Source organism: Salmo salar, chromosome ssa10, assembly GCF_905237065.1.
Source record: "Salmo salar chromosome ssa10, Ssal_v3.1, whole genome shotgun sequence".
Taxonomy (NCBI): domain Eukaryota; kingdom Metazoa; phylum Chordata; class Actinopteri; order Salmoniformes; family Salmonidae; genus Salmo; species Salmo salar.
Genome location: NC_059451.1, coordinates 40,955,181 through 41,099,359, shown reverse-complemented (window position 1 = coordinate 41,099,359; position 144,179 = coordinate 40,955,181). Strand labels below are relative to the sequence as shown.

The window sequence follows — 144,179 nt, the reverse complement described above, 5'->3', positions numbered from 1 at the left end:
TTTGCCACTAGCCACCTGGGAGACACACCAAACATGTGGAAGAAGGTGCTCTGGTCAGATGAAACCAAAATCGAACTTTTTGGCAACAATGCAAAACGTTAAGCAACACAGCTCATCACCCTGAACGCGCCATCCCCACTGTCAAACATGGTGGTGGCAGCATCATGGTTTGGGCCTGCTTTTCTTCAGCAGGGGCAGGGAAGATGGTTAAAATTGATGGGAAGATGGATGGAGCCAAATACAGGACCATTCTGGAAGAAAACCTGATGGAGTCTGCAAAAGACCTGAGACTGGGACGGAGATTTGTCTTCCAACAAGACAATGATCCAAAACATAAAGCAAAATCTACAATGGAATGGTTCACAAATAAACATATCCAGGTGTTAGAATGGCCAAGTCAAAGTCCAGACCTGAATCCAATCGAGAATCTGTGGAAAGAACTGAAAACTGCTGTTCACAAACGCTCTCCATCCAACCTCACTGAGCTCGAGCTGTTTTGCAAGGAGGAATGGGCAAAAATTTCAGTCTCTCGATGTGCAAAACTGATAGAGACATACCCCAAGCGACTTACAGCTGTAATCGCAGCAAAAGGTGGCTCTACAAAGTATTAACTTAAGGGGGCTGAATAATTTTGCACGCCCAATTTTTCTGTTTTTTATTTGTTAAAAAAGTTTGAAATATCCAATAAATTTCGTTCCACTTCATGATTGTGTCCCACTTGTTGTTGATTCTTCACAAAAAATTAGTTTTATATCTTTATGTTTGAAGCCTGAAATGTGGCAAAAGGTCGTAAAGTTCAAGGGGGCCGAATACTTTCGCAAGGCACTGTACACTGCTGCTACTCACAGTTTGTTTGTTACCTATGCATAGTCACGACGTCACCCCCACCTACAGTGGGGCAAAAAAGTATTTAGTCAGCCACCAATTGTGCAAGTTCTCCCACTTAAAAAGATGAGAGAGGCCTGTAAGTTTCATCATAGGTACACTTCAACTATGACAGACAAAATGAGAATTTTTTTCCCAGAAAATCACATTGTAGGATTTTTAAGATATTTATTTGCAAAATATGGTGGAAAATAAGTATTTGGTCAATAACAAAAGTTTATCTCAATACTTTGCTATATACCCTTTGTTGGCAATGACACAGGTCAAATGTTTTCTGTAAGTCTTCACAAGGTTTTCACACACTGTTGCTGGTATTTTGGCCCATTCCTCCATGCAGATCTCCTCTAGAGCAGTGATGTTTTGGGGCTGTCGCTGGGCAACACGGACTTTCAACTCCCTCCAAAGATTTTCTATGGGGTTGAGATCTGGAGACTGGCTAGGCCACTCCAGAACCTTGAAATGCTTCTTACGAAGCCACTCCTTCATTGCCCGGGCGGTGTGTTTGGGATCATTGTCATGCTGAAAGACCCAGCCACATTTCATCTTCAATGCCCTTGCTGATGGAAGGAGGTTTTCACTCAAAATCTCACGATACATGGCCCCATTCATTCTTTCCTTTACACGGATCAGTCGTCCTGGTCCCTTTGCAGAAAAACAGCCCCAAAGCATGATGTTTCCACCCCCATGCTTCACAGTAGGTATGGTGTTCTTTGGATGCAACACAGCATTCTTTGTCCTCCAAACACGACAAGTTGAGTTTTTACCAAAAAGTTATATTTTGGTTTCATCTGACCATATGACATTCTCCCAATCCTCTTCTGGATCATCCAAATGCTCTCTAGCAAACTTCAGACGGGCCTGGACATGTACTGGCTTAAGCAGGGGGACAAGTCTGGCACTGCAGGATTTGAGTCCCTGGCGGCGTAGTGTGTTACTGATGGTAGGCTTTGTTACTTTGGTCCCAGCTCTCTGCAGGTCATTCACTAGGTCCCCCCGTGTGGTTCTGGGATTTTTGCTCACCGTTCTTGTGATCATTTTGACCCCACGGGGTGAGATCTTGCGTGGAGCCCCAGATCGAGGGAGATTATCAGTGGTCTTGTATGTCTTCCATTTCCTAATAATTGCTCCCACAGTTGATTTCTTCAAACCAAGCTGCTTACCTATTGCAGATTCAGTCTTCCCAGCCTGGTGCAGGTCTACAATTTTGTTTCTGGTGTCCTTTGACAGCTCTTCTGTCTTGGCCATAGTGGAGTTTGGAGTGTGACTGTTTGAGGTTGTGGACAGGTGTCTTTTATACTGATAACAACTTCAAACAGGTGACATTAATACAGTTAACGAGTGGAGGACAGAGGAGCCTCTTAAAGAAGAAGTTACAGGTCTGTGAGAGCCAGAAATCTTGCTTGTTTGTAGGTGACCAAATACTTATTTTCCACCATAATTTGCAAATAAATTCATAAAAAATCCTACAATGTGATTTTCAGGATTTTCTTTCTCATTTTGTCTGTCATAGTTGACGTGTACCTATGATGAAAATTACAGGCCTCTCTCATCTTTTTAAGTGGGAGAACTTGCACAATTGGTGGCTGACTAAATACTTTTTTGCCCCACTGTACATGTACAGATTATTTTAGCCTACTTGGTAAATATTTTCTTCTTCTTGAGCTGCACTGTTGGTTAAGGGCTTGTAAGTAAGAATTTTACAGTAAAGTCTACACTTGTTGTATTCGGCGCATCTGGCAAATAAAGTTTGATTTCATATTCCCATTCAAGTCCACATTCTCTTATGTGTGGAGCTCCAACCATCTTTGTGGTACCATTTGAAAGTTTAAATTAAAATTGTATTACCATGTTAGTATATTTATCAGCCAAAACTTGACACCTAGCCTGTATTAAGGCTAGGGGGCAGTATTCGGAAGTTCGGATGTCTGACGTGCCCAAAGTAAACTGCCTGTTACTCAGGCCCAGAAGCTAGAATATGCATATGATTGGTAGCATTGGATAGAAAACACTCTTACGTTTCTAGAACTGTTAAAATAATGTCTGTGAGTATAACAAAGCTGATATGGCAGGCAAAAACACGGGGAAAATCCATCCGGAAAATGTGTTTTTTGAGCTCCCAGGCCATTCCTATGTTGGCCTATAGGATTTCCAACCAAAAAGCGCCCAGATTGCAGTACTATGGCTTCCACTGGATGTCAACAGTCTTCATAAAAGGTTTCAGGCTTGTTTTTTGAAAAATGAACAAGTAGTTGTAGTTTTTTAAGGTGTCCCTCATTAGGACTCTAGTCTTGTGGCGCACGTCAATGAGGGCGCGCACTTCGTTATTTATCTCCGGTATTGAACATACTACATTCCGTCTTAAATTTGAATATTTATTTACATATTAGGGTACCTAAGGATTGATTAGAAACGTTGTTTGACTTGTTTGGACAAAGTTTACCGGTAACTTTTGGGATTCCTTTGTCTGCATGTTGAACGAGTGGATTACTGAATCAAACGCGCCAACTAAACTGACTTTTCTGGAATATAAAGAAGGACTTTATCGAACAAAACAACCATTTGTTCTGTAGCTGGGACCCTTGGGATTGCAAACAGAGGAAGATCTTCAAAAGGTAAGTGATTTATTTTATCGCCATTTCTGATTTTTGTGATGCCTCTGCTGGTTTGAAAAATGTTTTTAATGCTGGTATATGCGGGGCGCTGTCCTCAGACAATCAAATGCTATGCTTTCGCCATAAAGCCTATTGTAAACCGGACGAAGTGGTTCGATTACCAAGATTCTAAGCTAAAGAATGATGTATGACACTTGTATTTTCATGAATGTTTAATATTAATATTCTTGTATTTTGAATTTCGCGCTCTGCAATTTTTGTCGTAGTGGAACGCTAGTGGGACACCTAGCCCATTAAATAGCATGGTGTGTCTCAACCAATGGAGGGCACAACCCGAAGAACCTTTGATCAGGGATGGGCAACTTTGATGGGGGTGGGGGCCACAAAAAAACGGAAATCATCATGAGCTACCCATCCAAATTCAAATCAAATTTTATTGGTCACATACACGTGTTTAGCAGATGTTATTACGGTAGCGAAATCCCTGCCTTATATGATGTAAAATAGGGTCTAAGCTACAACATATGTGAATACGAAGAAGAAAAAAAAATCGGAGATTACACATTTTTAGATCATTGAAGTTAAAGGTTAAAAACGAACATAAGTTCTGTCAAAAAGTGAATTCAAATGGATTTATATAACCATTGGTACACCACTCATTCTTCTCTCCTGCTCTTCAATATGGAACATCTCGAAGAGGAGAAACCATCAAACATTCCAGAGATATAGTGACGAAATAAGGACGAAGCCATTTCATATAATGTGTATATTTAAATGTGTGTGGGCTGTTACAAAGGTGAGTGGGGTAAATTGAGCCAAAGGGGTAAGTTGGGTCACCATATAAAAAAAAAGTCATAATTTGACCAAATATTTAGGAAGAAGTCATCATTTCATGGAGTCTGAAGGAAGAAACCACATGGGAAAAGTGGTAGCAAATTAGGTCCAAAAAAATGATTTTCACTAAAATAAATGTATTGTGTTAGAGGTTTCATGATGCATGTATCTAAACCAGGGACTGGCGGCCCCCTTTTTGTAGGCCCGTGGATCAATACATTTTTTGTGTATTTTTGTATTTATTTTTTGGAACTCGGTCGGGCTCTCAACGTACTGTTATGTTAGAATAGGTGCAATTTAGAAATGTGGTTGTGCATCAGCAGTTTTTATTTTGTTATGTCAGTCACTGACAGTCACTCATTTAGCCCATGTCAACTAAAATATTTTAGATTGGTAACTAAGTCTAGCCAGCTATCTAAACTTGTAGTAATCATAGTCGAATACATGAGGCTGTGTCCATGAGACAGAATTCATCTGAATATGGATGGCAATGTGATTCTGACAGGATCAGAATTTGTTCTCAAACGCACGCACACACCCATCAGTCATCTCTGTCAAATCAAATATCTCTGACCATGTCATTGTCACCATGGCTACTGACCTCTCTGTTTGACTAATGACTTCTCGTTGAGTGAAAGACAGATCGCCCCTCGTTTGGAAACTATCAGAAAATATGCATCATTTGGCCTTTTCACACTGTTACACACGCGCACACACACACACACACACACACACACACACACACACACACACACACACACACACACACACACACACACACACACACACACACACACACACACACACACACACACACACACACACACACACAGGGTTGAGAGCGGTCTATCATTGCAGTAAGAGAACAGAGTGATCCCCCCTCCCTCTCTGTTCCTCGGTGATGGATGGACAGAAAGAAGTATTAACCTTGGCTTTATGGGGACTCCCATGCCACTATGCTCCAGCTGTGTGTGTGTGTGTGTATGCGTGCGAAGGAGGGGTGAGGAGTGGGTCTGCATCGCCCCATTGTCTCCCCAAGCACCCATAAAGGGCGTAGGAGGCGAGGGATCATAAGGCTCGTTTGCCAGGAGTTATGGCTGCCAACAGACAGTTCCTCTGCCGACATGGACCCTATCCTACAGCACTCAGCCTCTCTGGGCGGGGGACTCTCTCCCTCTTTCTACAATATCTCTCTCTCTGAGGCTCTCCCTCTCTCACCTCCCCCCTTTCTCTCTCCCCCTTGCACTCCTTCCCTCTCTCTCAATTCAATTTAAGGGCTTTATTGGCATGGGAAACATATGTTAACATTGCCAAAGCAAGTGAAGTAGATAATAAACAAAAATGAACAGTAAACATTACACTCTCAGAAGTTCCAAAATAATAAAGACATTTCAAAAGAAACGTCCCTTTTCAGGACCCTGTCTTTCAAAGATAATTCGTAAAAATCCAAATAACTTCACAGATCTTCATTGTAAAGGGTTTAAACACTGTTTCCCATGCTAGTTCAATGAACCATAAACAATTAATGAACATGCACCTGTGGAACGGTCGTTAAGACACTAACAGCTTACAGACGGTAGCCAATTAAGGTCACAGGTATGAAAATTTAGGACACTAAAGAGGCCGTTCTACTGACTCTGAAAAACACCAAAAGAAAGATGCCCAGGGTCCCTGCTCATCTATGTGAACGTGCCTTAGGCATGCTGCGAGGAGGCATGAGGACTGCAGATGAGGCCAGGGCAATAAATTGCAATGTCCGTACTGTGAGACGCCTAAGACAGCGCTACAGGGAGACAGGACGGACAGCTGATCGTTCTCGCAGTGGCAGACCACGTGTAACAACACCTGCACAGGATCGGTACATCCGAACATCACCTGTGGGACAGGTACAGGATGGCAACAACAACTTCCTGAGTTACACCAGGAACGCACAATCCCTCCATCAGTGCTCAGACTGTCCGCAATAGGCTGAGAGAGGCTGGACTGGGGGGTTGTAGGCCTGTTGTAAGGCATGTCCTCATCAGACATCACCGGCAACAACGTCGCCTATGGGCACAAACCCACCGTCCCCGAACCAGACAGGACTGGCAAAAAGTGCTCTTCACTGACGAGTTGCGGTTTTGTCTCACCAGGGGTGATGGTCGGATTCGCGTTTATCATCGAAGGAATGAGTGTTACACCGAGGCCTGTACTCTGGAGCGGGATCGATTTGGAGGTGGAGGGTCCGTCATGGTCTGGGGCAGTGTGTCACAGCATCATCGGACTGAGCTTGTTGTCATTGCAGGCAACCTCAACGCTGTACGTTACAGGGAAGACATCCTCCTCCCTCATGTGATACCCTTCCTGCAGGCTCATCCTGACATGACCCTCCAGCATGACAATGCCACCAGCCATACTGCTCGTTCTGTGTGTGATTTCCTGCAAGACAGGAATGTCAGTGTTCTGCCATGGCCAGTAAAGAGCCCGGATCTCAATCCCATTGCGCACGTCTGGGACCTGTTGGATCAGAGGGTGAGGGCTAGGGCCATTCCCCCCAGAAATGTCCAGGAACTTGCAGGTGCCTTGATGGAAGAGTGGGGTAACGTCTCACAGCAAGAACTGGCAAATCTGGTGCAGTCCATGAGGAGGAGATGGACTGCAGTACTTAATGCAGCTGGTGGCCACACCAGATACTGACTGTTAATTTTGATTTTGACCCCCCCTTTTGTTCAGGGACACATTATTCAATTTCTGTTAGTCACATGTCTGTGGAACTTGTTCAGTTTATGTCTCAGTTATTGAATCTTGTTATGTTCATACAAATATTTACACATGTTAAGTTTGCTGAAATTAAATGCAGTTGACAGTGAGAGGACGTTTCTTTTTTTGCTGAGTTTATGTCTATTTACAGTGTTGTAACGATGTGCAAGTAGTTAAAGTACAAAATGGAAAATAAATATAAATATGGATTGTATTTACAATGGTGTTTGTTCTTCACTGGTTGCCATTTTCTTGTGGCAACAGGTCAATAATATTGCTGCTGTGATGGCACACTGTGGTATTTCACCCAGTAGATATGGCAGTTTATCAAAATTCGGTTTGTTTTCTAATTCTTTGTGGGACTGTGTAATCTGAGGGAAATATGTCTCTCTAATATGGTCATACATTTGGCAGGAGGTCAGGAAGTGCAGCTCAGTTTCCACCTCATTTTGTGTCTTCTCTTGAGAGCCAGGCCATTTTGATGGTTATTTTTTTTCTTCTTTTACAAGAATGGAAGTTCATGTGAAAAGGGTGTGGCAATTGAATGCAAGCTTCACAAACAAATGAATATAAAAAAAATGTACTTTTCTATATACTACTGTATATGTAATATTGTTTACATGTAATGCTTGACAGGCTAAATGTTTCATAAAACATCAGATAATAACCAACAAGATAAGATCCAGCACAGCTGATTTTAATATTAAATCAACTTCACATATACAGATGTTCAAAGGAATGTTCTAAAGGCATATTTTTGTGCAACTACCTATCGAACACTTATCTCACTTCAGTTCTCTCTGAATTTGCCATTCAGTTTCAGTAGGAGCTGATTTTCTAAGTTAATTGAGTCTATCCTGGCTCGCTTTTCAGTGACGAGTAGTCCAGCACAGCTAAAAAGACTCTCACAGGCGGCAGATGCAGGCCTGTGTTGAGTTTGAGGGACAACTTCTTTATGTACAGAAACAAAATGTGGTAAACAATTTTGGTCGATGGACTAGCAAGATACCTATCCAGCTCCCCTGTACCTTCTGACCGTTTGGTTGTCAGTGATGAGAAGAAGTCCTCTTCATCAGATGAATGCTGCCTTAGATGCTCAGTCTCGTCCTGTGTGATTCTGTCAAGCTGATTCTGTCAAACCTGTACATTGGAAACAACACAACATTCAAATAATCAGTGTTTCAGCAAACTCTGTTGTATGTGGCTGGGAACACAATCATATTATTGGCATTGCAATAGCTCTAACACAGACTTCCACACTTGTTATTCTCAGATACTGAGATTGATTTGAGTTGTTCAAATACATTCAGACCTAACAAATTCTCTAATGTTGAGGTGAGTCCATGTCTGGCTGTACCCAAACATAATTACATGCAAAGGTTATTATCCAGCACCTGTAATGCAACTTAAATAATTAAAAACATAAGAAAAAAACTATGAAAGAAAAGACTCAAAGACCAAAAGAAATCATCATATGGACAATGAGGTTAAAACCATTTGGAGTGAAGAAATCATACCGGCTGTGATGACATCAGCCTTGTCAGTCCAAGACGTCTTGAACTTTGGCAGAAGGATTGCAGCAGCAATAAGCTGTGACTCCTCCATCATTTCTCCAAAGCGCTGATAAGTGGTAGGCACATTTGGCAAGATGCTTCCAGCCTTTAAAGTTTTGTTTTGGCTATTATTCGAAACTCAGTGATCCAACCAGATATAGATAGGTAATAAGCAAGCCAAAAAAAAGATAATGCACATACCTAAAAATCCCAGGTCTCAAAATGATTTATTTATTTTATCTTCACAAGTTCATTCATTTCACTTTTAGCTATCCCCAACAACTTACATTATGGGGATGGCTAGCTACTAGCCACCATAATGTCAATGCAGTAGTAGCCCGCACTACAGCTTATAGTTCCTTCAGCTGTGTAAAGACGTTGATCAGGGTTAGCTTCTAGCTTGCTAGCAACAGGATGAGCTAGCTAACGTTAGCATTATGCTACAGATTGAATGAAACTGGCTAGTAGCAACACTTTGTTAGCTACATTACATAGCCTACACAACAAACACCATTCATGGCGATACAATATATTTATAACTTTACTTTTCGTACCATTACATGTTTCCTCAAATTTGATGCAGATTTTTTGTAGGCAGCCACCTCCACCATCTTTGGTAAGCAGAGCTTACATTCCATAATTACACGATCTCCTCTTCTCTGCTTGAAGCTGAAGTGTTGAGATGCGGCCAGGGAAGGATCCTTATGGTCTTCAAAAGACCCGGCCACTGGCTCTGTCTCTGTTTGTGTCTGTATTGTTTCCTGAACCTGCTCAATCTCATTAGGCTCCATTTATTTTTCAAGTTGATTAGGAAACCTTTTTTTTTCATGGCATGTAGTAGCTACCTTTTTTTACTGTTAGAAAATCCTGCTACCGATCATCATTTGGTTTGCATACACAGCTGTGATTGGGCAGTTTTGTCGAGATGCGTGAAATGTAATTGTATTGGTCCATCTGGTCATGTTACTTGTCACTGACAAATAAGTGAACAGTTTTAGCTGCTACAAAACCTGCACATTTTATGTGCTTGCCATGATGATGGTCCCTGGTCAAATCCAGGCTGTATCACATCCGGCCTTGATTGGAAGTCCCATAGGGCGGCGTACAGTTGGCCCAGTGTCGTCCGGGCCGTCATTGTAAATAAGAATTTGTTCTTGACTGACTTGCCTAGTTAAATAAAGGTTACACGCACGCACGCGTACTCACACGCACGCATTCACACGCACACTGACCAAACTAAGTTATTTTGTTGGCATTTACTTATGTCCCCATTACCAGTAAAACATAAACAAAACCTATTTCTTTCACTTACTTGCTGTGCTGTTTCGTTATTCATTTGTTCAGTCGTTTCATTCTCTTTCTATGGAACACCGTTTGCGTCTTGCGTGTCAGAAAAGATACACGTTAAATAACACATAATAATGTCACACGTTCTTTCATTTTTTTATGTAGCTATTACACATTGATTACACTCGTATTTCATGTCACAACAATTCATTGATACGTATGCTATGATGCTGGTAAAATTGTCTCGCGCACCTACAGTGCTGGTCATAAAAAAAGCTAGCTAGCTGATGGATGCAAACAATGTTCTTCCCCAAAAACATAGCAAAACGTCATAAACTGTTTCAGTAGCTATCGTTAGCTAGCTAACTATATAGCTAGGTGTCATCATCTAAAATAACCCTAATTTATAAGAGAGTTCTTATTTGATTAATGGTGGTCGGACCCATCTATGTGAAGCTAGGCACAATGAGGATTAGCCACAATAGCGGACTTTGCGGTTAGCCTTCAAAATAAAAAAGTGTGGCATAATTCCACTATTTGTATTAATTTGCATCACTGTCAATGGCATACATTTATTTTGAAGGCAAACCGTAAATTCCACTATTGTGCCTAATCCTTATTGTGGCTAGCTTCACAACACATAATCCGGTCCGGTCGAGCATCACTAGCCAGATGAAGCTAGCTGGCTGCTTATAACGTTAGCTTTGGGCAACAGGGTTAATTAGCTTGCTAGATATTTATTTTCATGAACTGAAGTTCAATTTCAATAGGCAAACAACAAGAGGCAATCTAACTAATACTTACAAGGATTCCTAAATCATTGCTAAAAATAATGAAAATGACTGCAGTTTCTACTGGTCATTGTTTTCAGGCTGGTTGCATTGGTGCTAGCTAGGTACCGAGCTAAAGCTAACTACCCCAGAAGTTGCGGTCAAACAATTATGCTTTATTACCAACGCGGTATTGTAAACACATCTTTCTTGGCCAGTGTATGCTTGTTTGCAGACTTTATTTGTACAGCTTTGACAGTGCTATTGTATCTTTTTGACACGTATAGACCCAAATGGTGTTCCATAGTATGTATGTTGTGAAGCTAATAGCAGTGACGCTATTACTGTGTAACTCCGGTAGGGCAACATCTGAAAAATAGCGCACTTGGTAGTGTGTACCGGTGCTCGAACAGTCGGCGAAAGCAAACATCACCCACGACAGAGAACGGTTGATTGTCAAGGGCAATGAATTCCATTATCTTGGCTTTAATGGATTTCACCTTCGAGTTGTCTCGCTGAAATTTTCTCACTCTTTCAAATGACTGCTCGACTTGTTAACCGCTCGATCCACATAGTAGACATTGTGGGCGTCATTACGTCATGTACCTATGTTATATAGGTATGCACGGTAGCTTCGACATTGGTTTTCAACATCGGCATTAAACTAGACATCATTAAACTAATATCGGCCGATTCCAATATGTTCACCGATGTATTGTGCATCCCTAGTTTGTTTGTTTGTCAATTAGGGTGCAGGGTGAATACATGGTCTGTCGTACAGTAATTTGGTAAAAAGCCAATTTGACATTTTCTCAGTACATTGTTTTCAATTAGGAAATTTTCCCAGTATGGATTCTTCAATTACATTGAGACGATTTCTGACACGCTGTTCCTTCTTTTTCCGTAGTGTATTTCTGTATTGTTTTAGTGATTCCCCATAGTGAAGGCATAGGCTCAGGTTTTCTGGGTCTCTATGTTTTTGGTTGGAAAGGTTTCTCAATTTCTTGTCAGTTTTTGCATTCTTCATCAAACTATTTGTCATTGTTGTTCATTTTCTTCAGTTTTCTGTTTGACATTTTTTTATTTAATAGGGAAGCTAAGAGGTCAAATATACTGTTAAGATTTTCTACTGCCAAGTTTACACCTTTCTACTGCCAAGTTTACACCTATTACAGTGGAACGTTTTGTCCAGGAAGTTGTCTAAAAGGGATTGAATATTGGTGTTGCTTAATTGTTTTTTGGTAGGTTTCCACACTACAATCCTTCCATCTATAGCGTTTCTTAATATTATTTAGTTTCTTTGGCTTTGATGCCTCATGATCTGATAGGGGTGTCAGTGGGCTGACTGAACGCTCTGAGACACTCTGGGTTGAGGTCAGTGATAAAGTAGTCTACAGTACTATTGCCAAGAGATAAGCTATACCTACCATATGAGTACCCTTTAAGCATACCATTGAATATGTACATACCCAGCGTGCGACAGAACTGCAGGAGTTGTAACCCATTTTTGTTGGTTATGTTGTCGTACTTTCTTTCTCACTCGCTCCCTCGTCTCTCTTTCCCTCATCTCCTTTCTCTCTCTCTTGCGCTCACTCAATCTCTTTCCCTCTCTCTCTCTCTCTCTCTGATAACTGTCCTATAAGATTTAGCTGTCAATAGTGTAACTGCCGACAACCCTAACTGTTGGCAGGAGATGTTGAGGGTCAGTAGAGATCCAAGGTGGAAGACAGAAAGAGACAACACAGGAAGTACATGGCGACGTCACAGGAAGTACATGGAGACAACACAGGAAGTGCATGGAGACAACACAGGAAGTACATGGAGACAACGCGGGAAGTAGACATCACTGTCATGGGTCAGTGGAAGGAGGAGTGGAGGTTAGCAAGCTCTGAGAGAGAGCAGAGCAGAGGGAGATAGAAAGACAGGTTGAGGAGAGAATGAGACGGATGGAGAAAAGCAACAAGAAGTTGAATAATATTTATTTTATGTTCTTAAGAATTCCCTCCTGTTTTTATTCCACTCCTCTTTTAATCCTAAGAGGGTCTCTCTCTCTATACCCCCCCCCCTCTCTCTGAGGGTCATTTGCCTGTGTAGATGAGATTATGGCCTATAATGGAGGAGGTGTGGACTGCTGAGACAGGGAGAAATGGCCCACCGCGCAGATAGGAGATTTGATGGTTAGTCGATACCACTGCTCTGCTTCCCCCTCCGAGAGAGAGAGGGGGGGTGTAGTGAGGGAGATGGAGAAAGACAGAGATGAGAGAGGGTGTTAGAGAATGAGGGAGAGAGAGACCAGGTAGAGAGAGGGGGGGAGAAGGGATAGAGACAGGAGAGAGAGCGAGAGAGAAAGAGAGCATGGAGAAAGACTGGAAATGGGTGCGTACGGACCGTGATATTATGAAGGAAATGCATTATTTTGTGACGATTACCTGTGATGCTTTCACGTATTATAGAATCGTTTTAGCATGCGCTAACCTTGAACATCCTTATACGGATGATGGTGGCTATCAGTGGCCATCAATGACTGGGATGCCGTCTGATGAGGATCAAAATGATTTAAGTGTTATTGAGACCATTTTAATTATCATTTGAATCACTCAGATCAGGATAATTACAGTAGACGTTGCATGGATCACACCAATACTGTGAAAGAATCAGCTTTGTGTAATTCCAATGACCACCTATCAATAATCTACATGACATTCCATCTTATAATTTTATCCAGAGCGATCAATCTGTTTATCTGATGTTAGTGGGCTGTTAGTAAGCTAATGTTTAGCCTGTGTTAGTCACCTCTAGGTTCTGAAGTGTTCTTTACTCTCCTGTTAGTGTCAGGTCTCATGTCTGTCCGCATGGCAGGTGTCATTAATGTCGCCATGTCAAAGTGCCCCGAGTGGTTTTACTGAAACACCGTCATGACATCACGCCTCCGGTGGTTTGAGACAGCCCCTTTGTGTGTCGTCTCTCCCTTCAGAGATCAGGGTCATCATTACACATTTTGTTACATTACAGCCTTATTCTCAAATGGATTAAATTGTTTTTTCCCCTCATCAATCTACACACAATACCCCATAATGACAAAGCATAAACCGGTTTGTAGAAAGTTTTGCAAATTTATATTAAAAAAACCATGAAATATCACATTTACATAAGTATTTAAACCAATTAGTTAGTCGTTTGTTGAAGCACCTTTGGCAGTGATTACAGCATCAAGTGTTCTTGGGTATGACACTACAAGCTTGGAACACCTGTGTTTGGGGAGTTTCTCCCATTCTTCTCTGCAGATCTTCTCAAGCTCTGTCAGGTTGGATGGGGAGTGTTGCTATTCTCAGGTCTCTCCAGAGATGTTCGATCCTGGCTCTGGCTGGGCCACTCAAGGACATTCAGAGAGTTGTCCCGAAGCCACTCCTGCGTTGTCTGGGCTGTGTGCTTATGGTCGTTGTCCTGTTGGAAGGTGATCCTTCACCCCAGTCTGAAGTCCTGAACGCTCTGGAGCAGGTTTTCATCAAGGATCTCTCTGTACTTTGCCCCGTTCATCTTTCCCTTGATGCTGACTAGTCTCCCAGCCCCTGCTGCTGAAAAACATCCCCACAGCATGATGCTGCCACCACCATGCTTCGACGTAGGGACAGTGCCAGGTTTCCTCCAAACGTGACGCTTGGCATTCAGGCCATCTAGTTCAATCTTGGTTTCATCAGACCAGAGAATCTTGTTTCTCGTGGTCTGAAAGTCCTTTAGGTGCCTTTTGGCAAACTCCAAGCAGGCTGTCATGTGCCTTTTACTGAGGAGTGGCTTCCGCCTTGCCTCTCTACCATAAAGGCCTGATTGGTGGAGTGCTGCATAGATGGTTGTCCTTCTGAAAGGTTATCCCTTCTCCACAAAGGAACTCTGGAGCTCTGTCAGAGTGACCATCGGGTTCTTGATCACCTCCCTGACCAAGGCCCTTCTCCCCTGATTGCTCAGTTTGGCCGGGAAGCCAGCTCTAGGAAGAGTCTTGGTGGTTCCAAACTTCTTCCATTTAAGAACGATGGAGGCCACTGTGTTCTTGGGGACCTTCGATCCTGCAGAAATGTTTTGGTACTTTTCCCCAGACCTGTGCCTCGATGCAATCCTGTCTCGGAGCTGTACAGACAATTCCTTCAACCTCATGGCCTGGTTATTGCTCTGACATGCACTGTCAACTGTGGGACCTTATATAGACATGTGTGTGCCTTTCCAAATCATGTCAAATCAATTTAATTTACCACAGGTGGACTCCATTAAAGTTGTAGAAACATCTCAAGGATGATTTATGGAAACAGGATGCACCTGAGCTCAATGTCAAGTCTCATAGAAAAGGGTCTGAATATGTATGTAAATCACTTTGACATTTTTTATAAACTTGCAAAAAAACATTTTTGCTTTCTCATTATGGGGTATTGTGTGTAGATTGATGAGGAAAAATACATTTTAAAATAAGGGTGTAACGTAACAAAAAGGTACTTTCTGAATGGCAAACATCAGGAGCACGCCAGAGGGCCAATGTACAGTACCAGTCAAACGTTTGGACACACCTACTCATTCAATTTAAAAAATATATATGTTTTTACTAATTTTCTACATTGTAGAATAGTGAAGACATCAAAACTATGAAATAACACATTTGGAATCATGTAGTAACCAAAAAAGTGTTAAACAAATCAAAATATATTTGAGATTCTTCAAAGTTTGCACTCATTGCATTGAAGACAGCTTTGCACACTCTTGGCATTCTCTCAAACAGCTTTACCTTGAATGCTTTTCCAAGAATCTTGAAGGAGTTCCCACATATGCTGAGCACTTGTTGGCTGCTTTTCCTTCACTGCGGTATTTTGTATTTTATCAGGATCTCCATTAGCTGTTGCAAAAGCAGCAGTTACTCTTCCTGGGGTCCTCTCAAAACACGACACATGACATAATACAGAATATTAATAGACAAGAACAGTTCAAGGACATACAGTATCTCACAAAAGTGAGTACACCCCTCACATTTTTGTAAATATTTCAGTATATATCTTTTCATGTGACAACACTGAAGAAATGACACTTTGCTACAATGTAAAGTAGTGAGTGTACAGCTTGTATAACAGTGTAAATTTGCTGTCCCCTCAAAATAACACAACACACAGCCATTAATGTCTAAACCGCTGGCAACTGTAACTACATAAATGTGAGATACTGTAACTACATAAATGTTTTTGTCCAACTCATCCCAAACCATCTCACTTGGGTTGAGGTTGGGTGATTGGGGAGGCCAGGTCATTTTATGCAGCACTCCATCACTCTCATTCTTGGGAAAATAGCAGCAGGTGTGTCCAAATGTTTGACTGGTACTCTACATTTCCCCTCGTCCTCTGGTGTTCACCATACAGTGCATTCGGGAAGTACATTGTTACGTTACACCCTTATTCTAAAATGGATTAAATTCATCTTATTTTATGATATGTGTATATTGTTAGATGTATGTATGATTAGTGAGCTGGGGGTTAATTAAGTGTGTATATTATTAGCTGTATGTATGATATGGTATTTTGGTATTTTATTAGGATCCCCATTAGCTGTTGAAAAAGCAGAAGCTACTCTTCCTGGGGTCCACACAAAACACAATACAGAATGACATAATACAGAACATAATTAGACAAGAACAGCTCAAGGACAGAACTACATACATTTTTAAAAAGGCACACGTAGCCTACATATCAATGCATACACACATACTATCTAGGTCAAAAAGGGGAGAGGCGTTGTGCCACGAGGTGTTGCTTTATCTGTTTTTTTAAACCAGGTTTTCTGTTTATTTGAGCAATATGAGATGGAAGGAAGTTCCATGCAATAAGGGCTCTATATAATACTGTACGTTTTCTTGAATTTGTTCTGGATTTGGGGACCATGAAAAGACCCCTGGTGGCATGTCTGGTGGGATAAGTGTGTGTGTCAGAGCTGTGTGTTAAGTTGACTATGCAAACAATTTGGGATTTCCAACACATTAATGTTACTTATAAAAAGAATAAGTGATGCAATCAGTCTCTCCTCAACTCTTAGCCAGGAGAGACTGGCATTCATAGTATTTATATCAGCCCTCTGATTACAATGAAGAGCGAAACGTGCTGCTCTGTTCTGGGCCAGCTGCAGCTTAACTAGGTCTTTCCTTGCAGCACTGGACCACACGACTGGACAATAATCAAGATTAGACAAAACTAGAGCCTGTAGAACTTGTTTTTTGGAGTGTGGTGTCAAAAAAGCAGAGCATCTCTTATTACAGCCAGACCTCTCCCCATCTTTACAACCATTGAATCTATATGTTTTGACCATGACAGTTTACAATCTAAGGTAATGCCAAGTGATTTAGTCTCCTGAACTTGTTCAACAGCCGCACCATTCATTACCAGATTCAGCTGAGGTCTAGCACTTAAAGAATGTTGTACCAAATACAATGCTATTAGTTTTAGAGATGCTCAGGACCCGTTTATTACTGGCCACCCATTCCAAAACAGACTGCAACTCTTTGTTAAGAGTTTCAGTGACTTCATTAGCTGTGGTTGCTGATGCGTATATGGTTGAATCATCAGCATACATGGACACACATGCTTTGTTTAATGCCAGTGGCACGTCATTGGTAAAAATAGAAAAGAGTAGAGGGCCTAGAGAGCTGCCCTGCGGTTCACCACACTTTACATGTTTGACATTAAAGACGCTTCCATTAAAGAAAACCCTTTGAGTTCTATTAGATAGATAGCTCTGAATCCACAATATGGCAGAGGTTAAAAAGCCATAAAACATTTGTTTTTTTCAACAACAGGTTATGGTCAATAATATCAAAGGTTGCACTGAAATCTAACAGCACAGCTCACACAATCTTCTTATTATCAATGTCTTTCAACCAATCATCAGTCATTTGTGTCAGTGCAGTACATGTTGAGTGCCCTTCTCTATAAGCATGCTGAAAGTCTGTTGTTAATTTGTTTACAGAGAAATAGCATTGTATTTGGTCAAACACCCTTTTTTTCAACAGTTTGCTAAGAGCTGGGAGCAAGCTTATAGGTCTGCTGTTAGAACCAGTAAAGGCTGCTTTACCACTCTTGGGTAGCGGAAATACTTTGGCTTCCCTCCAGGCCTAAGGACAAAGACTTTCCTCTAGGCTCAGATTAAAAATATGACACATAGGAGTGGCTATAGAGTCAGCCACCATCCTCAGTAGCTTTCCATCAAAGTTGTCAATGCCAGGAGGTTTGTCATTATTGATAGTTAACAATAATTTTCCACCTCTCCCACACAAACTTTACAAAATTCAAACTTGCACTGCTTTCCTTTCATTATTTGTTTTTTATGCATGAATTGAATTGCTCACTGTTTGTCGTGGGCATTTCCTGCCTAAGTTTGCCCACTTTGCTAAAATAGTTGCCAACATCAAATGGTTTTGTGATGAATAAGCCATCTGATTCAATGAAAGATGGAGTTGAATGTCTTTCTGCCCAGAATTTAATTTAAAGTACTCCAAAGTTTTTTCCATAATTCTTTATATCATTGATCTTGGCTTCATAATACAGTTTCTTCTTCTTTTTGTTGAGTTTAGTCACATCATTTCTCAATTTGCAGTAAGTAAGCCAGTCAGATGTGCAGCCAGAATTATTAGCCACTCCTTTTGCCCCATCTCTTTCAACCATACCGTTTTTCAATTCCTCATCAATCCATGGAGCCTTAACAGTTCTAACAGTCAGTTTCTTAACAGGTGCATGTTTATCAATAATTCAAAGAAGCAATTTCATAAATTCATCAAGTGCGGCGTCTGGATGCTCCTCATTAATCACATCAGACCCAACAAATATTTTTAACATCATCCACATAAGAGTCATAGCTACATCTTTTGTATGATCTTTTATATACTATTTTAGCCCAGCTGTTGGAACTTTGGCTTTCCTGGATATAGCCACTATATTGTGATCACTGTATCCAATGGGTACGGATATAGCTCACTAATCAAGTGATTAGTGAGCTGGGGGTTAATTAAGTGTGCATATTATTAGCTGTATGTATGATTAGTGAGCTGGGGGTTAATGAAGTGCTTTGACATATCACAAACTGAATGTAGCCATTACTGTATATAATTGACAACGATTTTTCTTAAACAAACCATGGCACGCACGCGCACACGCACACACACGGCTCCTGTAACACAGTCATGAAATCCATCGAGAGGAGACGTAAGGTGATCAACTGGACTCAAGGGTTATCTTAACCTTTGACCTTCTAACTCAGACATTATAGACACAAAGACAGGAAACCCATGTTAATCTGTCTCCTTCTCTCTCAATTTCTAACATGCTGCTTTCCTTTTCCCTACAATATTTCTCTCTTTACATATCCTGTCCTCTTATGTCAGTCTTATGTCCTCCCTTTGCTTCCTTCCTTTCCCTCCCTCAATCTCGCTCTCCGCCCCGCCTCTGACACTCTGATCAATTCCCCATCAAATCCTAATGCAGCGGTTTAACTCAAGTGTGGCATCTTAATTAGGACGATAACTGCACACTGTCAGGGTCATCGACTGGGCCTGCCACACACACACACGACATGCACAGTACGCACGCACACACGCAAGCATGCACAAGCACACACAAACAAACTGTCAGGGTCATTGACTGGTCCTGCCCCACACTGATGGCTTGCAACGACAGTCTGCCAACACACCCGAGAGAGAGACAAAGAGGGACAGGAGAGATGGGGACAGAGAGAGGGACAGATAGCAGACAAATGGAGAGAAAGAGACAGCCGAAGAAGAAAGAGGAGAAAAGATGACAGTCTAATGACATCTAAGAAAACAGGCAAAAGAGTGGAGGGGGAGAAGAGGAGAATCAGATTGAAGATTAGAGAGAAAGAGGGAGAGGAAAGACTAATCTGGGATTACAACACTAATGTTCATTGTTTTGTCAATCTGAACTGTTCACAACACTCAGAGGCCTGTACCTCTCTCTAACTATATATTATCTATGGGGACCTTAGGGTCATTACACTAGACTAAGGTGACTGCAAGCTGTGACAGTTTATACATTTAGAAGAGTCATATTGTTTTTAGCTGCTGCAGTGTAATCAGTATTGGAATCTGTAATAAATTATGATTGAGACATTGACTGAATGTTTGTTATTTTAATAATAGTTTGTTAATGGCTTGACGTGTTTCAGACAGTACAGTTAATGCAACAAGTTTAAGATTAATGTCAGTTGAGGTAAAATGGATTTTTCTGTTTTTCAGAATACAGAAAAAGATGCCAGTGACATAAGAAAATGATAATGTACAGTACATGCCAAATCTCAACTACACACACACCCAGGGGAGGAACACCCTCTTTTCAACCTGTCAAGCGGCGATTTGTCCTCCACTGCTATTTGTCAGAGAATGAGAGGAAGAAAAGAGAGGAAAAGAGAAAACGGGACAGAGGGAAAGAGAGAGATGGAGGGAAAGAGAGACAGAAGGGGAAGAGAGAGAGAGAGAGACGGAAGGGAAAGAGAGAGAGACGGAAGGGAAAGAGAGAGAGACGGAAGGGAAAGAGAGAGAGACGGAAGGGAAAGAGAGAGAGACGGAAGGGAAAGAGAGAGAGACGGAAGGGAAAGAGAGAGAGACGGAAGGGAAAGAGAGAGAGAGATGGAAGGGAAAGAGAGAGAGAGATGGAAGGGAAAGAGAGAGAGAGACGGAAGGGAAAAAGAGCGAGACGGAAGGGAAAAAGAGAGAGACGGAGGGGAAAAAGAGAGATACGGAGGGGAAAGAGAGAGATACGGAGGGGAAAGAGAGATACGGAGGGGAAAGAGAGAGATACGGAGGGGAAAGAGAGAGATACGGAGGGGAAAGAGAGATACGGAGGGGAAAGAGAGAGAGACGGAGGGGAAAGACAGAGATACGGAGGGGAAAGACAGAGATACGGAGGGGAAAGAGAGATACGGAGGGAAAGAGAGAGACACGGAGAGAAAGAGAGAGAGAGACGGAGGGGAAAGAGAGAGAGACGGAAGGGAAAGAGAGAGAGACGGAAGGGAAAGAGAGAGAGACGGAAGGGAAAGAGACGGAGAGAGAGACGGAGAGAAAGAGAGAAAGAGAGGGAAATAGTTTTTATGTGACAAATAAAGAAATCAATAAATCATTGTGGGTCTGAAAGGTTGTGGTGAGGCGGGGTCATTTCTCATGGACTATTTATGAATCTGTCGTCGCCACGCATCTCTCTCTCTCTCAGCTATGTCGGGGACAGGGTGTGTGTGAGTGTGTCTGAGCTAGTGCACTGTCTGAAATATTTAAACACCGGACTTGTGGGCCAACGGAAGGGACAAGGCAGGTGGAAGGAGCAGGGATGGTGAAGAGAGAGGAGTGCCATCACAATGGTACAGACCTGGTGTGTTAGCGTGAGAGGGTGTGTGACTATGTGTGAGTATCAGAGGACGTTGGTGGGAGGAGCTATAGGAGGACGGGATCATTGTAATGGCTGTAATGGAATTAATGGAACGGTATCAAACATATGGAAACCACATGCTTGACTCGGTCCAATTATTCCATTCCAGCCATAACCATGATCCCGTCCTCCTATAGCTTCTCCCACCAGCCTCCTCTGGTGAGTATGTGTGTGAACGTGTATGAATGGGAGTGTGGAAGGGGCATGTTGAACAACCATTTCTTCTGGGTGCAGACACACACACACACGGAGCCTATGTTTAACTTTACCTATACGAGTATGCGTCTGTACATGAACTGATGGCACAAGTCTGTCCATACTACTATCTGTAACATGAAATGAGTACTAGATGATGGTAACCATGATAACGGATGAACGTTTTAGTGAATCCCAAAATCCAGTTTCAGGTCCTATCTTCCTAACCTGTTGTAATCCAGCTGTATCAGACAGATTATCCTGATTATTATACTAGCAGACCCTGAGCCTGAATTAACACTGGAACTACCAGTTGATATTAATTAACAGATTTATGTTGGGGGATAATCTCCAGATGAAAACTCTTCCTCAAGCCTTCCCTCCCTCCTGACGTATTCATTTAACCCTTTTTAGGTGCTCATTTTGACGAAATGAAACAGGGGATGAGAAATTCTTATAATCCTATAGGCCCGTGGTGGCAAAGGTCTGGCAGGAAGTGTGTGCATGTTTGTGAAAGAGAGAGAGAAAGGGAGGAGAAAACAAACAGATGATTAAGTGGGTGGTGGAGGGCCTTGCGGCAATGCTGATATTTAAACCCATTCTGTCTCCGGCTCCACCAGATAACAAGCTGATTCAGCACACATACAATGGCTACGGGTACCGTATGCAGAGAGACAAGGAAACACACCGTCTCCCTTTTAGAGAGTCCACACCTGATATTCCTGGAGCTACAGAGACAGACAGCAGACAGACAGCAGGAGTCATTTTAGAGGGCTGCAACCGCCAAACACTACAGCTCCCTCCTCCATCCCTTTTCTTCTTACACAACAACTACTCCTACCTTCTTCTATCCTCCTCTTCCCCTCCCCTGGTCACTATATTCTCCATTCCCCTCCCTCCCTCCCTCCATCCCCGTCTTATTTTCCTGCTCTGTCTTGGTATTAGTAGCGATGGCTGGTGGATCACTTTCCTTCCCCCTGCTGTCTGTGCTAACCACACTGTGACCTGGCTGAACCCTCTTATATCCGCTCCCTTATCTCTCCCTTGCCACTAGCCACCCTGCTCCTCAGAGCTCTACCCACACACACCTCAGAGCTCGCACACACGGACACACACTCGCACACACGGATACACACTCGCACGCACACACATGCACACACACACACACACAAGCAGGGGACGTACACACATACTTTTCTGGCTTTCCCTCCCTCCTCCTCCTTTACTCCTGCATACTGAAGGTAAAACTGTACACTACACACTGTCCCTCACTACCAGCATGTAGCTATCCATGTACCAGTTCCTCCACTCCCCACAGCAGGGGAGACGCAGGCCTCTCAGGCAGAAGAGAGGCAGTCAGTGACACAGTGAGAGCGGTGAGTCCTGGGATGCGGAGAGCCCCCAGATCTGGGCCTGTCCCTGATCATTACACGTTAGCCCGTCTGCATTAGTGCCAGCCAAAGTGACAGCTGTCAACGCCACTGAGCAGAACAGAGCACACACACACACACGGATTGCCCCCATCTCCCCCCACCCTACTCACTCCGTCCCCATCCGTCCTTGGAGCGTCGCCAGGGAGGGCACACAGGATGGGTGACACCTTCCGTCCACAGAGAAGATGAGAGGAGGCGAGAGGGCGGGCAGGAGAAATCTCCTGAGAGGGGCCATTCCTGTAGATAATGGACAGCCTGGGAGAAAGCTTGTCGTGTGCAGCACCATATGCCTGATCTTCTTCCACAAGGTCTGGGTAGAAATATGGACAGTTGTCTTTTATCTGTACATTTGTTTATTGTTCATGTTTATTGCTCTTTACTTGGGGTCCGTCCCACAGATAGCATACGATAGCAATAAGTGTAGAATTGCAGGAAATTTGCTTTAAAACGACCAAATTCTCTCTCAGCCTCATGGCAAAATGTGAACAATAGCATGAGATGAGATATAAAACTGCAAAAAAAATTCTCTGACCCATGGTAAAGGACTGCTGGAAATTAGCTTTAAACCTGCAACATGTTCTCATAGCCTTATGACAAAATGTATAGAATAGCACTATAAAACTACATATGGACGTCGGTACACAGGGCCCCAAATGCGGTAGTCAGGCCCTGGCTGAACCCAATGGAAATAGAAACACAACTCACCTATATGGACAGATGTGCATTCCTTCCTGTATCCAACAACGATGAGAACTACAGAGGAAGCTAAACTATAAATGGGTAGGTTGTTTGGCAACAAAACCAACATGTGCGTAACTAAGGAGGAAAATAGACAGGATTGGCTTAGACTGTTGACAACATGTAAACTATATTTCAAAACATAAATAGGAGAATGTGGGGTAAGTTTAGCATTTTTTTTTACATTCAGCATCACTCCGTCAAGGGAAATATTGTATTATTTCGAACAAAGATACAGTATCTACAAATATTTCCGGATGTTGTGTATCCCTAGGGCTGTTGCGGTGACCGTATTACTGCCACACCGGCGGTCACGAGTCATGAAGGCAGTCAAATTCCACATGACCGTTTAGTCAGGGCAATTAGGTTTCTCCAAGCTCTGATGCTGCTGATGGTCATTAGTAACCTACCAAACTTGCTAACTGCCTGGTACTCAGCACTCTATTGCCCCTCTAATCACTCTGACATCAATGCAAATGTTTTTGAAAATCTAATCAAACACTTCATGAGAACCCATAAGCTCATGTTGCGCTACATTTCTATAGGCTATGCAATTGCAGGAGAAAACAGAGTGATGGCCGCTAATAAAAAGAGGAGGAGACCATCAGCTTTCTATAGGCTAGGCCTAGTATATTTATTTCTCACCTTTCCTAATATTAATCACGTTGATAATATTTACAACAGGAGTATAGCCTACCTGGCTGGCATGAAAATAAACCACAGGGAAAAGTGTCCTCCATTCCCTATTTAAGTGCATAGATGACATGTATTTTTCCGCTTCCCTTGTTTCGATACAAGTGCATGACAATAGTCCATTCATAATCCAAATAAATGTCACACATATATTATTTAGTATATGTAAAGACAATATGAAATCAAGAATAGTCTGATGGCTGACAATTCTAGCCTATCAGTTGTGAATGATACCCAGCATAAGAAACAATGGGTTTTTTTGCAACTTTTTCAAATCATAGTCACACCTCTTTTTTTATTTAACCTTTATTTAACTAGGCAAGCCAGTTATGAACAAATTCTTATTTATAATGATGGCCTACACCTGCCAAACATGAACGACGCTGGGCCAATTGTGCGCCGCCCTATGGGACTCCCAATCACGGCCGGTTGTGATACAACCTGGATTCGAACCAGGTTGTAGGACAAAATGTTTTAATAAGATTTGTATCACATCTAAAGTGGCCAAATAACTTCTTAAAATTAAGCACATTAAGCATATATAAGCAGCACGAGAGCTTCAAATTTGGGGAAGATCATTTTCACCATAAAAACGCACCTTTATAAAAAAAAGCATTATATGCATAATTGCATTTGCAGTCACTTTTGATAATGGTGTTTTCTGGTAATGGAACATTTGTGCTTATAGCCTACTGCCATGTGCGCATTGCTGTGTTTACAATGTAAAGAAATAGCCTAAAAGTTTATCAACATTTTAAGCTAAACTTTATGATCTGTTGCTTCAGCCACATTGCATAAAAAAAGGTTTTTGATGCTAGTGTTTGTATTCATTTGGGATCTATCGCATACCACAAATGTCCCAGACTATGTTTCGAATATTTATTTCTCGCACAGAATAGGTCGACTTTTGTACGATGGGGATAGTAGATTGTTCTTCCAATATCTTCAATATGCACCTCGGAATTGGATAAGGACGCGCACAGTTGCGTACATGATCTGTCTGACTTGTGGCCTGTGAGTAAGACCCGATCATGTGACGGAGAGCCGTGTGAGTGAGAGACGCTTCGGATTGCGCAACACACTCAAGGAGAAGAGCACAACCAGCACTCCGGACCGCACAAGGCATGGATTTTTTTTAGGGTGCATTACCGCCACAAAGGGGATGCTGCCTGTTGTTACCTCATATCACAGCGATAATGCCTTACATTACGCCTGGGTAGAAAACACTTAATTTATGGGGTTCTCACTTCATCTGAGAAGGCATTCTCGTTTACAACAATGGCCCGGGGAACAGTTACAGGGGAGAGGAGGGGGGTGAATGAGCCAATTGGAAGCTGGAGAGGAACACATTTTGACTATATTAGCCCACACAGCTTTAAGTATGCACTTTCATGCTACTGTGTAGGGTTAGGGCCTCATATTGAAGCTTATACAGACCCCAACTGATGTAAAGAACAGTATTACAATTATCTACTTTGATTTAGATACAAGCATCATGAAACCTCTAACACAATCAATTAATTTGAATTGGTGAAAATCATTTTTTTTAATTTTTTTTATTTACCTAACTTGCTTACAACTTTTTCCATGTGGTTTCTTCCTTCACAGACAGAAATTAATGAAGACCTCTTCCTAAATATTTGGTCAAATTATACATTTTGTGTATGGTTTCCCAGAAACAAGGGTGGCTCAACTTACCCCAATCTCCCCTACATTTGCACAATGAGCACTTGTTGCCTCTCTAATACATTGTTACAGTTGTTGGTTAGCTAGCTAACACATTTTAGCCAAATAAGCATAGATATAACATTAGTCAAAACAAGACATAGTATCAATAACAAGATACAACAAGCTGAAATGTGCCACCTATGATTCCCCATATTCTTGTCATTGTTGTTAGCTATCTTTTTCTACATCCAAACAGGTATTATTTCCATCACCTACTGGGTTTTGTGTGAAAAACATACTCATAATATTCTCAAATCTACTCCTTCATTCAGTTTCAAATGTCTACTCAGGTCCCTACACAGTCTCTGGGGGTTGGGGAGGGGGAGTAGTATCTCATCCACTGTCATAGCTTCAACATCTCTACTCTCTCCTTCAACAATTTCCACTGCCTCCGCATAGGCGACAGCCCTGATCCTCGCTACTTTGACCTCCTTCACCCTAACAAGGCACTCAGTGAACGGATATTCCGTGTCAAACTTTTTACATTTATGAGATTGAAGTGGTTTTTATACATGAGATCACCATAATACCGCTCCTGGTCACTCTGACTCTACCTTTCCCAATTCATCCTTCATCATCTTCGTAACCGCAAACTGGTCTCTCAAATAAACATCAAAATCAAATCAAATTTATTTATATAGCCCTTCTTACATCAGCTGATATCTCAAAGTGCTGTAGAGAAACCCAGCCTAAAACCCCCAAACAGCAAGCAATGCAGGTGTAGAAGCACGGTGGCTAGGAAAAACTCCCTAGAAAGGCCAGAACCTAGGAAGAAACCTAGAGAGGAACCAGGCTATGAGGGGTGGCCAGTCCTCTTCTGGCTGTGCCGGGTGGAGATTATAACAGAACATGGCCAAGATGTTCAAATGTTCATAGATGACCAGCAGGGTCAAATAATAATAATCACAGTAGTTGTAATTAACATCACTCATGAAATGTATTCATAACAGAAACTGCTGTTCATTTCCAACTTCATTTTTTTTATTTTTTTTTTCATTCTTCTTTATTACATTCATCCAGTTATTCTTAACAACTTAACTCGTGCCAACAGAATCTAACGTTGCACAACCTGTCACATCACCGGGTCAGATTCAAGTCCTCTCGTTGTAGAAACAAGTGTGTCCCCCAGTAGGATGCTCCAATAGCGGGTCACGGCTGCTAGCTGTCTGACCGTTCAGAATCATAACACGCCTTCGTTGTCAGCCAACCGGTCTATGAGATAATTAAGTATAATGGGAATGGTTGGTTGTTACTTACCCCCTCCATAACAAAAACAAAACAGTGTACTTAAAGAAATCAGATCTTGAACTATTTTACAGCAAGCTATGGTGGTATCCGGAGGCCCTGCGTGTTGTGGTGTGTTTACCTTCTCCGTTTGGCCGCAGGCTTGGTTTGCTATCTAGCAGCTCCACCGTTTGGCACGGATGTTAATTGCAGCCTTCTGGTATAACGGATCTCTACCGAATATTCCGATGGTCTTTTATCGTTGCTGAGAGGAGAGAGACATCGTGCAGAATGAAGGAACTCAAAACAAACCGAGAGACAGGAAGGGATGGAAGTGGAGGAGGATAATGGCTTGTTCTGCGTGTGATAATGTCTTGGTGAGCACTGTTCACTCGTTTCAATTTAAATATATTCAGAAGTTCAGTGTTCACATGTATGAAACAGATTTATCAACATTAGTAAGTGCACTTTTTTTTAATCACATTCCATTTTTTTTTTACATTAATAAAATATCTTTGATATGCATATAATTACTTAGCGCGTTTAGCCTAAATATTGTAGGCTACAATTAATGTGAAAATGATTAGAAAATGATTTGATTAAAATCTTTATCAAAGATCAAAACTTATTTCTATTTGGATATTATCACTTGGTGCCACGTTTCTATTTAATTGGATCTTTGAGTTTTTCTTATGTTGTTGATAGTAGAAAATACACTGAGTGCACAAAACATTAAGACCATGCAACCCAATATTAGGAAGGTGTTGTTAACGTTTTCTACACTCAGTGTATATCATGATGGATTTGTTCCCGTAGAATATTTGTTATTCATTCATTCATTCATTCATTCATTCATTCATTCATTCATTCATTCATGTCATCTCTAGTATTTTGATGTCATTTCAGCTACAGACAGGACACAATGCTACAGTGTTGGAAAGGGCTGTCAGACAAGAGAAAAATAAGGGATATTCATTCATTCTCTGAGATACTAATGACCAGTACAGCTATTCAAAATGAATGTTTGTCATGATAAATAATGGTAGAAAAAAAACACACCTGATAAATATTGTTTGGGGGATCATTGAATTTAATAAACTTTATTGATCTCCACAATAGAAATTGGATGATATTATAATGACAGGACAGGTGTTAGGTGTGGCCTGGGACTGATACTCTTTGGTTGTTCTCAAAGTCAATGAGATGAAGCTTCAATCCAAACTGCAGCGTAAGAGTGTTGGGTTAGTCTCGTTGCTCAAAACCCTCTCACCTCTCTTCCTCTACTCTTCCTCTCATCAATATCAACATCCTCCTCCCACTTCCCCTCTCCTGTTTCTGCTCTGTGTGTGTGTGTGTGTGTGTGTGTGTGTGTGTGTGTGTGTGTGTGTGTGTGTGTGTGTGTGTGTGTGTGTGTGTGTGTGTGTGTGTGTGTGTGTGTGTGTGTGTGTGTGTGTGTGTGTGTGTGTGTGTGTGTGTGTGACAGTATCAGTGTGTCTAGCATGCAGCAGGGTGACGCCCACCACAAGATGCACTAATAACACCCTCCATCATCAATAACTTACGAGGAGGCCAATACACACACACACACACACACACACACCCACACACACACACACACACACACACACACACACACACACACACAAAACCATGCTTGAGCCTCTTACTGTCGAAGAGGAAAAGGAGGAGAGCGGGTGTCTTGATTCCTCGACAGACATACTTATAAAGATTTAATAACATCCCTCTCTAAAACATAGGAATTCCTCCTACCTTTCCCTCTATCCCCCTCTGTCCCTCTCACTGTGTGTGTGTGTGTGTGTGTGTGTGTGTGTGTGTGTGTGTGTGTGTGTGTGTGTGTGTGTGTGTGTGTGTGTGTGTGTGTGTGTGTGTGTGTGAGGGGGGTCATTGCCTGACTCTGGGGTGCGATTTTCTTCTTGCCTGGGGAAGGCGAGGAGAGTGGTCCCAAGACCCTAAACTCCCAGACTAGACATCACGATACCTAGCCCACACACACACACAACTGCCCTACAACAGTACAACTCAATTCATATTTAACAGATTTCATAGAGCTTTATATGCCCTGTGTGGCTCAGTTGGTAGAGCATGGCGCTTGCAACGCCAGGGTTCGATTCCCACAGGGGACCAGTATAGGAAATAAGTATGAAAATGTATGTACCCACGTCTGCTAAATGACATAAATGTATATTATGACTATTTCTAGTCTTTGATTTGAAATGTGGTATTTTAGGACACTGCGAACAGTTTTACGTGATTGTGTATTTGTCAATTTAGCATATTGGTTATTCTGTATGAGAATGAATACACTATAATAATAGTTAGCAATTTGTAGATGCTGTACAATACATAATGCTATTTAAATTGACTGAAACAAGACAAAACAGATTACACATCCACTTGTGCTGTGTATTTTGGTTTTAAATATGAACTCATTGTCAATGAATCTGTGCGGTGCACTACTATGCGTGTCTTCTGTTGACGTGTGTGTGTACTAAATGTCTCTGTGTGAAGTAACCATAGTGTGCATAGATTTGTTTGTTTGTTGCTTTGTTTATTTATTTATTTATTCTTGGTGGACAGGATTACCTTTAAATTATGGAGTAGCAGTCCCCTTTCTCTCTTTAAGTAAAAAATAACATCTGTAAAAGCCTCCAGAGCAGAGCATAAAATATACATCTACTAGCCTGGACTTGATAACAAAGAGAGAGAGAGAGAATGCAGAGGGTTGAGAAGAGAAGGAGGGAGGGTGAGAGAGTAGGTCAGTGAGGGAGAGAGAGAAGGAAAGAAGAGATTGAAGGAAAGATGGTGAAGGGAAGCACAGAATTCTCTTTTTCTCTCTGTAGCAGTGAGTGAATTGAGAACTGGGCCAGTGAAGCTTTAGTACAGTGACAAACCGACTCTCTTGCTCTGAAACTGTGAGCGTCACGTGTTCACTCCTAGCAAAGACTATCATTATTCTGTTGGATGGTCATGATATCAGTCCCTCACCCTGACCTGCCTGGAACCTCTTTAACCCTCACCTCCAGTTCATCCTGTCCTTCTCCAATCCCACACTGCCCCTTCCACTACCCCCCGGGGATGAAGTGTACAAATGCCCTGCGTTGTGGGGCAAACTTGTGGCTGTTGACACCACATTTTCATTGGGAGGCTGATGATGACATGACACCAGGGAAGAGGACAGGGTGTGATAGCTGACCTCCAGGTCGTCCAGGAAGCCAAGGGGAATCGGAAGCCCACTGGTTCCAGAATGGAATACAGACCCCTGGACCCCTCGCCTTCTGACAACAACGCAGCATCTGATTGGATGTCAGGGGTGATCAGGACGATAGGATGGCAGTCCATCTCTGAGTGTAGTGTAATGTAACCCTAACACACACCTCACCTGTTCAAAACACTGACACACACCTCACCTGTTCAAAACACTGACACACCTCACCTGTTCAAAACACTGACACACACATCACCTGTTCAAAACACTGACATATACCTCACCTGTTCAAAACACTGGCACACCTCACCTGTTCAAAACACTGGCACACACCTCACCTGTTCAAAACACTGACACACACCTCACCTGTCAAAACACTGGCACACACCTCACCTGTTCAAAACACTGGCACACACCTCACCTGTTCAAAACACTGGCACACACCTCACCTGTTCAAAACACTGGCACACACCTCACCTGTTCAAAACACTGACACACCTCACCTGTTCAAAACACTGACACACCTCACCTGTTCAAAACACTGACACATACCTCACCTGTTCAAAACACTGACACACACCTCACCCGTTCAAAACACTGACACACACCTCACCTGTTCAAAACACTGACACATACCTCACCTGTTCAAAACACTGACACACACCTCACCCGTTCAAAACACTGACACACACCTCACCTGTTCAAAACACTGACATATACCTCACCTGTTCAAAACACTGACACACACCTCACCCGTTCAAAACACTGACACACACCTCACCTGTTCAAAACACTGACACGTACCTCACCTGTTCAAAACACTGACACACACCTCACCTGTTCAAAACACTGACACACCCTCACCCGTTCAAAATACTGACACACACCTCACCTGTTCAAAACACTGACATATATCTCACCTGTTCAAAACACTGACAAACACCTCACCTGTTCAAAACACTGACACACACCTCACCTGTTCAAAACACTGACACACACCTCACCTGTTCAAAACACTGACACACACCTCACCTGTTCAAAACACTGACACACACCTCACCTGTTCAAAACACTGACACACCTCACCTGTTCAAAACACTGACACACCTCACCTGTTCAAAACACTGACACACCTCATCTGTTCAAAACACTGACACACCTCACCTGTTCAAAACACTGACACACACCTCACCTGTTCAAAACACTGACACACACCTCACCTGTGCTTTTAGAGGCACAGGAGCTAAAGAATCTTCTGCTCAGAGGATAATCACACATACACACTCACATACCATAAAGCCAACTTAAAGTGAGTTTGAGATTCCTTTTTCTATGATCATTGTACACTCCAGATGTTGGGTTTTGTACACACAAACACACACACACACACAGATGCATGCGGAAACAAAGAAACACACCCTCTACAACCACTGTGATTATTATTATTTGACCCTGCTGGTCATCCATGAACATTTGAACATCTTGGCCATGTTCTGTTATAATCTCCACCCGGCACAGCCAGAAGAGGACTGGCCACCTCTCATAGCCTGGTTCCTCTCTAGGTTTCTTCCTAGGTTCTGGACCTTTTCTAGGGAGTTTTTCCTAGCCACCGTGCTTCTACACCTGCATTGCTTGCTGTTTGGGGTTTTAGGCTGGGTTTCTGTACAGCACTTTGTGACATCAGCTGATGTAAGAAGGGTTTTATAAATACATTTGATTGATTGACTGCACACTTCCCTGGGTTATCATTGTGTGGTGCTGGGCCCTGGCTGGTTTGGGTCAATAGCTCCCAGCTAGCTGCTTTGTTCATTGATTACTGATTGAAAAATGATTGTCTGTGAGGAGTAAACACCGGAGCACTCTGCCGGAGGGTCAGGGGGGAATACACATCCACTTAGATTTACAACTGGACTGATATGGTGTGTGTGTGTGTGTGAGAGAGAGTGAATGTGTGTGTGCACGCGCCAGGTAGTACAGAGTCATAAACATCTGTGCATATTTATGCAAGAGGGGTTATGGGAGAGCATTAGGACATACGTGACCCACTAGAGAGTGGCTTATTTCTCTCTCTCTACTCTGTTATTAATGTATTTATACTACAAGACCAAAAGTATGTGGACATCTGCTCGTCGAACATCTCATTCCAAAATCATGGGCATTAATATGGAGTTGGTTCCCCTTTGCTGCTACAACAGTCTCCACTCTTCTGGGAAGGCTTTCCACTAGATGTTGGAACATTGTTGCGGGGACTTGCTCCATTCAGCCACAAGAGCATTAGTGAGTTCGGGCACTGATGTTGGGCGATTAGACCTGGCTCGCAGTCGGCGTTCCAATTAATCCCAAAGGTGTTTGAAGGGGTTGAGGACAGGGCTCTGTGCATGGCAGTCATGCGAACCATTTCTGTATGGACTTTGTGCACAGGGGCATTGTCATGCTGAAACAGGAAAGCACAGAATCGTCTAAAATGTCATTGTGTGCTGTAGCATTAAGACTTCCCTTCAATAGAACTAAGGGGCCTAGCCCGAACCATGAAAAATAGCCCCAGACCATTATTCCTCCTCGAAATCAAATCAAATTTGATTGGTCACATACATGTTTAGCAGATGTTATTGCGGGTGTAACAAAATGCTTGTGTTTCTAGCTCCGACAGTGCAGTCTCTTTTTTTATTTTATTTAACTAGGCAAGTCAGTTAAGAACAAATTCTTATTTACAATGACGACCTACCCAGGCCAAACCCTAACCCGGACAACGCTGGGCCAATTGCGCGCCACCCTATGGGACTCCCAATCACGGCCGGTTGTGATACAGCCTGGAATTGAACCAGGGTCTGTAGTGACACATCTGGCACTGAGATGCAGTGCCTTAGACCGCTGCAGTTCCTTAATATCTAACAATTTCACAACATATACCCAATACACACAAATCTAAGTAAAGGAATGATAAATTAAGAATATATAAAATCAGGGATGCAAACTGGTGAGGGCCCAAAAAGGTGACACCTGTTTGTTGCACCGAAACATGAAAAAAAAAATCCCTGCTAGGGGGAAATGCAGCTTTTAACAAATTAAAACAACAAAGAAAATGATCTACATGATCAGTCTCTGTGTTAAATAAAAAGTGGTTAATGTGAACTTAACTCACAGCTAAAAAATGTAAAGAAAGCAATCCAATGTAATTTGTTGCCTAGATTTTACTGCAAATGACACTCAAGTATTGAGAAAAAAAAATACACTAATATTGCAGTTAGCCATGACAGCCTGTACAATAGAACGCACACACACACACATCTAAATATTGCACTTGGGAAAAAAACATCTTAAAGTAGAAATAAAATGAAACAAACCAGCATTCTATTTTTGCTCTATTATAGTGGCCACCAGCAGACATCGATCAAGTGCACAAGGCTACTATCAAGTTCAACACTTGAAAAGCTATATCCTTGGGCTACACAGCAGGTTACATTGTACACTATCTGCCTGTGGACATCTGTTCTACAATGTGCCAGCAGCAGAACATGAGACCCTTTGTTGGCATAATTGATCTCTTTCAGACAGAGAACACCTGGCATACCCATTTTTATCCACTGTATTGAAAAAGTGAGAAAGAGGGAAAGTGTGTGGTGTTCCTTTCACCTCTATAGGTTTCTCTGGCTAATTTAGCTAAAAGAGAATTCGATCCAGCTAGCAAGATATCGTTACTTAAAACCTCTCTGGGATAGGGGGCAGTATTTTCACGTCCGGATGAAAAGTGTGCCCAAAGTAAACTGCCTGCTACTCAGGCCCAGAAGCTAGGATATGCATATAATTAGTAGATTTGGATAGAAAACACTCTGAAGTTTCTAAAACTGTTGGAATAATGTATGTGAGTATAACAACTGATTTGGCAGGCGAAACCCCGAGAGCACAATCCATCCAGGGATTTTCTTTTTTTTAGGTCATTGTGTTATCCAATTGTTTTCTATGGGAGAACTGATTTATTAGGGCCCAGATTGCAGTTCCTATGGCTTCCACTAGATGTCAACAGTCTTTAGAAATTGTTCAATGTTTTTCTTTTGAGAAATGAAGAAGTTGGGCTGTTCTTTGTAGGCGTCACTCTGAAGGGCTTTAGTCTTTTGTTGCGTGTGAACTGGAGCGCGCTTCACGTTGTTTTTATCCGTATTAGAAACTGTTTATTCCGTCTTAAATTTTATCGTTTATTTACATTTTAGGTTACCTGAAGTTGGATTAGAAACGTTGTTTGAAATGTTTGGACCAAGTTTACAGGTAACTTATTAGATACTTTGTAGTCATGTTGGAACCGGTGTATTTCTGAATCAAACGCGCCAAATTAAATGGACATTTTGGGGATATAAAGAAGGAATTTATCGAACAAAACGACCATTCATTGTGTCATAGACATTTGAGATTGCAAAAAGAAGATCTTCAAAATGTAAGGCATTTATTATATGGCTATTTCTGACTTTTGTGTCGCACCTGCCTTGTTGAAAAATTATTTTCATTTGTTTGTATGCGGGGCGCTGTCCTCAGATAATCGCATGGTCTGCTTTCGCCATAAAGCCTTTTTGAAATCTGACACAGCGGTTGGATTAACAAGAAGTTAAGCTTTATTTTGATGTATTACACTTATATTTTCGTAAATGTTGAATATTGATATTTCTGTAGTTTGAATTTGGCACGCTGCAATTTCACTGGATGTTGTCAAATCAATCCCGTTAACGGGATTCGAGTGGGAGTCGCGCTTAAGGGATCCCTAAGAGGTTTTAACAATGCTAACAATACTTGTTCCACCACACTTTCTCCCTCACCTCAAACTTTCCAAATACAAGTTGTTTTTCGGTTACAGCTCATGAAGTATGCTTCATCACCTTATTACCCCTGTCTCCGTGGTCAGGCTTCTCCCCTACCTCTTCGTTATCGTTCAGGGGACGCGCTGCTGTAACTGGCAAACAGACGTTCTACTCGCTGCCGTCTTTCCAGAGCACGCGCTGATGCTGTAACTAGCAAATTGGTTGTCCTTCTCTTTAGTCGCCTGCGGCATTCTGCTGTTACGATTGGCTGAACCTTGAATACAGCCAGTATTGCGCCAAACGCGCATCACTCATTCGGTTACAGCCAGTAGTCTGCCCCAAAGCCCCCCCCCAAAAAACTTTTTTGATACAGCAAGTATTGCTCCAAACGCGCTTCACTCGTTTGCTTACAGCCAGTAGTCTGATCCAAAGCCCCCCCCTCCCTCCCAAACTTCTCATCAGATCTATACGAATCATGTGTCACCTATTTTGGATCCAAAACGGCGAATTGCACCGAAAGGTTTGCATCCCTGATAAATATATGGACGTGCAATGCAGAGCGGCTCCACTAAGATACAGTAGAATATAATACAGTATATACATGAGTAATGCAAGATATGAAAACATTAAAGTGACTGGTGTTTCATTTATTAAAGTGGCCAGTGATTTCAAGTCTATGCATATAGGAAGCAGCCTTTAATGTGCTACATGCTTCAGCACTCGGCAGTACCATTCTGTGAGCTTGTGTGGCCTACCACTTCGCGGCTGAGCAGTTGTTGCTCCTAGACGTTTCCGCTTCCCAATAACGCACTTACAGTTGGCCTAACGGATTTGTTTGAAATGACGGTGCCACGTTGAACGTCATGGAGCTCTTCAGTAAGGTCATTCTGCTGCCAACGTTTGTCTATGGCGATTGCATGGCTGTGTGCTCGATTTTATACACCCGTCATCGACGGGTGTGGCTGAAATAGCCGAATACACTAACTTGAAGGGGTGTCCATACACACACACACACATCTAGAGATGGGACAGCCGAGAGACAGTCCCAATGACCTGAGAAAAAAAATAGCAATTTTCAGCTCTCAAAGCTTACAGGTCCCTATGCGTCTGTAATATTTACATGCAGGCTTCTTTAGTGAGAATTGTGTTACATATACATGTACAATACACACGTCAACGGATCAAAGCATTTTTCATGAATAGCAACGTTTTTATTAATGATGGGTTGCATTTCGCTACACCCGTAATGACATCTACTAAATATGTATATGTGACCAATAAAATTTGATTTGAAAAGACTCTCAAACTTATCTGGCCATATCTGATACAATAACAGGGTTATAGTGACACCTGCTGGTTATCACAGAACTACAATTATGTAACTGAACATGACAACCCTGAGAACCTGTTACCATCAATGGAGACAAATCAGTGATCCACTCCTTTAATCCATTTGGAAAAGTCTGCAAATCACACTCTTTCTCACACACAGGAATAGACAGTTGATTATATGAGCAGCCAGCCATGGTTTTCAGTTTCTCAAACAAAAGAAAGCAGTACAAATCCCTTAATTAACAAAACATCTAAAATAATCACAGAAATACACACAACCAAAACAAACATCTACACCACAGAACACCATGGCAGACAGATTTCACAAATCAGAAACACACATCTAAAATTCATAATTGAGATGAAAATAACATTAAATATATTGGAAGTTCAAAATACTATTTGGGTATCCAAATATTGAAAATGTTAAACAAAAAAAGTGGCCTTAATAATTTAACATCAGCTTTCCTCTATGCAGCTAAGTTATATTGATAGCTGGTTTCTACTTGGTAGACTGTCCCATTCTCATCTTCAACTCTACTTAGTAGCAGACATATAAAAAAAGTCTTTATAAAAACATCATTATTATTATAAAATCTGTGTGCTGCGTTGGTCTGAGCAGTAGTTGGTCAACTAAGTTCGTATATCCCCTAATGTACCACGTTAACCATTTCAGTGTCACAAGATACAGGTAACTGCCCAAATAATGGCAACACTTGAGTAAATGAGGGATACACAGTAGTATATTGAAAGCAGGTGCTTCCACACAAGTGTGGTTCCAGAGTTAATTAAGTATTTAACATCCCATCATGCCTTGGGGCATGTATAAAAATGCTGGGCTGGCCATTACTTTGGCTACCATGTCTATGCCCCAATAGGATGACAATGCCCCCGTCCACAAATCATCACTGAATGGTTTGATGAACATGAAAACGATGTAATCCATATGCCATGGCCGTCTCAGTCACCAGATCTCAACCCAATTGAACACTTATGGGAGATTCTGGAGCAGTGCCTGAGACTGCGTTTTACACCACCATCTACAAAACACCAAATTATGGAATATTTTGTGGAAGAATAGTGCTGCACACTTGTAAAATCTATGCCAGGTGCATTGAAGCTGTTCTGGCATCTCGTGGTAGCCCAACAGCCTATTAACACACTTACATTTGGTGTAGCCTTTATTTTTGGCAGTTACCTGTATGTAGAGTATATATATATATTTGATATAAAAAGTTACACCCATTGATGCTCGCCATTGGTCCGTGGTCATTTCTGTGGCATTGTAGCTAAGCCTAACCCTTTTCTTAACCTTAGTCTCCAAACATGCCTCACTATTTCGCCTAACCTGCTATGTAAACAAATCAGGTGTCGAGAAACCATCAGTCTCATAACACCGGAACTGACCAATGGCAGGTATCAATGTGCATTTCCTGATAGCAGGGAACACCCATATTAAGACCCCAAATTGTGGTCTGCAATTACACCATATTCGTTTTTCTGCACCTATGAAGTCACAGTGCATAAGAATGTAGTACAAAACATCAGTAGAAACACTAATACACGTACACTGAGTGAACAAAACATTAGGAACGCATTCCTAATATTGAGTTGCACCCCCTTTTGCCCTCAGAATAGCCTCAATTCGTTGGGGCATGGACTCTACAAGGTGTTGAAAGTGTGGCTGGATGCTGGCCTGTTGACTCCAATGCTTCCCACAGTAGTGTCACGTTGGCTGGATGTCGTTTGGGTGGTGGACCATTCTTGATACACACAGGAAACTGTTGAGCGTGAAAAACCCAGCAGCCATAGTGGTTCTTGACACACTCAAACCGGTGTGCCTGGTACCTACTACCATACCCCGTTCAAAGGCACTTAAACCTTTTGTCTTGCCCATTCACCCTCTGAAATGGCACACAAACACAATCCATGTCAATTGTCTCAAGGCTTAAAAGTCCTTCTTTAACCCGTCTCCGCCGCTCATCTACACTGATTGAAGTGGATTTAACAGGTGATCATAACTTTCACCTGGATTCACCTGGTCAGTCTCATGGAAAAAGCAGGTGTCTGTAATGTTTTGTCCACTCAGTGTATAACCATTGAAGTACTTTGTAGGTAGTCATTTGTACTCAACTATCAAACAGAAACAAAGGACTTTACATCAACCACTCTAGAACACTGGTAGGAGAATGGAATGCAGTGCCATGGCTACAGCTATACATTCTCTGCTTCAACAAGCTGCATAATGCTCTAACTTGAGGAAGTGAGGGCTAAACTCAGGTCCTGAATGGATGTCCTTGTTTTTACTGTTGAGTTGAGCGACCTGGTTAGAACTGGAGTGGAACAGCAGGACTCTGGGATACAGTAAAACATGTTTAACATTAAGACCAGTGGTGTAGTGGAGGGTAAACACCAAAAACGTAAAAGCTGTTTGTGCACCTTTTTTTTTACGGGAGCATTTACCCAGCTTTTGCAGAAAAGAATGCATTGAAAGTATACAAAACATTATTATTCTCTACAAAAGGCGATTAGTGTTTATACACCTATATTTTCACTGATTAAGACATGTGGTCTTTGGATCAGCGGCTGTAGTTTGACATTGAGTCTTCTTCCATCTGTAAAATAGTAAGCTACAATAACACTGGGCCCCAACATGTAGCCTATTTTGGGACGTCATTTACATGGTCTCAACTCCCTCAGCGACAGATACATGCAGTCACCTGCTTTCTAAAACGGTTTCTCTGCAGATGAAACTGCTGTAATCTGGACCAAGCATCCTCTTTTCCTACGATCCTCCTCTTCCTCTCCTTGCTTTGATGCTATAACACATTCAATATCCAGTCATTTACAACACACCCTTGTATTGTAACATGTCCACCTGTCATTCCCTGAGTGGTTTGTCTATCTATCTATGGCACAGTCTGAAATGGCACCCTATTCCCTAGTGCACTACTTTTGGCTGGTAGTGCACTGTTTGGAATAGACTAACATGTCTGCTGTGCCCTCAGTACATGGACTCACTGTCCCGAAGGTTTCCAAACGGCAGACTGAAGGTGCTGCCCAGTCTCTTGGTGGCTCTGCCTCCTCCCCCATTCTTCTTCCTGTTCCAGTTGAGTAAGGGGGCGGTGCTCTGCCCCTTAGCCCTGCCCATGGTCCGTTGCCGAGCATTCGCTTCGTCTCCGCTGGGGGAGAGCATCACTTGCCTCCTATCCACCTGAACACACACACACATTAATGAGATGTAACACACACTATCTTTTACATCTCGTGTGTGTGTGTGTGTGTGTGTTACATCTCATTAATGTGTGTGTGTTACATCTCATTAATGTGTGTGTGTTACATCTCATTAATGTGTGTGTGTTACATCTCATTAGTGTGTGTCAGGGCTTTACAGCCCAACCATTTTATTTGCATATGCGCCTAAATCTTTGGCTTGTGTGACCTGGAATTGTTATTTAGGAGCACCAGTACGCCTAGAAAGATGAACGATTTAATATTTCAAATATTTGTCATCGTGCGCCTACATCACTTTGTGTGCACCTGCATTTTTCAACTTAGGGGCACGTTCCCTTGTAACACACACACTTTATCTTTTACAAGGGAACGTGCCCCTAAGTTGAAAATTGCAGGTGCACACAAAGTGATGTAGGCGCACGATGACAAATATTTGAAATATTAAATCGTTCATCTTTCTAGGCGTACTGGTGCTCCTAAATAACAAGGTCACACAAGCCAAAGATTTAGGCACATATGCAAATAAAATGGTTGGGCTGTAAAGCCCTGACACACACTAATGAGATGTAACACACACACACACACACTAATGAGATGTAACACACACACACACACACACACTAATGAGATGTAACACACACACTAATGAGATGTAACACACACACACACACACACACACACTAATGAGATGTAACACACACACACACTAATGAGATGTAACACACACGCACGCATCCAAGCATAAAGACACAACCACCCCTACCTGTGTGTCGTGTGTGTGCAGTGTGATGATGCTGAGTTGTACTCCTCTGTCGCTGCAGCTCTTCAGGATGTGGACCACCTCTCCATGTTTAGCCCACTTAAAGTCCTCTCCATCCACCGCCACTATATAGTCCCCCTCCCTCAAACCTGCCTCCTGAGAAAACACACAGTATATTTCATTGCTGCATGAAAAACTGTACAATTTCCATTGGAGAATCTTAGGACATACGAAATCAGAGGGTTAAGATGAGACAGGGTGCTTCCATCTCACCTGGGCACATCCCCCCGGCACCACTCCAGCCACAAGGACAGGAGAGTCTCCTCTAAGAGTCAGCCCCAGACCCCCATCCCCTCGCTGGAGACTCACCACACGCACCGGCCCCCAGCGTGCCCTCGCACAGAACACTGACAGGGGTCCCTGCAGCGCACACACACAGAGACAGGGATACCATCATCAACTTCAAAACCTTATGATTTTAATGATGACAAAGAAAATGTTTTGTCTCCCTCTCTTACCAGCCTTTGGAAGATGTCAGTGACTGGGACAGTGGAGAAGTTGGGTGCTGTGATGTCTGGTTTGTGCTGGGTTTGAGCTGAGGGACAACAATCACTTACTACTATGTTGTATGTTCAGTAGCTCTAATACACAGACCTCTCACTCACTGACTCACAAAAACCACACTCCTTCCCTCACTCACAGTGTATCTCGGGGGCCTCTGCAGTCTCTTCAAAGTCGTCCTCTCGGTCCATCTCAGAGTATTTGTCCAGGGAGCGTTTGTACACGAAAGAGAGCACCTCCTGTAGAATATCCATCTTCCTCAGGATCTTACATAGACCATGTACTCTCATAGCCTCCTCATGTCTGATCACTGCACAACGCAGGTGGGCCTTCCCTACAGCATGAGCACACACACACACACACACACACACACACACACACACACACACACACACACACACACACACACACACACACACACACACACACACACACACACACACACACACACACACACACCTTTAGTAGGCACTCACAATGACCATGCAGAAAAATCAAATATCTTTGTGTGTGTGTGTACTCACCCAGTTTGCGTCTGTCCTCAGGGTCTCTGAGCACCTGGCTGAGTGGGGGTCCAGCAGGAGTACTGACATGGAACTGGAAGAGAGCCTTCGCTGACTCTTCGTCACCCCCTTCCTCAATGGACTCTACAGAACATGACAGACACTTTTATCCAAAGTGACTTACAGTACAATGACTGCATCCATTTTATGTATGTGCAGGGGGGAAAAAAATCCACCACATACATACACACACACACACACACACACACACACACACACACACACACACACACACACACACACACACACACACACACACACACACACACACGTCATGCTCGCACCAACTGACACACACACACACGTTCTCCTAAAGCATCATCCTTAACAGATACACACAGGTACTTACGGGTGTGGTCACAGAGAGCGACAGCAGCATTGTAGTGGGAGAGGGCTCTAAAGTGTTCTGCTTTCACTTGAACCATGGAGGCCCAGGAGAATGGGACATAGTCCTTCACAAGGGTCTGAGACATGGTCTGGAGTACCAAGCTATACACATCAGATACCTAGAGAGAGATTAAGAGAGAGATGAAAGAGAGATGCTCAGCAGGCTCTGCTCACACTTACTGGTCTGAAGCAAAACCACATGACTGACATTGGATACTTTATAGAACACAAAGCCTGGAATTGCCATGGACTGAGGTCATCTGCCTTTGGCCTAAAGAGCAGGAACCTGGACTGCAAAGACATTTGAAATACAGACATCGTCATCCGACAAGAAACATGGTATAGAAGAGATGGACCCACTGGTTGCCCTCTAGGTTACAGAGAGCTGGTAGTCCCATCCACCAAACTACCAGGTGTGAAACAGGGAAGAGACTCAGTGGGTATGCTAACTTGGTATAGAGCAGACCTAACACACTATTAAATTAGTCAAAACAGGAACATTTTACAACATGACCAACAAAAACAGATAACTCCTGCAGCTCTGTTGCACGCTGGGTATGTACATAGTCAATTGTAGGCTTAGAGGAGACTCCTATGGTAGGTACACCTATAGCTCATCTCTTGGCTGTAGTACTGTAGATTACTTTATCATCAGCCTCAACCCAGAGTCTTTCAGAGCGTTCAGTCAGCCCACTGACACCACAGCAAAATCACAATCTACTTGAACAGAGCAATAAATCAACCATGAGGCATCGAAGCAGAACAAACTGCATACTAATAAGAAATGCTACAGATGGAAAGAAGGCCGTGTAGAAACCTACCAAAAAATTATTGGCCAACAACAAATCTTATCCCTCCTAGACAAAATGTTTTTCTGCAATAGGGAAGAAGGTGTAAACTTAGCAGTTGGAAGCCTGAACAATATTTGACCTATCAGCTAACATATCACACTTTAATTCCGTCAGAAAACCTAACACAACGAACAATGAGAAATGGTTTGTTGAAGAATGTGAAAACCTAAGAAAGTAATTGAGAAACCGATCCAACAAAAAACACAGAACCACAACGTCAGCTTACGCCTTCACTATGGTGAAACACTAAAACACAGAAATAGACTTAGAAAAAAAAGGAACAGCACATAAGAAAACATCATTGTGATTGAAGAATCCATAGAATCAAAATACTTCTGGGAAGATTGGAACACTAAACAAACACGAAGAGCTATCTAAAATGGAGATAAATGGCCGATAAGGTTGAAGTGGTTTAACAAAGAACCCAAAACATATACGTGATTATTTACAAAATGTAGAATCTGTTATTAAAGACTACCACAACCCACTGGATTCCCCAATTACATTGGATGAGCTACAGGACAAAATACAAACCCTCCAACCCAAAAAGGACTGGTGTTTATGGAATACTAAACGAAATGATAGAATTTGTAGTCTGTATATTCTAATTGGCTATTCCATACATTTTTTAGGGGGTAGATCAGCTTTAATATTGCAGAGATTGTAGCTTCCATCAATGTAATTGTCTGCATCACTTCCAATCCCCCATATTCTTTTTTTTTTTTTTTTTCAGTCAAAAGTTGAAAACTACTCATTCAAGGATTATTTTCCTTCATTTTTTTAATTGTATACATTGTAGAATAATAGTGAAGACATCACAACTATGAAATAACACATATGGAATCATGTAGTAACCAAAAAAAAAAAAAAGTGTTCAATCAAAATATATTTTATATTTGAGATTCTTCAAAGTAGCCACCCTTTGCCTTGACAGCTTTGCATACTCTTGGCAATCTCTCAATCAGGATCATGAGGTAGTCACCTGGAATGCATTTCAATTAACATGTGTGCCTTGTTAAAAGTGAATTTGTGGAATTTCTTTCCTTCTTAATGCGTTTGAGCCAATCAGTTGGTTTGTGACAAGGTAGGGGTTGTATACAGAAGATAGCCCTATTTGGTAAAACACCAAGTCCATATTATGGCAAGAACAGTTCAAATAAGCAAAGAGAAATGACAGTCCATCATTACTTTAAGACATGAAGCTAGGTCAGTCAATACGGAACATTTCAAGAACTTTGAAAGTTTCTTCAAGTGCAGTCGATAAAACCATCAAGCGCTATGATGAAACTGGCTCTCATGAAGACCGCCACAGGAAAGGAAGACCCAGAGTTACCTCTGCTGCAGAGGATAAGTTCATTAGCGTTACCAGCCCAATTAAATGCTTCAGAGTTTAAGTAACAGACACATCTCAACATCAACTGTTCAGAGGAGACTGTGTGAGTCAGGCCTTCGTGGTCAAATTGCTGCAAAGAAACCACTACTGAAGAACACCAATATGAAGAGACTTGCTTGGGCCAAGAAACACAAGCATTTAATTTATCTTTTTAACTAGGCAAGTCAGTTAAGAACAAATTCTTATTTACAATGACGGCCTAGGAACAGTGGGTTAACTGCCTTGTTCAAGGGCAGAACGACAGATTTTTACCTTGTCAGCTCGGGGATTCGATCTAGCAATCTTTCAGTTACTGGCCCAACGCTCTAACCACTAGGCAATCTGCCGACATTAGACCGGTGGAAATCTGTCCTTTGGTCTGATGAGTGAGATTTTTGGATCCAACCGCCATGTCTTTGTGAGACGCAGAGTAGGTGAATGGATGATCTCCGCATATGTGGTTCCCACCATGAAGCATGGTGGAGGTGTGATGGTGCTTTGCTGCTGACACAGTCTGATTTGTTTAGAATTCAAGGCACACTTAACCAGCATGTATACCACAGCATTCTGCAGCGATACACCATCTAATCTGGTTTGCGCTCAGCAGGACTATCATTTGTTTTTCAACAACACAATGATCCAACACACCTCCAGGCTGTGTAAGGGCTATTTGACCAAGGAGAGTGACCAAGGAGGCAGATGACCTGGCCTCCACAGTCACCTGACCTCAACCCAATAGAGATGGTTTGGGATGAGTTGGACCGCAGAGTGAAGGAAAAGCTGCCAATAAGTGCTCAGCATATGTGGAAACACCTTCAAGACTGTTGGAAAAGCATTCTGTTAGCTGGGTACAATATCTACAGAGCAGGCAGAGTGGGTAGAGGTATTGCCATCCATGTTAAATGCAACCTAGATGTCACGGTGTCCACTTCGACTTCTGTTACGAGACAGTATGATTGCTTAGTTCTAAATGTGGTCCTTGGTCATAATGGACTATTAACGCTAGCGGGAGTTTATCGCCCATCCTCAGCGCCGGTATCTGCTCTATGCAAATTGTCCGAGTTAATGTCTAATTATGCAAACTCTGAATTATTGATTGTCGGATATCTCAATCTGGACTGGCTGATGCCAGCGTCACTTAAATTAAAGACATTTGTAACGAACTGTATAATTCTAAAGAAAAACTATAAACAGTTCTCCGAGCAAGCCTTTCTCCATGACCTTTATTTCTCAGAGCAAGCCTTTATCCATGACCTTTATTTCTCAGAGCTTTTATCCATAAACTGCATAATGGACCCAGTTTTAGCGTTTTCTTTTTGTACATTTTTACCTCCATGGCTGATAAACACAGTCCGTTAAAGCGACTTAAAAACGAACTAATCCTTGGTTCTCCTCTGATTTGAAAATCCTTTTCCTGCAAAAGAATCAAGCATGGGCCTTGGCGAGGAAAACTGCTGAAACAGCTGATTGGCTGCTTTTTATGCAATTGAGGAATAAAAAAGGCAAAAATCTTGGTATTTTCTTAGTCTGCTGGTGATCCCTCTAAATTATGGAAAACCGTTAACTTTAGGAAAGGGGGGCAGTATTGAGTAGCTTGGATGAAAAACATGCCCAAAGTAAAATGCCTGCTACTCAGGTACAAAAGCTAGAATATGCATATAATTAGTAGATTTGGATAGAAAACACTGAAGTTTCTAAAACTGTTTGAATGATGTCTGTGAGTATAACAGAACTCATATGGCAGGCAAAAACCTGAGAAAAGAATCCAACCAGGAAGTGGGAAATCTGAGGTTTGTAGTTTTTCAAGTGATTGCCTATCCAGTATAGTGTCTGTGGGGTCATATTGCACCTTCTAAGGCTTCCACTAGATGTCAGTCTTTAGAACCGTGTTTCAGGTTTCTACTGTGAATGGGAAGAGAATAAGAGCTGATTCAGTCATGTGTCTGGAAAATTGGCATGAGCTCAAACATGCGCACAGCTGTGAGAGCGAGCTGCCTTTCCTTTCAATTCTAAAGACAATGGAATTGTCCAGTTGGAATATTATTGCAGATTTATGATAAAAACATCCTAAAGATTGATTCTATACATCGTTTGACATGTTTCTACGAACTGTAATGGAACTATTTTGACTTTGTCTGGACTAAACTCGCGCGCTTAGTGAATTTGGAGTGCTGGACTAAACATGCAAACAAAATGGAGGTATTTGGACATAAAGATGAACTTTATCGAACAAAATAAACATTTATTGTGGAACTGGGACTCCTGGGAGTGCATTCTGATGAAGCTCATCAAAGGTAAGTGAATATTTATAATGTTATTTCTGACTTCTGTGGCGGTTATCTGTAAGGCTTGTTTTGATGTCTGAGCGCTGTACTCAGATTATTGCAAAGTTTGCTTTCGCCATAAAGCTTTTTTTTTTTTCAATCTGACACAGCGGTTGCATTAAGGAGAAGTTTCTATAATTCTGTGCATAACACATATCTTTTATCAAAGTTTATGAGTATTTCTGTAAATTGATGTGCTCATTCACCGGGAGTTTTGGAGGCAAAACATTTCTGAACATTACAGGCCAATGTAAAATGGGGTTTTTGGATATAAATATGAACTTTATTGAGCAAAACATACATCTATTGTGTAACATGAAGTCCTATGAGTGCCATCTGATGAAGATCAAAGGTTAGTGATTCATTTTAGCTGTATTTCTGGTTTTTGTGACGCCTCTCCTTGCTTGGAAAATGGCTGTGTGGTTTTTCTTGTCTAGGTGCTGTCCTAACATAATCATAATAATAATGCTATGCTTTCGCCGTAAAGCCTTTTTGAAATCGGACACTGTGGTTGGATTAACGAGAAGATCATCTTAAATGGTGTATAATACTTGTATGTGTGAGGAATTTGAATTATGAGATTTGTTGTTGTTTTGAATTCGGCTCTCTGCTATGTCACTGGCTGTTGGCGGGGTGGGACGCTAGCGTCCCACATGTCCTAGAGAGGTTAACTCACTTAAAACGAGGAAATTCAACGTCCCTGCCAAAGCAAATTACGTCGGAATCTGGGATCAGTGACCGAACTGAAAGTTGTGATGTTTTTAATAAGCACTTTATTTCTGCTGGTTTTCTTTTTAAAAGAAGAATGGCCAACATGATCCTGACCGGTCTATTGTTTCAGCCCCTCGGCCTTCACCTGATGTGGAAAACAGTAAGCCCGTTTTTAATTTCCAAAAAGTAATAGAAGAGGTCTTACCTGCACGATCTGCTATGAATCGTAAGAAATCGTTAGGCGCTGACAATCTGGATCCATATTTACTCAAGTGTGCGGCTCCTACAGTTGAAATCTGAAGTTTACATACTCCTTAGCCAAATACATTTAAACTCCATTTCACAATTCCTGACATTTAATCCTAGTAAAAATTCCTTGCTTAGGTCAGTTAGGATCACCACTATTTTAAGAATGTGAAATGTCACAATAATAGGAGAGAATTATTTATTTCAGCTTTTATTTCCTTCATCACATTCCCAGTGGGTCAGAAGTTTACATGCACTCAATTAGTATTTGGTAGCATTGCCTTTAAACTGTTTAACTTGGGTCAAACGTGTCAGGCAGCCTTCCACAAGCTTCCCACAATAAGTTGAGTGAATTTTGGCCCATTCCTCCTGACAGAGCTGATGTAACTGAGTCAGGTTTGTAGGCCTCCTTGCTCGCACACTCTGTTCTACCCACACATTTTCTTTGGGATTGAGGTCAGGGCTTTGTGATGGGCACTCCAATACCTTGACTTTGCCACAACTTTGGAAGTATGCTTGGGGTCATTGTACATTTGGAAGACCCATTTGTGACCAAGCTTTAACTTCCTGACTGATGTCTTGAGATGTTGCTTCAATATATCCACATAATTTTCCTACCTCATGATGCCATCTATTTTGTGAAGTGCACCAGTCATTTCTGCAGCAAAGCAGCCCCACAACATGATGCTGCCACCCCCGTGCTTTAAGGTTGGGATGGTGTTCTTCGGCTTGCAAGCCTCCCCCTTTTTCCTCCAAACATAATGGTCATTATGGCCAAACATTTCTATTTTTGTTTCCTCAGACCAGAGGACATTTCTCAAAGTATGATCTTTGTCCCCATGTGCAGTTGCAAACCGTAGTCTAGCTGTTTTATGGTGGTTTTGGAGCAGTGGCTTCTTCCTTGCTGAGGTTTCAGGTTATGTCGATATAGGACATAACCTGTGGATATACTGTGGATATAGATACTTTTGTACCTGTTTCCTCCAGCATCTTCACAAGGTCCTTTGCTGTTGTTCTGGGATTGATTTGCACTTTTTGCACCAAAGTACATTCATCTCTAGGAGACAGAACGCATCTCCTTCCTGAGCGGTATGACAGCTGCGTGGTCCCATGGTGTTTATTGTACTATTGTTTGTACAGATGAACGTGGTACCTTCAGGCAATTGGAAATTGCTCCCAAGGATGAACCAGACTGGTGGAGGTCTACAAATCTTTTTTCCCCCTGAGGTCTTGGCTGATTTCTTTTGATTTTCCCATGATGTCAAGAAAGGAGGCACTGAGTTTGAAGGTAGGCCTTGAAATATATTCACAGGTACACCTCCAATTGACTCAAATGATGTCAATTAGCCTATCAGAAGCTCCTAAAACATGACATAATTTTCTGGAATTTTCCAAGCTGTTTAAAAGGCACAGTCAACTGAGTGCATGTAAACTTCTGACCCACTGGAATTGTGATAGTGAATTATAAGTGAAATAATCTGTCTGTAAACAATTGTTGGAAAAATGACTTGTGTCATGCACAAAGTAGAGGTCCTAAATGACTTGCCAAAACTATAGTTTGTTAATAAGAAATTTGTGGAGTGGTTGAAAAACGAGTTTTAAATGACTCCAACCTAAGTGTATGTAAACTTCCGACTTCAACTGTATATATTAATACATTGGCGAGGGCACTAGAACAGTCTGCTGAACCCGGGCCCACCCTACTGAAATCTAATGTCTACCGTTTGCAGATTATCTGGTGCTTCTGTCCTCAGCCAAGGAGGGCCTACAGCAGCACCTAGATCTTCTGCACAGACTGTCAGACTTGGGCCCTGACATTGAAGGTATAGCAGAACTAGGACTATACCCACTAGTTATCAACATCCAGAAAAGAGCTGTTTAATTCTATAACCACCTAAAAGGAAGCGATGCCCACACATTCCAACACAAATCCCTCACCTACAGAGAGATGAACCTAGAGAAGAGTCCCCTCAGACAGGTGAGCCCCAGGACAGAAACACATTTAGACAAAACCAAATTATAAGAAAGCAAAAAGATAACTATTTGACACACTGGAAAGAATAAAAAAAACAGGAATGCTATTTGGGCTTAAACAGAGTACACAGTGGTAGAATACCTGACCACTGTGACTGACCTTAAATTAAGAAAATCCTTGACTATGTACAGACTCAGCATAGAAGGCTATTGAGAGAGGCCGCCAAAGCGTGTCATCTCGAGAGCCAGGTTTGCCTATGTGCCCACAAAATGAAGTGGAAACTGAGTTACTTCCTAACCGCCAGACAAAAAATGTATGACCACATTAGAAAACACATATTTCCCACAGCTCAGACACAAAGAATGTGAAAACAAATTAAACATTGATAAACTCCAATATCAGTTAGGCGAAATACCGCAGTGTGCCGTCACAACAGCAAGATTTGTGTCCCATTGCCATGAGAAAAGGGCAGCCAGTGGAGCACAAACATTGTAAATACAACCTATATTCATCTAGTTATTTATTTTCCCTTTCATACTTCAACTACTTGCACATTGTTACAACACTGTACATAGCCAATAATATAACATTTGAAATGTCTATATACTTTTAAAACTTGTGTAATGTTGACCGTTTCCCTTGTTTATTCCATTTCCTTCAGCAATGTAAAACATATGTTTCCCATGCCAATAAAACTCTTTGAAATGTAATTTTGAGAAAGAGAGAAAGTCAGGAGAACGTAAGAGAAGTCTTAAACAAGGGCACTGGATGAAGGTATTGTGCACCAGTGAGTATAACATGTTTGACACACACACACGTCCCCTCACCCGTGCGGCCTCCTTTGCCACTTGTAGCTGGGTGATGAAGTGCGTGTCCTGAGTTGTGAGTGTGACTCTTTCGAACACACACTCCTGCACCTGGGCAATCATCAGGCGGACCAGCATGCATAGTGACGGGCCACTCATATCCAGACTGGGAGCGTTGGAGAAGTTCTCCTTCAGGTAGTTAAATGCACCTGGACACACACACACACAAACAGCTTTTACCAGTATGTTGAAACACAGTAATGACAGAGGAAAAGCAAAGCGCAACCAGAAGGTGTGTGTGTGTGTGTGTGCACGCGCACATCACATGCCATGTTAATGTGAGTGTAAGAATGTGTGGTTACCTGCAGCTCTCTGGAAGGCGTCTATAGCCCGGTCTATGCCAGCTGTAGCAGAGCGGTCCTGTCTGGCTCCTATCTGTGTGTAGAGAGCCCCCACGTTGAACAGCACACTGCCCTTCTCAAACGCCAACGCACGCTGGCACGACGGCACACCTGTCAGAGAGTCATACCTAGACACAGAGCGGGGGATGGGCAGGTGTGAGAGCGAGGGAGGGGCAGTTGAGTCTCAGAACGTTCCCACAGCCCACTGACACCTCATCAGATAAGTCTACTTGAACAGAGCAATAATCATGAGGCATCAAAGCCAAAAGAAACTGAATAATATTAAGAAATGCTATAGATGGAAGGAAAATAGTGCGGAAATGAACAAATTCAATCCCTTTCAGACAACTTCCTGGACAAAACATTCCACTGAAATAGTGAAGGTGTTTAACTTGGCAGTAGAAAACCTAAACAGTATATTTGACCTCTCAGCTTCCCCATCAAATCTAAATGTCAAGCGGACAACCTAAAAATTGACAACAATGACACATTTTGATGAAGAATGCAAAAACCTAAGAAAGAAATTGAGAAACCTATCCAACCAAATACAGAGACCCAGAAAACCTGAGCCTGCAACTTCACTATGGTGAATCACAAACAATATGGAAATACACTACGGAAAGAGATGTAACAATACATCAGAAATCAGCTCAATGTAATTGAAGAATCTAAACCACTTCTGGGAAGATTGGAACACACTAAACAACATTGAGTTATCCATCCAAAACAGAGATGGATAAATATGGTATGGATAAACCACTTCTCTAATCTTTTTGGCTCTATAACAAAGAACACAGCAAAAACATACACACGATCAAACACAAATCTTTGAATATCAACTATTAAAGACTGGAGAATCCAGTGGTTATGGCAATTACACTGAATGAACTACAGCACAAAATACAAACCCTCCAACATAGTCACCCTGCACACCCTAATTGTCAAACAAACCAAAACAAAGACAAAGTCACCCCATGCTTTGTTGATTTAAACAAAAAGCTTTACTCCATTTGGCATGAGGGTCGGCTATACAAAATTGATGGAAAGCGGTGTTGGGGAAAAACATTCCAACATACAAAAAAATCCATGTATACAAACAAGTGTGGTTAAAATTAGCAAAAAACATACATTTCTTTGCACATGGCCATGGGGTGAGACAGGGATGCAGCTTGAGCCCCACCCGCTTCAACATATTTCAACAAATTGGCGAGGGCTCTAGAACAGTCTGCAGCATCCGGCTAGAATCTGAAGTCAAATGTCTGATGATCTGGTGCTTCTGCCCCCAACCAAGGAGGGCCTACAGCAGCACCTAGATCTTCTGCACAGATTCTGTCAGACCTGGGCCCTGGCAGTAAATCGCAGTAAGACAAAAATAATGGTTGTTCCAAAAAAGGTGCAGTTGCGAGGACCACAAATACAAACTAGAGCCAACAAAACACTATACATACCTCGGCCTAAACATCAACGCCCCAGGGAACTTCCGCAAAGCTGTGAACGATCTGAGAGACAAGGCAAGAAGGGCCTTCTACACCATCTAAAGTAACATAAAATTCAACATACCAAATAAGATCTGGAAAAAAAAGAAGAATTGAATCGGTTATAGAACCTATTGTCCTTTATGGTTATGAGGTCTGGGGTCCGCTCACCAACCAAGAATTCACAACAACAACAAAAAAGAGAGAAAAAAAAGGGACAAACACCAAATTGAGGCTATGCACAAATATCCTCAGTGTACAAATTAAAACACCAAATAATGCTTGCAGAGCAGAATTAGGCCGATACCAGCCAATTATCAAAATTCAGAGAAGAGCCGTTAAACTCTACAACCACCTAAAAGGAAAAGATTCCCAAACCTTCCATAACAAAGCCATCACCTACAGCGAGATGAACCTGGAGATGACCAAGCTGGCTCTGCTCACAAACAGACCCCACAGAGCCCCAGGACAGCAACATAATTAAACCCAACCAAATCATGAGAAAACAAAAAGATAATTCTTTCCAATGTGTCAAGTAATTAACAAAAAAACAGAGCAAATGAGAATGTTATTTGGTCCTAAACAGAGAGTACACAGTGTCAGAATACCTGACCACTGACTGACCCAAACGTAAGGAAAGCTTTGACTATGTACAGACTCAGTGAGCATAGCCTTGCTATTGCGAAAGGCCGCCGTAGGCAGACCTGGCTCTCAAGAGAAGACCGCCTATGTGCACACTGCCCACAAAATGAGGTGGAAACTGAGCTGCACTTCCTAACCTCCTGCCAAATGTATGACCATTTTAGAGACATATTCCCTACAGATCACACAGACCCACAAAGAATTCAAAAACAAACCCAATTTTGATAAACTCCATATACATTGGGTGAAATACCACAGCATGCCAACACAGCAGCAAGATGTGACCTGTTGCCACAAGAAAAGGGAATCCAGTGAAGAACAGACACCACTGTAAATACAACCCATATTTCTGTGTATTTATTTTCCCTTTTGTACATCATTATAACACTGTATATATACACACATAATATGACATTTAAAATGTCTATTCCTTTGGAATGTTTGTGAGTAATGTTCACTGTTTATTTCACTGTTTTGTTTATTATCCATTTCACTTGCTTTGGCAATGTTAACATAGGTTTCCAATGCCAATAAAGCCCTTTGAATTGAGAGAAGGGAGAGAAACAGAGGATGAGACATGAGAGAGAGGAGTAAGAGACCTGTGAGGGTGTGTGTGCGTGCATGCATGTATGTGGTGGGTTGCAGTGTGTGTGTGTATGCGCACGTCTGGTTTGGGTGTGTACCAGTGGAAGTGGACTCCTAGTGTTCTGTGTGAGGGGAAGAACCTCTGGTCCAGGTAGTACAGCTGGTTATAATACTCCATCAGAAGCTCCAAACCTGCTTCATTACGACTGGGGGTACGCATGGCCTGTTGACAACAAACACACAATTAATATGCACATTAACACAACATGGAATAACAACATACATATAACATGGATATTTACAGCCACTGAGGATCAACCAGTCAGCCAATAGTCACTGAGTACATTTACATGCACAGTAATAATTGGATATTAAAATGATTATGGCAGTAGTCAGATTACACAATAGTCATGTAAACACCTTACTCTGCTTATCTTAATTTGCGTAAAGTCCAAATCGAATTAAACGTATGTCAATTAAAACACCTGGTTTTCTGAGCAATCTTTCAAATCATTAGGACATGTAAACACCTTAAAAAAAGAAATAGGCATTCCAGCTGTGCATGTGCTAGCACCAGCCGAGAGCCTTCCTCTTTAGCGACGTGAGTTCGGAACAACTGAAGTCTTAGAAGTAATTTTCACATACAAACTTTATATGTCCGAACTCAGAATCAAATATGATTCCCAAAAATAACATGGCCACTGTGGTAAAATCTTTATTTTGATTGGTGATTTTCTGCATTTATCAGTGTCATCAGGTAGCCTGATTTCAGATGTGTCCATTTAAACAGGATTATTAGGGAAAGCATTCTTCTTGCAAAGCATGTAAAGGTTATAATCGAACTATTATATTAATCTGACCATCCATTATAATCATGTTATTGTGTGCATGTAACCATACTCAATGTCATACATCCACTAGGTGGAAGCATCTTCAACAGCATGAGCAGTTAATTAGCATTTCAAGCTGAGGGTATCTAACCTGTCTGAGCTCCATTAACTCCTTGATCTCCTTCTCAAACAAAGAGCTGTCCTCTCCATAGTGCTCACAGATAATGTCCTGACAGAGTGACGAAAAATAAGAGATACATTTTAAAACACATCTTTATTTTAAATAAAGTGAGTACTGAGAACGAGCAAGAGATATTATCCATTGTCCTCACCTTGAGGGAGGCCGTAAGGTCCTATCGTCCTTACCTTGAGAGGGACAGTGAGGTCCACTTCCTTGGTCTCCTTCAGACCCAGTGGGATCATGGGAACATTGATGGCTTCACTTAAGGAGAGAGACCAACACGTGTTAAATGACATTTGTCACAAACCTCCACAGAAAAACCAAAACCTCCCTGGCCATATTACTACAGTAACTATATTGGCCAGTAGCCCCTCACTCCTCTAATACCACAACACAGTGCATTAACTCCACCCCTCCCCATGGGGTAATTAATGACAGTAATCACAGGATTTGTCCCCCTCGTGACCCTGAGCTTCAGCTAGGATGGAAGAAATCTCAGAACTGTGCCTGGCCAACACACACACACACACACACACACACACACACACACACACACACACACACACACACACACACACACACACACACACACACACACACACACACACACACACACACACACACACACACACACACACACACACAACTGGCATTCCAGGCCACTCATTAGGCTATAATTAGAGCAAATAGGCCATCGCATTGTGTGTTCGCACCCTGCACCAGGGTGTGTGCTTTTACACCAGGCTGATCACTAGAAACAGACTTCAATTTAGGACGTTTTAAAAAAGGTCCTGAGAATGGAGATATGCCTTCATTGGCACTCACAAAACAAAAATAGCAATATTATTGCCCAGCACTGGTGCGAACTCATGCTACTCTGATCACTGCACCATGGCAGTTCACAATGCTCTAACAAGCCAGGAGAATACTTGATGATACTTCATGGAAACAGCACCTTGTTTTGTGAAGCCTTCCCCAAACCATGGCCCTAACCTTAAAGGAAAACTCCACCAAAAAACTATTCATCCATTGTTGATGGTGTCCCAAAATGTTATGCTGGTCAGCAATCAAGTTGTCAAGATATGTCATTTTCAAAATACAGAAATCATCCCCGTATGACACATCATATGATGCAAAATGCATCACACAGGGATGATTTCTGTATTTTGAAAATGACATATCTTGACAACTTGATTGCTGACCAGCAAAACATTTTTGGACTATGTCAAAAATGGACTAATGAAACAAATACCAAAAGTTCTCAGGTGGAATTTTCCATTAGCCAATTGGAATGAATACCTAAATGTAACCTTTTGATTGGTTTCTGTTTTAACCCTGTAACCATGTGGAATTAACCTTGGTAACCACATGGAATTAATGCGTAAAAAAAGACGTTCATCATACGTCAAATTTCTAAGTGAAACTATGAGATCTTGTTGTTCACATGTTACCTCTCTGTCTGGTAGACCTCCATATTGCTGTTGAGTTCCTCTAGCTCTTCCTTCAGTAGCTGCAGGTTAGAGTTGACAAAGCTCAGCTCTAGAGCCACAGTCTCCTTTACCTTGGTGTTAGTGGTGGCTCTGCAACACAAACATGTTCATATCAGATTTTATTATACAAACACACCATACTAACACAATTTATAAAAATACCATACAGAAACAGGGTAACACATTTTGTCCATGGGCATTTGTCAAATGGACAACAGGCAGCAGTGTGTTTGGTGACATAAGCTTTCGTTATTGTGGATGACTGGCTGATCTGATGTAAACAACGCTAACATTTTAGAACGTTCCTCAAACTCAGAGGCATCACTTCGTTGTCATGGTATCCGACAGACACTTCTCTCCACATCACAGAGATCCCAGTCCACAGTATATAAACACACTGTCCTGTTACACCAGTACACAGTATATAAACACACTGTCCTGTTACACCAGCCCACAGTATATAAACACGCTGTCCTGTTACACCAGCCCACAGTATATAAACACGCTGTCCTGTTACACCAGCCCACAGTAAATAAACACGCTGTCCTGTTACACCAGCCCACAGTAAATAAACACGCTGTCCTGTTACACCAGCCCACAGTAAATAAACACACTGTCCTGTTACACCAGCCCACAGTATATAAACACGCTGTCCTGTTACACCAGCCCACAGTAAATAAACACGCTGTCCTGTTACACCAGCCCACAGTAAATAAACACACTGTCCTGTTACACCAGCCCACAGTATATAAACACACTGTCCTGTTACACCAGCCCACAGTATATAAACACACTGTCCTGTTACACCAGCCCACAGTATATAAACACACTGTCCTGTTACACCAGCCCACAGTATATAAACACGCTGTCCTGTTACACCAGCCCACAGTATATAAACACGCTGTCCTGTTACACCAGCCCACAGTATATAAACACGCTGTCCTGTTACACCAGCCCACAGTATATAAACACACTGTCCTGTTACACCAGCCCACAGTATATAAACACGCTGTCCTGTTACACCAGCCCACAGTATATAAACACACTGTCCTGTTACACCAGCATGCCACCACATATGACATCTTTATCAGCCAATCAGAAGCTCTAATGAGATATACCCCCTCCCCTCCTAGGTTCTCCAATCATCCTTCATTAGTCTCGGTCACTCCCTTTCCCCTCCTCACCCTAGCTCATACCACCACAAACCAGTTCACAGACAACTAAGCGTGTGTGTACACACGTGACTGGCTTTGAACCCGAGAGTCCTGCAGACAGCTGCCCTCCCTGGGAAAATCTTTCTCTGCATGGGAATGGGAAGGGAAAGGTGCAGCAGCTGGACGAGCCTGTTGATTGGTGGCTGACTGGGGGTGCCAGGGGTCTCTGTGATCCAGTCTCAATAGAGGGGAAGGAAGGGACAGGACTGGGTGCTACTAGGGGGGTGGCACCTAAAGTGCAACCATTTAACACGCATATTGGCCTAAATATTTACTGTGCGACCTGGAATTTTAATTTAGGAGCATCAGCTTAAATACCAAATGTCTCAATTTAAGCGCACATGTGCTCCTTGTAAAAAAGGTCAGCATAGAGCCCTGCCATAGTGGTCGTCTCTATAGGGCCAAGCTGCAAATTCTCAAGTAGGACAATTTGATTCATGTTCTAGCCTCAGAGGACTCTGAATCAACTATAAAAAGCTGGTGGGCGGGATACATGGTGCATAACATCTCTACTAATTCAATGACTAGGCTAATCTTATTCTAGATTTCCTGTATGCTAGCTTTTCTCAAAACCTAAAAAAAAACAAGTGAGGGGAGGGAGGGTTGACACATGGGGAGGGTTGGTTTTCTTTCAATTAGCTTGATGTTGTTCATCTTATGACAGCCTGACTCAGCAGCTAAACAGCCCACTGAAGAAAAAGGAAGCACACTGCTCTGCTTTAATTCAGTGCTATGTCTCCTCTCCCCAATCTCCTGCTCCTCATCCTTTCTGATGAATGTGGATGTTAAAGACAGTGTCCAACGTACCATAGCTCTGCTCCTCTACATAACCACTCAGACACACCATGTCCTTCAGTGGCTTCCACAGTAACACAGTACATATACAAGCGTGGGATGAATTTGATGAACTGTTTGAAAGGATCAGAATGACACTAATGCTCTGAGAGGTTGGTTTGATGTGCTATAAAACCCTAGGTCAGCTTTGATGTCCTGCCACCAGCCTCTTTCTTCCTCCTTTCTCTGAAATAAAACCGTAATTACTTTAGAGGAGACAGAATGAGAACAAGCTGTATTATAACTGTACAAGTTCAGACCATCCAACTGGCAAATTATACTTTAAAACTGAGGGGGGGAAAGAATTAACGGAATCAAACCTGCCGATTGACCACACAGAGCCATAAAACAAGGTGGTGTGTTTTAGAGGCGTTCCCCATACACCCTAAAATAGTTTGGTAGATCCATCTGCTAGTTTTATGTGATACAGCTCAATGTTTCCACAGGTAGTGGGGATCTGGGTTCATTCTCCCACCACAGCGGAGGAAGTGGATGTGCCCCAGAGCTACCTGGGAGGACAGTGTACACACAGGATCAGAGACAGTATTTGGCCACTGGTACAATGACCTGTCCCTTTCCTCACCCACCCCAGCTCACCTGAAGAGGTTTTCAGCCCCAGCCCTCATCCTCATCTCTTTGTTGATCTGCTGGTTGATACGAGCTCTACGGTGCTGCAGCTTACTGCGCTGGGTCTGGGAACATGGATCACAACCCTGGAGGAGGGGGGGGAATAGATTGTGGATGATGCATAACATGCTAAAGCACATATGTTTGTCTGTTTGCTTGTGTCTAGGCCCTATTTGTAGTTCTAGTTTACATAAATGTGTGTATAATAAGCGTCTATTAAACACCAACTGCAGGTAAAACAGTACTCCTAGCCGAACAGGTAGGGGTTGGTGGACTGTTCAGCGGATTACATTACAAATCCCTGTAATAAATACATTTACATTTTAGTCATTTAGCAGACGCTCTTATCCAGAGCGACTTACAGTAGTGAATGCATACATTTCATACATTCTTTTCTCTGTACTGGTCCACCGTGGGAATCGAACCCACAACCCTGGCGTTGCAAACACCATGCTCTACCAACTGAGTCACACGGGACCACAGTACAGGGAAAGGAGGACATTTTCTCTTAGTGTTTCATGTAGTTTCACCGATTCCTACTATACATTTCCAAAACTCCCGTTTCTCTGTCTGTTAAATATATATTACATACACCATGGTTAATAAAGGACGGTCTGTATTAAGGCTGTGATGCTGCAGGTTAGACATGCATCTGAGCACCTCGTTAGTTTCCCTCCCTGATTAAGTATGAGTGATTAACCCTTCACACTTGTGTACGGGTTAAAAACGGCAGATTTGAACACCGGTAAGCGCCTAAATTGGAATGCAATGGCTGTACAGTAACGTGCTCTACATGACGTCAGAGTTCAGTGTCTCCACCTCACAGCTCTGTATGGGTTTTGACTGACAGCCGGTCTGAACTTGAGCACGACAAGAAGTTGCCCACATCCCTACCGCTAGTTGGGCAACTTTTGTTGTCCGGGTGAGGGAAATAGTGTAAATTACAAGGACTCAATGCATTTTGAAAGATGAGACATTGAGGATTATAATAAATACCACTTTGATGTCATACAAGCTAACCACACACCCGTGAGTCCAAATGTGCACTTCACATTTCAATATCATAAAACGAATGTAATATAGTGTCAACGTTTATCACTACTATGTTTGATGTACAGTTACAAGATGACATGGCATTATACCCTGGGTTGTCCTGAACACAGTGAACCTGTGCTTTGTTATATTATGAAGAAAATCTGCCGCGAACAACGCACTCACGACTATTCTATGCGCACCAAAATTACAATCTGCTTCTCTGAAGTGCCTTGTGAAAGCCTAACACTTTTTATTTTATTTCACCTTTATTTAACCAGGTAGGCCAGTTGAGAATAAGTTCACATTTACAACTGAGACCTGGCCAAGATAAAGCAAAGCAGTGCGACACAACAGAGTTACACATGGAATAAACAAACGTACAGTCAATAACACAATAGAAAAATCTATATACAGTGTGTGCAAATGGAGTAAGGAGGTAAGGCAATAAATAGGCCATAGTAGCTAAGTACTAAGATAGTATTTTATACATTTAGCTACTCATGTTGGCAATAGAACAAGCTTTCAAATTATTCCCACCTGACCCAGATTGCGATTTATAATGGATGTTTTTGGATTGCGTTAAAACAACAGTTATTGTGTAAAGGCAGGTATGTAGGTCTGTGTTCTAAACACAACTACAAGTGCACTCGCTCTAATTCCTCAACGGCACAGCTAGGAGAGCTCCAAAAAGCACCTTATAGTTGAAGACTTCTTTGAGTCATAAAAGTGCATTGAAATTACTTAGGAACTGTGTACACTTTAGATAAGGTGTGCGGCCACTTGGAAACACCAGTTAGACCGCTTACCCCAAATTCTCCAATCATTTTCTTATGTTACTGAATGTATCCTGAGTATTTTCAGATGTTGTTATCAACAAATGCAGCGAAAAGTACAGTAAATGTAAAATAAACATGAAATTCAGTGTAATGTTTGGATTCAGTCTTGTGTCAGATGAACTGTTGTGTTCTCACCTTTAATCTAATGTTCCCATAATCTCCAAACTCTTCCCATTAAATTGCTACCATGGTTATGCATATGCTCTCCATATTTCTTGTGTTTGAAACATTTCAAATTTGGCCCTATCCATATAGGCCAATTTACACGTGTAAGGGGTTAAGACCACCCTCCTCCATCATAGTTAGGATCAGATAGCCTACAACATTGGCAACAGGATCCCCGTGGCGATGGTTGCCAAGAGACCAAGCCCCAGTAGACCTCAGTCAGTAACCTGCTGTGAGATAAGTCCTTAGACGTCACGGCCCACGGAGCGGAGGAGACTAGGAATACCTCTTACACCTGACCCCTGCCTACGATAGAAATACAGCCACCAAAAGTTAGCAGCGCTCTTTTCTCCAACATTAACTTCATCCCCCCACCACGTCTAGAAGTGGCTAAGATGGGCTCTGAGATCTCATCTTAGAAGACATGAGGCTTGGAAGAGGGGGTGAGCTATCGTCACTGGTAATGGGGTGAGCAATTGCCACTTGCTGCTAGGAGATCAGAGCCTAGATCAGGACTGTACTAGTGTCTGATGATGATGCTGCACCATACTATGAGTAGAGCTGGACTGGGGTCTCAAACCCAGGGCTACCTGTTACAGACACCCGACTCCACTGTAGTCTTCCTTCAGTCTGCTGATAAAGGACAAGACATGTACATGTCTTGCCAACATGTAGGCCTACAATCGTTGGGAAATGAACAGAAAATGACAGTTGATGTTCTGTGGACAGATGCGATAGGACCCCCCCCTAAACCAACCCGCTCTCCATTTCCTTCCCTCTCCCACCTCCCTTCATCCCCCTCTCTGTGAGTTGTTTGTTTTTTGAGCGTGCACCCAGTAATCCTCAGAGTGCTTGTAGGGATTAGGGTGCTAGCCTAGCCATGCTCCAGCAGCCTGCCTTCAGTCCCCTGCTCCATTCTCCCAGTTTAGCCATAGCTGTGCTCCAGTTCCAAGCCTCCAGCCCCAGCTCAGCCATAGCCATGCTTCAGTCCCCTGATCCAGCCTCCCAGCACAGCCAAAGCCCTGCTCCAGTTCCAAGCCTCCAGCTCAGCCATAGCTGTGCTCCAGACCCAGGGCCCCAACCCCAGCTCAGCCATAGCTGTGCTCCAGACCCAGGGCCCCAGCTCAGCCATAGCTGTGCTCCAGACCCAGGGCCCCAGCCCCAGCTCAGCCATAGCGGTGCTTCAGACCCAGGGCCCCAGCCCCAGCTCAGCCATAGCGGTGCTCCAGATCCAGGGCCCCAGCCCCAGCTCAGTCATAGCGGTGCTCCAGATCCAGGGCCCCAGCCCCAGCTCAGCCATAGCTGTGCTCCAGACCCAGGGCCCCAGCTCAACCATAGCTGTGCTCCAGACCCAGGGCCCCAGCTCAGCCATAGCTGTGCTCCAGGCCCAAGCCAGGGGACAGCAGGGGTACAGCAGGGGGTGAAATGGGGTAACTAGGCTCTCCTAGCCACATACCATCAGTACCATGACACCTCCCAACTGGACAGTATCCTACTCCAATCTACCCCCCATGATGCAATAGCAGACCCCCAACCTAAGTCACCAAAAGTTTACCAACATAAGGCAACTCAATGCAGGTCCAGGATACCCCTCAATGAATCTGTGAACGATTCAGTAATTACACTGCATGGAAATGCATGTCAATAATAAATAACTTTGAAGAGTACATATTTGATCTGGTATTGATTTTAATATTATTGTACTGTCATAACAGATGCTGTCAATTTTCCGTTTGGGAAGTGTAATAAACGGTGTTGTAATAAACAGTACCGTGTTTTTGGAACTACAACTGCGTATCCCTCACCTTTCTGATACTCCCGTTGTGACTCCCCTCCTCCATCCGTGCGGGAAGCTCCAACTCCTCGTCTGAGCCAGCGTCAGACATCTCTGTCTCTCTACAACAGAATGTCCCAAGGCCATTCATTTGTACAAAATAAAACCGTCCCTTTTCCTCCCGTTCTACTCTAGCCTACCCTACCAGTTATTGGCACGGCATTTCTACAGCAAGCGGACAGTGTTTAAGTGTTATATGGTGTCTATGGTTGGAACAATATCGAAACTAGAAACAAGTGAACTGGGATTGAATAGATGAGCTCGTTCTACCTAGCGGTTTATGGTAATAGCATAGCATTGTCCCACAACTAAACAGTACACTTGCCTCGTCGCAGGTTCTTCTCCCATCATCAAGCCAGGAAGCTATGCAACTTGTTGCACCAATACTTGCAGGCCAGGGTCTGTTGCGGTGGATGGGAAGAGAGCAAATCAACATAGGAAAGACCCGTAACAAAACAATCACTGTCTTATTTTACAACTTCCACTCGCGCAACTCTCTCACACAAGACAAACGAAATAACTCGTGGCGTGGCTTTATTCCAGGAGGCGGTGTCTTTAAATGCAAAATAACCAATGACATAGCACCTACATTAATTGACGTTGATTTTTACGAATCAAAATATGATATTTCTCTAACTGACAAGTAAAACTGTCCAATTGTGAATCCCATGGGCGAATTACAGTTGCCCATAGCAACGGTTTCCACTATAAACAGTTAACTGTAACTAAATGTAATCTAAAATGTAATCTACGTAATCCCAAAAGTAATTATTTAGAGGACCTTGACCTTAAACAATAACTAGTAATTCTCCATACTACAACAAAGGATAAATTCCCACCTTTCTGTTAAAAATAGCTATACATTGATGAGGTGTAGTCACTTTTGAGGACACAAACTCAATTACACAGTATAAATACGATAACAATATGAAAATATGAAATATTTTACAGTATATGATGTATTTCCTATTCAACAAAACTGTATGAATAAGGGTTGAAATTACTTATCATTTGATTATACTGTATTTAGAAAACTATGAAACTACTAACTATAAGATTTCACCTTCCTTATAACCGTAAAATACGTATCTGTATGTTTAGTGTTAGAGTAAATGTGCATATTTTCTAAAGGTGTCTCTTGATCAAAACATCTGCTCCCATTGCTGTGAACGTCTCATGGAGCTCTATTTTAAGGTGCGTTCGTAAATTCGCTCTGGCTATCTGTTCGATTTCAGAGCACTCTCATCTGAGTGTGGCAAAGCGCAGAACAACTGATGAATTTACTAACGCTCAACACCGGTTAAATATGGCCGGTGTCTGTAAACTTCGGCAGTCTCCAACGATATGGATAACATGAAAACCTCTAAAAGTCTAAGCCGTTGGGGGAGGGGGTTCTAAGATAACTTAATAGATTTTTTTTAAATGGTCATCCCATGGATCATTTAGCAAATAGATTTGGAATTTTTGGACCCCTTTAGGTATTTTATGTAAAAAATGATTTGATAAAATATTGAATTTGGCCTTTACTAGTTTAGCACATAGAAAAGCATTGAATAACACATTTATAAAGACAGGTTTGGAAGTGTCTGTCCTATATCTAGGAGATATAATATTTTGTTTTTTTGGCCACATATTTAACCCCTTATTTTTGTTGCTAAAAAACGACCTCCATACTTACATTTGTTTGTATGAGTTAACTTCAGATGAGCCCAGTGACACTTGTGGGGGTCATAGAGCAAACCATTTTGTGAGAATACCAATTTTGGGGATATCTCATGGTCTGACAAACACCGATGTAGCTCGGCCACCATAGATAGACGCACGGGTGCGTCAATAGACTTAAGAATTAAAACCTATGAATTATTTTAGATTAATGGCTATAAATCGATCTCTGCTATAGTGATTAAACTACTCTCTCCTGCTGTGCTACGACATAAGGATTGCAGGCATGTGCTTTGTCAGTGGCTGTGGCGTAGGGTTCAGGCAAATCCCAGCTTCAAGTGGTTTCAGAATCCTACAATACACATATATTACTGTGTCTGTGGGAACCTGGGCTATCGGTCAATGCAAGCCATTTCGATCTAGGTGTCCACAGATTGATTTATACACGAAAATGTTGGTCGGTACCAGAACCATGCATGTCCCCTAAACTTGACATCTATATAACAAAGCCACAAAGTCAAAATTGGCTATATCATAAAAATGCTGAAAACAAAAATGTAAGGTTAGGGTTAGGCATACGATTGGCAGTGTGGTTAAGGTCAGAGTTAACATAGGGGTTCAGCTTAAAATCACATTTTAAGAACAGAAATTGTAGAAATATAGGCAGGGTTTATGACATTATCGCTGTGTTAACTAGTGATGACCCACAGCAACGCCTAGACCTAGGCATCGAAAGGAAAGCCCTCGGTGGGCTGTCACTAAATTATGAAAACTAAAATTCTCCTTTTTAAAGATAGGCGGGGTTTAGCCATAATTATGACTTTGTGGCTGTGGTAACTAGTGACGACCCCTTGGTTGGGAAGCATGCTCATGATGATAGAACGCACAGAATGGAACCAGCAGAATCCAAATCCATCGGATGTTGTCACGACTTCCGCCGAAGTCGGCTCCTCTCCTTGTTCGGGCGTTGCTCGGTGGTCAACGTCAACGGCTTTCGAGCCATCGCCGCTCCATTTTTCATTGTTCCATTTGTTTTGTCTTGTTCCCTGCACACCAGGTTTTCATTCCTCAATCAATCTACATGTATTTATTCCTCTGTTCCCCATCATGTCTTTGTGTAAGATTGTTTGTGTTACGTGTATTTTGTCTATTGGAAATTTTGTTACGCGCCAGACATTTGTCTATGTTCTGTGTTTTGGGCACATTGTTTGTGCTTTTGCTATTTTACCAGAATAAAGTGTGCGCCTGTTCACTTGACTCTGCTCTCCTGCACCTGACTTCACCTCCAGTACACATCCAGTGACAGAATCTTACACCCACCATGGAGTCAGTAGGAGCAGGTGCCCCGGTCAGAGGAGTCGAGGAATGCGTCCAGGAACACGCGGCTATGCTCCATCATCTCGGTGCCATGATGGATCGCGTTGTCCAGACTATGGACCGCTGGGAGAGACAGGAAGTCTCTCCAGCGCCTAGACCAGCTCAACTGGGGTTATCGCTACCCGTCAGTGCACAGTGCCAGGGGTTCCTGTTACAACTGGACCTATACCTGGCCACCGTTCACCCAGCTCCCTCAGGAAGGGAGAGAGTATCCGTCCTCGTCTCATGCCTCTCGGGGAGAGCTCTGGAGTGGGCAAACGCCGTGTGGGGAGAAGAAGACGCGGCATTGGACCACTTCGAGGAGTTCACCCGCCGCTTCTGGGCCGTCTTCGACCATCCGCCCGAAGGTAGAGCGGCGGGGGAACGACTTTTCCATTTGAGGCAGGGGACGAGGAGCGCACAGGATTTCGCGGTGGAGTTCCAGAACTTGGCCGCCGGAGCAGGATGGAACAACAGGGCCCTCATCGACCACTATCGATGCAGCCTATGTGAGGACGTCCGACAGGAATTGGCCTGCAGGGATGCCACCATCACCTTTGACCAACTGGTGGATCTGTCCATCCGGTTGGATAACCTGCTGGTCATCCGTGGATGTCCTGAGGGGGCTCTGTCGATTCCATCTCCCAGCACTCCCGCTCCGGTGCCCATGGAGTTGGGAGGGGCTGCACGTAGGGAGGCTGGAGGAGGGGCCTTCACGTGCATCATCTGTGGCCGCAGAGCGCACACTGCCGGTCGGTGCTGGGTTGGTCTCTCTGGGAGTCGAGGCAGCAAGCAGGGCACTCTGACATCACCCCAGGTGAGTCTGCACCACTCTCAGCCAGAGTCCTCTGTTGTCCAGCTGTTTGTACCTGTTTGTTTCCCTGAGTTCTCCCCGCATTCCCAGTGTTATGGATACAAGTGTGTATCCTGTGTATTTCTTTTCTCTCCTTCTCCCCTCACAGGTGACAATCATCACTCCCCAATCAGTCATCAATCAGTCCCCAATCAGAAGACACCTGTTCCTTTTCCCTCAACCTATCACAGCCCCTTTCCCTTGGTTTAAAAACCCAGTCAGTTGTTTTCTCCCCAGCTCATTATCTCGCTAGCTCATTCTCACTCTGTGATCAATCTTTGTGCTCATTCGCTCTTGTGTCCAATCTCTATCTCCCTGTGTCTCTCTATCTCTGTATTTATCTCTTTTGTTTTTGCAACTACATGTCACATTTGTCCGGTAATCCTGTGAGTATTGTTTTGTTGTTTGACTGTTTGTTTGTTTGGTGGGAAAAGGAGGTACCAAGACAAGTCGCCCATGGGCATACATTACCCGTAGGAATACTGTGTCTAAGTACCCTAGTTAGAACTGGGCGGACCACCCACTGTATTTTTGGTTAGTTAGCTAGCTGTTGTTGAAATAGGCTAGTCTAGTTTAGGGGTGGTTTTGGATTATTGTTTCTTTGCTTGGGTCCCGCTCAGCCCCTTTTCTCACACCCCCCTTACCGTGTGTTTAAACAATAAACCTTTAGTGTTTGACGGTAGATTTCAGTTGTCTATGGTTTTTGTTCTCACTGTTACTTTTCACTATTATAATTTGCATGATTTATGTTACGGGTCTCAGTTCCATCTCCCCTAGACTGCAGGGCCAAAGGGATTCGTAACACCCAGCATAAGGTGCTCGTCGATTCAGGCGCAGCTGGGAATTTTATCGACAGAGCGTTAGCACTTAGTTTAGGGATCCCCATTATTAGCCCGGACCCTAATGGATAGTCGACTATTAGGGTCCGGGCTAATCAGGGAAGCCACCATCTCCCTGGCCATGGAGACGCAGGGGGGTCATGAGGAGAGAATCAGTCTCTTTCTCATTGACTCTCCTGCGTTTCCCGTGGTACTAGGCCTTCCCTGGTTGGCTCGTCATAACCCCACCATTTCCTGGCAACAGATGGCTCTCACGGGGTGGTCGCGAGAGTGCTCGGGAGGTGTGTAGGGGTTTCTGTTGGTGCTACCACAGTGGAAAGTCCAGACCACGTCTCCACCATGCACATTCCCCCAGAATATGCCGATTTGGCTCTCGCCTTCTGTAAGAAGAAGGCGACTCAATTATCACCCCATCGACGGGGGGATTGTGCGATAAATCTCATGGTAGACGCTGCACTTCCCAGAAGTCACATGTATCCCCTATCGCAAGCGGAGACGGTGGCTATGGAGACATATGTCTCCGAATCCCTGTGTCAGGGGTACATTCGGTCCTCCACTTCACCCGCCTTCTCGAGTTTCTTTTTTGTGAAGAAGGATGGAGGTCTGCGCCCGTGCATTGACTATAGAGGTCTCAATCAAATCACTGTGAGGTACAGTTACCCGCTACCTCTTATCACCACGGCGATTGAGTCAATGCACGGGGCGCGCTTCTTCACTAAACTGGATCTCAGGAGAGCGTACAATCTGGTGCGTATCCGAGAGGGAGAGGAGTGGAAGAAGGCGTTTAGTACCACCTCAGGGCATTATGAGTACCTCATCATGCCGTACGGGTTGATGAATGCTCCATCAGTCTTCCAATCCTTCGTAGACGAGATTTTCAGGGACCTGCACGGGCAGGGTGTAGTGGTGTATATCGATGACATTCTGATATACTCCGCTACACACGCCGAGCATGTGTCCTTGGTGCGCAAGGTACTTGGACGACTGTTGGAGCATGACCTGTACGTCGAGAAATGCCTGTTCTTTCAGCAGGCCGTCTCCATCCTAAGGTATCGCATTTCCACATCAGGGGTGGAGATGGAGAGTGACCGCATAGCAGCCGTGTGTAATTGGCCAACTCCCACCATGGTAAAGAAGGTGCAGCGATTTTTAGGGTTTGCCAATTACTACCGGAGATTTATCTGGGGTTTTGGCCAGGTGGCTGCTCCCATTACCTCACTGCTGAAGGGGGATCCTGTACGTCTGCAGTGGTCGGTTGAGGCGGACAGGGCTTTTGGGCACCTGAGAGCTCTGTTTACCTCGGCTCCCGTGCTGGCCCATCCGGATCCCTCTTTGGCATTCATAGTGGAGGTGGACGCGTCAGAGGCTGGGATCGGAGCCGTGCTCTCTCAGAGCTCGGGCACGCCACCGAAGCTCCGCCCCTGTGCTTTCTTCTTGAAGAAGCTCAGCCCGGCGGAGCGAAACTATGATGTGGGGGTGTGGGGGACCGGGGGCTGTTGGCTGTGGTTAAGGCTTTGAAGGCGTGGAGACATTGGCTTGAGGGGGCTAAACACCCTTTCCTCATCTGGACTGACCACCGCAACCTGGAGTACATCCGGGCAGCGAGGAGACTGAATCCTCGTCAGGTAAGGTGGGCCATGTTCTTTACCCGTTTTGTGTTTCCCTGTCCTACAGACCAGGTTCCCAGAATGTGAAGGCAGATGCACTGTCCCGGCTGTATGACACAGAGGAGCGGCCCATGGATCAGACTCCCATTCTCCTGGCCTCTTGCCTGGTAGCGCCGGTCGTGTGAGAGCTGGACGTGGACATTGAGCAGGTGTTGCGTACAGAGCCCGCTCCACCTCAGTGTCCCGTCGGGTTTCAGTACGTTCCGTCTGCTGTCCGTGACCAGTTGATCTATTGGGCCCACACATCACCCTCCTCTGGTCATCCGGGGATCGGTCGGACGGTGCGCTGTCTATCTGGGAAGTATTGGTGGCGCACCTTGGCTCGGGACGTGAGGGTTTATGTTTCTTCCTGCTCAGTGTGCCCCCAGTGTAAGGCTCCTAGCCACCTGCCCAGAGGTAAGCTACATCCCTTACCCATTCCACAACGGCCTTGGTCACACCTGTCGGTGGATTTTCTAACGGATCTTCCTCCCTCACAGGGGAACACCCCGATCCTGGTCGTTGTGGATCGTTTCTCTAAGTCCTGTCGTCTCCTCCCTCTGCCCAGTCTCCCTATGGCCCTACAAACTGCAGAGGCCCTGTTTACACACGTCTTCCGGCACGGGTGCCTGAGGATATAGTGTCTGATCGGGGTCCCCAGTTCACTTCGAGAGTCTGGAGGGTGTTCATGGAACGTTCGGGGGTCTCGATCAGCCTCACCTCGGGTTTCCACCCCGAGAATAATGGGCAGGTGGAGATAGTGAACCAGGATGTGGGCAGGTTTCTGCGATCCTATTGCCAGGATCGGCCGGGGAGTCTCGATCAGCCTCACCTCGGCTTTCCACCCCGAGAATAATGGGCAGGTGGAGAGAGTGAACCAGGATGTGGGCAGGTTTCTGCGATCCTATTGCCAGGATCGGCTGGGGGAGTGGGCGGCGTTCGTGCCCTGGGCAGGGATGGCGCAGAACTCGCTCTGCCACTCCTCCACTAACCTCTCCCCCTTTCAGTGTGTATTGGCGTACCAGCCGGTTCTGGCACCGTGGCATCAGAGTCAGACCGAGGCTCCTGCGGTGGACGATTGGTTCAGACGCGCGGAGGAGACCTGGGAAGCCGCCCATGGTCACCTCTAGCAGGCCGCGCTGCGCCAAAAGACCAGCGCGGACCGTCACCGCAGTGAGGCCCTGGTGTTCGCGCCGGGGGACAGGGTCTGGCTCTCAACCCGAAACCTGCCCCTCCGCCTGCCATGCCGGAAGCAGGGTACGCGGTTTGTGGGGCCATTCAAAGTCCTGAGGAGAGTGAACGAGGTATGTTACAGGTTACAGCCTCCCCCCGATTACCATTTTAACCCCTCATTCCATGTGTCTCTCCTCAGGCCGGTGGTGGCTGGTCCGCTCCAGGAGTCGGAGGTACGGGAGGTTCCTCCGCCCCCTCTAGACATCGAGGGGGCCTCGGCGTACTCCATCCATTCCATCCTGGATTCAAGGTGTCGGGCAAGGGGCCTTCAGTACCTCGTGGAGTGGAAGGGGTACGGTCCGGAGGAGAGGTGCTGGGTTCCAGTGGCTGATATATTGGACCCTGAACTGCTACATGAGTTCCACCGTCGCCGGCCGGATCGCCCTGCACCTCGCCCTCCGGGTTGTCCCCGAGGCCGGTGTCGATGCACCGCTGGAGCCGCGTGTCGGGGGGGGCGTTCGGCGGTTGACGTCACCGGCTTTCTAGCCATCGCTGCTCCATTTTTCATGTATCCATTTGTTTTGTCTTGTTCCCTGCACACCTGGTTTTCATTCCCCAATCAATCTACATGTATTTATTCCTCTGTTCTCCATGTCTTTGTGTAAGATTGTTTGTGTTACGTGTATTTTTTCTATTGGAAATGTTGTTATGCGCCAGACATTTGTCTATGTTCCGTGTTTTGGGCACGTTGTTTGTGCTTTTGCTATTTTACCGGTGTCATTTCTGTCGTAAGAAGTGGACCAAGGTGCAGCGGGAACGTGTATGCACATCTTCTTTATTAAAATAAAAAGAAGGAAAAAACAAACAAAACACGTATACAAACGCAACGAACGATACTAACAGACCTGTCAGGCGAACAGATACTAAACAGGAGACAACTACCCACAAATCCAAATACAAAAACACCCCTATACATAGGACCTTCAATCAGAGGCAATGAGGAACAGCTGCCTCCAAGTGAAGGTCCATCAAAACCCTAAACATAGAACTAAAAGGACTAGACTAGAACATAGAAATAACTAACATAGAACATAAACCAACAAACCCCGGAACACATAAACCAAACACCCCTCTACCTAAATACATAGCACGAACCACATAAAACAAACACCCCCTGCCACGTCCTGACCAAACTACAATAACAAATAACCCCAGACTGTGCTCCTCAAATGGATTTACCACAGGAGTACCAGGATCTGCACTGGGTTTTCTCAAAGACCCAGGCTACACTACTGCCTCCCCATCTCCCCTGGGACTGTGCCATTGACCTGTTGTCTGACGCAGCCCTCCCGAGAGGACATGTCCATCCCCTCTCCTATGCAGAGACTGAGGCCATGGAGACTTATGTAAAGGAGTCTCCAGCAGAGTTTTATCCACCCCTCTAAATCACCAGCCTCCTCATGCTTCTTTTTTGTCAAGAAGAAAGATGAGGGACTGCGCTCCTACATTGATTATCGAACACTGAGCAAGGCCACCGTCAAGTTCAGCTATCCTTTACCCCTCATCCCAACCATCATCGAACAAATGCGAGTATTACGAGTATCTCGTAATGCCCTTTGGCCTGTCTAATGCTCTTTCAGTATTCCAGTCCTTCATTAACAAAGTGTTTCGGGACATGCTGGGACGGGGCGTAGTGGTCTATATAGACAACATTTTGGTCTATTTTGCTGACCGCATCCAGCATGTCTCGTTAGTCAGGTCTGTGCTGAGAAGACTGTTGGAGTATAATCTATATGTATGTTAAACAGGAGAAATGTTTGTTTTTCCAGTGGTCCGTGTCCTTTTTGGGCCATCTCATTTCCACGGAGGGAGTGGAGATGGAGGAGCAACGCGTCAGCGCAGTCAGGTCGTGGCCCATCCCCAACTCGGTGAAAGCAGTCCAGCGATTCACCAACTATTTCAGGAGGTTCAACCGGGGCTTCAGCACGGTGGTCGCGCCTCTTACCTCACTGCTGAGAGGAGGTCCCCAGCGACTTCGTTAGACAGTGGAGGCTGAGAGGGCGTTCGAGACGCTGAAGGCACGTTTCCCCACTGCTCCCGTGTTGGCACATCCTGACCCCTCACTCCTCTTCATCGTCGAGGTGTATGCTCCGAAGTAGGATTCGGGGCAGGGCTGTCCCAGCGTACCGGAACCCCTTCAAAGCTGTGGTCCTGTGCTTTCTACTCTAAGCAGCTGAGCCCCACCCAGAGGAACTACGACATAGGGGACCAGGAACTCTTGGCAGTCAAGAAGGCTCTGAAGGCATGGAGTCACTAACTGTCACGGATCCCCCGGTACTGCTGCTCATTCTGTTCACCAGTTCCGGAGATCTACTTCACCGGCTTTCTAGGCTACACTGAACGGGATTCATTATCATCAACCCCGGACTGTCTTGTCTGATTACACACAACCTGGTTCCCATTTCCCCTGATTAGTATGTTATATATGTGCCCTCTGTTCCCTCTGTCTTTGTCGGTTATTGTTCCCATGTCCGTTGGTGGTGCGAGTACCTATGCGTTGGTGCAGCTGTTATGCTGCATGCTTTATAAACTCAGCAAAAAAAGAAACGTCCCTTTTTCAGGACCCTGTCTTTCAAAGATAATTTGTAAAAATCCAAATAACTTCACAGATCTTCATTGTAAAGGGTGTAAACACTGTTTCCCATGCTTGTTCAATGAACCATAAACAATTAATGAACATGCTCCTGTGGAATGGTCATTATTAAGACACTAACAGCTTACAGACGGTAGGCAATTAAGGTCAAAGTTAGGAAAAGTTAGGACACTAAAAAAGGCCTTTCTACTGACTCTGAAAAACACCAAAAGAAAGATGCTCAGTGTCCCTGCTCATCTGCGTGAACGTGCCTTAGGCATGATGCAAGGAGGCATGAGGACTGCAGATGTGGCCAGGGCAAGAAATTGCAATGTCCGTACTGTGAGATGCATAAGACAGCGCCCTCTTTACAATCCCCAAGTCAAGAACAGACTGTGGGAGGCGCATAGTACTACACAGTTCCATGTTGCCATGGCTCTCTATTCCACATCAGGTAACTGGTGCAAGTTATAAAATCTGATTTAACAAACACCTTATGGAACAGCGGTGACTGTGAAGAGACACACACACACGATAAGACACGCACTCTAAACACACGTACACATGGGTGTTGTATTGTAAGTATGTGATAGTGGAGTAGTGCCTGAGAGAACACATTAAATGTATTGGGTAAAGTGTTATGAAATGTAATATTTTAAATTGTATATAACTGCCTTAATGTTGCTGGACCCAGGGAGAGTAGCTGCTAATAAGTAATAATAAAATACAAATATCACAAGGGGGTGCAAGAATGACATGGATACGTTTTTCATCATTTTAGTGACCTAAACTCACAACCTTGAATATATGAATATATTATCAAACAATGTTATTTTTTACATCAAAATACGTAGTTTATACTGTACGGATGCCTGGGCCTTGTTTTTTGGGGTGAGCCTAGATTATTATTATTATTATTATTATTATTATACCAATAATAACCATCATCATCATCAAGCATGGACAAAGAAGAGTCATGGTTTTTACAGCTAATACAAATCACTAAAGTAATTAATCATTTCTAGCATAATAGGCTAAACCAACCAAATAAATACCCAAAGATCTATCTTCAACCAATCCCCAAAATATCCAGACTTCGTCCATTCAGCAAACCTAAAACAGGTTTTAAATGTTATAATAAGACATTAGAAAAAATAAATACAGCAAATTATGAGTATCTACCTGAAACTGCTTTATTTTAAATGGAAACTTACACATGGTTTTAATAACAGAGTAATAATACTGGACAGTCAGCATATAGATACAGAGAGATATTGGCGAGTTTGACATAGAAGCCCCTAGGCCTAGAAGGTGCATTGTAGTTAGCCTGAACAGCCACCAGTGGACGCTGTTTCACCTGTTCAAACTACAACGTAAAGTAGGGGAGAAGAGAGGAATGGGGACATTTATTTCAGCTAGGTACACAATTTCAATTTTTTACAGATATAAAGTAAGCTACAGTATCTTCAGCCTGCTCTGAAGTCCATTATCATATATTATCTATATGTTCTTTCTTTTTTTAAAACAGGTTCTGACAGTATACCTGTGTGATAAATAAAACAGGTACATACAATTAAGAATTAGTAGATAAAGAAACTGATGGAGATGGACAGGAGGGGAAAAGAGGGAAGAATAGAGAAAGACAGGGTATGCATCCCAAATGACACCCTATTCCCTATAGTGCTCTAGTTTTGAAAGACAATGCACTGTGAAGGTAATAAGGTGCCAATTGGGACGCAGAGGTTGAAGCGTTGTGTGGGTAGCAGTTGCCCCCCAAACAACAGATTAGAAGTCAGATTAATCAGCCCCCTTTGATTAGAAATGCTAACAAAACCTGACCTGACCCCAGAACAATCCACTCAAAAACTATCATTAGTCCACTTTTGATATTAAGGAATTAAGGATTTAAACATGGTCCACACACACCAACACAGTTGTGAAGAGGGCACGACAGCGCCTTTTCCCCCTCAGGAAGCTTAAAAGATTTGGCACGGGCCCTCAGATCCTTAAAAGGTTCTACAGCTGCACCATTGAGAACATATTGACTGGCTGCATCACCACTTGGTACGGCAACTGCAAGGCACCCGACGGCAAGGCTCTACAGAGGGCGAAGAGTACAGCCTAGTACATCTCTGGAGCTGAGCTCCCAGCCATCCAGGACCTCTATACCAGGCAGGGTCAGAGGAAGGCCCAAATAATTGTCAAAGACTCCAGCCACCCAAGGCATAGACAGTTCTCTCTGATACCACATGGCAAGCGGTAACCGTGCACCAAGTCTGGAAACAACAGGACCCTGAACAGCTTCTACCCCGAAGCCATAAGGTTCCTAAACAAGATTGCTAAACAGCTAATCAAATGAATACCCGGACTACCTGATTTGACCCTATTTTGCAACTCTCTTGCACTGATAATCACACATACTTACACCCCAACACACACATATCTTTTTCAACAAACTCTCCTGCACTGACTCTATGCACACACACTGGACCCACACACTCACATCACAGGAGGTTGGCGACACCTTAACTGGGGAGGACGGGCTCGTGGTAATGTCTGAAGCGGAATGTTATCAAACACATGGTTTGATGCCACTCCATTTGTGCAGTTCCAGCCATTATTATGAGCTGTCCTCTCTTCAGCAGCCTCCACTGACTCACATACTTACACCCCAACACACACATATACACATTACCGTACACATGCACACTGACACAACACACACACACACACACGCTGCTGGCAGCCTGCTACTGTCTATGATCTATCCTGTTGCCAAGTCACCTTATCCCTACCTACTGAATATGTAGCTACCTCAATTACCTCGTACCCCTTCACATCAACTCGGTACTGATACTCCCTGTATATAGCCACTATTTCTAAAATAAATACTTATTTGTTATTATTTATCTTTAACTGCATTGTTGAAAATCCTATATCTTGAAAACTTGACTGGTGACATGAAAAACATTTTGGGACTGTATCAAATCACATTTTATTTTTCAAATGCTTCATCAACAACAGGTGTAGACTAACAGTGAAATACTTACTTATGGGTCCTTTTCCAAGAAGCATCATATGATGTGGCAACTGACACTGTGCTTTTTCAAATTCCATTATGTTGAAAACTTGACTGATGACATGCAAAACATTTTGGGACTGTATTAACAGTGGACTAATGAAAAAAGACCAATATATACACTTAACAAAAATTTCAACACAACATGTAAAGTGTTGGTCCCATGTTTCATAAGCTGAAATAAAATATTCCAGAAATGTTCTACACGCACAAAAAAGCTTATTTTCTGCTGATGAGTATTTCTGTCTGTAATAAAGCCGTTTTGTGGGGAAAAACTCATTCTGAGTGGCTGGGACTGGCTCCCCAGTAGGTGGACCTATGCTCTCCCAGGCTCACCCATGGCTGCACCCCTGCCCAGTCATGTGAAATCCATAGATTAGGGACTCATTTATTTATTTCAATTGACTGATTTCCTTATATGAACTGTCACTCAGTAAAATCTTTGAAATTGTTGCATGTTGCTTTTATATTTTTGCTCAGTGTAGTTTTTGAGTGGATTTTTCCTTTAACAACAACTTGGTGGGTAGGATCTGTAAATGTGATAAGTTGCAATAAGGTAAAAGTTATAGATAGCCCTTGTTGCATCCCAAATGGCACCCTATTCCCCAGTGCACTACTTTTGATTAGGGGCTCTGGTCAAAAGGTGTGCACTATATAGAGAACAGGGCGACATTTGAGACCCACACCATGTTTCTCTGATTCGATCAGCATAGCCAGGTAAACACAGACCTGAAGAAAACCTATAGGTCCAAGACAGAGTCCTGTGGTGAGAGATTAATTATATTTCTGGTACTCTCTCTCTTCCTCCCTCTTCCTCCCCCCTCCCCCTCTCTCTCTCCCTCTCGCTACTGCTCTGCTTCTCCTCTTGCTCCTTAAAAGGTAGTGTATTATATTATAGTATATTTTAGTATATTATAGTATACTGAAAAGCCCTTTAAGTAATACATGACAATATGACATGCAGTGTTAGTAAGTCTCTAATGAATACAGTAATAAAAGTCCTGTTTGTGCTCTCCCAGGTAAAGGAAGAGGGGTCTATTTTTGGAAACAATACCACATCCCTACCACTAGAGGGCATTATACTCCAGTCCCTGCTGTTAGTCAGTCTGTGCCCCAGGATAGGAGAAGTAGACTTTAGTCTTTGAGGAATAGACTTGGTCCTGCTCCCATTTAAAAGCCCTTTAAAAGCCAGTCCATGAGTCGTTTTTTCTCTCTTTAGCCATTTTTGTGCCATGGCCAAGATAGTAGATTCTCGCTCTCATAGCTCCTCTGGTCAATAAAATAATATTATTCCAGTTTTCAGTTGTGAGACCAGTTCTAGCATGGAGAGATTTTGAGTCAGGATTACGCCTATACTAATGGTTGACTCTCTGACACATTACCTTGCTCTCTTAGAGGCTATGGTTGTATCCTAAATGGCACCCTATTCTACAGTAGTGCACCACACCCCTATGGGCCCTGGTCAAAGGTAGTGCACTGTATAGGGAATCGGGTGCCATTTGGGACACATATCCTGTGTATTCTCCTTATAGATTAGAACAGTGCTACTCTCAGGTCAGTTCAGTTTATCTGACCTCGCTGTTCAGAACACAATTCTTTTATAACCCTTTTCTCATTCTAGGTTCCATTTCTGAAGGTTTTTGTTCCATGAGATGAGTGTTTATTTTGTCTCTTTTTATCCAACACACTGTGCATCTCTCTGTAGTCTATGCGTGCTTATAGCAGGGGTAATCCAGTTATTGGTAGATTGAATAGTCTTTCTATGGGTGTAAGATCATCAGTGTGCAGCAGTAGAGGGGGACTGGTTGGTTGGTGGTCAGATGGGCATTTTAGTTGCGCTTGACCCCCACCTGCTGCCTCAGCTTCTCCCTCCTCTTCTTCTCAATCAGCCTGGAGAGGGGAGGCAGAGACGGAGCAGTTACAGAGAGAGGGTCTGTGTGAGTGTGTGTGTGTGTGTTATTACCTGTGGTTGCGTGTCTCCACTAGTTCACTGAGCTGATCTTGTGCTGCTCTCAGCTCCTCCAGACTCTGCTGGTAGCTGTGGTCACCTCCTGACCCCGCCCTCTCCAGAAGTGACACCTGATTGGACAGCTCACTGGTGCGGTCTCTCAGCCTTTGGATGGACGAGTACAGGTTCTGATCATCTTCCTCCTGTTAATCATCCAATCAGAACACAGAGTGGTGGGGTGATGCTGTTAGAACCGTTAGAACACTAAGGTACTGATGTTGTCCCAAATGGCTCCCTATACCCATCAAACTCAACTCTGGACCTCGAAGCCAGTTACTCTCCTTTTTGCATTGTTCCCCTCCAATCAGGGACTGATTTAGACCTGGGAAAACCAGCAGGCTCCGGACCTCGTAGGGTAAGAGTTGAATACCCCTGCCCTTTATAATACACTACTTTTGACCATAGCTCCATGGGACCTGGTCAAAAGTAGTGCACTACATAGGAAGTAGGGTTCCATTTGGGACATAGACAGTATGATAATATAATAATATATGGATTGGACTCCAGAGTGCCGCAGCGGTCTAAGGCACTGCATCTCAGTGCTAGAGGCGTGACTACAAAAACCCTGGTTCGAATCCAGGCTGTATCACAGCCGGCTGTGATTGGGAGACCCATAGGGCGGTGCACAATTGGCCCAGCGTCGTCCGGGTTTGGTCATATTAGGCCGTCATTGTAAATAAGAATTTGTTCTTTACTGACTTGCCTAGTTAAATAAAGGTTACATTTAAAAACAAAAAATAAACAAAATACATTTGAGTTTGTTAGGGGATTACCTTGGCGTTGACAATCTCAATGTGAACCAGCAGAGAAGCCAGCTCCAACTCTTCACTGTAACTGTTCTTTAGTGGAACACTCCTGTAGCCTGGCAAGTCACCACACACACACACAGATTGTTAATATACTATAGTATTATGATATAATATTATCTACTATGATATATCTACACACACTTCCGAAAACACACACCAACCTGTTCTTAGTGAGCGGACAGGGTAGATGGCCTGAGCCAGGAAGTTGGGGTCAGAGAACATGTCCTCCTCATAGACCAAAAAACGCAGGAAGGAGAAGGACGGGTTATGGACGTCAAACACAAACTGCCTCTGAACCCACACTGGGTTCAACCCATTGTCAGCTGGAGGGAGGGAAGGGGTGGGGGGAGGGAGCAAATTGAAATAGAGGGTGAGAGGAAGATAAATGTTTTCTTTTGACGTTCAGTAAGCAGGAGCCCTACTGTACAATTTAATTTAAACATTTGGAAGAAACCCGATGCCACCTGGTCAGCCCATTACAACCCGAAACAGAGGCTATGTCCCAAATGACGTTCTAACCCAGGGCCTTGGTGGAAAGTAGTGCACTATATACGGCCACAGTCAGGTTTCATGCAGTCACAGCAGGGTGCTGTGTGATTGGTGTGTGCTGTCTCATACCCACGACGTCGGTCTTGCTCTTGCTGCAGTCGTAGTCGGCCCCACACACCTCAACCTCCACAAAGGGACACACTATACTGCGGCCATTCTTAGGTAGGTGACGAGCTCCCAGTACCTGACACAGGCAGACAGACAGAAAGGGAGTGAGAGAGAAATTGTGTGTCTGTGTGTGTGAGTTTGTTTGTTTGTGTGTGTTTGTTTGTTTGTTCTAGTAGTGCACACAAGAGCGTAAATAAATAAAGCAGGTAAATTCAATGACAGGGAAGAATGGAATGTCTCCTGATTGGTTGTCTGACCTGTAGTCGGATGGTGATTGGCGCCAACCTACCTGTAGCTGGATGGTGATTGGCTCCAGGCGGAGGGTGTCCTTGTCAAAGGGGTCAAAGGCGTCATCCCTCATGATGTCAGGCTGGAGCACAAAGCCACTCCCCCCACCCAGCATGAATAGAGCCTGGTTCAACTGCATGGGCTTGTCTATACACAAACACACACACACACACACACACACACACACACACACACACACACACACACACACACACACACACACACACACACACACACAATAATGTACATATAATACACAATCACATACAAATAATAAATACTTAAGCACACCACAAACACAGCTCATGCATGGGCTTGGAAAAGAGCGAGAGTCAGACACACAATCTCCCTCACCAGGTGTCTGGAAGTTGAGAGCAACCAGCTGGGATCCACAGAGCCACATGGGTAAAGGGTCGTAGTTAGAGGAGTCTAGTCTCTGTCCTCTTGGGTAGACCTGGAGCAGAACATACATTACTTCATATGTTGGTTGTGGGTTCGATTCCCGCTGAGGCTAGCCATACGAAAATGTATGCACACATGACTTTATGTCACTTTGGATAAAACCGTCTGCTAAATGGCTTATATACAGGTAACTGACAAAATAAAGGAAACACCAACATAAAATGTCTGAATAGGGTGTTGGGCCACCACGAGCCAGAATAGCTTCAATGCACCTTGGCATAGATTCTACAAGTGTCTGGAGGTCTATTGGAGGGATGTGAACTCATTCTTCCACGAGAAATTAAATTGTGTTAAATTAGTGTTTTGTTGATGGTGGTAGAAAACACTGTCTCAGGCTCTGCTCCAGAATCTCCCATAAGTTTTCAATTGGGTTTAGATCTGGTGACTGAGACAGCCATGGAAAATGGTTTACATTGTTTTCATGCTCATCAAACCATTCAGTGATGACTTGTGCCCTGTGGATGGGGGCATTGTCATCCTATTGGGGCATAGACATCGTAGCCAAAATCATGGCCTGCCCAGCATTTTATACATGACCCTAAGCATGATGGGATGTTAATTGCTTAATTAACTCAGGAACCACACCTGTGTGAAAGCACCTGCTTTCAATATACAGTACTTTGTATCCCTCATTTACTCAAGTGTTTCCATTATTTTGGCAGTTACCTGTATATTATACTATATATTATTAAATTATTATATTACCCGGGAGAGCTGGCGGCGGTTATACTGCAGGAAGCGCTTCCCTCTTGCCCGCGTGGCAAACTTCTCTGCCTTGGTCTCTGGGAATGATGACATATCCCGGAAACATGCCCGCTCTGTCCCGATCTCTGGGAGACAAAACATGGTCACACACACACACACACACACACACACACACACACACACACACACACACACACACACACACACACACACACACACACACACACACACACACACACACACACACACGGTCCATTTAGAGAGGTATAGGTAGAGAGGTAGAAAGAGGATAGGTAGAGGAGTGTGTCAGTTCTTACTCTCTTCGTTGAAGGGGACAGGTCTACAGTAGACCACCAGCTCAGAGAGCTCCAGCGCGATTTTCTTCCTCCTCTCCATCTGCTTCTCTTCCTGCATCTGTTACCATGGAGACCAGACCACACCGCCAGCATCAACACCAACACATCAGAGCTTCTTTCCTATTTTTAGTGTACCTGCACTGATATCTGACCGTACATTTCATATAAACTACAGTAGAGTACTACAGTTCTTTGAGCTGCAATTAATGAGATATAGAGTAGCTACTGATACTCAGGATAAGGTACGGATGATGTGTGTGGTTGGGTGCGAACCTGTATATATATATATATATATATAATATATATATATATATATATATGTGTGTGTGTGTGTGTGTGTGTGTGTGTGTGTGTGATGCATTACTAATCTGTTTGTGTGAGTGTAAGTGTGTGTGTCCATGTGGTGTGTATGTTTGTGTGCCCATGCCTGTATGTGTACAGTATATAAGTGTTTCCGCTGCGCTCATTTAACCTGTTAGGGCTAGGGGGCAGTATTGACACGGCCGGATAAAAAACGTACCCGATTTAATCTGGTTACTACTCCTGCCCAGTAACTAGAATATGCATATAATTATTGGCTTTGGATAGAAAACACCCTAAAGTTTCTAAAACTGTTTGAATGGTGTCTGTGAGTATAACAGAACTCATATGGCAGGCAAAAACCTGAGAGGATTCTATATGGGAAGTGGCCTGTCTGACAAGTTGTTGTTCATCTGGGCTCTTTTTATTGAAGACTGAGGATCTTTGCTATAACGTGACACTTCCTACGGCTCCCATAGGCTCTCAGAGCCCGGGAAAAAGCTGAACGATATCGAGGCAGCCTCTGGCTGAAACACATTATCGCTTTTGGCAAGTGGCCGATCAGAGTACTATGGCCTTAGGCGCGTGCCCGAGTCGACCCCATGCTTTATTTTCTTTCGTCTGTTTACCTAAATGCAGATTCCCGGTCGGAATATTATCGCTTTTTTTACAAGAAAAATGGCATAAAAATTGATTTTAAACAGCGGTTGACATGCTTCGAAGTACGGTAATGGAATATTTAGAATTTTTTTGTCACGAATTGCGCCATGCTCGTAACCCTTATTTACCCTTTCGGATAGTGTCTTGAACGCACGAACAAAACGCCGCTATTTGGATATAACTATGGATTATTTTGAACCAAACCAACATTTGTTATTGAAGTAGAAGTCCTGGGAGTGCATTCTGACGAAGAACACCAAAGGTAATAACATTTTTCTTATAGTAAATCTGACTTTGGTGAGTGCTAAACTTGCTGGGTGTCTAAATAGCTAGCCCTGTGATGCCGGGCTTTCTACAGAGAATATTGCAAAATGTGCTTTCACCGAAAAGCTATTTTAAAATCGGACATATCGAGTGCACAGAGGAGTTCTGTATCTATGATTCTTAAAATAATTGTTATGCTTTTTGTGAACGTTTATCGTGAGTAATTTAGTAAATAATTCACCGGAAGTTTGCTAGTTCTGAACGTCACATGCTAATGTAAAAAGCTGTTTTTTTATATAAATATGAACTTGATTGAACAAAACATGCATGTATTGTATAACATAATGTCCTAGGTGTGTCATCTGATGAAGATCATCAAAGGTTAGTGCTGTATTTAGCTGTCTTCTGGGTTTTTGTGACATTACAGTGCCTTGCGAAAGTATTCGGCCCCTTTGAACTTTTCGACCTTTTGCCACATTTCAGGCTTCAAACATAAAGATATAAAACTGTAATTTTTTTGTGAAGAATCAACAACAAGTGGGACACAATCATGAAGTGGAACGAAATGTATTGGATATTTCAAACTTTTTTAACAAATAAAAAACGGAAAATTTGGGCGTGCAAAATTATTCAGCCCCCTTAAGTTAATACTTTGTAGCGCCACCTTTTGCTGCGATTACAGCTGTAAGTCGCTTGGGGTACGTCTCTATCAGTTTTGCACATCGAGAGACTGAAATTTTTGCCCATTCCTCCTTGCAAAACAGCTCGAGCTCAGTGAGGTTGGATGGAGAGCGTTTGTGAACAGCAGTTTTCAGTTCTTTCCACAGATTCTCGATTGGATTCAGGTCTGGACTTCTAACACCTGGATATGTTTATTTGTGAACCATTCCATTGTAGATTTTGCTTTATGTTTTGGATCATTGTCTTGTTGGAAGACAAATCTCCATCCCAGTCTCAGGTCTTTTGCAGACTCCATCAGGTTTTCTTCCAGAATGGTCCTGTATTTGGCTCCATCCATCTTCCCATCAATTTTAACCATCTTCCCTGCCCCTGCTGAAGAAAAGCAGGCCCAAACCATGATGCTGCCACCACCATGTTTGACAGTGGGGATGGTGTGTTCAGGGTGATGAGCTGTGTTGCTTTTACGCCAAACATAACGTTTTGCATTGTTGCCGAAAAGTTCGATTTTGGTTTCATCTGACCAGAGCACCTTCTTCCACATGTTTGGTGTGTCTCCCAGGTGGCTAGTGGCAAACTTTAAACAACACTTTTTATGGATATCTTTAAGAAATGGCTTTCTTCTTGCCACTCTTCCATAAAGGCCAGATTTGTGCAGTATACGACTGATTGTTGTCCTATGGACAGAGTCTCCCACCTCAGCTGTAGATCTCTGCAGTTCATCCAGAGTGATCATGGGCCTCTTGGCTGCATCTCTGATCAGTCTTCTCCTTGTATGAGCTGAACGTTTAGATATATATATATGTTTGTGTGTGTGTATATGTGTGTGTTTTCTCCTGCGTACGTGTATGGGTGTGCGTTCCTTTGTACATGTGTGTGCAATACAGTATTAACCCGTGCGTCTGCGTTCTGTGTGGCCTCTCTGATCTTCCCCACCCAACCGGTCAGGTCCTCCAGGGTGTCTGAAGCAATGTCCAGCGCCTGGCCAGGGTGAATTGACATCTGCTGGGAGTGGACAGTGAACACATATGGCCTGGAACTCTTCCCATCCTTCTGAACCACTACAGAGAGATATGGAGAGAGGAAGAGTGAGAGAGAGTTCCACATACACACACTCTTATTTCCAGTGGTGTAAAGTACTTAAGTAACAATACTTTAAAGTGCTACTTAAATAGTTTTTGGGGTATCTGTACTTTACTTTACTATTTACAGTACCAGTCAAAAGTTTGGACACACCTACTCATTCAAGGGTTTTATATATATATATATATACTACTTATATATACTGCTCAAAAAAATAAAGGGAACACTTAGACAACACATCCTAGATCTGAATGAAAGAAATAATCTTATTAAATACTTTTTTCTTTACATAGTTGAATGTGCTGACAACAAAATCACACAAAAATAATCAATGGAAATCCAATTTATCAACCCATGGAGGTCTGGATTTGGAGTCACACTCAAAATTAAAGTGGAAAACCACACCACAGGCTGATCCAACGTTGATGTAATGTCCTTAAAACAAGTCAAAATGAGGCTCAGTAGTGTGTGTGGCCTCCACATGCCTGTATGACCTCCCTACAACGCCTGGGCATGCTCCTGAGGAGGTGGCGGATGGTCTCCTGAGGGATCTCCTCCCAGACCTGGACTAAAGCATCCACCAACTCCTGGACAGTCTGTGGTGCAACGTGGCGTTGGTGGATGGAGCGAGACATGATGTCCCAGATGTGCTCAATTGGATTCAGGTCTGGGGAACGGGCGGGCCAGTCCATAGCATCAATGCCTTCCTCTTGCTGGAACTGCTGACACACTCCAGCCACATGAGGTCTAGCATTGTCTTGCATTAGGAGGAACCCAGGGCCAACCGCACCAGCATATGGTCTCACAAGGGGTCTGAGGATTCATCTCGGTACCTAATGGCAGTCAGGCTACCTCTGGCGAGCACATGGAGGGCTATGCGGCCCCCCAAAGAAATGCCACCCCACACCATGACTGACCCACCGCCAAACCGGTCATGCTGGAGGATGTTGCAGGCAGCAGAACATTCTCCACGGCGTCTCCAGACTCTGTCACGTCTGTCACGTGCTCAGTGTGAACCTGCTTTCATCTGTGAAGAGCACAGGGTGCCAGTGTCGAATTTGCCAATCTTGGTGTTCTCTGGCAAATGCCAAACGTCCTGCACGGTGTTGGGCTGTAAGCACAACCCCCACCTGTGGACGTCGGGCCCTCATACCACCCTCATGGAGTCTGTTTCTGACCGTTTGAGCAGACACATGCACATTTGTGGCCTGCTGGAGGTCATTTTGCAGGGCTCTGGCAGTGCTTCTCCTGCTCCTCCTTGCACAAAGGCGGAGGTAGCGGTCCTACTGCTGGGTTGTTGCCCTCCTACGGCCTCCTCCACGTCTCCTGATGTACTGGCCTGTCTCCTGGTAGCGCCTCCATGCTCTGGACACTACGCTGACGAACACAGCAAACCTTCTTGCCACAGCTCGCATTGATGTGCCATCCTGGATGAGCTGCACTACCTGAGCCACTTGTGTGGGTTGTAGACTCCGTCTCATGCTACCACTAGAGTGAAAGCACCGCCAGCATTCAAAAGTGACCAAAACATCAGCCAGGAAGCATAGGAACTGAGAAGTGGTCTGTGGTCCCCACCTGCAGAACCACTCCTTTATTGGGGGTGTCTTGCTAATTGCCTATAATTTCTACCTGTTGTCTATTCCATTTGCACAACAGCATGTGAAATGTATTGTCAATCAGTGTTGCTTCCTATGTGGACAGTTTGATTTCACAGAAGTGTGATTGACTTGGAGTTACATTGTGTTGTTTAAGTGTTCCCTTTATTTTTTTGAGCAGTGTATATATATATATATATATATATATATATATATATATATATATATATTCAACATTGTAGAATAATAGTGAAGACATCAAAAATATGAAATAACACACAAAATCATGTAGTAACCAAAAGTGTCAAACAAATCAAAATGTATTTTATATTTGAGATTCTTCAAAGTAGCCACCCTATGGCCTTGATGACAGCTTTGCTCACTCTTGGCATTCTCTCAACCAGCTTTATGAGGTAGTCACCTGGAATGCATTTCAATTAACAGCTGTTAAAAGTTAATTTGTGGAATTTCTTTCCCTCTTAATGCATTTGAGCCAATCAGTTGTGTTGTGACAAGGTAGGGGTGGTATACAGAAGATAGCCCTATTTGGTAAAATATCAAGTTCATATTATGGCAAGAACAGCTCAAATAAGCAAAGAGAAATGACAGTCCATCATTACTTTAAGACATGAAGGTCAGTCAATCTGGAAAATGTCAAGAACTTTGAAAGTTTCTTCAAGTGCAGTCGCAAAAACCATCAAGTGCTACGATGAAACTGGCTCTCATGCGGACCGCCACAGGAAAGGAAGACCCAGAGTTACCTCTGCTGCAGAGGATAAGTTCATTAGAGTTAACAGCACCTCAGATTGCAGCCCAAATAAATGCTTCACAATTTTCAAGTAACAGACACATCTCAACATAAACTGTTCAGAGGAGACTGTGTGAATCAGGCCTTCATGGTCAAACTGTTGCAAAGAAACCACTACTAAAGTACACCAATAAGAAGAAGAGACTTGCTTGGGCCAAGAAACATAAGCAATGGACATTAGACCAGTGGAAATCTGTCCTTTGGTCTGATGAGTCCAAATTTGAGACTTTTGGCTCCAACCGCCCTGTCTTTGTGAGACGCAGAGTAGGTGAACGGATGATCTCCGCGAGTGTGGTTCCCACTGTGAAGCATGGAGGAGGAGGTGTGATGTTGTGGGGGTGCTTTGCTGGTGACACTGTCTGTGATTTATTTAGAATTCAAAGCACACTTAACCAGCATGGCTACCACAGCATTCTGCAGCGATATGCCATCCCATCTGGTTTATGCTCAGTGGGACTATCATTTGTTTTTCAACAGGACAATGACCCAAAACACACTTTCAGGCTGTGTAAAGGCTATGTGACAAATAAGGAGAGTGATGGAGTGCTGCATCAGATGACCTGGCCTCCACAATCACCCGACCTCAACCCAATTGAGATGGTTTGGGATGAGTTGGACCGCAGAGTGAAGGAAAAACAGCCTATAAGTGCTCAGCATATGTGGGAACTCCTTCAAGACTGTTGGAAAAGCATTCCTCATGAAGTTGGTTGAGAGAATGCCAAGAGTGTGCAAAGCTGTCATCAAGGCAAAAGGTGGCTACTTTGAAGAATCAACAATATAAAATATATTTTGATTTGTTTAACACTTTTTGGTTACTACATGACTCCATATGTTATTTCATAGTTTTTATGTCTTCACTATTATTCTACAATGTAGAAAATTGTACAAAATAAAGAAAAACCCTTGAATGAGTAGGTGTGTCTAAACTTTTACTTTAACTTCACTACATTCCTAAAGAAAATAATGTACTTTGTACTCCATACATTTTCTCTGACACCCAAATTTTTCGTTACATTTTGACAGGAAAATCAAGAGAACATCCCTGGTCATCCCTACTGCCTCTGATCTGGCGGACTCACTAAACACAAATGCTTCGTTTGTAAATTATGTCTGAGTGTTGGAGTGTGCCCCTGGCTATCTGTCAATAAAAATAAAAACTTGAAAATTGTGTCATCTGGTTGTCTTAATATAAGTAATTTACATTGAATTTTTTTTTATTTTTTTTTTACATTTTAGTCATTTAGCAGACGCTCTTATCCAGAGCAACTTACAGTAGTGAATGCATACATTTCAATTCATTTCATACATTTTTTCCCCCCCTTACTGGCCCCCCGTGGGAATCGAACCCACAACCCTGGCATTGCAAACACCATTGCAAACACCATGCTCTACCAACTGAGCCACAGGGAGGCCATTTTAAATTGTTTATACTTTTACTTTTGATACTTAAGTATATTTAAAAGCAAATACTTTTAGACTTTTACTTGGTGACTTTCACTTTTACTTCAGTCATTTTCTATTAAGGTATCTTTACTTTTACTCAAGTATGACAATTGAGTACTTTTCCCACCAATGCTTATCTCTGTAAAACTACCCAATAGGGGGTTAAACATACAGACCACTACCACTCACTGGGCCGCACCTACGTGGCAGGTTGGCACATCAGTTACACAGACTGACCTACGTGGCAGGTTGGCACATCAGTTATACACAGACTGACCTACGTAGCAGGTTGGCACATCAGTTACACACCAGTTACACACAGACTCACCTACGTGGCAGGTGGGCACATCGATGAAGCCCTTGAGAAATGTTCCTAGTGGACTGTTCTCTGTAGACTGGACCAAGAAACAGGAAGTCAAAGACACAGGAAGCAGGAAGTCAGGACATGAAGTGAGCTTCATTCCCCTCTATCTGTTGTAGAAGGTGTGTGTGTGTGTGTGTGTTTGCCTATACTATAACGTACTGCCTCGTCTCCTGTCTCGCAGGCGGGTGAGTTGGGGACTTCTTCTACGTAGTTGGCAGGAAACCACAGCTGCTTCTTCCCTCCGTAATCACCTCGCCACCTAGGGGCCGGTGGAGGGAAATCCACAATTTAAAGACAACTCAGAGAAATGCTATATTATCAACTCCATTGGGGTGACCAATGTACACTCTTTAGCCAATCAATGACATTGAGTAATCATTAAGTGCCATGGAGATATGAAAACCCTGTTCCACTCACCAGCCTCCTTCCTGCTTGTCCACGCTGAGGATGAGGGCCTGTTTGGGGAAACACAGCTCATCGTCCCTCTGGGCTCTGTAGTCATACAGGGCCTTGACCGTACACTGCAACACAAGACCACAACACAAACACTAAATCATACAGGGCCTTGACCGTACACTAGAGGTCTTCATGGATCCACCTGTACACGAATACGCGAGACATGATCCGGGACCCGAGTGGGTCCTGATCCAGAATTCTAAATAATGTCACGGTTCTGGGTCGGATCTGATATGATTGTCACGGGTCTCGGGCATGTGTCATTTCAACTGACTTGTCAGGAAGCGCCCATACAGATCTGAATATGACTGCTTCAGTAGAGAGAGAGACATTTTATAAGTTATGCTGCTGCTTTTGCTTTTCACGAGAGTGGCGTGTGTAGCTTGTTGTTGTTGATGGCCAATCAAAGCAGTAGTAGGCTACAGTGGTAGAGCCTCTGTGTGGCAAAATGTAGATGTCTAATCAATGGAAGTTTGAATTAAAAGTTAAAGGTGAAGGATGGGCTGCAACTTATTCTGAATGGAGTTACTGGTCACAACTTGTAGACTTGTTTACGTGCTGCTAACCTTACTTTGCTATCTGCCAACTTTACGGTTTTTACTTTTTAATTACAGTTTTATATTTTAATCTTTTCCCCTCGCTCAACTTTTTCACCCCGGACATGGTTTGTCAGGACCTCCACCAGCTGAAGCTAATATATAGGAGAACGATCGCCTTATGGCAAGGATAGCTGTGTTGCAAGCCCAGCTTCAGACGCAATCGTTAGCAAGGGTAATTTAAGAGTTGGAAAGGATAAAACAGCGTCTGTGCCACAAATAAGTACAGATAGTAGTATAAATGCCTTTGCATAATCCCCGCAGCCGGACAATTCTCTCATGGCTTCTGGAAGGAAATGCTGTAGGAATGCTCAACCGGTGTCGCACATTCAGCTGACAGAAACTTTCAACCGGTTCTTCCCAATAAGCAACGGTCGAAGTCAGAGGCCGAGCTTTCTCTGGACTCTCCTCCACCCGTTACGGGGTCTGAGACGCCGAAGCCTCCCACCATTAGCTCTGACAAATTGAAAACCCTGGTCATTGGCGACTCCATTACCCGCAGTATTAGACTTAAAACGAATCATACAGCGATCATACACTGTTTACCAAGGGGCAGTGCTACCGATGTCAAGGCTAATCTGAAGATGGTGCTGGCTGAGGCTAAAACTGGCGAGTATAGGGATATTGTTATCCATGTCAACACCAACGATGTTAGGATGAAACAGTCAGAGGTTACCAAGCGCAACATAGCCTCAGCGTGTAAATCAGCTAGAAAGATGTGTCGGCATCGAGTAATTGTCTCTGGCCCCCTCCCAGTTAGGGGGAGTGATGAGCTCTACAGCAGTCTCACAACTCAATCGCTGGTTGAAAACTATTTTCTGCCCCTCCCAAAATATAGAATTTGTAGATAATTGGACCTCTTTCTGGGACTCCCCCACAAACAGGACCAAGCCTGGCATGTTGAGGAGTGACAGACTCCATCCTAGATGGAGGGGTGCTCTCATCTTATCTACGAACATAGACAGGGCTCTAACTCCCCTAGCTCCAGAATGAAATAGGGTGCAGGCCAGACAGCAGGCTGTTAGCCAGCCTGCCAGTTTAGTGGAGTCTGCCACTAGCACAGTCAGTGTAGTCAGCTCAGCTATCCCCATTGAGACCGTGTCTGTGCCTCGATCTAGGTTGGGCAAAACTAAACATGGCGGTGTTTGCCTTAGCAATCTCACTGGAATAAAGACCTCCTCCATTCCTGTCATTATTAAAAGAGATTGTGATATCTCACATCTCAAAATAGGGCTACTTAATGGCAGTTATAGGCAATGAACTAATCACTGATCATAATCTTGATGTGGTTGGCCTGACTGAAACATGGCTTAAGCCTGATGAATTTACTGTGTTAAATGAGGCCTCACCTCCTGGTTACACTAGTGACCATATCCCCCGCGCATCCCGCAAAGGCGTTGCTAACATTTATAATAGCAAATTTCAATTTACAAAAAAAAAATAACGACTGCGTTTTCGTCTTTTGGGCTTCTAGTTATGAAATCTATGCAGCCTACTCAATCACTTTATATAGCTACTGTTTATAGGCATCCTGGGCCATATACAGCGTTCCTCACTGAGTTCCCTGAATTCCTATTGGACCTTGTAGTCATGGCAGATAATATTTTTGGTGACTTTAATATTCACATGGAAAAGCCCACAGACCCACTCCAAAAGGCTTTCAGAGCCATCATCGACTCAGTGGGTTTTGTCCAACATGTCTCCGGACCTAGTCACTGCTGCAGTCATACTCTGGACCTAGTTTTGTCCCGTGGAATAAATGTTGTGGATCTTAATGTTTTTCCTCATAATCCTGGATTGTCGGACCACCATTTCATTTCGTTTGCAATCGCAACAAATAATCTGCTCGACCCCAACCAAGGACCATCAAAAGTCGTGCTATAAATTCTCAGACAACCCAAAGATTCCTAGATGCCCTTCCAGACTCCCTCCACCTACCCAAGGATGTCAGAGTACAAAAATCAGTTAACCACCAAACTGAGGAACTCAATTTAGCCTTGCGTAATACCCTAGATGCAGTCGCACCACTAAAAATAAAAAACATTTGTCATATTGTTATTTTTTGCTCCTTTGCACCCCAGTAGCTCTACTTGCACATTCATCTTCTGCACATCTATCACTCCAGTGTTTAATTGCTAAATTGTAATTATTGTGTTTAATAAACACACACAAACACACCCCCTTGGGTTCATGCCGTGGGGGAGATCTTTGTGGGCTATACTCAGCCTTGTCTCAGGATAGTAATTTGGTGGTTGAAGGTATCCCACTAGTTGTATAGCGGCTGTGCTTGGCAAAGTGGGTGAGGTTATATCCTCCCTGTTTGGCCCTGTCCGGGGGTATCGTCGGACGGGGACACAGTGTCTCCCGACCCCTCCTGTCTCAGCCTCCAGTATTTATGCTGCAATAGTTTATGTGTCAGGGAGCTAGGGTCAGTCTGTTATCTGGATTATTTCTCTTGTCTTATCTGGTGTCCTGTGTGAATGTAAGTATGCTCTCTAATTCTCTCTCTCTATTTTTCTCTTTCTTTCTTTCTCTCTGAGGACCTGGCCCTAGGAACATGCCTCAGGACTACCTGGCCTGATGACTCCTTGCTGTCCCCAGTCCACCTGGTCGTGCTGCTGCTCCAGTTTCAACTGTTCTGCCTGCGGCTATGGAACCCTGACCTGTTCACCGGATGTGCTACCTTGTCCCAGACCTGCTGTTTTCAACTCTCTAGAGACAGCAAGAGCGGTAGAGATACTCTGAATGATCGGCTATGAAAAGCCAACTGATATTTACTGCTGAGGTGCTGACTTGTTGCACCCTGTACAACCACTGTGATTATTATTATTTGACCCTGCTGGTCATCTATGAACATGTGAACATATTGGCCATGTTCTGTTATAATCTCCACCCGGCACAGCCAGAAGAGGACTGGCCACCCCTCATAGCCTGGTTCCTCTTTAAGTTTCTTCCTAGGTTCCGGCATTTCTAGGGAGTTTTTCCTTGACACCGTGCTTCTACACCTGCATTGCTTGCTGTTTTGGGTTTTAGGCTGGGTTTCTGTACAGCACTTTGTGACATCAGCTGATGTAAGAAGGGTTTTATAAATACATTTGATTGATTGATTGTTAGGATGAGAAAGCGCATGCACTGCAGCCTCAATTAGCCTAGCTAGCTAATGTTAGCTAGCTTAACTAGCTTCTCCTGGTTTGATGCAGTCAAGACAGGTACTACGTCATAATATTTGATGATAAATAACCTAGCTATGGCAGAAATTAGTCTACTATAGTGTGAGTCGGCTTGTTGGTTGGTTGCTGTCTCTCATCTCTTGTCTCTTCCTCCCTGCTCCCCGTGTCACTCGCTCACAGTACGGCCCCTCTCCCACATGCTAGAGCAGCACCTCTCTCCCTCCTCTCGCGCTTTATCAGTTCTGGTTAATAAAGTAGCTTAAAAAATGACTTCTCTGCTGCTTGCATCACTTGGATCGGATCGGACTGGATCTGGATCCGACGAGGTCTATACAGAACGGGTTTAGTTGTCCTCGGGTTTGTTCTTTATATTAAAATAAAATATTTAAGCATGTTGGGACCCTGTTTGGACCAGTGAAGACCTTTACCGTACCACAACATAACCAACTGCTGAAGACCACAAGTCAAACATTAATGCCCACAACTTCAATATCAATGACCATAACCTTTCCACTACTGCCCAAATGATAAAAGATGTCATTGGCACACACCAAACACAGGCATGCCCAAACCTACGAATGTGAGTTTACTCACACACACACACACACACACACAGAATATAATATTTCACTTACCCGAGCCGTGGGCATCTTGTTGGCCTCGACGTAGAAATGTGGGGTCCTGACTTCATACAACGCTCCATAGTCTAGCTCCTGAATAGAGAGAGAGGTACAGTAGGGATACATAATAATATAATAGATCAGATCTGAAAATACACACATTCAAGCTGTGTGTGTGTGTGTTACCGTGGTGCCCATGCGGTCCAGTGTGTCTTCGTTGATGGGGTAGCGCAGCCTCATTTTGCGGTACAGGGGGTGTTTCTCATAGTAGCTGACCAAGTCAACCAGACTCTCAAACTCTGCTGAGCTACCCAACATGAACATACGGCCCTCCTGCTGGATACGACAGTGTTTGATCTTACCCTCCGCCCTACGGAGAGAGAAGGGGGAAAGGGAGGAGGGAGAGAGTGGACAGGGAGAGGGAGAGAAAGGGGGAGGGGAGAAGGAGGGGGAGAGAGGGGAGGCAATAGAGAGAGAGTGAGGAAACAGAGGGGAGAGGGGAGTTGACAGAGAGAGAAGGGGGAAGGGAGGGAGAGAGAGAGAGAGGGGAGAGTGGACAGGGAGAGGGAGAGAGAGATGGGGGTGGAAGGTCAACGATGTATACTGTAGTGTAAAATAAAAGGTTTGGCATGGGCCCTCAGATCCTCAAAAAGTTCTACAGCTACACCATTGAAAGCATCTTGACTGGCTGCGTCACCGCTTGGTATGGCAACTGCTTGGCATTCAACCATAAAGCTCCACAAATGGAAGTGCGTCTGGCCCAGTACATCACTGGGACCGAGCTCGCTGCCATCCAGGACCTCTATACCAGGCAGTGTCAGAGGAAGGCCCAAACAATTGTAAAAGACTCCAGCCACCCAAGCCACAGACTTTTCTCTCTGCTACCGCACGGCATGCTGCACCAGTGTATCAAGTCTGGATCCAACAGGACACTGAACAGCTTCTACCCCCAAGCCATGAGACTGCTAAAGAATACAGTTACAGTTGAAGTGGGAAGTTTACATACTTAGGTTGGAGACATTTAAACTCGTTTTTCAACCACTCCATACATTTCTTGTTAACAAACTATAGTTTTGGCAAGTCGGTTAGGACATCTACTTTGTGCATGACACAAGTAATTTTTCCAACAATTGTTTACCGACAGATTATTTCACTTATAATTCACTGTATCACAATTCCAGTGGGTCAGAAGTTTACATACACTAAGTCGTGCCTTTAAACAGCTTGGAAAATTCCAGAAAATGATGTCATGGCGTTAGAAGCTTCTGATAGGCTAATTGACATCATTTGAGTCAATTGGAGGTGTACCTGTGGATGTATTTCAAGGCCTACCTTCAAACTCAGTGCCTCTGCTTGACATCATGGGAAAATCAAAAGAAATCAGCCAAGACCTCAGAAAAAAATTGTAGACCTCCACAAGTCTGGTTCATCCTTGGGATGAACCAGTCTTGTACGCAAGTATAAACTCCAAGGGACCACGCAGCCGTCATACCGCTCAGGAAGGAGACGCGTTCTGTCTTCTAGAGATGAACGTACTTTGGTGTGAAAAGAGCAAATAAATCCCAGAACTACAGCAAAGGACCTTGTGAAGATGCTGGAGGAAACAGGTACAAAAGTATCTATATCCACAGTAAAACGCGTCCTATATCAACATAACCTGAAAGGCTTATTTGAAAGGCTTATTTGAGCTGTTCTTGCCATAATATGGACTTGGTCTTTCACCAAATAGGGCTGTCTTCTGTATACCACCCCTACCTTGTCACAACACAACTGATTTGCTCAAATGCATTAAGAAGGAAATAATCAAATCCACTTTTTTTTACAGAATTTTAACAGCTGTTAATTGAAATGCATTCCAGGTGACTACCTCATGAAGCTGGTTGAGAGAATGCCAAGAGTGTGCAAAGCTGTCATCAAGGCAAAGGGTGGCTACTTTGAAGAATCTCAAAAATGAAATATATTTTAATTTGTTTAATACTTTTTTCGTTACTACATGATTCCATATGTGTTATTTCATAGTTTTGATGTCTTCACTATTATTCTACAATGTAGAAAATAGTAAAAAAATAAAGAAAAACCCTTGAATTAGTAGGTGTGTCAAAACTTTTGACGGGTACTGTATCTACCTCAAATACCTCGTACCCCTGCACATCAACTCAGTACTGGTACTGCCTGTATATAGCCATGTTATTTTCTACTTCCTGTATTTAGCCATGTTATTTTTTATGTCTTTTTTTTATTCGTTATTCACTGTGTCTGTTTTAGCATTGTTGGAAAAGGACCAGTAAGTAAGCATTTCATTGTTGTCTACGAAGCTAATTTCATTTGAATATAATTGAAAAGTCTTTTTTTCTATGTGTGTGTTTGTGTGTGTGTGTGTGTTACCTGAAGGAGATTGCGTAGGAGTTGATGTCGCTGCGTTTGCGGAGCAGGTAGGCCCCATCTCTGGGTACCCTCATCAACATGTGTTCAGCCTGTACACGAGACAGACTGGAGTGGAACCACCTAAACACAACATAACACAGAGTACTCACGTGTCTGTGTGTATGAGGACGTATGTGTGTATGAAAGCGTGCATGTATGAGGACGTGTGTGTGTGTATGTGAACGTGTGTGTGTCACAGGAGGTTGGTGGCACCTTAATTGGGGAGGACGGGCTCATGGTAATGACTGGAGCAGAATAGGTGGAAAGGTATCAACAACATCAAACACATGGTTTCTATAAGTTTGATGTCATTCCATTCACTCCGTTCCAGCCATTACTATAAGCTGTCCTCCCCTCAGCAGCCTCCACTGGTGTGTGTGTGTGTGTGTGTGTGTGTGTGTGTGTGTGTGTGTGTGTGTGTGTGTGTGTGTGTGAACATGGGGAACACAACATGTGTGTTACTAACACGTTAGCTTTCTCTCTCTCTCTCGCTCTCTCCCACACACACACACCCACCCACCCACCCCCAACCCCCCTCCCCTCTCACTCTCTGCTCTCGTGTGCGTTGGGCTGTGGTACAGGGCTGCCCAGCCTCATCTCAAACTCGTTGCAGCGTAGGGGCGTGTCTCTGTAGTGGCAGATGAGTCTATACAGGCTGTCAAACACCAAGTTGTCAGTCAGGTAGTAGCGGGTGGAGCCAGACTCCTGGCGGGAGTGGATCCTACAGTGCTGCACACGCCCAGATCGCCTGGAGGGGAGGGGCCACAGGTGTCAATCAAGATGGAAGGGCCCACACATGACATCATATCCTGGGGACCTACAAGGTTCCAAATGGCACCATATTCCCTACTGCATTGAGTGTACTATACTGAACAAAAATATAAACACAACATGTAAAGTGTTGGTCCCATGATTCATGAGCTGAAATAAAATATCCCAGAAATGTTCCATACACATAAACAGCTTATTTCTCTCAAATTGTGTGCACACATTTGTTTACATCCATGTTAGTGAGAATTTCTCCTTTGCCAAAATAATCTATCCACCTGACAGGTGTGGCATATCAAGAAGCTGATTAAACAGCATGATCATTACACAGGTGCACCTTGTGCTGGGGACAATAAAAGGCCACTCTAAAATAGACTGTTTTGTCACACAAAACAATGCCACAGACGTCTCAAGTTTGGAGCACAGAGAGGACCAGCATAGAGACATAGAGAGGACCAGCACAGAGAGGACCAGCATAGAGACATAGAGAGGACCAACATAGAGACATAGTGTGTATGAGTTGATAGAGACATAGAGAGGACTAGCATAGAGACATAGAGAGGACTAGCATAGAGACATAGAGAGGACCAGCATAGAGACATAGGTGACTGACCAGAAGGAGAGAGTGTAGTCTCCTACGAAGGTCTCACTCTCTCGGACCAGGAAGGTCCCATCCTTGCCCCCGCCCTCACAGTACTCCTGCAGCAGTTTCTCGGCAACCTGTCTCCCATCCCGCCCCCCTCCCAGCTTCCCATGGAACCAGCGCTCTGCACAGTGCTGCTCATTGTTGTTACACTCCTAGATGGGGGGGAGAGGGAGGGGGGACAGAGGGAGGGGGTGGGAGGAGAGAGGGAGGGGGAAGTGGGAGAGAGAGGGGAGGGGAGAGAGAGAGAGATTAGAAATGCAAATTACAAAACATTCCGTTCCACTTAATTCTACATCCTGCTATTTACCTAGTAAGTACTGTAGTTAGACATTACGTGGTAAAATAGTAATTACCTAACAATTACATTTAGGTTTCTTTCCTCACATTGAAGGTCATTGAGTGTGTTGAATTCTTTCAAGTAGGTCACAGAAAGTATGTTGTTACCAAATATGACCAAACAGGACAGTTAAATAAGGTGTGAGCAAGAATTGTTTGTTCCACTCACATTTGTAACCATCCCTCTCACCTCTTTCCCCCTCCCCCCCTCCTCTTCCTCCTCCTCCTCCTCTTCCTCGGCAGTCTGGTAGTGAGAAGTCTCCTCTGAGTAGTAGATCTTATTACTGCTCAGAACAAAGTAGTGGGGAGTCCATGTCTGAAACACACACACACACACACACACACACACACACACACACACACACACACACACACACACACACACACACACACACACACACACACACACACACACACACACACACACACACATACGAGTAACCAACATACAAATGATCACACACACACACATACCTACTGTATACACACACGTCGCATACACATATGTTCACACACACTCACGTGGTCTATTGGGTCTTCCAGGTAGAGAATGCCATTCCTGAGGGAGTTACTGATGTCACCCTCAGAGTAGCTGGCTGACGTCACCTCTTCGTACAGAGTGCCCTCCACCAGTTTCTTATGCTGAAACACACACACAGTTTAGTTAAGGTTGACTAGTGGTTGACTTTGGGTCAGTATTGTGTCTGAAATGGCATACTATTCCCTATAGTAGTCTTATGACAAGAGGCCCTATAGCCATTTCAGACAGCCATGTCAGACACAGCCCACAGACTTGGCATGGTCATGTTACGGTCAGTGTGTTTGACCGTTCGGTTGTTCAGTCACCTTGATGAGTATCTTCCTGCGTAGCTGGTAGGGCGAGGGCAGCTCATCTGCATTCAGGTCCACTGGTTTGGTCAGCAGCAGATCTCCAAACACCTTCTTAAAATGAGTAGCCATGTTCCTTTGTTGGACCACACTACAGTGGTCCTCTATGGACAGAATCACTGGGTACCTACAGATACAGAGACACACAGATACAAACACGCTTGTAAGACACACACACGTTAAAGAGAGACAGTGAGTGAGTGAGTGAGTGAGTGAGTGAGTGAGTGAGTGAGTGAGTGAGTGAGTGAGTGAGTGAGTGAGTGAGTGAGTGAGTGTCTACTCACTCTGACGTGACAAAGGCATGCTCTTTGATGGTGTGCAGCACGTCCAGGAATTTGATCTTGGAGGTGAGAGTGTGGCCATGGTAGATGATTGGCAGGTCATCGGGCCCATCCCAGCAATCAACTGAAACAATGTTTACACACAGTGCAAGGTCAAAGGTCAAGGTTAGATTTGATCAATAATTGCCTTTAATGTTTCTGCATGCTTTATTCTTGTGTGGTGTTGCTTTGGCAATAGAACTTGTTTTCATCATGCCAATAAAGCATTTAGAATATAATTGAATTGAGAAAGAGAGATAGAGGGAGTTTAAGAAGAATTGAATTGAGAAAGAGAGATAGAGGGAGTTAAAGAAGAATTGAATTGAGAAAGAGAGATAGAGGGAGTTAAAGAAGAATTGAATTGAGAAAGACAGATAGAGGGAGTTAAAGAAGAATTGAATTGAGAAAGAGAGATAGAGGGAGTTAAAGAAGATTAAGTGTCTCACGTTCTATGCAGCGACAGCCCATCCTCAGGCAACGAGCGTAGGCCTCTAGAGATGACTCACTGGAGAACTGATCACCTGTCAGATACCTGAGAGAGAAGGGGGAGAAAGGGAGAGGGAGAGAATGAGGGAGGGAGGGAGAGAAGACGAAGATAGGAGAGAAGGAAAGGAAGTGAAAAGAGAGAGCGTGTTACATGGAGGATTGAATGAGCAGTATGAATGATGGAATTTGGTCATTTGAGAGAGAGACAGAGAGCGAGAGAGAGGTAGAGAGAGGTAGAGGTATAGAGGTGTGACCCTACGTGTTGTGTGATGAGGAGATCCAGTACTGAGACAGGGGTCTCTTCATGTCGTCAGAGACAACAACAGCAGGTCGAGGGTTACACAATGAGTTCTCCTTGGAGTACAGGAACGTCAGGAACTGAACAGAGAACAAAACATTAGAGGATGAGCAGACCAGGGAGAGAGAGAGAGTGGTGTGTATGTATGTGTGTGTGTGTGTGTGTGTGTGTGTGTGTGTGTGTGTGTGTGTGTGTGTGTGTGTGTGTGTGTGTGTGTGTGTGTGTGTGTGTGAATGCGTGGGTCTTACCTCATCTAGCTGTAGCATAGGTTCGGTCTGTGCTCCACCCCTCAGGTAGCCCATTAGGAACTCTCTGACGCGGCTCAGGTCCGACGCCCACGACTCCTGCATGTGTCACAGGGTCATGACATCGTCAACACGCGCCCAGGAAACACGTCTCAGCCATAGAGTTGGATAGAGGGCTAATTTGCCACAAAGCTTGTTTTAGCATGGGCAGTACCATTGAGGACTCACAATTTTGAAGTAGTCAACTGGGTGGGACTTCCTATGGGTTAAGGAAAGATCACAGAAATTCATCCTGGTCATCAATGAATCACCAATGAATTATACTGCTGAGCAAACGTTCCATAACTACAGGTGGCAGTTAGACCACCAACCTTAGCCTTATCCTATCCCACCTCAAAACCTTCACTGACAGCCTGCTTGACACCCTGCAGTTCGCCTACAGAGCCAACAGGTCTGTGGACGACGCTGTCAACATGGCTCTCCACTACATCCTCAGCACCTCGACAACCCAAAGACTTGTGTGAAGTTATCTGACTCCATTTGTCAGTGAATCAACAACTTCTTGTCTAACAGGACACAATACGTGAAGCTGGGAAAACCTCTCTTGGACTCTCTGTCCCTTCTTCTATACTCACTCTAATCCAACGACTGCACCTCCGACGACCCGTCGGTCAAGCAACTCAAGTTCGTAGATGACACCACCCTGGTCGGCCTTATCTCCAACAGTGACGAGTCCATGTATCGGAAAGAGGTTGACAGGATGGTGGCCTGGTGCAGTCACAAAAAATCTACGGTTTGAAATCAACGGCTCAGCTGTAAGTACAGCTGAGTCATTCAAATTCCTGGGGACCATCATCTCCCACAACCTCAAGTGGGAGGACAACAGCACAGTGGTCACCATAAAGGCACAACAGAGGGTGCACTTCTTGTGTCAGCTGAATAAATTCAAACTCTCACTCTACACAGCCATCATCAAGTCCATCCTCACCTCCTTGATCACTGTCTGGTTTGGAATGCCTCTGCCTGGTCCAAGGGCAAACTGCAACGGATTGTGGAAATGCTGAGAGAGTCATCGACTGCCACCTGCCCTCCATCGTAGACCTTCACGACTCCAGGACAAGGAAGCATGCAGGAAAGATCATCACCGACCACTTTCACAACGATCGTCACCTCTTTCAAAGACTCCCCTCTGGCAAATGGTTCAGGTCAATCACAACCAAAACCTCCTGCAACCTGAACAGCTTCTTTCCCCACGCTCTGACCCTTACCAACCGGCCACCTGGTCCACCATGATCTTCTGATTCATGGACTATGCACTCTACAATACGCACACTGTCAATGCACCCTGCAATACTCACGCTGTCTATGAACCCTACAATACACACACGTCTATGCACCCTGCAATAATCACACTGTCTATGCACCCTGCAAATCTCACACTGTCTATGCACCCTGCAATACTCACACTGTCTATGCACCCTGCAATACTCACACTGTCTATGAACCCTGCAATAATCACACTGTCAATGAACCCTGCAATACTCACACTGTCTATGCACCCTGCAGTACTCACGCTGTCTATGCACCCTGCAGTACTCACGCTGTCTATGCACCCTACAATACACACACTGTCTATGTACCCTGCAATAATCTCACTGTTTATGCACCCTGCAGTACTCACGCTGTCTATGCACCCTGCAACACGCACGCTGTCTATGTACCCTGCAATACTCACGCTGTCTATGCACCCTGCAATACTCACACAGTCTATGCACCCTGCAATACTCACGCTGTCTATGCACCCTGCAATACTCACACTGTCTATGCACCCTGCAATAATCACACTGTCAATAAACCCTCCAATACTCACACTGTCTATGCACCATGCAGTACTCACGCTGTCTATGCACCCTGCAATACTCACACTGTCTATGCACCCTTCAATAATCACGCTGTTTATGCACCCTGCAATACTCACACTGTCTATGTACCCTGCAAACGTCACGCTGTCTATGCACCCTGCAAACTTCACGCTGTCTTTGCAACCTGCAATACTCACACTGTCTATGAACCCTGCAATACTCACACTGTCTATGTACCCTGCAATACTCACACTGTCAATGAACCCTGCAATACGCACGCTGTCTATGCACCCTGCAATACTCACGCTGTCTATGAACCCTACAATACGCACGTTGTCTATGCACCCCGCAATACTCATGCTGTCTATGCACCCTGCAAGACTCACACTGTCTATGAACCCTACAATACGCACGCTGTCTATGCACCCTACAATACGCACGCTGTCTATGTACCCTGCAATACTCACGCTGTCTATGCACCCTGCAATACTCACACTGTCTATGTACCCTGCAATACTCACACTGTCAATGAACCCTGCAATACGCACGCTGTCTATGCACCCTGCAATACTCACGCTGTCTATGAACCCTACAATACGCACGTTGTCTATGCACCCCGCAATACTCATGCTGTCTATGAACCCTGCAATACTCACACTGTCTATGCACCCTGCAATACTCACACTGTCTATGAATCCTGCAATACGCACGCTGTCTATGAACCCTACAATACGCACACTGTCTATGCACCCTGCAATACTCATGCTGTCTATGAACCCTGCAATACTCACACTGTCCATGCACCCTGCAATACTCACACTGTCTATGCACCCTGCAATACTCACACTGTCTATGCACCCTGCAATACTCACACTGTCTATGCACCCTGCAAAACTCACGCTGTCTATGCAACCTGCAAATCTCACGCTGTCTATGAACCCTACAGTACGCACGCTGTCTATGTACCCCGCAATACTCATGCTGTCTATGCACCCTGCAAGACTCACACTGTCTATGAACCCTACAATACGCACGCTGTCTATGCACCCTACAATACGCACGCTGTCTATGTACCCTGCAATACTCACGCTGTCTATGCACCCTGCAATACTCACACTGTCTATGTACCCTGCAATACTCACACTGTCAATGAACCCTGCAATACGCACGCTGTCTATGCACCCTGCAATACTCACGCTGTCTATGAACCCTACAATACGCACGTTGTCTATGCACCCCGCAATACTCATGCTGTCTATGAACCCTGCAATACTCACACTGTCTATGCACCCTGCAATACTCACACTGTCTATGAATCCTGCAATACGCACGCTGTCTATGAACCCTACAATACGCACACTGTCTATGCACCCTGCAAAACTCATGCTGTCTATGAACCCTGCAATACTCACACTGTCTATGCACCCTGCAATAATCACACTGTCCATGCACCCTGCAATACTCACACTGTCTATGCACCCTGCAATACTCACACTGTCTATGCACCCTGCAATACTCACACTGTCTATGCACCCTGCAAAACTCACGCTGTCTATGCAACCTGCAAATCTCACGCTGTCTATGAACCCTACAGTACGTACACTGTCTATGCACCCTGCAATACTCACGCTGTCTATGCACCCTGCAATACTCACACTGTCAATGAACCCTGCAATACGCACGCTGTCTATGCACCCTGCAATACTCACACTGTCTATGCACCCTGCAATACTCACACTGTCTATGCACCCTGCAATACTCACACTGTCTATGCACCCTGCAATACTCACACTGTCTATGCACCCTGCAATACTCACACTGTCTATGAACCCTACAATACGCACACTGTCAATGAACCCTACAATATGCACGCTGTCTATGCACCTTACAATACTCACACTGTCTATGAACCCTGCAATACTCACACTGTCTATGCACCCTGCAATACTCACGCTGTCTATGAACCCTGCAATACTCACGCTGTCTATGAACCCTACAATACGCACACTGCCGATGCAACCTGCAATACTCACGCTGTCTATGAACCCTGCAATACTCACACTGTCTATGCACCCTACAATACTCACACTGTCTATGCACCCTACAATACTCACACTGTCTATGCACCCTGCAATACTCACACTGTCTATGCACCCTGCAATACTCACACTGTCTATGCACCCTGCAATACTCACACTGTCTATGCACCCTTCACTTTCATCCTAGAACTGCACATTGCTCTTTGCACTGCCCTTTGCACTCTGCCATGGACTAACTATATTTCCCCCATTGCACATCATCATGTCCATGTAGTTTTATTCATACATCTCTACCTGCATAAGTTATAATGTAGCTGACTGTATATGATTTGTAATGTAGTCTGTAGTTTTATTCATACATCTCTACCTGCATAAGTTATAATGTAGCTGACTGTATATGGTTTGTAATGGAGTCTGTAGTTTTTAGCCTCAGTGTTCATAGTGTAAATTCTGCATCTATGTATTTTGTCTGTATATTCTGTTAATTGTCTGTCTGTGTATTCTGTTAATTGTCTGTCTGTGTATTCTGTTAATTGTCTGTCTGTATACTCTGTTAATTGTCTGTCTGTGTATTCTGTTAATTGTCTGTCTGTATACTATGTTAATTGTCTGTCTGTGTATTCTGTTAATTGCCTGTCTGTGTATTCTGTTAATTGCCTGTCTGTATACTCTGTTAATTGTCTGTCTGGGTACTCTGTCAATTGTATGTCTGTGTATTCTGTTAATTGTCTGTCTGTATACTCTGTTTATTATCTGTCTGTGTACTGTTAATTGTCTGTATGTGTACTCTGTCAATTGTCTGTCTGTGTATTCTGTTAATTGTCTGTCTGTATACTCTGTTAATTGTCTGTCTGTGTATTCTGTTAATTATCTGTCTGTATACTCTGTTAATAATCTGTCTGTGTATTCTGTTAATTGTCTCTCTGTTTTTTCTGTTAATTGTCTGTCTGTATACTCTGTTAATTGTCTGTCTGTGTATTCTGTAAATTATCTGTCTGTATACTCTGTTAATAATCTGTCTGTGTATTCTGTTAATTGTCTGTCTGTTTACTCTGTTAATTGTCTGTCTGTATACTCTGTTAATTGTCTGTCTGTTCACTGTTAATTGTCTGTATGTGTACTCTGTCAATTGTCTGTCTGTGTATTCTGTCAATTGTCTGTCTGTGTATTCTGTCAATTGTCTGTCTGTATACTCTGTTAATTGTCTGTCTGTGTATTCTGTTAATTATCTGTCTGTATACTCTGTTAATAATCTGTCAATGTATTCTGTTAATTGTCTCTGTTTACTCTGTTAATTGTCTGTATGTGTATTCTGTTAATTGTCTGTCTGTATACTCTGTTAATTGTCTGTCTGTATACTCTGTTAATTGTCTGTCTGTATACTCTGTTAATTGTCTGTCTGTATACTCTGTTAATTTTCTGTCTGTATACTCTGTTAATTGTCTGTCTGTATACTCTGTTAATTGTCTGTCTGTATACTCTGTTAATTTTCTGTCTGTATACTGTTAATTGTCTGTCTGTATACTCTGTTAATTGTCTGTCTGTATACTCTGTTTATTGTCTGTCTGTATACTGTTAATTGTCTGTATGTGTACTCTGTCAATTGTCTGTCTGTGTATTCTGTTAATTGTCTGTCTGTGTATTCTGTTAAATAAACTTCAGTTAGTGCTAAATACGGCTGCTAGAATCCTGACTAGAACCAAAAAATTTGATCATATTACTCCAGTGTTAGCCTCCCTACACTGGCTTCCTGTTAAGGCAAGGGCTGATTTCAAGGTTTTACTGCTAACCTACAAAGCATTACATGGGCTTGCTCCTACCTATCTTTCCGATTTGGTCCTGCCGTACATACCTACACGTACGCTACGGTCACAAGACGCAGGCCTCCTAATTGTCCCTAGAATTTCTAAGCAAACGGCTGGAGGTAGGGCTTTCTCCTATAGAGCTCCATTTTTATGGAATGGTCTGCCTACCAATGTGAGAGACGCAGACTCAGTCTCAACCTTTAAGTCTTTACTGAAGACTTATCTCTTCAGTAGGTCCTATGATTAAGTATAGTCTGGCCCAGGAGTGTGAACGTGAACGGAAAGGCTGGAGCAACGAACCGCCCTTGCTGTCTCTGCCTTGCCGGTTCCCCTCTTTCCACTGGGATTCTCTGCCTCTAACCCTTTTACAGAGGCTGAGTCACTGGCCTACTGGTGTTCTTCCATGCCGTCCATGGGAGGGGTGCGTCACTTGAGTGGGTTGAGTCACTGACGTGGTCTTCCTGTCTGGGTTGGCGCCCCCCCTTGGGTTGTGCCATGGCGGAGATCGTTGTGGGCTATACTCGGCCTTGTCTTAGGACGGTAAGTTGGTGGTTGGAGACATCCCTCTAGTGGTGTGGGGGCTGTGCTTTGGCAAAGTGGGTGGGGTTATATCCTGCCTGTTTGGCACTGTCCGGGGGTATCATCGGATGGGGCCACAGTGTCTTCTGATCCCTCCTGTCTCAGCCTCCAGTATTTATGCTGCAGTAGTTTATGTGTCGGGGGGCTAGGGTCAGTCTGTTACATCTGGAGTATTTCTCTTGTCTTATCCGGTGTCCTGTGTGTATTTAAATATGCTCTCTCTAATTCTCTCTTTCTCTCTTTCTGTCTTTCTCTCGGAGGACCTGAGCCCTAGGACCATGCCTCAGGACTACCTGGTATGATGACTCCTTGCTGTCCCCAGTCCACCTGGCCGTGCTGCTGCTCCAGTTTCAACTGTTCTGCCTGCGGCTATGGAACCCTGACCTGTTCACCGGACGTGCTTGTTGCACCCTCGACAACTACTATGATTATTATTATTTGACCATGCTGGTCATTTATGAACATTTTAACATTTTAACATTTTGACCATGTTCTGTTATAATATCCACCCTGCACAGCCAGAAGAGGACTGGCCACCCCTCATAGCCTGGTTCCTCTCTAGGTTTCTTCCTAGGTTTTTGGCCTTTCTAGGGAGTTTTTCCTAGGGAGTTTTTCCTAGCCACCGTGCTTCTTTCACATGCTTTGCTTGCTGTTTGGGGTTTTAGGCTGGGTTTCTGTACAGCACTTTGAGAATATCAGCTGATGTACGAAGGGCTATATAAAAATAAATTTGATTTGATTTGATTAAATGTCTGTCTGTATACTCTGTTAATTGTCTGTCTGTATACTCTGTTAATTGTCTGTCTGTATACTCTGTTAATTTTCTGTCTGTATACTCTGTTAATTGTCTGTCTGTATACTCTGTTAATTTTCTGTCTGTATACTGTTAATTGTCTGTCTGTATACTCTGTTAATTGTCTGTCTGTATACTCTGTTTATTGTCTGTCTGTATACTGTTAATTGTCTGTATGTGTACTCTGTCAATTGTCTGTCTGTGTATTCTGTTAATTGTCTGTCTGTGTAGTCTGTTAATTGTCTGTCTGTGTACACCAATAAAGGTGATTCTGATTCAAGAAGAATACAAAAGAAATGTGAGGTGGGGAGATGGATAGACATCAAAGAAAAGGAGGAGATTCTGATCCCTGTTCAGACAACACACTCCTGGTGGCAGTATGTATGTACCCTTTCAGTTTGTTTACAAACTGTCAATAAACTCATAGAAGTAGTAGAAGAAGAAATTGAGAAAATTAAAATGGAGATAGTTCTCAATGGCGCTGTCCATGCTATCACATAAACCATTAGTGCAAAGATGCAGAGATTAGCTCTCTAGTACATCTCTAGAGAGGTCATACAGTTACAGACAGCAGCATCTGTTTCACTGAACAGGAGACTCTCACAGCAGCACTGTGTAATATGTTAACCGTGAAGCACGTGAAAATGTGCCAGTACCTTCTGATCCAGCTGTAGAAACTTCTGGAAGTCGTAAAAAGAGATCTGACACAGCTCTGGTCTGTCCACATTCCTACACACACACACGCACACGCACGAGCACGCGCACACACAGAGAAAACGTTTTAAAGGGCAGTACAATATCTATAGGTTACCTCTAATTAGTAGGTTGAGGATAGAGGAGAATAAAAAAGAAATGTGAGGTAGAAAGATAGATAGATATGAAATAAATGGAGGAGATTTGGGAAGATGCATCAGGAGAATAGTAGGTGGAGGAAAAGAGAAGAGGTGGTGGTGGGACTCACCGGAGGGGGAAGGAGAGCTCCAGCTGCTCAGTGATCTGAGGGAACAACGGGAGAGCCAGGTGAGGGGTACACAGGGAATGGAGTGTGTGTGTGTATTTGTGTGTGTGTGCATGAGCATTTGTGTGTATGTGTACGTATATTTTCTAATACTCACACTCCTCTGTGCGTCGAACATCAATGTTCTGTAGAGCTGAGCAAAGTGAGGGAAGGAGAGATCACACCTGGCTTCCACTTCCTGTCCAGACAGGAAGTACACAAGTTATTACATGTACAAATCATCTCATTTAAAACTGTGGCAGCCTGTACATGCCTGGGGATATCTATCATCTATTACCTGTAGCTTGTCTTTGAGGAAGCGCATGTTGGGGACTCTGTAGTTGATATGAGGTAAATGGGCCTTCACATCCTTTACTGTGATACTGGACAGGACAATACAATAAAGGAACAAGAGATTTAACAGAGACAATAGAACATTACTGACTGGACAATAAAATGTTACATCTATTCATATCAGTTTCAACTGTCACTCTTCCATCATGTCCAAGGACTCAATCAGTACCTATCTGAACCAGCAGGGGAGGTACGTTGACCAAAGGAAGGATTACAGTATTATTGTTCTGTTAAATTGTATTTCAGTCTGTTTCCAGCCAGAACCATAGTAGAGTAAAGATATCGTTCTAGCCAGAGCTAGAGTAGAGTTTAGTTATGTTTCCAGCCAGAGCAAGAGTAGAGTTTAGTCATGTTTCCAGCCAGTGCTAGAGTAGATTTTAGTTATGTTTCAAGGCAGAGCTAGAGTGGAGTTTAGTTATGTTTCCAGCCAGAGCTAGAGAAGAGTTTAACTATGTTTAAAGCCAAAGAAGAGTTTTGATATGTTTCCAGCCAGAGCTAGAGTAGAGTTTAGTTATGTTTCCAGCCAGAGCTAGAGTGGAGTTTAGTTCTGTTTCCAGCCAGAGCTAGAGTGGAGTTTAGTTCTGTTTCCAGCCAGAGCTAGAGTGGAGTTTAGTTATGTTTCCAGCCAGAGCTAGAGTAGAGGTTAGCCAGAGTTTAGTTATGTTTCCAGCCATAGCTAGAGTGGAGTTTAGTTATGTTTCCAGCCAGAGTTAGAGTGGAGATTAGTTATTTTTCCAGCCAGAGCTAGAGTAGAGTTTAGTTATGTTTCCAGCCAGAGTTAGAGTGGAGATTAGTAATGTTGGCCGTGTGGCTTCCAATCAGGCACAGCTGTAGAGTGTTGTTGCTGATTGGGAGTCACACAATAGTGCCTGTTTTTCCGTTGGGGTTTTGTGGGTAATTGTTTCTGTTTAGTGTTTTGCACCTGACAGGACTGTTTGGCTGTCGGTTTTCTTGTTTTGTTTTGTGTAGTGTTCTTTAGTAAATTAAACTTCAATGATGAACACTAACTCCGCTGCGTATTGGTCCACTTTCTCAGACGATGACTTCTCTGTTTCGTCTGACGACGAAGACAGCCGTTACACAGTCAAAGCTAGAGTGGAGTTTAGTTTTGTTTCCAGCCATTGCTAGAGTAGAGCTTAGTTATGTTTCCAGCCAAAGCTAGAGTAGAGTTTAGTTTTGTTTCCAGCCAGAGCTAGAGTAGAGTTTAGTTTTGTTTCCAGCCAGAGCTAGAGTAGAGTTTAGTTTTGTTTCCAGCCAGAGCTAGAGTAGAGTTTAGTTATGTTTCCAGCCAGAGCTAGAGTAGAGTTTAGTTATGTTTCCAGCCAAAGCTAGAGTAGAGATTAGTTATGTTTCCAGCCAGAGGTAGAGTAGAGTTTAGTTATGTTTCCAGCCAGAGGTAGAGTAGAGTTTAGTTATGTTTCCAGCCAGAGTTAGAGTGGAGATTAGTAATGTTTCCAGCCAGAGCTAGAGTAGAGTTTAGTTATGTTTCCAGCCAGAGTTAGAGTGGAGATTAGTAATGTTTCCAGCCAGAGCTAGAGTAGAGTTTAGTTATGTTTGCAGCCAGCGCTAAAGTGGAGTTTAGTTATGTTTCCAGCCAGAGGTAGAGTAGAGTTTAGTTATGTTTCCAGCCAGAGGTAGAGTAGAGTTTAGTTATGTTTCCAGCCAGAGGTAGAGTAGAGTTTAGTTATGTTTCCAGCCAGAGGTAGAGTAGAGTTTAGTTATGTTTCCAGCCAGAGGTAGAGTAGAGTTTAGTTATGTTTCCAGCCAGAGATAGAGTGGACTTTAGTTATGTTTCCAGCCAGAGCTAGAGTGGAGATTAGTTTAGTTATGTTTCCAGCCTGTAACGCCCTGGCCATAGAGAGGGGTTTTTATTCGTTATTTTGGTTAGGCCAGGGTGTTACATTGGGTGGGCGTTCTATGTGCATTTTTCTATGTTGGTTTGTTTTGTTGATTTTAGCCGTGTGGCTTCCAATCAGGCACAGCTGTAGAGTGTTGTTGCTGATTGGGAGTCACACAATAGTGCCTGTTTTTCCGTTGGGGTTTTGTGGGTAATTGTTTCTGTTTAGTGTTTTGCACCTGACAGGACTGTTTGGCTGTCGGTTCTCTTGTTTTGTTTTGTGTAGTGTTCTTTAGTAAATTAAACTTCAATGATGAACACTAACTCCGCTGCGTTTTGGTCCACTTTCTCAGACGATGACTTCTCTGTTTCGTCTGACGACGAAGACAGCCGTTACAGAATTACCCACCAAAAACGGACCAAGCAGCTGAGGAAGGAGAGGCACCAGGAGAAGGAAAGTAATATGGACTCATGGACTTTGGAGGAGATGGAGAGGAACGTTCAGGATTCCTGGAGATGGGAAGAATTAATGGACGGAAAGGGACCATGGGCTCAAGCTGGGGATTATCGCCGCCCGCAGTGGGAGATCGAGGCAGCGATAGCTGAGAGGCGCTGGTATGAGGAAAGGGAGTGCAACAGACACGAGAGGCAGCCCCCCCAAAAAATGGGGGGGGGGGCACACGGGGAGATTGGCGGAGTCAGGCGGTAGACCTGAGCCAACTCCCCGTGCTTACAGGAGGCAGCGCAGTACTGGTCAGACACCGTGTTATGCGGTAAAGCGCACGGTGTCCCCAGTACGCGTTCATAGCCCGGTGCGCTATAGGCCAGCCCCCCGCAAGTACCATGTGAGTGCAGGCATCGAGCCAGGACGGGTTGTGCCAGCTCAGCGCGTCTGGTCTCCGGTGCGCCTTTTCGGTCCAGGTTATCCTGCACCGGCTCTGCGCACTGTGTCTCCAGAGCGCTGGGAGGGCCCAGTTCGCCCAATGCCTGCGCTCCGCCCGTGCCGGGCCAAAGTGGGCATTCAGCCTGGAGTGTGGGTAAAGAGCCTACGTACCAGAACTCCAGTGCTCCCCCACAGCCCGGTTTATCCTGTGCCTCCTCCTCGGACCAGGCCTCCAGTGGGTCTCCCCATCCTGGTCTCTCCTGTGCCGCCTCCACGGCCCAGGCCTCCAGTGGGTCTCCCCATCCTGGTCTCTCCTGTGTCGCCTCCACGGACCAGGCCTCCAGTGGGTCTCCCCAGCCTGGTGAGTCCAGTGCCTGCGCCCAGATCCAGGCCTCCTTCATGTCTCCCCAGCCTGGTGAATCCTGGGCCAGAGCCGCCAGAGCCGCCGCCAGTCCGGAGCCGCCAGAGCCGCCCGCCAGTCCGGAGCCGCCAGTGCCGCCCGCCAGTCCGGAGCCACCAGTGCCGCCCACCAGTCCGGAGCCGTCAGTGCCGCCCGCCAGCCGGGCGCAGCCATCGCCGCCCGCCAGCCGGGCGCAGCTAGGGTCGACCGCCAGACGGGCGCAACCAGAATCGCCCGCCAGCCGGGCGCAGCCAGGGTCGCCCACCAGTCCTCCGGTGCGGCCAGGGGCGCTACCTAAGTGGGCAACGCCGAGGGTGGAGCCGAGGCCACGTCCCGCACCTGAGCCGTCGCCGTAGAAGGCCCACCCGGACCCTCCCCTTCAGAGTCAGGTTTTGCGTCCGGAGTCCGCACCTTTTGGGGGGGGTGGGGGGGGGGGGTACTGTAACGCCCTGGCCATAGAGAGGGGTTTTTGTTCATTATTTTGGTTAGGCCAGGGTGTTACATTGGGTGGGCGTTCTATGCGCATTTTTCTATGTTGGTTTGTTTCGTTGATTTTGGCCGTGTGGCTTCCAATCAGGCACAGCTGTAGAGTGTTGTTGCTGATTGGGAGTCACACAATAGTGCCTGTTTTTCCGTTGGGGTTTTGTGGGTAATTGTTTCTGTTTAGTGTTTTGCACCTGACAGGACTGTTTGGCTGTCGGTTTTCTTGTTTTGTTTTGTGTAGTGTTCTTTAGTAAATTAAACTTCAATGATGAACACTAACTCCGCTGCGTATTGGTCCACTTTCTCAGACGATGACTTCTCTGTTTCGTCTGACGACGAAGACAGCCGTTACACAGTCAAAGCTAGAGTGGAGTTTAGTTTTGTTTCCAGCCATTGCTAGAGTAGAGCTTAGTTATGTTTCCAGCCAAAGCTAGAGTAGAGTTTAGTTTTGTTTCCAGCCAGAGCTAGAGTAGAGTTTAGTTTTGTTTCCAGCCAGAGCTAGAGTAGAGTTTAGTTATGTTTCCAGCCAGAGCTAGAGTAGAGTTTAGTTATGTTTCCAGCCAAAGCTAGAGTAGAGATTAGTTATGTTTAAGGCAGAGCTAGAGTAGAGTTTTAATCATGTTTCCAGCCAAAGAAGAGTTTTGATATGATTCCAGCTAGAGTAGAGGTTAGCCAGAGTAGAGTTTAGTTATGTTTCCAGCCAGAGCTAGAGTAGAGGTTAAGCAGAGTAGAGTTTAGTTATGTTTCCAGCCAGAGCTAGAGTAGAGGTTAGCCAGAGTAGCGTTTAGTTCCGTTTCCAGCCAGAGCTAGAGTGGAGCTTACTTCTGTTTCCAGCCAGAGCTAGAGTGGAGTTTAGTTATGTTTCCAGTCAAAGTTAGAGTGGAGTTAAGTAATGTTCCCAGCCAGAGCTAGAGTGGAGTTTAGTTATGTTTCCAGCCAGAGCTAGAGTGGAGTTTAGTTATGCAGTATCACAGTTCTGTTTAGTTCGTTTAGAACCAGAGCCAGAGTAGTTTAGTTATGGAGTATCACAGTTCTGTTTAGTTCGTTTAGAACCAGAGCAATGGGCGAGTGGCAGCCGGAAAGCCTCCTGCCTAGTCTCAATGTTTGGGCTCCACAGGGAGGGGCGGAGAGCAGGGGGGTGATCTCTCTCCCTCTCGCCGCTTCCACCGGACAGGCCAGAGAAGGGGAGCAGGGCTGGGTCTGGCTGGGTCGGGTACACACTGGATATCATACTCTCTCTCTCTGAGCCTCTCTCAGTATCTGTCTCTGTGTTTTTCATTCTTTCTTCATTCTTTCTAACTCTTTTCCCTTATATGCTATATGTCTCTCATCCTCTCTTTTTGAGTTATGGGACTCTCAGACAGTCTCCTTGTGTTTTGGGAATCTCAGACCATCTCCTTGTGTTATGGGACTCTCAGACAGTCTCTTTGAGTTATAGGACTCTCAGACAGTCTCTTTGTGTTATGGGACTCTCAGACAGTCTCTTTGTGTTATGGGACTCTCAGACAGTCTCTTTGAGTCATAGGACTCTCAGACAGTCTCTTTGTGTTATGGGACTCTCAGACAGTCTCTTTGTGTTATGGCACTCTCAGACAGTCTCTTTGTGTTATGGGACTCTCAGACAGTCTCTTTGTGTTATGGGACTCTCAGACAGTCTCTTTGTGTTATGGGACTCTCAGACAGTCTCTTTGAGTCATAGGACTCTCAGACAGTCTCTTTGTGTTATGGGACTCTCAGACAGTCTCTTTGTGTTATGGGACTCTCAGACAGTCTCTTTGTGTTATGGCACTCTCAGACAGTCTCTTTGTGTTATGGGACTCTCAGACAGTCTCTTTGTGTTATGGGACTCTCAGACAGTCTCTTTGAGTCATAGGACTCTCAGACAGTCTCTTTGTGTTATGGGACTCTCAGACAGTCTCTTTGTGTTATGGGACTCTCAGACAGTCTCTTTGTGTCATGGGACTCTCAGACAGTCTCTTTGTGTTATGGCACTCTCAGACAGTCTCTTTGTGTTATGGGACTCTCAGACAGTCTCTTTGTGTTATGGGACTCTCAGACAGTCTCTTTGTGTTATGGGACTCTCAGACAGTCTCTTTGTGTTATGGGACTCTCAGACAGTCTCTTTGAGTCATAGGACTCTCAGACAGTCTCTTTGTGTTATGGGACTCTCAGACAGTCTCTTTGTGTTATGGCACTCTCAGACAGTCTCTTTGTGTTATGGGACTCTCAGACAGTCTCTTTGTGTCATGGGACTCTCAGACAGTCTCTTTGTGTTATGGGACTCTCAGACAGTCTCTTTGTGTTATGGGACTCTCAGACAGTCTCTTTGAGTCATAGGACTCTCAGACAGTCTCTTTGTGTTATGGGACTCTCAGACAGTCTCTTTGAGTCATAGGACTCTCAGACAGTCTCTTTGTGTTATGGCACTCTCAGACAGTCTCTTTGTGTTATGGGACTCTCAGACAGTCTCTTTGTGTTATGGCACTCTCAGACAGTCTCTTTGTGTTATGGGACTCTCAGACAGTCTCTTTGTGTTATGGCACTCTCAGACAGTCTCCTTGTGTTATGGGATATCGCCACCCCCTCACTCTGTCCTGCCCCTCCTGCAGGGTTGGGGCACATGGCCAATCACTTTGTTGATTAACTAGACACAAGCTGCTGTCCTCCAGCGTCTCAGAGAGTACTGATTGTGTGTGTGTGTGTGTGTTTAGAGAGCAAGAAGAAGATGGAGGAGAGCAGACACATCCCTGAGAGAAACTCTACCTGTCCTGGGGGATGTTGTTTTAGCATGTCTTCTGTCTTCTCTCTCTCTCTCTCTCTCTCTCTCTGTCTCTCTCTCTCTCTCTCTCTCACCCACTTCCCCCCTTCACATACTACTTTATCTCCTCTCTTTCTCGCTCTCTGTCACTGTCTTGGTCTTTCCCTATATTCCCCCATTCTTTCTCTGGCTAGCATGTATCCCTCCGTCCCTCTGTTCTGTTCATCCTCTGTTCAATCAACTCTCTTTTGTTTAACTCGTTATTTATCACCCCTCATTATTTTGCTCTGATTTGGAGCTCCTGTTTCTATTTCCATTGAGACAGGAAGTTTCCCTCTCCCAACCCATCGCATCACTTCCTGTTCCTGTTCCTTATCAGGCGGTGGCAGACAGGCTGTTTGTGCTGGACCGCTTCCTCCCAAAGAGGTGGGAGCCACGGAACTGAGCTGGGGACTAGTGGGGATGTAAGGAGCTGGAGCTAGGGCTGGAGCTAGGGATAGAGCTGGAGCTGGAGTTAGGGTTAGAGCTGGAGCTAGGGCTGGAGTTAGGGTTAGAGCTGGAGCTAGGGATAGAGCTGGAGCTGGAGTTAGGGTTAGAGCTGGAGCTAGGGCTGGAGTTAGGGTTAGAGCTGGAGTTAGGGTTAGAGCTGGAGTTAGGGTTAGAGCTGGAGTTAGGGTTAGAGCTGGAGCTAGGGTTAGAGCTGGAGCTAAGGCTGGGGTTAGAGCTGGAGTTAGGGCTGGAGTTAGGGTTAGAGCTGGAGCTAGGGATAGAGCTGGAGCTGGAGTTAGGGTTAGAGCTGGAGCTAGGGCTGGAGTTAGGGTTAGAGCTGGAGTTAGGGTTAGAGCTGGAGTTAGGGTTAGAGCTGGAGTTAGGGTTAGAGCTGGAGCTAGGGTTAGAGCTGGAGCTAGGGCTGGGGTTAGAGCTGGAGCTAGGGCTGGGGTTGGGGCTGGGAGGGGTATTATTATTTTATAACGTTTGGAGTGGATTTCCCCCACTATTCCACCGGCTAGCAGAGTGACCATAGTGTATGTATCCCAGGGTTCTGGTTGGGTGTAACAACAATGTTAATATGGTATTGACGTCTGACCCACCTTCCCTCACGATTCCTGTCCATCACCTCAAATTGTCTCCTCAGCCACCTGGAGGGAGGGAGGGAGGATATACAGAAATAGAGAGAAGAGAGATAGTTCAGTATGAGATGGAAAGACAGATGTTGAGAGGCTGTGTTGTGCACAGCGGATTCTTTTAAAAGCCACCAGCCACGGGGTTTAACATTGACTTAGTCTAAGTTTAAATTCTGACTGTATTTGTGAAAATATAAAATAGTAATGTGACCCAAAGCCTACAACACAAAATAATTGAGACACTGTATGTCACTTCATTGACTGTGACCAAGTTGTTGACATTTGTAAACCAAATAGTCATAACACAGATCATATGTACAATACTGGAGTTCCTCTCTCCCACAACAGCACTACTCTGAGTTTTCTTCCACAAACCATGGAATAGAGGAACACTGCCCCCACCTACCCAGAATAATTATTTTCAACCAACACAAATATTGCTGCTCCCTCCAACTCCTGTCCCCTCTCTCCTATGTGTGTTATAGTAGTAATGGATGATGCTACCAGGATATTAATATTACTACAAACAGGAGCCTGTTAAACACCACAGACACATGATTCATACTGTCATAAACACACACACTCCTCTCCTCACATCTCTCTCTCTCTCACACACACACACTCCTCTCCTCACATCTCTCTCTCTCACACACACTCCTCTACACACAAACACACACTCCTCTCCTCACATCTCTCACACACACACACACACACTCCTCTACACAAAAACACACACACTCCTCTCCTCACATCTCTCTCTCTCTCTCACACACACTCCTCTCCTCACATCGCTCTCTCTCACACACACTCCTCTACACACAAACACACACTCCTCTCCTCACATCTCTCTCTCTCTCACTCACACACACACACTCCTCTCCTCACATCTCTCTCTCTCTCACACACACACTCCTCTACACAAAAACACACACTCCTCTCCTCACATCTCTCTCTCTCTCACACACACACACACACTCCTCTCCTCACATCTCTCTCTCTCACACACACTCCTCTACACACAAACACACACTCCTCTCCTCACATCTCTCACACACACACACACTCCTCTACACAAAAACACACACACTCCTCTCCTCACATCTCTCTCTCTCTCTCTCACACACACTCCTCTCCTCACATCTCTCTCTCTCACACACACACACTCCTCTACACACAAACACACACACTCCTCTCCTCACATCTCTCTCTCTCTCACACACACACTCCTCTACACACAAACACACACACTCCTCTACACACAAATACACACACTCCTCTCCTCACATCTCTCTCTCTCTCACACACACTCCTCTACACACAAACACACACACTCCTCTCCTCACATCTCTCTCTCTCACACACACACTCCTCTACACACAAACACACACACTCCTCTCCTCACATCTCTCTCTCTCTCGCTCACACACACACACTCCTCTACACACAAACACACACTCCTCTCCCTCTCCCCCTCTCTCTCTCTCACACTCACACAAACACACATACTCCTCTCCCTCTCCCCCTCTTTCTCTCTCTCACACTCACCTCCCTCTCCCCCGTCTCTCTCTCTCTCTCTCTCTCTCTCTCTCTCACACACTCACTCACTCAGACACACACACTCCTCTCCTCTCTCTCTTACACACACTCCTCACTCACTTATTCTCTCACTCACACTCCTCTCTCTCTCTCTCTCTCTCTCTCAAACACACACACCCACACACACACACACACACACACACAAACACGTACCTGTCTATCTGTTGTGGTGCTGAGGCTCTCTGAGTATCCATCATCAGCCAGTTGAGTCCAGTGATCCACATATTGACCTCCTCCTCACTGAAGGCTGGAGAGAGACAGAGAGAGGTGGGGTGGGGTAGAGGGAGAGAGACAGAGAGAGGTGGGGTGGGGCAGAGGGAGAGAGACAGAGAGAGACGGAGAGAGACAGAGAGAGACAGAGAGAGGTGGGGTGGGGCAGAGGGAGAGAGACAGAGAGAGCAGAGGAGAGAGCAGAGAGAGGTGGGGTGGGGCAGAGGGAGAGAGACAGAGAGAGGTGGGGTGGGGCTGAGGGAGAGAGACAGAGAGAGGTGGGGTGGGGCAGAGGGAGAGAGACAGAGAGAGACAGAGAGAGGTGGGGTGGGCTCAGAGGGAGAGAGACAGAGAGAGGTGGGGTGGGGCAGAGGGAGAGAGACAGAGAGAGACAGAGAGAGGTGGGGTGGGGCAGAGGGAGAGAGACAGAGAGAAACAGAGAGAGGTGGGGTGGGGCAGAGGGAGAGAGACAGAGGGAGACAGAGAGAGGTGGGGTGGGACAGAGGGAGAGAGACAGAGAGAGACAGAGAGAGGTGGGGTGGGGCAGAGGGAGAGAGACAGAGAGAGGTGGGGTGGGGCAGAGGGAGAGAGACAGAGAGAGAATGAGAGAGGTGGGGTGGGGCAGAGGGAGAGAGACAGAGAAAGACAGAGAGAGGTGGGGTGGGGCAGAGGGAGAGAGACAGAGAGAGGTGGGGTGGGGCAGAGGGAGAGAGACAGAGAGAGGTGGGGTGGGGCAGAGGGAGAGAGACAGAGAGAGAAAGAGAGAGGTGGGGTGGGGCAGAGGGAGAGAGACAGAGAGAGGTGGGGTGGGGCAGAGGGAGAGAGACAGAGAAAGACAGAGAGAGGTGGGGTGGGGCAGAGGGAGAGAGACAGAGAGAGGTGGGGTGGGGCAGAGGGAGAGAGACAGAGAGAGGTGGGGTGGGGCAGAGGGAGAGAGACAGAGAGAGGTGGGGTGGGGCAGAGGGAGAGCGACAGAGAGAGACAGAGAGAGGTGGGGTGGGTCAGAGGGAGAGAGACAGAGAGAGACAGAGAGAGGTGGGGTGGGTCAGAGGGAGAGAGACAGAGAGAGACAGAGAGAGGTGGGGTGGGTCAGAGGGAGAGAGACAGAGAGAGGTGGGGTGGGGCAGAGGGAGAGAGACAGAGATAGAGAGGGGGAGTGAGAGGGAGAAAGGCAGACAGAGAAAGAGCGAGACAGGGACAGAGAGTGAGAGTGGGCATGGAGAAAATAAAATGGGGGTAGAATAGAAATGTTGACAAAATGTTAACGAAGTGCTGAGAAGTGAGCTTTATGCAGTGTAATGCTGGCACTACTGCCGTATACAACAGGAGCTATTGTAGCATGGCATTATTACAAATATGGAAATATTATCTTCCAGCCACCCCCTTACCCTCCCAGAATATCACTAACAGATGCAATGGAGGACATTTGGAGAGCCATCGAGCAACAGAGAAAGCACACACACACACACACACACACACTGACCGGCCACGCTGAGTGTTTTGAGGCGGAACTCCAGTCCGTAGAGCACGATGAAGCAGTGGGCGGAGTCTAATTTACGAGCCTCCTCTGGATAACGCTCAAAGTCCCGGGAACATTTACCCAACCTCAGCTCCCTGATCTCCGTGATATCAACTAGAGCGAGGAAACACTGTTAGTCAACACACACATAGACAGACACACTGCACCCCAACTCCCTCCACCTCGAAATTGTTCAAATCAATAATGATGTTATAACAGCTACACAACGGTAATGAGAGCGGGGGGGGGGCATTTTAAAATATTTGGAATGAATGGTAGATACACAGTCCCCCACACACAAACACTGGCCACACCCACAAGGAAAACGAATCTCATTGACTTAGCAGATGTCTTGAGCAAACTAAACACACAAACACAGCCAGCCAGAGAATCGAGTACACAGAGTTAGCACAAACACAGCCAGCCAGAGACTCTGGTACACAGAGTTAGCACAAACACACTTGAACACATTTACACACACACAGTCAAAATAGAAAGAGAGATTTTAAAGCTTCTTTATAAGATGTGCACACACTTAAGAAACAGACACATACACACACACGCGCACACACACACACACACACACACACACACGCGCACACACACGCGCACATACACACACACACACAGACACACACACATACACACGGACACACACGGACACACACATACACGGACACACACACACACGGACACACACACACACAAACACACACACAGCAGGGCTGAGAGAAAAGTCATAAAGCTGAATATTTCTCCTGAGATACGAATGTAAACACACCACACCTCACTATGGCTTCCAGAGAGAAAGAGAGAGAGTTAGAGAGAAAGCGACAGAAGGAAGGAAAAGGGGAGATAGAGAAGGCGGGAGGGGGAGAGAGAGAAAGAGAGCGATGGGAAGAGATAATGAGAGTAGGAGAGGAAGAGAGGAGAGAAAAAGATAGGGGCAAGAGAAAGAGAGGGGGAGAGAGAAGAGAGAAGGTACGAGAAAGGAGAAAGACGTGGAGAAATAACGAGAGAAAGAGAAAAGGGGGGAAAGAGGGTGTGTTAACCACATGGCACCCTATTCCCTATATAGTGCACTGGTCAAAAATGGTGCACTATATAGGGAATAGGGTAACATTTGGGATGCAACCAGGGAGAAGGAAAGAGACATGAGAACAGTGAGAGGGAGAGAGGGGGGGGCGAGACAGAGAGAGGGGGAGAGAGAGAAGGATAGACGGGGAGAGATAAGGGTAGGGGAGAGAGGGTGAAGGACAGACAGAGAGAAGGATAGACGGGGAGAGATAAGGGTAGGGGAAGAGAGGGTGAAGGACAGACAGAGAGAAGGATAGACGGGGAGAGATAAGGGTAGGGGAAGAGAGGGTGAAGGACAGACAGAGAGAGAAGGATAGACGGGGAGAGATAAGGGTAGGGGAAGAGAGGGTGAAGGACAGACAGAGAGAGAAGGATAGACGGGGAGAGATAAGGGTAGGGGAGGAGAGGGTGAAGGACAGACAGAGAGAGAAGGATAGACGGGGAGAGATAAGGGTAGGGGAAGAGAGGGTGAAACAGACAGAGAGAAGGATAGACGGGGAGAGATAAGGGTAGGGGAAGAGAGGGTGAAGGACAGACAGAGAGAAGGATAGACGGGGAGAGATAAGGGTAGGGGAAGAGAGGGTGAAGGACAGACAGAGAGAGAAGGATAGACGGGGAGAGATAAGGGTAGGGGTAGAGAGGGTGAAGGACAGACAGAGAGAAGGATAGACGGGGAGAGATAAGGGTAGGGGAAGAGAGGGTGAAGGACAGACAGAGAGAAGGATAGACGGGGAGAGATAAGGGTAGGGGAAGAGAGGGTGAAGGACAGACAGAGAGAAAGGATAGACGGGGAGAGATAAGGGTAGGGGAAGAGAGGGTGAAGGACAGACAGAGAGAGAAGGATAGACGGGGAGAGATAAGGGTAGGGGTAGAGAGGGTGAAGGACAGAGAGAGAGAGAAGCAACATGGAGGAGAGTTGTGTGCATGTGAGGAAAGCATAGTTCCATAGTACCACACAAACACACACATCCATCTTTAGCTGCAGAGCAGGCCAACCACAGTTTTACAGAGCAGCAGGTGTAAGCATTCCCATACGTCTACACTCTACAATAGAGTCTACAGTCTACCATACAGTCTACAGCAGGGGTGTCAAAGTTTTCATTTATTCATTTCACCTTTATTTAACCAGGTAGGCTAGTTGAGAACAAGTTCTCATTTATAAACTGTGACCTGGCCAAGATAAAGCAAAGCAGTGCGACACAAACAACAACACAGAGTTAGACATGGAATAAACAAACATACAGTCAATAATACAATAGAAAAAGTCTATATACAGTGTGTGCAAATGAGGTAGGATAAGGGAGGTAAGGCAATAAATAGGCCATAGTGGCGAAATAATTACAATATAGCAATTAAACACTGGCGTGATCGATGTGCAGAAAATGAATGTGCAAGTAGAGATACTGGGGTGCAAAGGAGCAAAACAAATAAAATAACAGTATGGGGATGAGGTAGTTGGATTGGATATTTACAGATGGGCTATGTACAGGTGCAGTGATCTGTGAGCTGCTCTGATAGCTGGTGGTTAAAATTAGTGAGGGAGATATGAGTCTCCAGCTTCAGTGATTTTTGCAGTTCGTTCCAGTCATTGGCAGCAGAGAACTGGAAGGAAAGGCGGCCAAAGGCAGGAATTGGCTTTGGGGGTGACCAGTGAAATATACCTGCTGGAGCGCGTGCTAGGGGTGAGTGCTGCTATGGTGACCAGTGAGCTGAGATAAGGCGGGGCTTTACCTAGCCAAGACTTATAGATGACCTGGAGCCAGTGGGTTTGGCGACGAATATGAAGCGAGGGCCAGCCAACGAGAGCATACAGGTCGCAGTGGTGGGTAGTATATGGCGCTTTGGTGACAAAACGAATGGCACTGTGATAGACTGCATCCAATTGGTTGAGTAGAGTGTTGGAGGCTATTTTGTAAATTACATCGCCGAAGTCAAGGATCGGTAGGATAGTCAGTTTTACGAGGGTATGTTTGGCAGCATGAGTGAAGGATGCTTTTTTGCGAAATAGGAAGCCGATTCTAGATTTAATTTTGGATTGGAGATGCTTAATGTGAGTCTGGAAGGAGAGTTTACAGTCTAACCAGACACCTAGGTATTTGTAGTTGTCCACATATTCAAAGTCAGAACCGTCCAGAGTAGTGATGCTGGACGGGCGGGCAGGTCTGGGCAGCAATCGGTTGAAGAGCATGCATTTAGTTTTAGATCAGAGAATCACCAGCAACAAGAGCGACATCATTGATGTTTACAAAGAAGAGAGTCGGCCGAGAATTGAACCCTGTGGCACCCCCATAGAGACTGCCAGAGGTCCGGACAACAGGCCCTCCGATTTGACACACTGAACTCTGTCTGAGAAGTGGTTGGTGAAGCAGGCGAGGCAGTCATTCGAGAAACCAAGGCTGTTGAGTCTGCCGATAAGAATGTGGTGATTGACGGAGTCGAAAGCCTTGGCCAGTTCGATGAATACAGCTACACAGTATTGCTTCTTATCGATGGTGGTTATGATATCGTTTAGGACCTTGAGCGTGGCTGAAGTGCACCCATGACCAGCTCTGAAACCAGATTGCTTAGCGGAGAAGCTACGGTGGGATTTGAAATGGTCGGTGATCTGTCTGTTAACTTGGCTTTCGAAGACCTTAGAAAGGCAGGGTAGGATAGATATAGGTCTGTAGCAGATTGGGTCTAGAGTGTCTCCCCCTTTGAAGAGGGGGATGACCGCAGCAGCTTTCCAATCTTTGGGGATCTCAGACGATACGAAAGAGAGGTTGAACAGGCTAGTAATAGTGGTTGCAACAATTTTGGCGGATAATTTTAGAAACAGAGGGTCCAGATTGTCTAGCCCGGCTTATTTGTAGGGGTCCAGATTTTGCAGCTCTTTCAGAACATCATCTATCTGGATTTGGGTGAAGGAGAAATGGGGGAGGCTTGGGCAAGTTGCTGTGAGGGGTGCAGGGCTGTTGACCGGGGTAGGGATAGCCAGATGGAAAGCATGGCCAGCCGTAGAGAAATGCTTATTGAAATTCTCAATTATTGTGGATTTATCCATGGTGACAGTGTTTCCTAGCCTCAGTCTTTCCATGGAGTGCCTAGTGTCTGCAGGTTTTGGGTTTTTCCTTTCAATTAAGCCCTAGATAACCAGGTGTGGAGAGTTGCTTACTAATTAGTGACCTTAAATCATCAATCAAGTACAAGGGAGGAGCGAAAACCCACAGATACTTGGCCCTCCGTGGAATGACTTTTCATGTGGTCTACACTCTACCATTCAGTCTAAAGCAGGGGTGTCCAACTCATTTTACCTCGGGGGCCGCATTCGGTCTTCAATGAGGTCCGGAGGGCCACAATGAAAATTGGTTATATTCCTTGCCGTCAAAATTAGCTAATAATAGTAATCCTCTATTTTTCCTCCACAATATCCAATGCTCCCTGACTGTCTAGTGATTATTAGCGAGCTGCACAGTAAAAAAAACGGTAAGAATATAGGTCCGTTATCTTTCTACACAGTTTTGATTTGGTTTTAGTCATTTAAAAGTATATCGAGTTTGTTTCCATATCATAGTCTACTGTCTACAGTATAGCCTACACACTACAGTATACTGAACAGTCTACAGTCCACAGTGTACCGTACAGTCTACAGTATACCGTACAGTCTACAGTCTACATTCTACCATACAGTCGACAGTCTGCCATGCAGTCTACAGTTTACTGTACAGTCTACCGTAGTTTACAGTCTACCATACAGTCTACAGTATACCGTACAGTCTACAGTCTACCAAACAGTCTACAGTCTACCACACAGTCTACAGTCTACCACACAGTCTACAGTCTGCAGTCTATAGCCTACTATACAGTCCACTGTCTACCATACAGTCTACCATACAGTCTACAATACAGTCTACAATCTACAGTCTACTGTACAGTCTACAGTCTACCACACAGTCTACAGTCTACATTCTACCATACAGTCGACAGTCTGCCATGCAGTCTACAGTTTACTGTACAGTCTACCGTAGTTTACAGTCTACCATACAGTCTACAGTCTACTGTACAGTCTACAGTCTACCACACAGTCTACAGTCCACCACAGTCTACAGTCCACCACAGTCTACAGTCCACTGTACATTATACAGCCAACCATTGAGTCTACAGTCCACCAAACAGTCTACTGTACAGTTTACAGTCCACCATACAGTTTACAGGCTACAATCTACAGTCTACCATACAGTTTACAATCTACCATACAGTCTACAGTGTACCATACAGTCTACACTCTACAGTCTACAATATACAGTCTACTATACAGTCTACAGTCTACCATTAGGTCTACAGTCTGCCATGCAGTCTACAGTTTACTGTACAGTCTACCGTAGTTTACAGTCTACCATACAGTCTACAGTATACCGTACAGTCTACAGTATACCGTACAGTCTACAGTCTACCATACAGTCTACAGTATACCGTACAGTCTACAGTCTACCATACACTCTACAGTCTACCAAACAGTCTACCACACAGTCTACAGTCTGCAGTCTATAGCCTACTATACAGTCTACTGTCTACCATACAGTCTACCATACAGTCTACAGTCTACTATACAGTCTACAATCTACAGTCTACTGTACAGTCTACAGTCTACCACACAGTCTACAGTCCACCACAGTCTACAGTCCACCGTACATTATACAGCCAACCATTGAGTCTACAGTTCACCAAACAGTCTACAGTCTACTGTACAGGCTACAGTCTACCATACAGTTTACAATCTACCATACAGTCTACAGTCTACAATATACAGTCTACTATACAGTCTACAGTCTACCATACAGTCTAAAGTCTACTGTACAGTCTACAGTCCACCATACAGTCTACAGTCCACCATTCAGTCAGAGGAAATCTGGTTTCTATCTGGGTCTGCTGTATGAGCAGATGATAGATCAGAGGAAAGGTTTGGCACCAGATTAAGAGACTAAGATGATCATCTGAGGGAAGAGAATATCTCCAGCTGGTTACAACAGTCAGTCAGTCGATGTCTGCGTCCCAAATGGGCTCACAAGGCTCTGGTCAAAATAAGTGTAGGAAATAGGCTGCTATTTGTGACTCAGCATGTTCAGTGCTCAATGCCAGAGAGGGTAGACTAACATACGTGGCAAGAGAGCTGAGGTGGTGGTGGTGGTGGTGGGAAGGCTGTCCTGACCATTACTGTATGGGTTTGTGTGTTTGTGTGTGTGTGTTCTGAATACAATGCCGTGAAGCAACTCTGGGTGACCTGAGATGGGAGACTGGTCTGGCACTGAGACAGAAAAGCACTTTACCGTGAAATGCTTACTTACAAGATCATAACCAACAGTGCAGTTCAAGAAGAGTTAAGAAAATACTGTATTTACCAAGTAGACTAAAATGATCAAAAGTAACACAATAAGAATAATGAGGCTATATACAGGGGGCACCGGTACCGAGTCAGTGTGTGGGGGTACACTGGAGTGATAGATGTGCAGAAGATGAATGTGCAAGTAGAGATACTGGGGTGCAAAGGAGCAAAATAAATAAATAACAGTATGGGGATGAGGTAGTTGGATGGGCTATTTAGTTAGTTGAGGTAATTTGTACATGTAGGTGGGGGTGAAGTGACTATGCATAGAAAATAAACATCGAGTAGCAAAAGGGAAGGGGGCGGGGGGGGGGTCAATGAAATTGTCCGGTGGCGATTTTATGAATTGTTCAGCAGTCTTATGGCTTGGGGGTAGAAGCTGTTGAGGAGCCTTTTGGTCCTAGACTTGGCGCTCCGGTACCGCTTCCCGTGCGGTAGCAGAGAAAACGGTCTATAACTTGGGTGACTGGAGTCTCTGACAATTTTATGGGCTTTCCTCTGACACCGCCTATTATATAGGTCCTGGATGGCAGGGAGCTTGGCCCCAGTGATGTACTGGGCTGTTTGCACTACCCTCTGTAGCGCCTTACGGTCAGATGCCGAGCAGTTGCCATACCAGGCGGTGATGCAACTGGTCAGGATGCTGTCGATGGGGCAGCTGTAGAACCTTTTGAGGATCTGGGGACCCATGCCAAATCTTTTCAGTCTCCTGAGGGTGAAAAGGATTTGTCGTGCCCTCTTCACGACTGTCTTGGTATGTTTGGACCATGCTAGTTCGTTGGTGATGTGGACACCAAGGAACTTGAAACTCTCGACCCGCTCCACTACAGCCCCATCGATGTTAATTGGGGCCTGTTTGTCCCGCCTTTTCCTGTCGTCCAAGATCAGCTCTTTTGTCTTGCTCACATTGAGGGAGAGGTTGTTGTCCTGGCACCACACTGCCAGTTCTCTGACCCCCTGCCTATAGGCCGTCTCATCATTGTCATTGATCAGGCCTACTACTGTTGTGTAGTCAGCACAACAGTGAGCCATGACCAGCCTTCAAAGCACTTCATGGCTTCCGATGTTAGTGCCACAGGGCAGTAATCATTTAGTCTTGTTACCTTTGCTTCCTTGGGCACAGTTACTATGGGGGTCTGCTTGAAACATGTAGGTGTTACAGACTCGGTCAGAGAGAGGTTGAAAATGTCAATGAAGACACTTGCCAGTTGGTCTGCGCACGCTTTGAGTACACGTCCTGGTAATCCGTCTGGCCCCGCGGCTTTGTGAATGTTGACCTGTTTAAAGGTCTTGCTCACATCGGCTACTGAGAGCGTTATCACAATGTCGTCTGGAACAGCTGGCGCTCTCATGCATGCTTCGGTGTTGCTTGCCTCGAAGCGAGCACAAGAGACATTTAGCTTGTCTGGTAGGCTCACGTCACTGGGCAGCTCGCGGCTGGGTTTCCCTTAGTAGTCTGTAATAGTTTTCAAGCCCTGCCACAGCCGACGAGCATCAGAGCCAGTGTAGTAGGATTCAATCTTAATCCTGTATTGACGCTTTGCTTCTTTGATGGTTCGTCTGAGGACATAGCGGGATTTCTTATAAGCATCCGAATTAGTCTCCCGCTCCTTGAAAGCGGCAGCTCTAGCCTTTAGCTCAATGCGGATGTTGCCTGTAATCCATGGCTTCTGGTTGACATATGTACGTACAGTCATTGTGGGGATGACGGCGGTAATGCACTTACTGATGAAGCCGAAGACTGAGGTGGTTTACTCCTCAATGCCATTGGATGAATCCCGGAACATATTCCAGTCTGTGCTAGCAAAACAGTCCTGCAGTGTAGCATCCACGTCATCTGACCACTCCCGTATTGAGCGAGTCACTGGTACTTCCTGCTTTAGTTTTTGCGTGTAAGCAGTAATCAGGAGGATAGAATTATGGTCAGATTTGCCAAATTAAGTGCAGGGGAGAGCTTTGTATGCATCTGTGTGTGTGGAGTAAAGGTGGTCTAGGATTTTTTTTTTCTTTGGTTGCACATGTGACATGCTGGTAAAAATGTGGTAAAACTGATTTAAGTTTGCCTGCATTAAAATCCCTGGTCACTAGGAGCGCCGCTTCTGGGTGGGAATTTTCTTCTTTGCTTATGGCCTTATAGAGTTGGTTGAGAGCGGTCTTAGTGCCAGCTTCGTTCTGTGGTGGTAAATAGACATCTACGAATAATATAGATGAGAACTCTCTTGGTAGATAGTGTGGTCTACAGCTTATCATAAGGTACTCTATCTCAGGCGAGCAATACCTCGAGACTTCTTTAATATTAGACATTGCACACCAGCTGTTATTGACTAATAGATACACACCCCCACCCCTCGTCTTAACAGAGGTAGCGTCTCTGTTCTGCCGGTGCATGGAAAATCCCGCTACCTCCATACTGTCCATATCGTTGTTCAGCCTCATCTCTGTGAAACATAAGATGTTACAGTTTTTAATGTCCCGTTGGTAGGATAATCTTAATCGTAGGTCATCAATTTTATTTTCCAATGATTGCACGTTTGCAAGAAGAACGGATTGCAGTGGGAGTTTACTCGCTCGCCTACGGATTCTCAGAAGGCTGCCCGATCTGTGGCCCCTTTTCCTGCGTCTTTTCTTCACGCAAAAGGCGTGGATCTGGGCCTGTTCCAGTGAAAGCAGGATATCCTTCTCGTCGGACTTGTTAAAAGAAAAAGTTTATTCCAGTCCGCGGTAAGTAATCGCAGTTCTGATGTCCCTGTAACGGTCGTCGTATGTAATGGACCAAAGTGCAGCGGGAAAATGTATACTCATCTTCTTATTTATTATAAAAGAAGGAAAAACCAAAAGAAACACGTATACAAAAACGAACTAACGACACTAAACAGTCCCGTCAGGTGCTACATACACTAAACAGGAAATAACTACCCACAATTCCTATTACCAAAACACCCCTATACATAGGACCTTCAATCAGAGGCAACCAATTGAAGGCCAAATCAATAAACTAAACATAGAACTAGAAAGACTAGAACATAGAAATATACTAACATAGAACATTAACCAAAACCCCGGAACACTCTAAACAAACACCCCTCTACAAAAACACATAGCCCAACAAACCCCGAAACACTCTAAACAAATACCTCCTGCCACGTCCTGATCAAACTAATATAACAAATAACCCCTTTACTGGTCAGGACGTGACAGTCCCAAAGTTGTTTTCAGTCATAAGAGACGGTAGCAGCAACATTATGTACAAAATAAGTTTTTTAAAAAAGTTACACAAAACGCAAAAAAACGAACAAAATAGCGCAATTGGTTGGGAGAATGTAAAACATACATCAGCCATGTTCTTCGGCGCCATCTTTCCATAGGGCTCTGGTCAAAAGTAGTGCACTAATTAGGGAATAAGCTGCCATTCTGGACGCAACATAATATCTGTCCAAACGGACTCATCAATAAATACCCAACAATACTGGGGTCTCTATTCGCTTTGAGTCCCTCTTTATTGCTTCCTGACATTTACTCTGGATGCTGGACAATAAGGCGTATCGGTGTGTGTGTGTGTGTGTGTGTGTGTGTGTGTGTGTGTGAGTCTGAGACAATAAGGCGTATCGGTGTGTGTGTGTATGTATGTGTGTATGTTTATGTGTGTGTGTGTCTGAGACAATAAGGCGTATCGGTCTGTGTATGTATGTGTGTGTGTATGTTTTTGTGTGTGTCTGGGACAATAAGGCGTATCTGCCTCCCAGCCAAGAGTCACGCTTGGCTCACCATAACCATGTTAGTTATTTAATACAGCCTGGCTTTCTCATGCTTACTGCGATTTTGCGCCACACTCACCACAAAACAGTGTTCCTTCCCTCTGAAGCCTTTCATCCTGGTCCAGACTGTGATTAAGACACACACTCCTCTTCTCACATCTCCCCATCTCTCTCTCTCACACACACACACACACACACACACACACACACACACACACACACACACACACACACACACACACACACACACACACACACACACACACACACACACACACACACACACACACACACACACATTTCTCTCTTGTAGAAGAAAGACCAACGAGAGATTCTTCTAGTCTATAGATCTGCAGTAAATACACCTACAATGACCTGTAGAGTACCATTGTATGAGTCATAATACCCATAAAACAAGGAAAAGGTTCCAATCGTTTTTCCACCGGTAATGTTTCCCATAGGGATTTTTAGAAACACTTAAAAGAAGGGCTGTGTTTCGTGTAGTCTTACCCTGGAGTGACATTTTGATAACTGTGTAAATCTCTCTAGGACAAGGACACTTTTATCAATATATTTGCCCCCCCAAAATAAAATGCTAATTAGCTGCTAATGTGGCTATCATAGTACAAATGCCATGATGGTAAAAATCTCTGGGTGAACTATTAACTCAATTTAGTAATGAATAAATTGGCAAAATCGTATTAAATTGACAATTCTGTGAACTGTCTTGTGCAAGGTTTACATTGACATAATACCTGTTAGCAAAGGTGTCAGCTAGAGATGACCTGCAGGAACAATACCTGTTAGTAAAGGTGTCAGCTAGAGATGACCTGTAGGAACAATACCTGTTAGTAAAGGTGTCAGCTAGAGATGACCTGTAGGAACAATACCTGTTAGTAAAGGTGTCAGCTAGAGATGACCTGTAGGAACAATACCTGTTAGTAAAGGTGTCAGCTAGAGATGACCTGTAGGAACAATACCTGTTAGTAAAGGTGTCAGCTAGAGATGACCTGCAGGAACAATACCTGTTAGTAAAGGTGTCAGCTAGAGATGACCTGTAGGAACAATACCTGTTAGTAAAGGTGTCAGCTAGAGATGACCTGTAGGAACAATACCTGTTAGTAAAGGTGTCAGCTAGAGATGACCTGTAGGAACAATACCTGTTAGTAAAGGTGTCAGCTAGAGATGACCTGTAGGAACAATACCTGTTAGTAAAGGTGTCAGCTAGAGATGACCTGCAGGAACAATACCTGTTAGTAAAGGTGTCAGCTAGAGATGACCTGCAGGAACAATACCTGTTAGTAAAGGTGTCAGCTAGAGATGACCTGTAGGAACAATACCTGTTAGTAAAGGTGTCAGCTAGAGATAACATGCAGGAACAATACCTGTTAGTAAAGGTGTCAGCTAGAGATGACCTGTAGGAACAATACCTGTTAGTAAAGGTGTCAGCTAGAGATGACCTGCAGGAACAATACCTGTTAGTAAAGGTGTCAGCTAGAGATGACCTGCAGGAACAATACCTGTTAGTAAAGGTGTCAGCTAGAGATGACCTGCAGGAACAATACCTGTTAGTAAAGGTGTCAGCTAGAGATGACCTGTAGGAACAATACCTGTTAGTAAAGGTGTCAGCTAGAGATAACATGCAGGAGCAATACCTGTTAGTAAAGGTGTCAGCTAGAGATAACATGCAGGAGCTTGCAGGGATTTGTAATCTTGCATGATGTCTACTTTGATGCTAATTAGCATTTTCGAATCTGAGAGTAAATAGAGTCGAATATATTGATAAAAGTCTCCTTGTCCTAGAGAGACTTACACAGTTATCGAAACATCACGCCAGGGTAAGCCTACACGAAACACAGCCCTTATTTTAAGTGTTTCTAAAATTCCTTATTGGAAAAATGAATGGTGGAAAAACGATTGGAACCATTTCCCTGTTTGACCGCTAGGTTTTATGGGTATTATGGCACCTCCACTGTGGGGCTCTAATCAAATGTCTTCTATACTGAATAATAATCTCAGAAGGTCATGGGAATTTCTACTGATATGATGACTCATCTACATCGTTTCATTGTACAAAATGATCTGTCTTTTCTCAGCTTTGCCGTGACATTGGGTGGATGTTAATGATGTGGTTCTCATTGGTACCGCATGGTACATGTTATGTGGTCAAAGTTAAACTAACATCAACAACCAGCCAGAGAGAGATCATTCCAACTTTCTGACCTATAACACACTGTTCTAGAATGAGACGTGACTGGAATGTCTTTCATTGTGTGGAAAATCATGTGCACATAGATAGGGCCAGAAGACGTGCTTTGTCATGATTCTGATTTGTCAGATACCTAGCAACAATGACATGAAGCTGCCATGTGGGGAATCATAGGTGGCTTGTTTCAGCTGGTTGTATCTTGTTTTTGATACCATGTCTTGTTTAGAGGTGTTTTGACTGATGTCACGTCTATGCTAATATGGCTAAAATTCGCTAGCTACCTAACCAACTGTACCGATGCATTTGAGAGACAAAAAGTGCTCATTGTGCAAATATATTTATGTTTTCAATAAACATTTGGAGACGAAATATAGTTTACATGTTGTCAACAATCTAAGCCCACCCTGTTTGTTTTTCCACATAGTTGAGCACGCGTCGGTTTTGTTGCTAAACAACCAACCTGTCTATATAGTGCACTACTTTTGACCAGAGCCCTATGAGCCCCGGTCAAAAGTAGTGCACTTAATAGGGAATAAAGTACCATTTGGGATTCAACCTGTATGATTTGGATATTCCAGAGAAGGTGAACAAACAGGGTGAAATGTGAATGCTTGGTACTGTTGCATTGCCGTAATAATCACGTTAGAACAGCTACAGAAAGGGGTGGGGGCTGCTAAAATAACTGAAATGAATGGTTCATACACACTGTGTTGTAAACACACACCGACAAACACCATCTCCCAGTCTCCATTCCTTTTCCAGAGAGTGACACCGGGGCCTTTGTTTTCCTGAGCTCAGTTCTTCAGTCTGAAGCAGGAAGTGAAGAGCTCCCTGATAACCAGCACTTCCTGCCACTCAAGAGTGATAGTACTAGTGATACTGAGGCTGGGAAGATGTGTGTGTGCGCGTGCGCTGCTGCTTGTCGTCTGTATAGAGGGCTGAGCTGTGTGTGTGTGTGTGTGTGTGTGTGTGTGTGTGTGTGTGTGTGTGTGTGTGTGTGTGTGTGTGTGTGTGTGTGTGTGTGTGTGTGTGTGTGTGTGTGTGTGTGTGTGTGTGTCAGAGCTCACAGCTACAGCACTGGTAACCTCTGTAAACAGACATCACACAGGTCTCCCTCAAGACATATAAAGAAACAGACACCGTATTAATGTTGTTTTAAAACGGCGGTAGAGAAAGAGGGACTGTAATGAAAACAAAGGAAACAAAAGAGGCTGAAGAGGAGAGGAGAGGGGGAGGTGAGAGGAAAGATAGAAACAAATAGATGTTCAAGGGAAGAGAAAGTGAAGGAGAGAGAGAGAGAGAATAAACTAAAGGTCAAAGGAGAAAGGGGGACTGGTACAGGACGTCAGACTGACCTCTAAAAGAAAATAACCAAGAGAAAGAAAGACAAAAGTGAGAAAGGAGGGAGTGGCATGAAAATGGTAGGTGGAAAAGCATGAAGTTGAGCATCAAGGGTTCAACTTTAAACAAGTAAAATAGAAGATAAGTGATGAAAGACAAGGGAGAGCTAGGAAGGAGAGAGAGAGCTAGTTGGAAAAGACCTGGGAGATTGATAGTGGGAGAATTGAGAGAGGGAGTAACAGATGGAAAACTGGGGGTGGTAAAAACTGAAGTAGCAAGGGATGGACTGGAGAGGTAGAGAGTGAGGTAGGGAGAGCAGAGGAAAGGAGAGAGTGATGGAGAGCAGGTGAGGGGAGGTAGCGAGTGAGGGAGAGATAGGGGGAAGGAGAGAGGGAGAGATAGCAGAGGGAAGGAGAGAGTGAGAGAGGGAGGGAGAGCAGGGCAAAGGAGAGAGAGAGTGATAGCAGAGGGAAGGAGAGAGTGAGAGAGGGAGGGAGAGCAGGGCAAAGGAGAGAAGGGGGAGGGATAGCAGAGGGAAGGAGAAAGTGAGGGAGAGTGAGCAGGGGAAAGGAGAGGGAGGGGTAGCAGAGGGAAGGAGAAAGTTAGGGAGGGAGAGCAGAGGGAAGGAGAGAGGGAGGGAGGGAGAGCAGAGGGAAGGAGGGAGGGAGGGAGGGAGGGAGGGAGGGAGGGAGGGAGGGAGGGAGGGAGGGAGGGAGGGAGGGAGGGAGGGAGGGAGGGAGAGCAGAGGGAAGGAGAGAGGGAGAGCAGAGGGAAGGAGAAAGTTAGGGAGGGAGAGCAGAGGGAGGGAGGGAGGGAGGGAGGGAGGGAGGGAGGGAGGGAGGGAGGGAGGGAGGGAGGGAGGGAGGGAGGGAGGGAGGGAGAGCAGAGGGAAGGAGAAAGTTAGGGAGGGAGAGCAGAGGGAAGGAGAGAGGGAGGGAGGGAGGGAGATCAGAGGGAAGGAGAAAGTTAGGGAGGGAGAGCAGAGGGAAGGAGAAAGTTAGGGAGGGAGAGCAGAGGGAAGGAGAGAGGGAGGAATAGCAGAGGGAAGAAGAGAGTGAGGGAGGGAGAGCAGAGGGAAAGGAGAGAGTGAGGGAGGGAGGGAGAGCCAGGGGAAGGATAGAGCGTTGGAGAGCTGAATAGAGAAGTGGAGACTCACAGTTCCAAGAATGTTACTCCCTATGGGGGGGTTGTAGGGTTATGGAGGAATATGTTTGTAAAGAGGAGGAGTGGGGTAAGAAGGAGAATGTGTAAGAAGGAGAAAGACTTGAGACGGCCAGCCAGTGGAATATAGCAGCACAGTAGCAAACACACACACCAAGATAGCTAACAATAGATTCTGTTCTGAGCATAATATGGTTTATGATCATGAATGATTAACAAGGCTCTCAAGCAAAACCGCAAGATACTGTCAGTGTGTGTGGCTACTATCAGATACACAACATGAACAAAAGTATGTGAACACCTGCTTATTGAACATCTCATTCCAAAATTATGGGCATTAATATGGAGTTGGTCCCCCTTTGCTGCTATAACAGCCTCCACTCATCTGGGAAGGCTTTCCACTTGATGTTGGAACATTGCTGCAGGGACTTGCTTCCATTCAGTCACAAAAGCATTAGTGAAGTCAGGCATTGATGTTGGGCTATTAGGCCTGGCTTGCAGTCTGTGTTCCAATTCATCCCAAAGGTTTTCGATGGGGTTGAGGTCAGGGCTCTGTGCAGGCCAGTCAAGTTCTTCCACACCGATCTCGACAAACCATTTCTGTATGGACCTCACTTTGTGCACGGGGGCATTGTCATGCTGAAACAGGAAAGAGCCTTCCCCAACCTGTTGCCACAAATATGGAAGCACAGAATCGTCTAGAATGTCATTGTATGATGTAGTGTTAAGATTTCCCTTCAGTGGAACTAAGGGGCCTAGCGCAAACCAAGAAGCCCAAGACCAACAGCCCCAGACCATTAATCCTCCTCCACCAAAAATTACAGTTGGCACTATGCATTCAGGCAAACCCAGATTCGTCTGTCGGACTGCCAGATGGTGAAGCGTGATTCACCACTCCAGAGAACGTGTTTCCACTGCTCAAGAGTCCACTGGCAGCGAGTTTCACACCACTCCAGCAGATGCTTGGCATTGCGCATGGTGATCTTAGGCTTGTGTGTGGCTGCTCGGCCATGGAAACCCATTTCATGAAGCACCCGATGAACCGTTCTTGTGCTGACTTTGCTTCCAGAGGCAGTTTGGAACTCGGTAGTGAGTGTTGCAATTTTAATGCATTACGCGCTTCAGCGGTCCCGTTCTGTGGGTGGCCTACCACTTGGCAGCTGAGCCGTTGTTGCTCCTAGACGTTTCCACTTCACAATAACAGCAGTTACAGTTGACTGGGGCAGCTCTAGCAGGGCAGACATTTGACGAATTGATTTGTTGGAAAGGTGGCATCCTATGACATTGCCACATTGAACGTCACTGAGCTCTTCAGTAAGTCCATTCTACTGTCAATGTTTGTCTGTGGAGATTGCATGGCGGTGTGCTCGATTTTATACACCTGTCAGCAACGGGTGTGGCTGAAATAGTCAATTCCACTAATCGAAGGGGTGTCCACATACTTCTGTATATATAGTGTATAAACCACACCTACACACTACAGCTTTTACTGCGAGAGAGACAGAAAGAGAAAGAGTGTGTGAGAGAGAGAGAGAGAGAGGTGCAGATTAGAAATGCAGATAATGTGTTAGAGTGCATGCTTGTCAATGACAACAAGACCAATGTTTGTCACAACCTGAATCTTTCAGCTTTATTTGACAACCACATATCTGTAGAGTATATATATGTGGTTTTTGTATAGAGAACTCAAAGTAGATAATAAAGTATCAAGTATTCAATTGTGAGTGAGAGTCACGCCTATGTCCTTCCTAATGCTCATATGATTTTTTGATCATGCTGGTTGAGCATCTTCTACTCCTCTCCAGTTGTATGCAAAGAGAAAATTCTCTATGTGGATTCTAAGTCTATTATCTCTCCTGTCTGTTTAACAGACATTATAACAGATCCTCTTTCAGTCTGTACAGAACAGATCCCACACAATACAGCCAGGCCCAGACAATATAATACACGCCCAGCCCAGACACATAACGTAACCATGGCTCAGCCTACCTCCCACCAAAACAATATCCCAGTCAGCTAAGTATGCCACTGCCACTCGATCCACCATCCCGGCTCTGTACAGCTCCAGTCTCCAAGGAGAACAGACAGGAAGCACAGGGCTGGGTGGTGACTGGCCAACCCATAGGGCTCCATGCTGAGGAGCTACTGGAACTGGAAAGCTGACAGCTAGGAGTCACAGCTAATGAGGGTCAGAGGTTCATGACCTAGCTGTCAAACGGTGACAGTGGAGTGAAAGTTATAGCAGACAGGGCCAGCACAACACACCATCATAGAGGACTATGTATTCATTTTTATTCCATTCTTTTTATATAGCAGACTGCCAATGGGAGGGCATGGTAGGCTGCTAGGCTTATCCCACAAAATCCGCACACACTATACAGTACAAAGTGAAAGACTTGGAGACAGACACATTGGTTCTTATGGTTACAGAGGATGTAAGTGACAGACGGAGGGATAGTTGAGGGGAGATGCAAATAGTGCCTGTCTGGTGTCTGTTGTTGTGTAGACATAAGGCCAAGTGATATGCACCACCAGGATCTATGTAATAGACAAGTAGTACACGACTGTCACTAACATTTAGGGTATGTCCCCAATGGCATCCTATTCCCTATATAGTGCATTACTTTTGAGCAGACCCCTATGGGCTCTGGTCAAAAGTAGTACACTATATAGGGAATAGGGTGCCATTTGGGACGTTGACTTATACTCACTCTCTCCCTCTATCTTGTCAGGGTTGCGGCTCCACGCTATCTGTCTAGTGTCCTGTCGTATCTGGAAGGTCCTCCTCTCCGGTCGCTGGGACTTCTTCTGGTAGAACACGGTCATGACCGTTCCAATCTCCAGGCTGTGGAGGATGCGGGTGCCCTCCTCGGACCAGTCCAGCATGCGGGATGTGGTGGCCGGGCCCGTACCGGGTCCATTCGTAGTGGTCTCATCCCGGTCCCCAACGCCCCCACAGCCGTTGACGCTACTGCTGCTACTGAACCTGGCAGCACACATCTTCACTGCATGTGTAGTCTCAACGTACTGTTTAGAAGTTAGAGAAAAGGAGAAGGTGGTGACAGTTACATTCCGTTGCCTGGATACAAGGACATGTGACAGAGGCTTAGTGATTTCAACTTGTTGTGGTTTCAGAGTTAGGGAAAATGATATTGTATTCCTTCAACTCGGCCTAAAATCGATGGAGGGCGAGGACCACAGTTATCCAGTTATCCTTAGTTACATGCATTGGTGGCCAGGGTCATTGCCAATCCAATGGCAAAATGAAAGAAATTAAAAACAGTAATAACTAAACAACAATGGAAGTCATTAATAACAGTGTAATAACTTAACACTTCCAGTTGTAGGTTATTATTATAAAGAATGTACACCTCTAAAATTAGCAGTAGTCCATGAGCATGAAGCTGGAATTCGAGACAACTGTATCCATCATTTCTAGAAGTTAGGATGTTCCTCCATCCAGGATGTGATTTATTCTCCAGTCTACTTTCTGGGGGAGTGGATGGATCCCCGTGTTATCCTTTCCAGATGCTTCTGGCAGAAACACAGAAAGATCAGACCGAGGGCCAGAGAAAAAAAGAGAGGCAAAGCTGTTCCCCTCATTGCCCGTTGGACTCGGGTTTCCACCCAGGGTTCACGTTGGGCTGGCCCGTGGTTAATTAATGCAGTAGTACAACCAGTCCAGTCCGGTCCACTCGGCGGGTAGATCGGTTACAGACAGACAGACAGACAGCCCTGCCCCTGGATCCAGCACAGGCGCACACACACAGTGTCACACACACCTCTGCCTCCCCGCCTGAGAATCAGTCCGGGTTACGGGAGCGACACATACATTCAGTTTCAGTTATGTAACCGTTAAAAGACAAGTGGGCTGCCCAATGTTTTTGAGGCGGTCTGTGAAACAAATCACACCGCTATGGACCGAGCGGCGCTCGGTTGGCGCAGTCGGGAGCGCGTGGATACCGGAGACTGGAGCGGCCGTACGAGACCAGTGCGTTCCGTCCAGGCAGACCATTCCACTCTCCCTCACACCCACGGCGGACACATTTCCCGGCACAGGCCGCCGAGAAGCACTGCTCCGCGGTTCATGCCCCTCCTAAAGAAACCCTCTCCTTCGGTACAAGATAAGAGTGAAGATTAGTCTTCTCGGTGACCGCCGGTGCAACTCCAACCGTTGGTCTGTCAGTCTGCCTGTGTGCGTCCTCCTCTCCTCTCTGCGAGAGACGTCTTTAGAGGAAATTAAGGCTAGCAGACCGGAAAAGCTTGTAGAGGGATTTTTTTCTTCTACTTGTGCTGTAGCCTATAGAAGAAAGATGGGGGGAGTGGAGAGAGAGAGAGCAGGGCTGGGAACGGGAACAGAGAGGGGGTAGGAAGAGAGAGTGAGGTGATATGATGGAGAAACGGCGACATCCGCGGGCTTTGAGGAGAGGTGCAGCATTGTATGCAAGAGCTCTGGTCAATCACAATAGGGGTTAAGAGGAGGTGATTGGAGTCAGTCAAGGGTCAGAAGTGTGATATTCATTTGTGACTGGACTCATGAAATGGCTTAGTCCTAAACACTGCAAAAAGTAGTATAGGCCAGTCTAAACCAGGGGTGTCAAACTCATTCCATGGAGGGCCTAGTGGCTGCAGGGTTTTGGTTTGTCCTTTCAATTAAGACAACCAGGCGAGGAAAGTTCCTTACTAAGTAGTACCTTAATACATCAATCAAGTCCAAGGGGGGAGCGAAAACAAGCAGACACTGGGCTCTCCATGAAATGAATTTGACACGTGGTCTAAAGAGTGCCTTACCCATGGTCTTACAGAATGACTGTCTGTGGAGTTTTAGGGAGTAATGGTTGCTTAAGTTAACAGTTGAATGCTGTCTTTCATAGTTTTGAATACAGTGCATATGTTCGGAAGGCTCCATTATACACTGAGTATATGAAATATTAAGAACACCTGCTCTTTCCATGACATGGACTGACCAGGTGAATGCTATGATCCCTTATTGATGTAAGTTGTTAAATCCACTTCAATCAGTGTAGATGAAGGGGAGGAGACAGATTAAAGAAGTATTTTTAATCCTTCTGCGACATGGATTGTGTATGTGTGCCATTCAGAGGGTGAATTGGCAAGTCAAAGATTTAAGTGCCTTTGAACGGGGTCTGGTAGTAGGTGCCAGGCATACTGGTTTGTGTCAAGAACTGCAACGCTGCTGGGGTTTTCATGCTCATCAGTTTCCCGTGTGAATCAAGAATGGTCCACCACCCAAAGGACATCCAACAAACTTGAAGCAACTGTGGAAAGCATTGGAGTCAACATGGGCCAGCATCCCTGTGGAACGCTTTCGACACCTTGTAGAGTCCATGCTCTGACAAATTGAGGCTGTTGTGAGGGCAAGGGGGGTGGGGGGTGGGGGTGGGGGGTGCAACTCAATATTAGGAGGGTGTGTTTGGTATATGCATTGTTTATGCTAGACTAAGGCATATTCATGGTTTGTGTGTGTGTGTTTTGACAGATGAACGATGCTAGTGTCTGTGTGTGGGAGGAGGCAGTCTGAGATGACATCACAGCTGTGCTATAGTCTAATCACATCCACATGTCAGCTGGGTGTGTCTCCTCCACTCCTGCCAATGGCCAGCCAAAAGCCAATCACAATGCATGGAACACCCTCCCATTTTATGAGAATGGGGGAGCCGGAAGGAGTGTATTATATGGTGTGTGTGTGTGTCAGTGTGTATCGTGTGTGTGTGTGTGAGACAGAAGACAGAGAGGTATTCATGTGGGGTGACGTGAATGGGGGAGGCATGTTACCCCTAAATCAATTCTTCACACACAGTCAGTCACATTTCATGGCCAAATTAAATTACAGAGCACATCTTGTTTTTACAGAGAAGAGTCAACACACCACACAAAGCGTGGCTGCTTCAAACATGCTATAGAATGCTTCCTAAATGGCACCCTATTCTCTATATAGTTCACTACTTTTCACCATAGCCCTATGGGTCCTGGTCAAAAATAATGCACTACATAGGGAATAAAGTGCCATTTTGGATGGAGACATTACAGTGGATGAATCTGGCTGGAGTATGTTTGGGTCGGTTCATAATATGTATGACAACAGATCATTGTAGGATACTGTTTGAGTGCACTACAATGGAAGTATTCAGACCCCTTGACTTTTTCCACATTTTGTTACGTTACAGCCTTATTCTAAAATGGATTAAATTGTTTGTTTTTTACTCATCAATCTACACACAATATCCCATAATGACAAAGCGAAAACAGGTTTTTAGAATTTTAGCAAATTTATAAAAAATATAAAACAGAAATACCTTATTTACATAAGTATTCAGACCCTTTGCTATGAGACTCGAGATTGAGCTGAAGTGCATCGTGTTTCCATTGATCTATTGGTAGATTTAGAATGGTGCCAAAGGGGATGGCTGCCGTTTTACGGTCTCTTAACCAACTGTGCTATTTTGTTATATTTTTTTGGTTTGTAACATATTTTTTTACTTATTTTGTACATAATGTTGCTGCTATCGTCTCTTATGACCAAAAGCAACTTCGGGACATCAGAACAGCGATTCCTCACCTTGAACTGGACAAAGATTTCTTCTTTAAGATTGGTGGGTCCCTCACGGGACGGTCGGCCCAAAGCAGGCTAAACTCTTAAGGATCGGACCCTTTTTTTAAATTTTCGCCTAAAATGACATACCCAAATCTAACTGCCAGTAGCTCAGGCATTGAAGCAAGGATACGTATATTTTTGACACCATTTGAAAGGAAACACATTGAAGTTTGTGGAAATGTGACATGAATGTAGGAGAATATAACACATTAGATCTGGTAAAAGAAAATACAAAGAAAAAACCAACCGTTTAAAAAAATATATTGTACCATCATCTTTGAAATGCAAGAGAAAGGCCATAATGTATTATTCCAGCACAGGCGCAATTTAGATTTTGGTCACTAGATGGTAGCAGTGTTTGTGCAACTTTTTAGACTGATCCAATGAACCATTGCATTTCTGTTCAAAATGTTGTATCAAGACTGACCAAATGTGCCTAATTTGTTTATTAATAACTTTTCAAGTTCATAACTGTGCACTCTCCTCAAACAATAGCATGGTATTCTTCACTGTAGTAGCTACTGTAAATTGGACAATGCAGTTAGATTAACAATCATTTAAGCTCTCTGCCAATATCAGATATATTTATGTCCTGGGAAATGTTCTTGTTACTTACAACCTCATGCTAATCGCATTAACGCGTCCGGCGTGATGGATATACTACTTTCTCGGGAACAGGCCCAAATCTGCGAAGAAAAGACAGAGAATAAGGGGGCAGAGGTCGGGCTGCCTTCTGAGAATTCGTAGGCGAGTGAGTAAACCTCCACTACCATCCGTTATATTGGCCAACGTGCAATCATTGGAAAACAAAATGGATGGTGTACGATCAAGACTATCCTACCAATGGGATTTTAAAAACTGTAACATCTTATGTTTCACCGAGTCGTGGCTGAACGACAACACGGATAATATAGAGCTGGTGGGATTTTCCATGCATCGGCAGGACAGAGAAGCTACGCCTGGTATGACGAGGGGCGGGGGTGTGTGTCTATTTGTCAATAACAGCTGGTGCACGATGTCTAATATTAAAGAAGACTGGAGGTATTGCTCGCCTGAGGTAGAGTACCTTATGATAAGCTGTCGACCACAATATCTACCAAGAGAGTTCTCATCTACATTATTCGTAGCCATCTATTTACCACCACAAACCGATGCTGGCACTAAGACCGCACTCAACCAGCTGTACAAGGCCATAAGTAAACAAGAAAATGCTCATCCAGAAGCAGCACTCCTAGTGGCCCGGGGACTTTAATGCAGGCAAACTTAAATCCGTTTTACCTAATTTCTATCAGCATTTCACATGTGCAACCAGAGGAAAAAAAAACTCTAGACCGCCTTTACTCCACACACAGAGACGCATACAAAGCTCTCCCTCGCCCTCCATTTGGAAAATCTGACCATAATTCTATCCTCCTGATTCCTGCTTACAAGCAAAGACTAAGGCAGGAAGTGCCAATGACTCACTCAATATGGAAGTGGTCAGATGACGTGGATGCTACGCTACGGGACTATTTTGCAGCACAGACTGGAATATGTTCCGGGATTCGGCCAATGGCATTGAGGAGTATACCACCTCAGTCATCATCAATAAGTGCATCGATGACGTCGTCTTCAGTGACCGTATGTACATATCTTTTTGTATTGTTTTATTTCACCTTTATTAAGCCACGTAGGCTAGTTGAGAACAAGTTCTCATTTACATCTGCGACCTGGCCAAGAATAAAGCAAAGCGGTTCGACACATACAACAACACAGAGTTACACATGGAATAAACAAAACATACAGTCAATAATACAGTTGAAGAAAATCTATATATAGTGTGTGCAAATGAGGTAAGAAAAGGAAGGTAAGGCAATAAATAGGCCATGGTGGCGAAGTAATTACAATATACCAATTAGACACTAGAGTGATTGATGTGCAGAAGATGAATGTGCAAGTAGAGATACAGGGGTGCAAAGGAGCAAGATAAATAAATAAATACAGTATGGGGATGAGGTAGTTGGATGGGATATTTACAGATGGGCTATGTACAGGTGCAGTGATCTGTGAGCTGCTCAGACAGCTGGTGCTTAAAGCTAGTGAGGGAGATATGAGTCTCCAGCTTCAGTGATTTTTGCAATTCATTCCAGTCATTGGCAGCAGAGAACTGAAAGGAAAGGCGGCCAAAGGTGGAATTGGCTTTGGGGGTGACTAGAGAGATATACCTGCTGGAGCGCGTGCTACGGGTGGGTGCTGCTATGGTGACAAGTGAGCTGAGATAAAGCGGGGCATTACCTATCAGATACTTATAGATGACCTGAAGCCAGTGGGTTTGGCGACAAGTTTGAGGCGAGGGCCAGCCAACGAGAGCGTACAGGTTGCAGTGGTGGGTAGTATATGGGGCTTTGGTGACAAAACGGATGGCACTGTGATAGACTGCATCCAATTTGTTGAGTAGAGTGTTGGGGGCTATTTTGTAAATGACATCGCCGAAATTGAGGATCGGTAGGATGGTCAGTTTTACGAGGGTATGTTTGGCAGCATGAGTGAAGGATGCTTTGTTGGAAAATAGGAAGCCGATTCTAGATTTAATTTTGGATTGGAGATGCTTAATGTGAGTCTGGAAGGAGAGTTTACAGTCTAACCAGACACCTAGGTATTTGTAGTTGTCCACATATTCTAAGTCAGAACCGTCCAGAGTACTGATGCTGGGCGTGCGGACAGGTGTAGGCAGCGATCGGTTGAAGAGCATGCATTTTGTTTTACTTGCATTTAAGAGCAGTTGGAGGCCGTGGAAGGAGAGTGGTATAGCATTGAAGCTCGTCTGGAGGTTAGTTAACAGTGTCCAAAGAAGGGCCAGAAGTATACAGAATGGTGTCGTCTGCGTAGAGGTGGATCATAGAATCACCAGCAGCAAGAGCGACATCATTAATGAATACAGAGAAGAGAGTCGGCCCGAGAATTGAACCCTGTGGCACCCCCATAGAGACTGGACAACAGGCCGGACAACAGGCCCTCCGATTTGACACACTGAACTGTCTGAGAAGTAATTGGTGAACCAGGTGAGGCAGTCATTTGAGAAACCAAGGCTGTTTAGTCTGCCGATAAGAATGTGGTGATTGACAGTGTCGAAAGCCTTGGCCCTCAGACGAACCATAATACAGGCAAAGCTTCAATACAGGATTAAGATTGAATCCTACTACACTGGCTCTGACGCTTGTCGGATGTGGCAGGGCTTGGAAACTATTATGGACTACTAAGGGAAACCCAGTCGCGAGCTACCCAGTGACGCGAGCCAACCAGATGAGCTAAATGCCTTTGTCGTCGCTTCGAGGTAAGCAACACCGAAGCATGCATGAGTGCACCAGCTGTTCTGGACGACAGTGTGATAACGCGCTCGGTAGCTGATGTGAACAAGACCTTTAAACAGGTCACCATTCACAAAGCCAGGGGGCCAGGCGGATTACCAGGACGTGTACTCAAAGCATTCGCGGACCAACTGGCAAGTGTCTTCACTGACATTTGCAACCTCTCCCTGACCGAGTCTGTAATACCTACAGTGCCTTGCGAAAGTATTCGGCCCCCTTGAACTTTTCGACCTTTTGCCACATTTCAGGCTTCAAACATAAAGATATAAAACTGTATTTTTTTGTGAAGAATCAACAACAAGTGGGACACAATTATGAAGTGGAACGAAATTTATTGGATATTTCAAACTTTTTTAACAAATAAAAAACTGAAAAATTGGTCGTGCAAAATTATTCAGCCCCTTTACTTTCAGTGCAGCAAACTCTCTCCAGAAGTTCAGTGAGGATCTCTGAATGATCCAATGTTGACCTAAATGACTAATGATGATAAATAGAATCCACCTGTGTGTAATCAAGTCTCCGTATAAATGCACCTGCTCTGTGATAGTCTCAGAGGTCCGTTTAAAGCGCAGAGAGCATCATGAAGAACAAGGAACACACCAGGCAGGTCCGAGATACTGTTGTGGAGAAGTTTAAAGCCGGATTTGGATACAAAAAGATTTCCCAAGCTTTAAAC

The 144,179-nt window shown here is 44.4% G+C and overlaps 3 protein-coding genes across 4 annotated transcripts; all 3 read right to left on the bottom strand.

Annotated features, from left to right (window-relative positions):
- Positions 1 to 38,460: 38,460 nt before the first annotated feature.
- On the bottom strand, positions 38,461 to 63,044 carry rhpn1 (rhophilin, Rho GTPase binding protein 1). The gene is made up of 16 exons (XM_014123290.2): positions 62,749 to 63,044; positions 62,395 to 62,485; positions 58,524 to 58,639; positions 55,840 to 55,968; positions 54,574 to 54,649; positions 54,359 to 54,436; positions 53,476 to 53,600; positions 50,637 to 50,803; positions 50,296 to 50,483; positions 41,952 to 42,108; positions 41,564 to 41,686; positions 41,179 to 41,373; positions 40,997 to 41,073; positions 40,752 to 40,898; positions 40,482 to 40,634; positions 38,461 to 39,698 (listed from the first exon to the last, which is right to left on the bottom strand). Exons 1-16 carry the CDS (start codon positions 62,772 to 62,774, stop codon positions 39,489 to 39,491), a joined length of 2,058 nt encoding a protein of 685 aa, XP_013978765.1. The 5' UTR covers positions 62,775 to 63,044; the 3' UTR covers positions 38,461 to 39,488.
- A 10,708-nt stretch (positions 63,045 to 73,752) lies between these two features.
- On the bottom strand, positions 73,753 to 137,844 carry LOC106560399 (1-phosphatidylinositol 4,5-bisphosphate phosphodiesterase gamma-1). Of its 2 annotated transcripts, XM_014123279.2 has the most exons (34): positions 136,912 to 137,843; positions 136,252 to 136,567; positions 118,600 to 118,749; positions 117,060 to 117,153; positions 115,278 to 115,325; positions 107,770 to 107,854; positions 107,590 to 107,670; positions 107,436 to 107,470; positions 107,131 to 107,203; positions 99,400 to 99,495; positions 99,113 to 99,231; positions 98,814 to 98,899; positions 98,332 to 98,452; positions 98,006 to 98,174; positions 97,682 to 97,801; positions 97,350 to 97,475; positions 96,791 to 96,975; positions 95,957 to 96,157; positions 95,371 to 95,490; positions 93,172 to 93,355; positions 93,001 to 93,078; positions 88,561 to 88,664; positions 88,303 to 88,402; positions 88,108 to 88,174; positions 83,745 to 83,911; positions 80,910 to 81,006; positions 80,593 to 80,717; positions 79,780 to 79,879; positions 79,427 to 79,572; positions 79,099 to 79,213; positions 78,642 to 78,803; positions 78,445 to 78,533; positions 77,627 to 77,814; positions 73,753 to 77,553 (listed from the first exon to the last, which is right to left on the bottom strand). In XM_014123279.2, the coding sequence occupies exons 2-34, from the start codon at positions 136,538 to 136,540 to the stop codon at positions 77,493 to 77,495; spliced, it is 3,981 nt and encodes a 1,326-aa protein (XP_013978754.1). In that variant the 5' UTR covers positions 136,541 to 136,567; positions 136,912 to 137,843; the 3' UTR covers positions 73,753 to 77,492. The 2 variants fall into 2 exon arrangements, with proteins under 2 accessions (XP_013978754.1, XP_045543722.1); XM_045687766.1 differs by lacking the exon at positions 118,600 to 118,749 and having other exon boundaries at positions 136,912 to 137,844.
- Positions 99,513 to 103,853, bottom strand: LOC123724408 (uncharacterized). Its single transcript, XM_045687767.1, has 2 exons — positions 100,385 to 103,853; positions 99,513 to 100,164 (listed from the first exon to the last, which is right to left on the bottom strand). The coding sequence occupies exon 1, from the start codon at positions 102,704 to 102,706 to the stop codon at positions 100,769 to 100,771; it is 1,938 nt and encodes a 645-aa protein (XP_045543723.1). The 5' UTR covers positions 102,707 to 103,853; the 3' UTR covers positions 99,513 to 100,164; positions 100,385 to 100,768.
- Positions 137,845 to 144,179: the final 6,335 nt, after the last annotated feature.

Bases quoted from the DNA above. Each gene is read 5' to 3' on its own strand.
- LOC106560399 (XM_014123279.2), bottom strand. From the start codon at position 136,540: ATGTGTGCTGCCAGGTTCAGTAGCAGCAGTAGCGTCAACGGCTGTGGG. The intron at 79,880-80,592 runs GTAATATAATAA...GTTCTGCTCCAG, and splicing joins ACCGCCGCCAGCTCTCCCGG to GTCTACCCAAGAGGACAGAG. The intron at 78,534-78,641 runs GTTGGTGTGTGT...GTGACTTGCCAG, and splicing joins TGTCCGCTCACTAAGAACAG to GCTACAGGAGTGTTCCACTA.
- LOC123724408 (XM_045687767.1), bottom strand. From the start codon at position 102,706: ATGGACAGTGTGATTATTGCAGGGTGCATAGACAGTGTGAGTATTGCA.
- rhpn1 (XM_014123290.2), bottom strand. From the start codon at position 62,774: ATGATGGGAGAAGAACCTGCGACGAG. The intron at 62,486-62,748 runs GCAAGTGTACTG...ATTCTGTTGTAG, and splicing joins GGAGAAGAACCTGCGACGAG to AGAGACAGAGATGTCTGACG. The intron at 41,074-41,178 runs GTGAGTGAGGGA...GTTGTCCCTCAG, and splicing joins AGAGGCCCCCGAGATACACT to CTCAAACCCAGCACAAACCA.